Here is a 144,179-nt window from a genome sequence, read left to right as displayed (position 1 = left end):
CGTTAAGTTTTGATACCCATTATGGAATCGTTCCATATAAAAATTTTAAATTTTCGCTGCACCGGGTATCAATTCTGATTGATCTGATCGCCGCGTTCTTCAACAGTGGTATCAAAGCCAGGTTGCTCAGATCAAGCGATTAAATTAATCGATTGTACAAAAATTTTTAAGCCTCGGTTTTTGAAACAAAATAAATATTTTAAAAATAAAAAAAATTTTCGGGCAAAACCCGGGCAGCGATTGGATCGATGCCCGGGGGGGGGGGGCAGCGATGGTCGCTGCCCTAGGGGCAGCCGGGCTGCCCGGCCCGAGCCCCTTTGGGGCGCAGGCAGCCCGGGAGTGTCCCGGGCGGCCCGCGAAAAATTATTTTTAATTTTTAAATTAAAATTTTAACATGTTAAAATTCTATTTTTGGTCCGATCAAAAATTGTTTTTGATTGGTCCACGAGGCATCGGATCGAATTGTTCGAGTCCGAAAATTTTAAAATTGATTTTTGGATAAATTTGAATTTTTGGAAAATTTAAATATTTTATCCGTTAAATTGAATTTTGAAATTAATTATTTTTGGTACAATTGATGATAAGATATGATCTTATGGATATATTGAGTAAAATATGATTTTATGTATAAAATTGGATTTTATAGATAAAATATGATTTTATTTGATAAAAAGATAAAATATGATTTTGTATGTAAAATAAGATTTTATATATGGAATATGATTTTATCCTTTTAAATTTAAATTGCCATTGCATGTTATCCAATAAATTAATTTTGAATTAAATGTTATTGGATAAGGATGATCGATTGCCATGACCAATTTTGTAGGTGTATGTTAGGAATTTACATTTGTTTTTATTGTTGTTGGATTTATTAATGGGCCTGGTTTATGGCCCAATATGAATTGTCATATGTAATAAAAGTGGTCTTGGTTTATGGCCCGTTCCCACCCCTTAAAAATGTATCCCCTACTTGTCATTGTTATTTATTGTAAATACATTAGATTTAGTGGGAGATGAAGATTTGAAGACGGAGGTGGGCCCAGCAGACAATAAAGACAGAAGAAATGTAAATTGGAAGCACAATATAATAGGATTGCATTGCATACTGCATATTACCTAGGATTGGACTAAGACTCGTGATTGGCAACCACGGGTCGATTAGAAATGGAATCGATCATCCTATATAATATGTGATATTATTGTTGTATGCATGTTTTAGACAAAATTGTGTGAATCCGGCAAGCATACAAAATTTTAAAAATGATGAGACAAATTTTCAAAATTAAAATCCCTCATTTTAAATATGATTTAAAATTGATATCAAGATATATAAAGGAAATTTAAATTTGTTTAAATGTTCCTACCTTCCATCAACGATCAATGTATGAGATGCTACCCGCGGATACGGTCCGGCTCATATTATTGGGGGGCCCGTTCGTCGAAAAGCTGTACATTGGATCGACACATGTTGTAAGTTGGGTGGAACTCCCATGGGATCGGCTCATATTATTGGGGGATCCACATGGCGACCGTCCATCACAACTTAATTGTAACGCCCCGTTTTTATCTTAAATGAGTTTATTTGAGTTAATCGGAGATTGCAGAGTTCGCGAGCCGACTTTATTTTGATCAGGGTTCTTTTTGCAAATTTTGGAAATTTCAGGGACTAAAACGCAAATATTGGATTGTTATATTATCTACTCATTTGTTTGACTTTGAAAGCACTCCTCCTTCTCCTCACAACCGAGCTCCACCATTGAAGACGCCTCCAACACTTTCCAAGCTTTGTGATTTTGATTTTCGGTCGATCCAGCCGTTGGAAATTATTTCTAAAGGCAGATTATCGATCACAGCAGTGAGAGCTCTGTTATATTGTAAGTTCTTCTACGATCGGACGCATTCTAGTTTTTGGATGTTGTTAGAATCGAGTTAGATTCGAGTATGTTGTTCTCTACAGAGTTCTGATCGTTTATTATCTGTCAGTTTTGAAATAGAGCGACGTTCGGAATTGTTATGATTTTTGGAAGTATTATTCGAAAATCTAGCTTTTGAGATTTGTTGGGTTTGTCTTGTTGTTGTTGTATTAGCTTTGAATCGAGTTGATATCGGTATTGAACTGCTGTCTGCGTTGCCGGTTTGTTCAGTTTATAGCCGTTATGCCGTCGGTTTGAGTTTTGGGTTTTCGAATCGTTTTTGTATTGATTGAAGTCTTGGTGTGTGAGTGATCGTGGTTGTTGATCAACTCTTGAATTCTTACAGATTCGTTGGAGTTTGTCGAGCCCTGTGTTAGCAGCATTGTTCGTCGAGAGTTGGACGAAGAACGGTATAAAGAGTTTTCCTTGAACCGTTGCCTTGTTGTTGTTAGATTGTGTAGTTGTTTATACAATCTCTTTTGTAGCTTATCCAGAGTTGGAGCTACTGCATTGAAAGGTAAAAGCAGTCATCGTAGTGGGATAGCATACTCGGGACTGTTGGTTCTCGAGTTTCCCTTTTTAAATCACATATTGCATTGATACTTGTTCTAGCACGTGGAACTTGTAATTGTTGATTGATTGAGTTTTTGTTATGTGGCTTATGTTATGTTTCTGTTATGCATTCATCTTGAGCCTACTTTGATTTCAGCGGGCAGAACCGCCTTTTTTGTTAGACGTTTGGGAACTATGATTGAGTGGCCTAGGTTGTAGTATTTCGCCTAATGCTAGCATACTCATTATGGTTGCTCAAAGTCTAGAGGAGTGGGTTACGTTGCACCACCTCGATTGGGAGAGTCGGTGAGTCGTTACGTGATCTCATCCTCGGGATCCCAAAAGCAGAGCAATACTCCCGTGTTTATCAGAATCGATATCCTGGTTTTAAAGACATGCATATCATTAACTTCGACTTGAATATGTGGTTTGATAGCATGTTGTATATTCATTACTTGATATGTTACTTTTACTGGGATTATCATTCTCACCGGTTATCCGGCTGTTGTTTTGTTTTGTATGTGTACTTGGCAACAGGTGGGGCAGGAACAAGTCAGAAGAGGCATGGTTAGCTTCGAGGGCAAGTAGTAGAAGTGAGACTCGGTTTAGAAGTCGAATTAGCATGTTTATCTAGTTTAAGATTGAAGCATGTTAGAACTCGAACTTGATATGTTTTGTTATTCGAATTAGTTTGTATTCGGATTGAAATCTGAAATCGAAGTATGTTGTTGTTGTATCGATTTAGACTTCTGGTTGTTTTTAGGCCTTCTGAAAGCATGACTTGTTATGGCATGTTTCCCTACACCCTGTTATTGCATTTGTATTTGAAGGCATGTCGGACCAAGCGCGGAATCCTTTCTTTTTTTTTCTGCAGCCTGAGCTTTTTCTGCCCAGGCCTTCCGCGCGCGGGCGAGGCGTTCCTCGCGCGCGCGCGAGGCCTCCGTTGGGCCTCGGGATCGTTTGCCCGCGCGCGCGCGAGCTTGTTTCCTCGCGCGGGCGCGCGGCGTTTTTTTTTTTTTTTTTTTAAAAAAAAAAAACAAACTTTGACTTGTTTTACTCTTGGATTCTTGTTCGCTTAATTGTTGTTTAATCCAAGATTAGTGGTTTAGAATCGAGGTCTCACATTAATATTGATGGGTCATCTTGACATGTCACAATAAACGGCGTCATATTATTGGGCCCTTATTGGACATGAGGTAAAAACGTGGAGGTTGCTTTGGAAGCAATTGGGCTCTACCTTTTGAAAATTATGGTTGGCTGATATTATTCGGGACCATAGTTTGTCAATTGGACTCCATGTTCTCACTAAGGAAAACAGTTTCCCGTTTTCACTAGAGGGTAGTGAAATCGTTAAAATATTGGGAGTGAGATTCATAAAATAAATTTCGCCTATTTTATGTCTTAGTAAATTACTTAAACAATCACTGATATTTGTCTGTTTCTTTTCAGTATTTCATAAAGATGAATTCGCGTAATCCACTTTTCTCGATCCTCGAACAAAATAAATTGACTGGCGCAAACTATACGGAATGGTTCCGTAAGTTGAAGATTGTCTTGACTTCGGAGAAGATGCTCTACGTGTTAGAAAAATCTCCTCCGAAGGAAGCACCAGCTGACATAAGTCCAGAAGAGTTAGCCAAACTTGATACATGGTGGGACCATGATATCAAGGCCAAATGCTATATGCAAGCCTCGATGTCTGATGAACTCCAGAGGCGATTTGAGGACACCGTGAATGCTGCTGACATTCACATACAACTCAAGGAACTTTTTGGGGCTCAATCGAAGGCTGAAAGGTTCGCTACTGTAAAGGAGCTAATGACGTGTCGCATGCGTGAAGGGACTTCGGTCCGTGATCATGGGGTACGAGTGATTTGGCTCATACAGAAGTTGGTAACCCTTGATTTGGTGTTGGAGCATGAACTCAACGTGGACTTACTACTTCTTTCTCTTCCTTCTTCGTTTGACGAATTTGTGGTGAATTTCAATATGAACAAGATAGAGGCCTCCCTTGAAGAGATGGTCAATATGCTTGTGACATATGAATCCACTTTAAAGAAGGATAAACCGGCTTTCTTGGTGGGCTCCTCTTCTTCTGCTAAGAAGGGGCCAAGTACAAAGGGTAAGAAACGTTCTGCCCCACCCAAGAAAATCGAACCCGAGAAGAAGTACAAGACAAAGGCTTCAAACATGGAAAAGTACAAGGATGTTTGCCATTACTGCAAGAAGCCCGGTCATTGGAAGCGTAACTGCAAGGAATATCTAGAGCAGTTGCGAACTGCGAAGGGTATGTTCTATATTGAAATAAATGTTTCACTTAATACTACTTCTTGGGTATTGGATACCGGATGTGGATCTCACATTTGCAATGATTTGCAGGTGATGACAAGAAGTCGCAGGCTTAGAATGGGTGAGACCCAGCTGAGGCTCGGAAATGGTTCCAGAGTTGAAGCTAAAGCTGTGGGAGATATTTATTTAATTTTGCAGAACGGTTTTAAGTTACTTTTGAGAGATGTTTTATTTTTTCCGGATTTGATTAAAAACATTATTTCTGTTTCTATGCTTGATAGAGATGGTTATTCTTGCAATTTTGTGAATGGGATTTGCAATATTTACAAGAATGAATGTTTGATTGGAAATGGACAACTTGAAAATGATCTATATAACTTAAAACTAAAAGACGTTCCAATAAATTATGTTGATAAACCGGCAACAACAAACAAAAGGAAAATCGATAGCCAAAACCTGGCAAACCTTTGGCACGCTAGGCTAGGTCATATTTCCTCAAGGAGGATGAACAAGCTAGTGGGAGAGGGCATGTTTGATATGTCTGATATTAACTCTCTACCTACTTGTGAATCCTGCCTAAAAGGAAAAATGACTAAATCTCCTTTTAAGGGGAAACCTGAGCGTAGTCAAAATCTGTTGGATTTGATCCATACAGATGTTTTTGGTCCATTTAGAGTTGGTACTCAATATGACCACACCTACTTCATTACCTTTACTGATGATTATTCTAGGTATGGGTATTTATATTTAATGAAATATAAGTCTGAAGCATTTGAAAAGTTCAAAGAATTCAAGGCTGAAGTAGAAAACAAGCTAGGTAAAAGTATTAAAGCACTTCGATCGGATCGAGGTGGAGAATACTTGAGTATCGAGTTTTTGAACTATCTGAAAGAGAATGGGATTCTCTCTCAGTGGACTCCTCTTATGACACCACAGCTGAATGGTGTATCGGAGCGTCGTAATCGAACTTTGTTGGACATGGTTCGATCCATGATGAGCTTCACTGAGCTTCCACCTTCGTTTTGGGGCTATGCGCTTGAAACGGCGGTATTGTTGTTGAACAACATCCACACTAAAGCAGTGGACAAAACACCATACGAGTTATGGAATGGCAAAGCTCCTAAGTATTCGTACTTGAGGATTTGGGGATGTCCTGCTTACGTGAAGCAGAAAGTGGGAGATAAGTTGGATAGTCGATTCACCTTATGTTATTTTGTAGGGTATCCGAAGAATTCAATCGGATATTATTTCTATTATCCTGCTGAAACAAAGGTGTTTGTTTCAAGGAATGCCACCTTCTTGGAGAAGGAGTTCTTATTGGATAAGAAAGGCGAGATGATGGAACTCGAAGAAATTCGAGAAGAACCCGAAATACAAAATAACGATCCTACACCTCAGGAACCATTGATAGACACGCCTGTACCTAGAAGATCCGAGAGGACTTCTAGACCTCCTATTCGATATGGTCTTCTTCTTGAAGGGGATCAAGATGAACCCGATGTTGGATGTGATCCAAGAAACTTCAAGGAAGCAATTTCTGATGCGGATTCAAATTTATGGCTTGAAGCTATGCAGTCGGAAATAGATTTGATGCATACAAACCAAGTTTGGTCTTTAGTAGATCCTCCCGATGGAATTGTTCCAATAGGGTGTAAATGGATCTACAAGAGAAAGCTTGGGCCTGATGGTAAGGTATTGACCTACAAGGCGCGATTGGTGGCGAAAGGTTATACTCAAAGACAAGGAGTTGACTATGATGAAACCTTTTCACCAGTTGCAATGTTCAAGTCCATAAGAATCCTTATTGCCATAGCTGCTTGGTATGACTATGAGATATGGCAAATGGATGTGAAGACTGCTTTTCTTAATGGAGACATTAAGGAAGAAATCTATATGAAGCAGCCTGAGGGGTACACATCCATGGGAAGCGAGCATAAGGTATGCAAGCTTCAGAAATCAATTTATGGTCTAAAACAAGCATCAAGAAGTTGGAACTAGAAATTTGATGAAACAATAAAGGATTTTGGTTTCATCAAGAACCCGGAGGAACCATGCGTGTACAAGAAAGTAGTTAAGGATGCTGTGACATTCTTAGTACTTTATGTTGATGACATCCTACTCATTGGGAATGACGTAGGGATGTTGCAGTCAACAAAGATATGGTTATCAGGTAGATTCTCGATGAAGGATTTGGGTGAGGCATCCTATATTCTAGGGATACAGATCTATAGAGATAGATCTAAGAGAATGATAGGACTCACTCAATCAACCTACAACGACACCATATTGAAACGGTTTTCAATGGATGGGTCCAAGAGAGGACATCTACCCATGTGTCATGGGGTTTCTCTATCCAAGTCTATGTGTCCCAAGACTGATGAAGAGATAGAGAAAATGACACATGTACCATATGCGTCAGCCATAGGTAGTATCATGTATGGGATGATATCTACCAGACCGGATGTAGCATTTGCTCTGAGTGTCACGAGCAGATATCAAGCTAATCCCGGTCAAATGCATTGGAAAGCCGTGAAGGACATTCTTAAGTACTTACGAAGGACTAAGAATATGTTCATTGTATATGGAGGAAGAGAACTAAAATTGGAAGGCTATACCGACTCTAGCTTCCAAAGTGATGTGGATGACTCGAAGTCAACCTCTGGATTTGTGTTCATGCTCAATGGCGGTGCTGTCTCTTGAAAGAGTTCCAAGCAGGACACCACAGCGGATTCCACCACTGAGGCAGAATACATTGCAGCATCAGCTGCTGCTAAAGAGGCCGTTTGGATGAGGAATTTCGTCCAAGAGTTGGGCGTCATTCCTGAAGTTGTTGGTCCAGTCCCGGTGTACTGTGACAACACGGGTGCCGTTGCTCAGGCAAAGGAACCAAGGTCTCATCAAAGATCCAAACACGTACTGAGAAAATACCACATCATCCGGGAGATTGTGGAAAGAGGAGACATCACTGTCGAAAGAGTGGCCTCTGCAGACAATATCGCTGATCCACAAACTAAGCCCTTGCCAGGACCATTATTTGACAAACATCGCGAAGCAATGGGTCTACGTAGTATGACTAGTTGGGTTTAGGGCAAGTGGGAGATTGAAAGAGTGGGTGCCCGGTGAGCCAACTTGTGGCTAAGGGCTTTGATGACTCTTTGTATAAACAATCTTTTGTTTAATATAATTTACACTTTTATTAATGGCAATGACTTTATCTTTCTTCATATTGTTATATTGTGATATACTATTATTGTTTTGATAAAGACCTTGAATATACTATAGTGTATGTAAGATGTGGTAGAACATGGAGATGTCTATCATGAAACACATCTTATAGTCACTGTATATTCTAAATTGTTCCTAGTCGATTGAGCCGTCCGATAATAAGGATAAGGATCGCTCGAGCTTGAGACTAGCATTTGCGATGCAGAGTACCACGTTTCATTGGTAAGGAACATAGAGATGTTCGAAGCATGCAAATGGATATTCATACGATGAATGATCGAACTACCCTATCCGGACTTTCCAAGTGGTTATCACTTATCGAGTGGATAAAGTCCGTGGTTTTGGTTATACACCATTAGTCCTTACTACTTGAAACATCATTGAGACTCTATATTCTAGTACTGTGCTTTGACTCGTTTACCGACTCTATTGGGGTCATCAGGTGTCGGGATTGGGTACAGTTACAACACATATAGGAGTCGATGCTTTGTTGTCAAGGATTCACCACATACTTGCGAGTGTGGATATCCTATGCGATCTGAGGAGATATTAGTGTGACGAATCTCTGGCCAGAGTACATGATGTGTTTTAAGAAATGGTTTCTTAGTAACACATGCGATGTCACTATTTGATCTTCAAGATGTATTGCATAGTTATCGAATCTCGAACGACTCTCGATTTACCAATGGTTGTTGATTCGATCGGGATATATGGATGAAGGGACCGTACTGTACGCTAACCAAAATCTATTGGTTCTTGCAGGCACTATCAGTGATACCTAGGGAATCATGGGGCGATGTTGCTAGGCGCTCTTACCATGATTCGATGGGCAAGTCGGAAATCGTTGTTCCGAGTCACAAGGAGTTGTGAGCCCACGGCTAGCTGTATCCCTGAACCATTGAGGGTCACACAGAGTAATGGATTTTTAATCCCCGTTGAGATAGTTAAATTTAAAGAGTTAAATTTAATGAACAAAGAAGTTGGACTTCTTATTTAAGAGTAGAGGAGTAAGATTTCCTAAAATGACATAGGGATGAGCATTTTTGGAAATCACTGAATTCGGATTCAGAAAAATTTATCTTGACTTTAAAAGGTGCAGAAATGGTTTCTGTGCACATTGGTGAAATCTTTTTATCAATCGGAGTCATGATGAATTTTATATTAATTTCTGAACATGCGGGCTTTGCTTGTCGGGCTTAAACTTATGACTAATGGGCCCTAAGCTGTTAGCGGCCTACATTATAAATAAGTTATTGCAGTACAGAAATTAGACACAACAGGTCACAAAATAATTTTCGAAAAACCCTAATTTTATTAAGTGTGGCCGCCGCCGCCCCCTCCCTTCTGCTCGGAAAATCCAGTCTGTGAATTTTGAATTACAGTCTGGTTTAACGGATCAAATTCGTTAATTCTCTTCGTAGAAACTTCTGATAGATTTTCTAGTGCAATCTATCAGAGGGATTAATTATCCGTTCGTGGACCTGATTGAAGAACAGTTCGTCCATCAGTTCCAGGGATATACAACAAGAGCAGAGCAATCTGTTGGTGTCCATAATCTCGCTTCGAGATTGGAGGTAAAAATTTATAATTGTTATTTAATTTTTACACACACAATTTAATCGTTAAGTTTTGATACCCATTATGGAATCGTTCCATATAAAAATTTTAAACTTCCGCTGCATCGGGTATCAATTCTGATTGATCTGACCGCCGCGTTCTCCAACAAACATAATGAACCCAAGATCAATGATGGACAACCAATACGCTATGAGAACAAGGCCAAACATAAAGGGCTGGGATATGTGGAACCTCGGAATCCTGGAAAAGGAGAAACATGGGTCAAACCTAAACTGAATGAACAAATAAAGGGAAACCAATCTGAGTTTAAACAGTCAAAGTTTGAACCAATTCAATCTAAGTACAGGATTACTCAAGTGAAACAGAACCGGTACTTCAATTGCATGCCTGTTCAAAAGTGATACAGACTGAACAACAAATATCAAAAGATCAAACAACACATTGTAGTTTCCATACCACACACAAGTACACGTTAGGTCCCTCGACCGATTCACTTTTTGGATGCACACACGGGTAAACCCATCAGGATAATTCAGGTGTGGGTCCCAAAAGGACTAATCCAATTCGGACCCAAATAGATAAGGGTACCATAGTCATATTTCCTTCTTGCAGGTACTATCAGTAGAATCAGTAGGGAGAAACAAAATAGTAGAAAAAATGACCTGGTATCTCGACAGTGGATGCTCTAGGCACATGACTAGAAATAAAGAATTATTATCTGAAATAGTATACTACAAAGGACCTAGAATCATTTTTGGTGATAACTCAAAGGGTAAGACCGTGGGTAAGGGTAAGATTAACCATGACAACATTATTATTAATGATGTATTACTTGTTGATAATCTATGATACAATTTGATCGGTATTAGTCAACTATGTGATAATGACCATACTGTTGAATTTCACAAACACTCATGCACAATCAAATCTAGTGAAGGTGAAGTTATGTTAACCGGATTAAGAGAACAAAACACGTATAAGATAAATTGGCAATATAATCAACCATCGGCTCCCACATGTTTTGTTGCTCAAAATGATAAGCACTGACTATGGCATAAACGTTTGAATCACTTAAATTTTAAGTCCATTAAAAATTTGAGCAAACATGAATTGGTTCTTGGTTTGCCCAAAGGGAACGCGCCCCTGCAATCAACCTAAAACGCTAACACCCTATCTATATATAGTAAGGGGCCTTTTCAATAAGTCTCGCGTACGCTATGCTTCCCTTCCCAGTCACCATTCCGACAGGTAGATCTAAGAAGCTTGAAACTAGGTAGAAAAATAAGGAAGAGTGGCTTACCATGCTCCAAAAACCGGTGCCTTACTACTTAGTTTAATTCTCCCACCTTATCATAGAATAAGTAACTAAGGGGTGCTTTCACTCCTTCTGGAGGTTGCGATTAGGATGCTCCTTGGACCTTATGTTGAGTCTATCTCCATGGCATCACCTCACTCAGAGGATCCGCGGTCTACCTAAAGTTCAGATATCCATGCTGTGCTGTGGCATTGCTTTCATTAAGTTATTCTAAAAGCTCTCCTATCGCATAGTGATTTTATAAAGAATAAAGTCTGTTCAGCCTGTCAGCAAGGCATACAAGTGAGATCAACTTTCAAAACCAAAGGGTGTATGTCTTCTTCCAAATGTTTAGATTTATTGCACATGGATCTATTCGGTCCTATACCGGACAGAAGCCTAGGGTGAATGAGATATTCTCTAGTTATTGTGGACGATTACTCCCGATTTACTTGGGTGATATTTTTGTCCTCAAAAGACCAAACAACTACTCACCTGATAAAAATTTTAAAACGTTTTCAAAATGAGAAACGTACTGGGATAGATCGGATCAGGAGTGACAGAGGCATTGAATTTCTAAACAAAACCCTCGGATCCTATCTAGATGACCAAGGAATCAAGCATGAGTTATATGCTGCTCGGACCCCACAACAAAATGGTATTGCTGAGAGAAGAAATCGTACTCTCAAAGAAACAGCTAGAACTATGATTGCTGATTCTAACATCTCTCAAAGACTTTGGGCAGAAGCAATTAACATAACATGTTATACTCAAAACAGATATATGATTAACAAGAGACATAACATGACACCTTATGAGATATGGAATGACACAAAACCCGCTGTTTCATATTTTAAAGTATTTGGATGCAAATGCTTCATCCATGATAATGGTAAAAATCACCTGACAGCTTTCAATGCAAAGGCAGATGAAGGCATATTCATTGGTTACTCATCAGTCAGTCGAGCTTACATAGTATTCAATAATAAGTCACTGATAGTGGAGGAAACTATTCATGTTATTTTTGACAAAACTATCGTATGTGCAGATCAATCTCAAATGAATATTAAGGATCTAGCAAATAGACTTGAAACAACAGTCTTAAATGATGAAAGTGATAGTGATGAGCCTCCCTTCAGAAGAATTGAGCCAGAGCCACTGAATACTCAACCCACCGAAGAACAGGTCGGTCAAGATTATAAAGAACCAAGGAATGAAGAAGAAATTGTTACACTTGATAACATTGTCAGAATTGAGGATGATGTTCCAAGAAATCAGGATACAAATCCTCTTGGACCATGTCTCTGGTGGAACAAAGATCATCCACCTGGGCTGGTCATCGGTAATCCTATTGCTCCATTGCGTACTAGAAATCAAATCATTAATGAATTATTGCATGCAACATTCATCTCACAGCTAGAGCCTAAGCAAATTGATGAAGCCTTACAAGATGCTAGCTGGATTGAAGCAATGCAGGAAGAACTAAACCAGTTTACAATAAAAAAAAGTTTGGAACCTTGTTCCTCGACCGAGTAATCAAAATATTATAGGTACCAGATGGTTATTTCGTAATAAATTGGATGAGCATGGTACAGTGATTAGAAACAAAGCAAGATTGGTTGCTCAAGATTTTAGACAAGAAGAGGGCATTGATTTCGATGAATCATTCGCTCCAGTAGCAAGACTTGAAGCCATCAGAATATTTCTTGCATATGCTGCTTACAAGAACTTCAAAATTTATCAAATGAATGTGAAGTCAGCCTTTCTTAATGGACTACTTCAAGAAGAAGTTTATGTAGAAAAACCACCAGGTTTTGTCAATCCATCAACTCCTAATCACGTTTTTAAACTTGACAAAGCACTTTATGGCTTGAAACAAGAAACAAGAGCTTGGTATGACACATTATCACAATTCCTGTTAAAGCATGATTTTGTTATTGGAACTGTTGATAAGAATCTATTCAAATTCACTAAAGGAGATCACATTTTACTTGTTCAAATTTATGTAGATGATATTATTTTTGGTTCAACTAATCCTAGGTTGTGCGAGAAATTTTCTAAACTTATGCAGGAATAATTTGAAACGAGCATGATGGTAAATTTCTTTCTTGGATTACAATTTACAAGTGAAGCAACTTGAGAATGACATCTTTATCAATCAAGCCAAATATACCAATGAACTTATCAAAAAGTTTGGCATGGAAAGCTGTTCAACAATATCTAATCCTATGAGTGCTTCTATAAAACTTGACAAAGATAAAGCAGGAGCACCGGCAGAGGTAACAATGTATCGAGGACTTATCGGCTCTCTATTATATCTAACTGCAAGCAGACCCGATATTATGTTTGCAGTATGCTTATGTGCAAGATTTCAAGCATCACCTAAACAATCTCATTATATTGTTGCCAAAAGAATAATTAAGTATCTTAAGGGTACTCCAAACGTGGGTCTTTGGTACTCCAAAGACTCGGAATTTAACTTAGTTGGTTATTCAGATGCAGATTATGCAGGATGCAAAATTGATCGAAAAAGCACTAGCGGATCCTGTCAATGTTTGGGAGATAGACTCATTTCATGTTTCAGCAAGAATCAAACCTCCATTGCTTCCTCAACCGCCGAAGCTGAGTACTTAGCAGTTGGAAGCTGCTATGCACAAATATTGTGGATACAACAACAGCTTCGAGACTATGAAATTCAATCAAATGAGGCTACCATATTTTGTGATAATACAAGCACAATAGCAATCACCCAAAATCCTATGATGCACTCAAGAACGAAGCATATTGATGTACGACATCATTTCATAAGGGAACATGTGCTGAAGAAAGAGATTCAAATGATCTATATGTCTACTGATCAGCAGGCAGCTGACATCTTCACCAAACCATTACCAGACGCTAAGTTTTCTTACTTTCGTAATATACTTGGTTCGATAGATTTAAGTTAAGATACACATGAATTTAGGGGGAACAATGCATGCTTTCATACATATAAAAACATTGAACTCATAACACGATTACATAAGATGATTACATATTTCTTAAGACTGATGATATGCTGCACGAGCTGCAACTATTCTTCTCATCATTTCATGACTCCACTCAATCATCCAAAGAGTGAGTGAGCCTTGACCATTGCATACATCATCTTCAAAACAAATATTTTGCATCTCATCTCTCTCTGCTAGAAGCATCAAAAGCCTAACTGCTGCAGACTTTAACACATCATGAGTATTCCGTGTCTGTAAAAGACGTTTGCATCGACGCAAACCCTCTGCATAATGAGGCTCCATAACAGCAGAACCCCGAGGAATGTTGCGGCAAATTGTCTCCAGGAAAAACCATATTCTCATTCCTCTTGCTATTACTCTGTCTCTATATCTATTTTTTCCTTATCTCATACTCAATTTCATTCAAATTAATGTTTGAATCTGAAATTATGCTTGAACTAATTTCTTTTGTGGTAAGATGATTTATTTATAGGTGAAAAACGAAGAAGGTGAAAGGCCACTCAGTCCAACAGTCACTCATACATCGAATCAATACCAACTTATCTAAAAAGATCTGAATACAGAAAATATAATGAGTTTATTTCTTTTGATATTCGTGCTTCATGCATTTAATAAAATACTGCAAAAATGTACTTTTGAACAGTACATTTCTGAATAGTACTATAATATATTAAAAGTAACCTATTTGCTTTTGTCTCATAATACTACTTACACCTGACATATTTCAATCTCGGAGCCACAAGATAGTTGTCTTCTCTATTTCACTGTCTACAGATTCACCCCATTCAAGCATCCAATTTGTTACATTAAAAGGATTGGTTTTATCATGTTGATCATCAAAGAAATATAGTTGTTCCAAGCTCATCTTCTCAACATATAGAATCAATAGTAGGCAACCCGGTGGCTTAAGAACATCTCGATTGGACTGAGTTCCCAACATTTTCCTAAACCGACGAGCTCTAGCAGAAAACCTTAAGGCCTCGTATACAGAGCATGAAGAAGGACTCGTTGACATATGTGTAGCGCAAAATTCTTTATTTCTTAAAATTAAGAAATAAAAAATGGATACAAAGTGAATTTGAGAAATTAAATAAAGATTAGTGGATGCAATCTAAATTATCCCTTGATTCTCCTCTTCAATGAAAATTTCTTGTTGGATTTGAATTTCCTGAGTATTTGATATTCTTTGAAGATGATTTGATGTCTTGAGATTTGATTTGATGTCTTGATAAAGTTAATTAGATGGGTTAACACCTTGATATCGAATTAAACTTCAAAATTTGGGAAGAATGCAATGAACTCCTTGAATCGCGCCTTGAAATTTGTTATCTTGAATTTGATCAAGAACACGATATTCTTGAATTTGATTTATTTGACAAAGAGCACAAAATTATTGAATTTGATTTATTTGATGAAGAACACGAACTTCTTGAATTTGATTTATTTGTTGAAGAACATGAACTTCTTGAATTTGATGAAGAACACAATCTTCTTGAATTTGATTTATTTGATGAAGAATGCGAGCTTCTTGAATTTGGTGAAGAGCACAATCTTCTTGAATTTGATTTATTTGTTGAAGAAGAACTTCTTGAATTTGATGAAGAACACGATCTTCTTGAATTTGATTTGTTTGATGAAGAACACGATCTTCTTGAATTTGAATGAATTTAAGTATATTTGAAGAAGAACACAATTAATCCCTTGAATCACGCCTAAATCTTCTCGAATTTGATGATTTTGAAGAAAAATGTCTTGAATTGCGCCTTGAACTTCTTGAATATGACTTGAGAAAAAAACTCTTGAATTCTTCTACTCCTCTGCTTCAGTCTTTTGTGTTGTGTTTTTTGTTGGTCATCTGCCTCCTATTTATAGCTGAAGGATGCAGATTCCTACCATTTTAATTTTATGAGATGTCGCAATTTGATTGACTCACCGTGATTCATTTGGTGATTATCTTCCATTAATCACAAGATTTGATTTTAAATACTAAAAATATTAGTATTTTCTTCTATTTGATGCAAGATTTGATCTCAAATACTAAAAATATTAGTATTCTCTTCCAATTTGTGCAAGATGCAATCTTGATTTAAAAATATTGATTTGATCACAAAATATATTAAAATATCAATTAATTAACTATTTATTTTTTTAGGAATTTAATCTTTCCAAAAATATCTAATTATTTTATTGATATTTAATTGTTTCATACTTGCAATATTTGAAGGTTGACAAATTTAATTGTCTACAATATGGTCACCATGTAGGAAAAAAACTGGCGGTCAGATCAATCACGATTGATACCCGGTGCAGCGGAAGTTTAAAATTTTAATTTTTATCATGGAACAATTCCATGGTGTGGGTATCAACCATTCAACGATTAAATTATTGTGTGTGTAAAATTCAAATAACAATTATTAAATTTTACCTTCAATCTCGCAACGAGATTACTGGACACCAACAGATTTTATCTGCTCTTGTTGTCTCTCCCTGGAACCGATGAACTCCTTCAATCAGGTCCACGAACAGAGGTTTAATCCCTCTGATAGATTGCACTAGAAAATCTATCAGAAGTTTTCTGCGAAGAGAATAAACGAATCTGATTCGTTATTCCTTACTGCGATTCAAAATCACAGACCGGAAAATCTCGGGCAGAGTATGGGGAGGGTTCGGCCGAAACAATCTTTGAGAGGAACTAGGGTTTTCGATTTTTGCTCTCAAAAATTATGACCTGTTGTGTGTAATTTCTGTACTGAAATAACTTATTTATAATGCAGGCCACTAACACCTTAGGGCCCATTAATCATAAGCTGGGGCCTGACAAGCAAAGCCCGCTCGTTCAGAAATTAATATAAAATTCATCGTGACTCCGATTGATGAAACGATTTCACCAATGTGCACAGAAACCATTTCTGCACGTTTTAAAGTCAAAATAAATTTTCCTGAATCCGAATTCAGTGGTTTCCTAAAATGTCCATCCCTATGTCATTTTAGGAAATCCTACTCCCTTACTCTTATTTAAGAAGTCCAACTCCTTAGTTCATTAAATTTAACTCTTTAAATTTAACTATCTCAACGGGGATTAAAACTCCATTACACTGTGTGACCCTCAATGGTTCAGGGATACAGCTAGCCGTGGGCTCACAACTCCTTGTGACTCGGAACAACACTTTCCGACTTGCCCAACGAATCATGGTAAAGCGCCTAGCAACATCGCCCCATGATTCCCTAGGTATCACTGATAGTGCCTACAAGAACCAGTAGATTTTGGTTAGCGTACAGTACGGTCCCTTCATCCATATATCCCGATCGAATCAACAACCATTGGTATATCGAGAGTCGCTCAAGATTCGATAACTATGCAATACATCTTGAAGATCAAATTAGTGACATCGCATGTGCTACTAAGAAACCATTTCTTAAATCACATCAAGTACTCTGGCCAGAGATTTGTCACACTAATATCTCCTCAGATCGCATAGGATATCCATACTCGCAAGTATGTGGTGAATCCTTGACAACAATGCATTGACTCCTATATGTGTCGTAACTGTACCCAATCTCGACACCTGATGACCCCCATAGAGTCGGTAAACGAGTCAAAGCACAGCACTAGCATATAGAGTCTCCATGATGTTTCAAGTCGTAAGGACTAATGGTGTACAACCAAAACCGCGGACTTTATCCACTCGATAAGTGATAACCACTTGGAAAGTCCGGATAGGGTAGTTCGATTATTCATCCTATGAATATCCATTTGCATGCTTCGAACATCTCCATGTTCCCTACCAATGAAACGTGGTACTCCGCATCGCAAATGCTAGTCTCAAACTCGAGCGATCCTTATCCTTATTATCGGACGGCTCAATCGACTAGGAACGGTTTTTAGAATATACAGTGACTATAAGATGTATTTCATGATAGACATCTCCATGTTCTACCACATCTTACATACACTATAGTATATTCAAGGTCTTTATCAAAACAACAATAGTATATCACAATATAAGAATATGAAGTAATATAAAGTCATTGCCATAAAAGTGTAAATAATATTAAACAAAAGATTGTTTATACAAAGAGTCATCAAAGCCCATAGCCACACAGTTGGCTCACTGGGCACCCACTCTTACAATCTCCCACTTGCCCTATAGCCAACTAGTCATACTACGTAGACCCATTGCTTCGCGATGTTTGTCAAACAATGGTCCTGGCAAAGGCTTAGTAAGCGGATCAGCGATATTGTCTGCAGAGGCCACTCGTTCGACAATGATGTCTCCTCTTTCCACAATCTCCCGGATTATGTGGTATTTCCTCAGTACGTGTTTGGATCTTTGATGAGACCTTGGTTCCTTTGCTTGAGCAACGGCACCCGTGTTGTCACAGTACACCGGGACTGGACCAACAAATTCAGGAATGACGCCCAACTCTTGGACGAACTTCCTCATCCAAACGGCCTCTTTAGCAGCAGCTGATGCTGCAATGTATTCAGCCTCAGTGGTGGAATCCGCTGTGGTGTCCTGCTTGGAACTCTTCCAAGAGACAGCACCGCCATTGAGCATGAACACAAATCCAGAGGTTGACTTCGAGTCATCCACATCACTTTGGAAGCTAGAGTCGGTATAGCCTTCCAATTTGAGTTCTCGTCCTCCATAAACCATGAACATATTCTTAGTCCTTCGCAATTACTTAAGAATGTCCTTCACGGCTTTCCAATGCATTTGACCAGGATTAGACTGATATCTGCTCGTGACACTCAGAGCAAATGCTACATCCGGTCTGGTAGATATCATCCCATACATGATACTACCTATAGCTGACGCATATGGTACATGTGTCATATTCTCTATCTCTTCATCAGTCTTGGGACACATAGACTTGGATAGAGAAACTCCATGACACATGGGTAGATGTCCTCTTTTGGACCCATCCATTGAAAACCGTTTCAATATGGTATCGATGTAGGTTGATTGAGTGAGTCCTATCATTCTCTTAGACCTATCTCTATAGATCTGTATCCCAAGAATGTAGGATGCCTCTCCCAAATCCTTCATCGAAAATCTACCTGATAACCATATCTTTGTTGACTGCAACATCCCTACATCATTCCCAATGAGTAGGATGTCATCAACATAAAGTACTAAGAATGTCACCGCATCCTTAACTACTTTCTTGTACACGCAAGGTTCCTCCGGGTTCTTGATGAAACCAAAATCTTTTATTGTTTCATCAAATTTCTGGTTCCAACTTCTTGATGCTTGTTTTAGACCATAAATTGATCTCTGAAGCTTGCATACCTTATGCTCGCTTCCCATGGATGTGTACCCCTCAGGCTGCTTCATATAGATTTCCTCCTTAATGTCTCCATTAAGAAAAGCAGTCTTCACATCCATTTGCCATATCTCATAGTCATACCATGCAGCTATGGCAATTAGGATTCTTATGGACTTGAACATTGCAACTGGTGAAAAGGTTTCGTCATAGTCAACTCCTTGCCTTTGAGTATAACCTTTAGCCACCAATCGCGCCTTGTAGGTCAATACCTTACCATCAGGCCCAAGCTTTCTTTTGTAGATCCATTTACACCCTATCGGAACAATTCCATCGGGAGGATCTACTAAAGACCAAACTTGGTTTGTATGCATCGAATCCAATTCTGACTGCATAGCTTCAAGCCATAAATTCGAATCCGCATCAGAAATTGCTTCCTTGAAGTTTCTTGGATCACATCCAATGTCGGGTTCATCTTGATCCCCTTCAAGAAGAAGACCATATCGAACTGGAGGTCTAGAAGTCCTTTCGGATCTTCTAGGTGCAGGCGTGTCCAGCAATGGTTCCTGAGGTGTAGGATCGTTATTTTGTATTTCGGGTTCTTCTCGAACTTCTTCGAGTTCCATCATCTCGCCTTTCTTATCCAATAAGAATTCCTTCTCCAAGAAGGTGGCATTCCTAGAAACAAACACCTTTGTTTCAGCAGGATAATAGAAATAATATCCGATTGAATTCTTCGGATACCCTACAAAATAACATAAGCTGGATCGACTATCCATCTTATCTCCCACTGTCCGCTTCACGTAAGCAGGACATCCCCAAATCCTCAAGTACGAATACTTAGGAGCTTTGCCATTCCATAACTCGTATGGTGTTTTGTCCACTGCTTTAGTGTGGACGTTGTTCAACAACAATACCGCCGTTTCAAGCGCATAGCCCCAAAACGAAGGTGGAAGCTCAGTGAAGCTCATCATAGATCGAACCATGTCCAACAAAGTTCGATTACGACGCTCCGATACACCATTAAGCTGTGGTGTCATAGGAGGAGTCCACTGAGAGAGAATCCCATTCTCTTTCAGATAGTCCAAAAACTCGGTACTCAAATATTCTCCACCTCGATCCGATCGAAGTGCTTTAATACTTTTACCTAGCTTGTTTTCTACTTCAGCCTTGAATTCTTTGAACTTTTCAAATGCTTCAGACTTATATTTCATTAAATATAAATACCCATACCTTGAATAATCATCAGTAAAGGTAATGAAGTAGGTGTGGCCATGTTGAGTCCCTACTCTAAATGGACCACAAACATCTGTGTGGATCAAATCCAACAGATTCTGACTACGCTCAGGTTTCCCCTTAAAAGGAGATTTAGTCATTTTTCCTTTTAGGCAGGATTCACAAGTAGGTAGAGAATTAATATCAGACATATCAAACATGCCCACTCCCACTAGCTTGTTCATCCTCCTTGAGGAAATATGACCTAGCCTAGCATGCCAAAGGTTTGCCGGGTTTTGACTATCGATTTTCCTTTTGTTTGTTGTCGCCGGTTTATCAACATAATTCACTGGAACGTCTTTTAGTTTTAAGTTGTATAGATCGTTTTCAAGTTGTCCATTTCCAATTAAACATTCATTCTTGTAAATATTGCAAATCCCATTCACAAAATTGCAAGAATAACCATCTCTATCAAGCATAGAAATAGAAATAATGTTTTTAATTAAATCTGGCACAAATAAAACATCTCTTAACAATAATTTAAAACCGTTCTGCAAAGTCAAACAAACATCTCCAATGGCCGTAGCTTCAACTCTGGAACCATTCCCGAGCCTCAGCTGGGTCTCACCCATTCTAAGCCTGCGACTTCTTGTCATCACCTGCAAATCATTGCAAATGTGAGATCCACATCCGGTATCCAATACCCAAGAAGTTGTATTAAGTGACATGTTTATTTCAATATAGAACATACCCTTTGCAGTTCCCAACTGCTCAAGATATTCCTTACAGTTGCGCTTCCAATGACCCGGCTTCTTGCAGTAATGGCAAACATCCTTGGATTTTCCATTGTTTGAAGCCTTTGTCTTTTGCTTCTTCTCGGGCTCGACTTTCTTGGGTGGGGTAGAACGTTTCTTGCCCTTCATACTTGGCCCCTTCTTCGCAGAAGATGAGGAGCCCACCAAGAAAGCTGGCTTATCCTTCTTAAGTGTGGATTCATATGTAACGAGCATATTGACCATCTCTTCAAGGGTGGCCTCTATCTTGTTCATATTAAAATTTATCACAAATCCATCAAATGAAGAAGGAAGAGACAGAAGCAATAAATCCACATTGAGTTCATGCTCCAACACCAAATCTAGGGTCGCCAACTTTTGTATGAGCCAAATCACTCGTACCCCATGATCACGGACCGAAGTCCCTTCACGCATGCGGCACGTCATCAGCTCCTTAACAGTAGCGAACCTTTCAGCCCTCGACTGAGCCCCAAAAAGTTCCTTGAGTTGCGTGTGAATGTCAGCAGCATTCACCGTGTCCTCAAATCGCCTCTGGAGTTCATCAGACATCGAGGCTTGCATATAGCATTTGGTCTTGATGTCATGGTCACACCATGCATCAAGTTTGGCCAATTCCTCCGGACTTATGTCAGCTGGTGCTTCCTTCGGAGGTGCTTTCTCTAACACGTAGAGCATTTTCTCCGAAGTTAAGACAATCTTCAACTTCCGGAACCATTCCGTATAGTTGGCGCCAGTCAACTTGTTTTGTTCGAGGATCGAGAATAAAGGATTTCGCGAATTCATTGTATGAAATACTGAAAAGGAAAACAGACATATATCAATGATTGTTTAACAATTTACTAAGACATAAAATAGGCGAATTTAATTTTATGAATCTCACTCCCACTATTTTAACGATTTCACCACCCTCTAGTGAAAACGGGAAACTTTTTCCTTAGTGAGAACATGGAGTCCAATTGACAAACTTATGGTCCCGAATAATATCAGCCAACCATAATTCTCAAAAGGTAGAGCCCAATTGCTTCCAAAGCAACCCCATGTATTTACCTCATGTCCAATAAGGGCCCAATAATATGACGCCGTTTAAAGTGACATGTCAAGATGACCCATCAATATTAAGTTGTGATGGACGGTCGCCATGTGGATCCCCCAATAATATGAGCCGATCCCATGGGAGTTCCACCCAACTTACAACATTTGTCGATCCAATGTACAGCTTTCCGACGGACGGGCCCCCCCAATAATATGAGCCGGACCGTATCCGCGGGTAGCATCACATACATTGACCGTTGATGGAAGGTAGGAACATTTAAACAATATTTAAATTTCCTTTATTTATCTTGATATAAATTTTAAATCATATTTAAAATGAGGGATTTTATTTATAAAAATATTTGTCTCATCATATTTAATTTATTGCATGCATTGCCGGATTCACGCAATTTATGTCTAAACATGCATACAATCATAATATCACATATTATTTAGGATGATCGATTCCATTTCTAATTGACCCGTGGTTGCCAATCACGGGTCTTAGTCCAATCCTAGGTAATATGCAGTATGCAAATGCAATCCTATTACATATGCTTCCAATTTACATTTCTTCAGTCTTCATTGTCTGCTGGGCCCACCATCTTCAAATCTTGATCTCCCACTAAATCTAATGTATTTACAATAAATAACAATGACAAGTAGGGGATACATTTTTAGGGGGTGGGAACGGGCTATAAACCAAGCCCACTTTTATTACATATGACATTCATATCGGGCCATAAACCAGGCCCATTAATAAAACAAACAATAATAAAGACAAAATGTAAATTCCTAACATACACCTACAAAATTGGTCATGGCAATCGATCATCCTTATCCAATAACATTTAATTCAAAATTAATTTATTGGATAACATGCTGTGGCAATTCAAATTTAAACAAGATAAAATCATATTTTATATATAAAATCTCATTTCACATATAAAATCATATTTTATCTCTATATCAAATAAAATCATATTTTATCTATAAAATCCAATTTTACAAATAAAATCATATTTTACTTAATATATCATAAGATCATATCTTATCATCAATTGTACCAAAATAATTGATTTCAAAATTCAATTTACGGATAAAATATTAAATTTTCCAAAAATTCAAATTTATCCAAAATCAATTTTAAAATTTACGGACTCGAACAATTCGATCCGAAATCTCGTGAACCAATCAAAAACAATTTTTGACCGGACCAAAAATAAAATTTTAAATATTAAAATTAATTTTTAAATAAAAATATAATTTTTCCCGCGGGCCGCCCGGGACACTCCCGGGCTGGCCCGCACCCGGGGCGCGGGCCAGGGGCAGCCCAGCTGCCCCCTTAGGGCAGCAACAATTGCTGCCCTGGCGGCGCCTGGCGCCGCCGCTGGGCGGCGCCGTGCGTCGCCCTGGGCGGCGCCGAGCGCCGCCCTGGGCAGCGCCGAGCGCTGCCCTGCGCAGCGCCCAGTGCTGCGCTGGGCAGCGCACAGCGCTGCCCTGGGCGGCGCCGTGCGCCGCCCTGGGCGGCGACGGTCGCCGTCCTGGGCGTCGCCGTGCGCCCCCTTTGGGCGGCGCCGTGCGCCGCCCGGGGCAGCAACAATTGCTGCCCCACCGGGCAGCGATCCAATCGCTGCCCGGGTTTTGCCCCGAAAAAAAAAAAATTTTTTTTATTTAAAAATATTTATTTTGTTTTCCAAAAACCGAGATTCAAAAATTTTGTACAATCGATTAATTTAATCGTTTGATCTGAGCAACCTGGCTCTGATACCACTGTAGGAAAAAAACTGGCGGTCAGATCAATCACGATTGATACCCGGTGCAGCGGAAGTTTAAAATTTTTATCATGGAACAATTCCATGGTGTGGGTATCAACCATTCAACGATTAAATTATTGTGTGTGTAAAATTCAAATAACAATTATTAAATTTTACCTTCAATCTCGCAACGAGATTACTGGACACCAACAGATTTTATCTGCTCTTGTTGTCTCTCCCTGGAACCAATGAACTCCTTCAATCAGGTCCACGAACAGAGGTTTAATCCCTCTGATAGATTGCACTAGAAAATCTATCAGAAGTTTTCTGCGAAGAGAATAAACGAATCTGATTCGTTATTCCTTACTGCGATTCAAAATCACAGACCGGAAAATCTCGGGCAGAGTATGGGGAGGGTTCGGCCGAAACAATCTTTGAGAGGAACTAGGGTTTTCGATTTTTGCTCTCAAAAATTATGACCTGTTGTGTGTAATTTCTGTACTGAAATAACTTATTTATAATGCAGGCCACTAACACCTTAGGGCCCATTAATCATAAGCTGGGGCCTGACAAGCAAAGCCCGCTCGTTCAGAAATTAATATAAAATTCATCGTGACTCCGATTGATGAAACGATTTCACCAATGTGCACAGAAACCATTTCTGCACGTTTTAAAGTCAAAATAAATTTTCCTGAATCCGAATTCAGTGGTTTCCTAAAATGTCCATCCCTATGTCATTTTAGGAAATCCTACTCCCTTACTCTTATTTAAGAAGTCCAACTCCTTAGTTCATTAAATTTAACTCTTTAAATTTAACTATCTCAACGGGGATTAAAACTCCATTACACTGTGTGACCCTCAATGGTTCAGGGATACAGCTAGCCGTGGGCTCACAACTCCTTGTGACTCGGAACAACACTTTCCGACTTGCCCAACGAATCATGGTAAAGCGCCTAGCAACATCGCCCCATGATTCCCTAGGTATCACTGATAGTGCCTACAAGAACCAGTAGATTTTGGTTAGCGTACAGTACGGTCCCTTCATCCATATATCCCGATCGAATCAACAACCATTGGTATATCGAGAGTCGCTCAAGATTCGATAACTATGCAATACATCTTGAAGATCAAATTAGTGACATCGCATGTGCTACTAAGAAACCATTTCTTAAATCACATCAAGTACTCTGGCCAGAGATTTGTCACACTAATATCTCCTCAGATCGCATAGGATATCCATACTCGCAAGTATGTGGTGAATCCTTGACAACAATGCATTGACTCCTATATGTGTCGTAACTGTACCCAATCTCGACACCTGATGACCCCCATAGAGTCGGTAAACGAGTCAAAGCACAGCACTAGCATATAGAGTCTCCATGATGTTTCAAGTCGTAAGGACTAATGGTGTACAACCAAAACCGCGGACTTTATCCACTCGATAAGTGATAACCACTTGGAAAGTCCGGATAGGGTAGTTCGATTATTCATCCTATGAATATCCATTTGCATGCTTCGAACGTCTCCATGTTCCCTACCAATGAAACGTGGTACTCCGCATCGCAAATGCTAGTCTCAAACTCGAGCGATCCTTATCCTTATTATCGGACGGCTCAATCGACTAGGAACGGTTTTTAGAATATACAGTGACTATAAGATGTATTTCATGATAGACATCTCCATGTTCTACCACATCTTACATACACTATAGTATATTCAAGGTCTTTATCAAAACAACAATAGTATATCACAATATAACAATATGAAGTAATATAAAGTCATTGCCATAAAAGTGTAAATAATATTAAACAAAAGATTGTTTATACAAAGAGTCATCAAAGCCCATAGCCACACAGTTGGCTCACTGGGCACCCACTCTTACACACCAAGCGCATGCACCTGATCATACACTTTCATCATCCGAGAAAGTACTTGATTTTGATAGGATTTATTTTGAAACTCAAATACTTGAGCCTCCATCTGATTGTGTTTATTTGATACGATTTTACACTAACCATTCTATGATATTTATAAGGCAGATAAACAACTAAGAAAATAAAGTCATAAAATTCAAGGGTCTCATCATGTCCAATCAATAAATGACATTCATTTAATACGGCACAATGTTTGAGAACTACGAATTCATTACATATATGAAAGCTCATAAGTGTCATTCTCTCATGTGATGTCACATCACTCTTATTTATATTTATTTTCTTCTATTCCATGGAAATGTGTGCATTGTTCATATTTCTCAAGAAAATGAAAGGACACTAGAAACAAGATCGAAAATCAAATCAACATCTTTTGACATGATTTTCTTATCATACATTTTGATTATGCAAAATGTCAAAAGTTTCTAGTTTTATCATTCACATTAACTATTGTATTTTTATGAACAACTAAACATCACCTTATCAACAGCAATATTTAAAAGAATAAACATCTTTTTATTTTCAAAGAGCACTGACATCATTATTACTTGAAAACTCAAGCAGTATCCTTTACAACAAAGCATCAAAGGCCAGTTCCGTCGCTCGAATCTCCTCAACCACTGCATCTCTCCATGAACGCACGAAAGTAGCAAGCTCCACAGTAGGATATCGTGTGAAACCCACATCATTTTTCCAGATTTGTTTCAGCTCATAACGCTCTGTGTAAAGCAATAATAAAAAGGTTCCTTCAGCACTGAAGATTTCCCTGGTTCGAGTTGTCCACAACAAGTTCTTGTACTGAAGATTTAAGGATGTGAAGTGACACACTTCATGTGAGACCTCGGTTCTAAACATCAAACTAAACTCGGATTGAACAATAAAATAAGCAAACAAGATCCAAGATTTAAAAGTAATGATTTTTTTTTAAGATCCTCGCTCGAGCGGCAAGACACGCCCGCTCGAGCGAGCAATGTTCTGCCCGCCTGCCAAGAGAACTCTCGCTCGAGCGGGGAAGCACCCTCGCTCGAGCGAGCAGGGTTCTGTCTCGCACACAGAAAAACGCTCGCTCGAGCGAGCACCAACTGCCGCTCGAGCGAGCACCAACTGCCGCTCGAGCGAGACCAAAACTGAGTAAAGAAAACATAAATTAGCTCAACCAATCCAATATAAAACCGATCCATTCTCAACATGCATACATGACCAAACCGACATTCAAACATAACATGGTTCATAATACATGTAACGACAACCTTCAGTCCACGATACTCGCAGGATCGATACAACAGAAACGACGAGTTCAAATCTAAACATGGTATGAAACATAAACTAGATTGGCATGCTGATTCGACTTCTAAACCGAGTCTCACTTCTACTTCTTGCCCTCGAAGCTAACCATGCCTCTTCTGACTTGATTCTACCCCACCTGTTTCCAAGTACACACACAAAACAAAGCAACAACCGGATTACTCCGGTGAGAAAGATATTCCCAGTAAAAACAACATAACAAGTAATACATGTAATAAGTCAACCACATGCTTTCAAGACAACATAACACAAAACAAAAGATATGCATGTCTTTAAAACAGGTATATCAACTCTGATAAACAAGGGGTTGCTGCTCTGCTTTGGGATCCCGAGGACGAGATCACGTAAACAACCCACCGACCCTCCCAATCGAGGTGGTGCCACGTATCCCACTCCTCTAGACTTTGAGCAACTATAATGAGTATGCTAGAACTAGGCGCAACGACTACGTCCTAGGCCACTCGACTATAGCTCCCAAACGTCTAACAAAAGGGTTGTTCTGCCCGTTGAAACGATAGTGTTGGCTCAATATGAATGCATATGAAAACATAAGGCATTTAGCCATAAAAATACAATCAAATAATCAACAAAATACAAGTTCCACATGCTATAACAAATATCGATGCAATATGTGATTTTAAGGGAAACTCGAGAACCAACTGTGCCGAGTATGCTATCCCGCTAACGATGACTGCTTTTACCTTTCAATGCAAGTAGTTCCAACTCTGGATAAGCTACAATAAAAAGGTTATATCAGAAACTATACAACCTAACAACAATATCGGCTCAAGGTAATCTCTTTACCGATTCTTCGTCAAACTCTAGACGATCGACTGCTGCTTCTCTGTCTCGACAACTCCAAACGAATCTGTACAGAGACAAAAGATGATCAACAACAACGAACAAACCCAATGCCCAAAGTTCTACAACTCAAACACGGTTCAAAATCCTCAAAACTCAAACCGGCGGCATAACGACTATAAATGATCAAACCGAAAATGCAGACAATAGTTCAATATCGATAATAACTCGAATCAATGCTAATACAACAATAACAAGGGAATTCCAACAAATCTCAAAACCTCTTTACGAAAATGGCTACCAAAAATCATAACAATTCCGAACATCGCTCTATTTCAAAACCGATAGATAATAAACGATCAGAACTATGTCAAGAACAACATACTCGAATCTCAATCGATTCTAACAACATCCGAAAAACAAAACGTATCTGATCGGAGAAATACTTACGGTATAACGTAGCTCTCGTTGCAGTGATCGCTAAACTGCCTTAAAAAATAAATTCCAACGGCCGGATCGAGCTCGGACAGAAATCTGAAAGCTTGGAATGAGAAGGGGGCGGCTCTAATGGAGGATAATGAGTTGGGGAAGGTGATGGTGAGAGTGTACTAAGTCTACAAGTGTAGATAATATAACAATTTCAATATTTGCATTTTAGTCTCTGAAATTTCCATAATTTTCAAAATAAACCCTGATCAAAATCAAGTCGGCTCGTGAACTATGCAATCTCCGATTAACTCAAATAAACTCATTTAAGATAAAAACGGGGCGTTACAATTTTCCCCCACTAAGAAGAGATTTCGTCCTCGAAATCAATAAGAATCATAACTTATAAGATACAATAAAGAACTAAAGACAGTAAGAAGAACTCACGTCATCCAAATAACTCAGGAAAACGCTGTCTCATGTCGGATTCTGTCTCCCAAGTCGCTTCCTTGACACCGTGACGGCTCCACTGCACTTTCACCAACGGAATCAACTTGGTTCTGAGTTGCTTCTCCTTCCGATCAAGGATCTGAATCGGTCGCTCGAAATAACTCAGAGTCTCGTCTAACTCGGCTTCGTTAGGCTGAAGAATATGAGAAGGATCTGGATGATACTTTCGCAGCATAGAGACGTGAAAAACGTCATGAATACCAGATAAAGATGGAGGAAGTGCAAGTCTGTAGGCAAGGTCGCCTATCTTCTCGAGAATCTCGTACGGCCCGATGAATCTCGGAGATAAATTTCCTCTCTTACCAAATCTGACCGTACGTCTGAAAGGAGAAATCTTAAGAAATACACGGTCTCCCTGCTCAAAACTCAGAGGTTTACGTCTGACATTCGCATACTTCGCCTGTCTATCTTGAGCTGACTTCATTCTCAATTGAATGATATTAACTTGCTCTGCCATATCTCTAAGCATATCCGGTCCCAAATCAGGTGACTCAGACAAATCATCCCAAAACAAAGGAGATCGGCACTTTTTGCCGTACAAAGCCTCAAAAGGCGCCATACCGATACTCGCTTGGAAGCTGTTGTTGTAAGAAAACTCGACAAGAGGCAAATAATCTTGCCAACTAGTGCCAAAGTCTAGCACTACCGCTCGAAGCATATCCTCTAACGTCTGGATAGTCCGTTCTGACTGTCCATCAGTCTGAGGATGATAAGCTGTACTCAGATGCAATCGAGTGCCAAGTGCCTCCTGAAGACTGTGCCAAAAGTGCGACGTGAACCTAGGGTCTCTTTCTGAAACGATCGACTTCGGCACCCCATGCAATCTCACAACATTGCTAACATACAACTCAGCCATCTGATCATGACGATACGTCATCCTGTACGGAATAAAACAAGCAGACTTCGTCAATCGGTCGATCACTACCCAAACAACATCGCATCCCCGAACAGATCGCTGTAGCTTCGTGACGAAATCCATAGAAATGTGATCTCATTTCCATTCAGGAACAGATAGACTGTGCAACAGACCACCGGGTCGCCTCCGTTCTGCTTTCACTTGCTGGCAGTTCAAACATCGAGATACAAACCTCGTAACATCGCTCTTCATTCTCTTCCACCAGAACTGATTCTTCAGATCGTTATACATCTTACGGCCTCCAGGATGAACACTGAACCGACTGCAATGAACCTCTCGAAGAATACGCTGCCTCCACTCCGAAATATCAGGAACAACAATACGGTTATTCACAAACAAAACATCATCTCTAACCTGGAATTTCGACTGATGCCCAGATCTGACTTTCTCCACTGAAACCTGAATGCCCGGATCAGACTTCTGTGCTTCTTTGATCGCCATAAACAACTCCAGCTCGGCTTGAATAGCAAACACTCTGAAAGTTTTCCTATCTGTTTCAAACCCCAAACCAGAAGTGCAACAAGCGTCGATCAACTGAGAAACACCGGTAGAAGAAAGATAAAGAACAAAGTTTTTGGCTCAAGACATCTGCAACTGCATTGGACTTTCCCGGATAATACTTGATTTCGCAGTCAAAATATTTCAACAGATCTAACCATCTTCTCTGTCTCATATTCAGCTCTGCCTGTGAAAACAAGTACTTAAGACTCTTATGGTCAGAAAAAATCTCGAAAAACTCACCATAAAGATAGTGACGCCAGATCTTCATAGCAAAGATGATCGCAGCTAGTTCAAGATCATGAACCGGATAACGAGTCTCGTGCGGTTTCAGCTGCCTTGATGCATAGGCTATCACATGCTTATGCTGCATAAGAACACATCCCAAGCCACGGTTAGAAGCATCACAATAGACTGTGAAACCTCTAGTACCTTTCGGAATAGAAAGAATCGGAGAACTGGTCAGTCTCCTCTTTAGATCAATAAAGCTAGCCTCACAATATGCAGTCCAGATAAAAGATGCATTCTTCTGAGTCAGCTGGGTAATAGGCTTGGCAATAGACGAGAAACCTTCGATGAATCGGCGATAATAACCAGCTAAACCCATGAAGCTTCGGATCTTAGGTACTGATGTCGGTCTAGGCCAATTCATAACCGCTTCAATCTTGTTGGGATCGACAGAAATCCCATCTCCTGAAATAATATGACCGAGAAAGACAACTCGATCCAACCAGAATTCACATTTAGATAGTTTGGCAAACAACTTCTCAACTCGCAAAATCTGCAAGACGATTCTCAAGTGTTCTGCATGGTCAGTACGGTTCTTCGAATAGATAAGAATATCATCGATGAAGATAATGACGAACTCATCTAAATAGCGCTGAAATATACGATTCATTAAACCCATAAAAACCGCTGGAGTGTTAGTCAAACCGAACGGCATGACTATAAACTCGAAATGACCATACCTTGTTCTGAATGCGGTCTTAGGAACATCTTCCTCTCGCACTCTCAGCTGGTGATAACCTGATCTCATATCAATCTTTGAATAGACAGAAGAACCCTGCAGCTGATAAAAAGGTCATCTATTCGGGGTAAAGGATACCTGTTCTTGATTGTAGCCTGATTCAGCTGACGATAGTCAATACAGAGCCGCATAGAACCATCCTTCTTTGAACAAAAAGAACAGGAGCACCCCAAGGCGATACACTAGGTCTGATGTATCCCTTGGCAATCAAGTCCTCAAGCTTCTCCTTCAACTTTCTCAGTTCAATAGGTGCCATACGATAAGGAGCTTTGGAAATAGGTTGAGTACCTGGCACTAAGTCAATGCTGAATTCGATCTCTCGAATAGGCGGAAATCCAGGAACATCTTCCAGGAACACATCAGCAAAATCTCTAACCACTGGTATATCAACCAATTCAGGGCTAGATTTCAGTACATCAACTGCATACACCAAAAATCCTTCTGCACCTCTCTGCAACAAATGAGTCATAGATAACACTGAAATCAAAGGAATTTTAGATCGATAACCCTTACCAAATAATTTCCACTCGTCTGCCATTTCAGGTCTGAACCTGACAACTTTCAGAAAACAATCGACTGTTGCCCTGTACTTGGTTAAAGCATATATACCGACTATACAATCAAAATCTGACAGTCCAAGCACAATACAGTCAAACTCTAACATATTTCCCTCAAAACAGAGTTCACAGTTCCTGACTATTCTGACAGAAACAATTCCTCCACCCAAAGGTGAAGTAACAGCTACTACAGTAGGTAACAACTCAGTAGGCAAAGCATGCAATAACACAAATTTCTCAGAGATAAAGGAATGAGAAGCACCTGTATCTATCAAAACATGAGCAGAATAACCAAAAATCGAACAGTTACCTGCTATAACATCATCTGGTGCTGCCTGAGCCTGATCCTCTGTCAAAGCAAAGACTCGTGCTTGCTGTCTCGGAGGCTAGTTCGCACTAGAGTTACCTCCCTATCGGTTCTGATGCTGAGGCTGGAAAGAGTACACTGCAGAAGATTGCCTCTCAGGCTGAGCTATAGGTCGAAATGAATTTCCACTCTGAGCTCGATCTCTGTTACGCTGAGGGAACACCTTAGAAAAGTGTTCCGATTGCTGACAGGTGTTGCAGTTACCAAAGACTCCCACACACTGATCTGTTGAGTGCCTACCTCCACACTTGCTACAATACAAAGATGATGATCCAGAACTCTTTCCTGAACCGAACTACTTGGAACCACTGGAACTAGAAGAACTGTTCCCTTGCCTCTTGAACTGTTTCCCTCTTGCTTTGTACTGATCCCTTATGTTTCCCCCACTGTTTACACCTTCATACCTCTGTTGTTGGTTCTGAAACTGAGGTGGCTGATTCTGATGTTGAGATGGTTGGTTCTGAAACTGCCTCTGCTGCTGAGACACCATCTGATTACCTCTCTGCCTCCACAAGCCTTCTTTCGCTCCCTTTGCATGATTCATGGCATCCGCAAAGTTATCTGGCCTAGCAGTGTTCACCAACGTGAAGATGTCGAGATTCAAGTCGTTGATAAACTGATCGGCTTTGGCTTCTTCACTGTCGGCAATGTGCGGGGCAAAACGCAACAAGCTGTCAAACTTGGCTACGTACTCCTCGATGTTCAGATTCCCTTGCCTCAGATTGGCAAACTCTGCTCCCTTGTACTTCCGGTACGAAACAAGGAGAAACCGCTTATAAAACTCAGTTTTGAAAAGAGACCAATTGACAACTGTACCTCTGTTCTCCATGGATCTCTTGGTCGTGATCCACCAGTTTTTGGCAACACCACGGAGCTGATGAATGACTAACCTAGTTTGGCGGTCATCTGTGTAATCAATGGAATCGAACAACTGATCAATTTCATCCAACCAACTCTCACAGTCAACTGGATTTTCTGTACCCAACAACAAGGGCGGATTAAACGACTGAAACCTCTTCAGCAAGGTTTCCATCGGCGTCGCTATAGCATCCAACTGATCAACTTCAGTGCTAGCTTGCTCAGTCGCAGGAATAACTGGCGGTGTGTTTCTGTTTATCACTCGACGAGGAACCATTTGATAATCAAAGGTTAGGACACAAGATACATCAATCGCTACAATACGGTGCCCTTACAACCGCTTGGAATACCGGATACCCGCCGATAACAAAAAACAGTTATATCTCAAGTAGTTCATGCTTTATAATTTAAATCACACAATCATGTAATTAAATTAATTCTTAATTAATAAAGCATGATCGCATGGTATTAATTAAACAATTAAAGAAAAATATCAAACACATGCGAGGAGCCAATACATGCGGACTCGAACTACCATGCCCGCTCACTCTAGTTCAACCAAGAATCTTAATTCTATGATACCACTTAATGTGAGAACTCGGTTCTAAACATCAAATAAAATAAGCAAACAAGATCCAAGATTTAAAAGTAATGAATATTTTTTTTTAAGATCCTCGCTCGAGTGGCAAGACACGCCCGCTCGAGCGAGCAATGTTCTGCCCGCCTACCAAGAGAACTCTCGCTTGAGCGGGGAAGCACCCTCGCTCGAGCGAGTAGGGTTCTGTCTCGCACACAGAAAAACGCTCGCTTGAGCGAGACCAAAACTGAGTAAAGAAAACAGCAATTAGCTCAACCAATCCAATATAAAACCGATCCATTCTCAACATGCATACATGACCAAAACGACATTCAAACATAACATGGTTCATAATACATGTAATGACAACCTTCAGTCCACGATACTCGCAGGATCGATACAACAGAAACGACGAGTTCGAATCTAAACATGCTATGAAACATAAACTAGATTGGCATGCTGATTCGACTTCTAAAACGAGTCTCACTTCTACTTCTTGCCCTCGAAGCTAGCCATGCCTCTTCTAACTTGATCTTGCCCCACCTGTTGCCAAGTACATACACAAAACAAAGCAACAATCGGATAACTCCGGTGAGAAAGATATTCCTAGTAAAAACAACATAACAAGTAATACATGTAATAAGTCAACCACATGCTTTCAAGACAACATAATCAACACAAAACAAAAGATATGCATGTCTTTAAAACAGGTATATCAACTCTGATAAACAAGGGGTTGTTGCTCTGCTTTGGGATCCCGAGGACGAGATCACGTAAACAACCCACCGACCCTCCCAATCGAGGTGGTGCCACGTATCCCACTCCTCTAGACTTTGAGCAACTATAATGAGTATGCTAGCACTAGGCGCAACGACTACGCCCTAGGCCACTCGACTATAGCTCCCAAACGTCTAACAAAAGGGATGTTCTGCCCGTTGAAATGATAGTGCTGGCTCAATATGAATGCATATGAAAACATAAGGCATTTAGCCATAAAAATACAATCAAATAATCAGCAAAATACAAGTTCCACATGCTAGAACAAGTATCGATGCAATATGTGATTTTAAGGAAAACTCGAGAACCAACTGTGCCGAGTATGCTATCCCGCTAACGATGACTGCTTTTACCTTTCAATGCAAGTAGTTCCAACTCTGGATAAGCTACAATAAAAAGGTTATATCAGAAACTATACAACCTAACAACAATATCGGCTCAAGGTAATCTCTTTACCGATTCTTCGTCGAACTCTAGACGATCGACTGCTGCTTTTATGTCTCGACAACTCCAAACGAATCTGTGCGGAGACAAAAGATGATCAACAACAACGAACAAACCCAATGCCCAAAGTTCTACAACTCAAACACGGTTCAAAATCCTCAAAACTCAAACCGGCGGCATAACAGATATAAATGATCAAACCGGAAATGCAGACAACAGTTCAATATCGATAATAACTCGAATCAATGCTAATACAACAATAACAAGGCAATTCCAACAAATCTCAAAACCTCTTTACGAAAATAGCTACCAAAAATCATAACAATTCCGAACGTTGCTCTATTTCAAAACCGACAGATAATAAACGATCAGAGCTCTGTCAAGAACAACATACTCGAATCTCAATCGATTCTAATAACATCCGAAAAACAAAACGTATCTGATCGGAGAAATACTTACGGTATAACGGAGTTCTCGTTGCAGTGATCGCTAAACTGCCTTCAGAAATAAATTCCAACGGCCGAATCGAGCTCGGACAGAAATCTGGAAGCTTGGAATGAGAAGGGGGCAGCTATAATGGAGGATAACGAGTTGGGGAAGGTGATGGTGAGAGTGGACTAAGTCTACAAGTGTAGATAATATAACAATTTCAATATTTGCGTTTTAGTCCCTGAAATTTCCAAAATTTTCAAAATAGACCTTGATCAAAATCAAGTCGGCTCGTGAACTCTGCAATCTCCGATTAACTCAAATAAACTCATTTAAGATAAAAACGGGGCGTTACACTTCAACTGCAGTAGTTGGTGGTACATCATCGGAAAGTTGTCGACGCAACCGTTCAACAGTTTCCCATTTTGCAAAAACCTTTGCAGCAACCCTATCTTCAAAATCTCTCTTTCGAGATTGAGTTATTGAAGCATTAAATTCCTTCAGCATATCCTCTCCTGAACTAGTCATTTATTTTGTTAAACTTATACACGAGTGTTTGAATATTCTAACTACGTTTGATCATATATTTATAGGGACAATCAAGAAGATAAAGGATCAGCCGAGTTGCATCTCAACCGTTCGATATCTACCGGTCAAAAGTTGCAACTCATTATTATGGGACTTGATGACTTATCTCAAACGCCTCTATCTCACTGATAGCAGTCTCGAACAGACAATGAAAAGAGTGTCAATCGTCATTTAAAATATTCATAATATATATTATATTTCGACCGCTTATCTTCAATATTCAATGCGCGCAAATTTCAAATTCAAAAGTTTAAGCGTATTCCCTGTATTTAACACGAACATATATATATATATATATATATATATATATATATATATATAAATATATATATATATATATATATCTGATAAACACTAAAACATCCTTATTACTATTCGAGTTATCTCTATTGATCTTGAATAATGTTAGAGGTACAACATATATCGTGTACAACGATATTTACAACAAAAATATCTTGAGATTTTGCTATTATATCGCGATATTTTACATTCAATTTATCATGAGATTTTGATAAATGAAATTTTTGTATAGAATTTTTTGTGTTGTACAAATTGATGTACAAATTTGATTATACATGTAGCATTGCTCATTGATCTTATTCTCAAAGTATTTTCTCATTTCAGTCAAACAGAAGGATGTCAATCCAAAAGACGTGCTTGGGCATTAACTTCGAAGAAGTCTACTCCATTGAAAACCGGGAGATTTCTGAAATATTTTGCATGTTTGAAGCTTCAGGACTTCGAAAGTTTCTTGGATCTTGCTATACAGTTAACTACACTCTGGTCAAGAAATTCTTCGACTCTGCACAACTCAATCATGGGAGTAGCACTTGTACTATCCAGGACCGACGCATTGAGTTTAATCAGCCATTCTTTGGAGAAACGTTCGAGTTGCCTACCAAGGGTTTGACAAAATGCGTGGATCTGCCTGACGACAATGCTGACTTTTGGGCATCCAAGTTCACCCTGGATGGTGCTCCCATCAAAGTAAATGGACTCAAGCAAAGTCTCAAACCAGCTTACCACCTCTTAGCTAACATAGTAGCTAAATCACTCCTCGCCAAAGCAGTTTCTTATGACAAAATCACTCTTGAAAAACTTTAGTACATGGCATCTATTGCTTCTCAGCTGAATTTTAATTGGTCATATATTCTCTACTCCACATTATTTGAAATGATTCGGGGCAAAAACCAATCCGAAGGGTTCGCTTTACAAATATGTCACATACTTGAAGTGTTTGGTGTTGACTCATCAGAGTTTGAGCCACTACATGTCTCAAAATGGTTGAATGCAGTCACCATACCTGTGTTCTTAAAAAATAAAAAAGTTACAGCTGATCAATTGCGACTCATTAAGCAGGAAATTGGAGCTGATCAACAAATGGCTACTGCTAGTGCACTACCTCTTCACAAGAAACGATCCAGAACCAGTAGACGCATCGTTCATATTGATTCTGATGAAGTTGAAAATGCTATTGACAATGCTCTATTGGTACAAGTATTTGGTAGTCCTTCCCAATCTCCAAAGAAGAAGGAAACTTCTAAAGTACTTCAATCGAAGCCCAAGAAGTTAAAGCTCTTGTCCATCGTCAAAACTCCAACCTCGCAGATCACAGCTTCATCCATAGAAGTCTCAGAACCGTCAGCTGTGATAATCTCCTCTTCAGTTGATGCATCTATTTCGTTAAGTGATCTATCGATATCGTTAGTTGCTCAGGTCATATCACCTTTACGATCGGTACTCATTCCAATAGACAGCACTATCGTTTCTATTGCACCCGTCTCATCACGTCAAACCAAAGGACTTACAATTATCGAGTCATTTGCTCAAAGTATGGGTATCAAACCTATCATAGATCCTCTGGACAAAGGCAAAGGAGTTTTTATATCTCCACCCCCTAAATCTTCTATTGCTAAAATGGAAACATTTATTGTTCTCTCTGGCATTCTCAAAGCAGTCCGATTTAGATTACGAGAGTTCAATGAGTGGTTCACCTACCGAACACAAATCTCATTCTCTAAAATCCTTCAAAAGAACAATTTGGAACATCTAGCCAGATTGGAGGACAAAATGTTTGTTCTTACAGCTACTTCTCATCTTGAAACAGCTCTTACCAGGTTCAAATTTGTTGATGTTCAACTTCGTGATAGCCTGGCTTGGTCTGTTATTTTTCAAAGGGAACAAAACTTTGACCCAATGAGCAAAACAGCTAAAGATGATTGTGAAGTCATTCTACGCCTTCAACAATCGGTTGATGTCACGGGCACCTTCTTACATGAATATAGATTCAAACATCACATTCATCCACCATCCGACGAGTACATTAATATGTATCTTGCCAAGACTAAGGCCATGTTACTCACCATGGAATCTCATGATGAAACTGATGAAAATGGACTCATATTCACAAAATAATAACAAGAGTTTATGGCCGCACAAGATGAATCCCCGCTATCATACTTTACATTTGCAACCACATCAAAAAATTCGAAAATCGCATGTTATCTTGTAACTTCCGATTTCAGAACAACAGATATGGATACAAGTGCCCCTGATGAACCATTACCTGAAATTCCACTCACTTCTGTCTCCGAAGTTTTGCAATCGTTATTGGATTTTGAAGTGGCTCAACACACATCCACTTTTACCAAGACAACGTCTGCTGAATCATCTCCAGAAACAATTTTTGAAAAAACTTGTCCTACCAATCCTCAATTCACCACTGACCAGCTCACCAACATGATTGATCGTCCATCACAAGACCAGGAACTCTTAACAGAACCTGATGGTGATGTAACCACTGTTCAAGCAAAAATTGATGGTCTAGCGATAACCATTTCTATTTCCGATACTCACCACTTCGACATAGCAACCAAGACTACTTCAACATCTCTAGTTTCCATGGAATCTCCTGATTATGACCTCGAAAGTATCATTGAGAATCTTCGTACTTCTATGAAAAGTATCAGCAATCGAAATCAAGGACAAGATGCTGGCATTGCTGATTCCCGCTCTGCTATCATGTCTCGACTGAACGAATTTTCATCTGAAATCACTAAGTATGTCACTTAATTGAAAAACTACAAAGAACGAAATTTCCGAGCCATGGAGACTGTTGCAACTCAAGTGACTCAAACTGTCTGTTGCACAAATGAGCATACCACTGCGAAGATTTCAGTTCTTCAAGTTGACCTGACCGCACATGTTGACTCCCGCATTGACTCCTTTCAAGCCACTGTAGGTGCTCAACTTGGAGAAATCATTTCTCATCTCACCCGTGGTGATGTCAAAAAGGGGGAAGAGCCTAGAAAATCAGGTGATACAAACCAACAAAAACGTGAAGTCTCACAGACAAAATGGCAGCAGAAGAGGTAACAATTAGTATAACAAAGCCTAGTATGTGTAATAGGATTTTATTGCACTTTTCCCAATGATTGCATGTAACAGTCATATGTGTCAATGCAATTCATTTTCGCAATGAATTCATTATCTTATTTCTTACTATGATTTTTGGGGCATAAGTTTTGTCATCACCAAAAAGGGGAAAATTGTTGAATCCTAATTTTTGGTGATAACAAAACAATATATCATTGTTATAGTTTGGCCGTCATTTATATGTATAACAGGAAAAAAGTCTATCAAAAGATATCAACCGATTCTATCATATCAGCCGACCGACTGAAAGATATCGACTGCTTACAGACATCAGCTGGACTCATGGATATCAGCCGACTCCACTATGTATATCAGCTGATCCTCAGACGTCAACCGAATTCAGTTATCAGAATAAATGTCAACTGGAATACATGTCTTAAGGATATCTACCGATATCATTAAGTTGCGAATACCTAGTAACGGATTCTTGACAAGACAACTTAAATGCGAAAGGACAAAGCATTTAAGAAGCCATCTAACAAAGATCGAAAGTCCATTAATAGCATTTATTATGAGGGCATATTGAATGAACATTAAAAGAACTTCAAGTATAGATATTTTGAAGATGGACAGATCCTACTCCACAAAAAAAGAAATATTATCTGGCATACATCTGTTCAAAAAGAGGTTTCTTACCGTTGACACAAAGGGATAAATATGTTGAAGACTTTGATATAAATACTAGAGCCAAACAAAAAAGAAGTAGAGAAGAGACGATCATTAAACTATCAAAGCATTCGAGCACCCAAAGTTGTTTTCAATACACTATTGCTCATTTAACCCTTCGCTCAAACAGAAGAATATTTGATCTTCCTAGAGATCTATTCAAGGGTTACTCAAATCCAAGCCATTGTTTTGAAGAACATCGATTACTCCAAGGATTTGAGACTCTAAGCTTTCAAATCTTAGACATCCATTCATCATCATCAACTGAATAAGTTTGATAAGAACTTAAAATCTTATCAGTGTAAATCTAAGAGTTCCTTTTTAGGCAGTGATAAGTCCAAAATTAATCGGGTGTATTACAAGACATTGTAATAACCAAAGTTTTCTAGTGTATCCTTCCCTTGAGAAAGAAGGGGTGACGTAGGAGATTGAGCTCCGAACATCCATAAACAACTTTGTGCATATTTACATTACTGCATCACATTATATTTTCACTATTGACACCTAGTTTAGTGAGAGTCATCTTTCACACTACTTTAGTAGCTCTTATTCATCTAGGAAGTTAAGAAAAAGTGGTTAAGTAAACTAACAATTGTTTAATCTTATTATTTTAAAGAGTAAAGTTATTAGTGTGTGTATTCACCACCCCCCTCTATACACACTACCGATCCCCAACATCTGGTTTCAATAAATTAATTTTCATTGTTATATATAAAGAAAAATTTCAATAAATGACTCCTTTATTTAGAACTATCGATGAACTAGACTCTTTTACATTGCACTGGACACTAAAACTACGATTAATTCGTTGTTACGATTTATCTTCATATGAAAACAAGAGGTTCCCACGTTGAAATGCATATTTCATGATGTTGAGGTGTGTAATTTTTTTTTATTGATATCTATCTGTAAATATATGAGTATATTTTATATTTTTTTCTATTTTTTATGGTTCATGCATACATGCAACAATCAAAGATGACTTTAATAAAGTGAAACCACTTCTAAAATAAGATCATCATTTTGCTATTAAAAACGTAATTGTTGCATAAAATAGAGAAAATAATAATGAATGTGAAAATTATGTACGGAGAAAGTATTATATATACATCCAACATTAGTATAATATTTATTTCGCTTCATTCCTCTTCTTTTGATTATTTTCTTCCCTTTGAAGGTCTGTCTACTTGTTTTGCTTTGTCTTTGCTTGAGGGGTACTTGAATTTGATGGGAGAATGACTTGATTGGAAGTCATAAAGAAATTTAGCAATATTCACATGTTTTTGGTATGGTTTCTTTATCATGTTTTCATAATTCCCATACATACGTTTGTATTGGATGACCAATAACCACTATTTAGGGGGTATTCGATTGAACTTTTAACTCAACTCAAAAGTTATGGAAATTGGTTTTGGTAGTGTTTTTTAAAAAAATGTTGTCCGCGGGACGACTATCAGGATTCGCCCACCTCGATCCATCTTCCTCACCAATTACTGTCACACACAAGAATATTTAGTAATGGAAACATGCAAACTAGTCATAATCATTATTAATATTCTTCACCCCGATGTCGGTCTTTTGTCGTGAACGCCAATCTTGTGAAGTATTATGATCGAAAGTCGAAACCGGAAAATTTTTGAAAATCTCTGTTGTTTCCACCTTGAAGAAATGAGAGGTGAAGAAAAAGGGAAGCAAGAAGGCGAAAAAAATACAACACGACGAAAGGTGTCCTTGAAATATATTGTTGTGAAAATCTATATTATTATTATTATTATTATTATTACTATTATTTATTTTATTTTTATTTTTATTTTTATTTTTATACCAATAAATATATGAGTTTAATTGTGTTTTTATCTTTTCACTCGTTATTTTTCACACCTCAATGAGTACTTAATTTCTTTTGTTATTTCCCACACATCAATTAGTACTTAATTTCCTTCAGCTTGAATTCCATATTTACATTGGGTTTAATTTAATTACTAATTAATTTCCCACACCTCAATGAATACTTAGTTTCCTTTAATTTGTTATTTCCCACACATCAATGAGTTTCATGGTAGAATATTGATTGTTAATACTTAATTTATGTCCTAAAATGTCCTAAAGTAAAAAAAGTTATTAATTGAAAGTTATCTTAATTAATTTTTTTAATAAATCTAAAAAGTTTATTAATTTTGTGGAATTATTTTCAATTTTATCGTCATAGCTATGTTTTTATATATGAGTTTAATTGTATTTTTACCTTTTCATCCCTTGTTATTTTCCACACCTCAATGAGTACTTAATTTTCTTTGTTATTTCCCACACATCAATCAGTACTTAATTTTCTTCAGCTTGAATTCCATATTTGCATTGGGTTTAATTTAATTATTAATTAATTTCTCACACCTCAATGAACACTTAGTTTCATTTATTATTTCCTACACATCAATGAGTTTCATGGTAGAATATTGATTGCTAATACTTAATTCATGTCCTAAAGCAAAAAAGTTATTAATTGAAAGTTATCTTAATTTTTTAAATAAATCTAAAAATATTATTAATTTTGTAGAATTATTTTCAATTTTATCGTTATAGCTATGTTTTTAGTCTAATATCTCGTTCAAGCCAATTTAAATCATATCATAAGTCATTTCACTTCTATTGGGAATGTATTCTTCTAATTTATTCAACCCTTCATTTATTTTTTGGGATTTGATACTAGCTAGACTTGCCCGTAAAAAGTATAATACTTGATTTTAAAAAAGCTAAACATTCAAAATTTGATAGCTTTGGTCTCGACCAAATAACATTGTTGTCACATGCAGCGCACGTGCACTTTTCTAGTATATACATATATATAACAATTTCCCATACGAAATAAATGAAGATCAACCGAAAAATAATTAAGAGAACAAATCAGAGCGTAGAGACGGAGCGCTTACCTTTTGCGTTAAGAGTAGAGAATTAATGAGAAAAATGTTGTGGAGAAAATTAATTAATTAACGGTATTTGTTTGGATGATAATTAAGTTTAGGGATAATTAACCGTGTTTCAATGATATTTTTAAAAAAATTCTCTACTCTTAACGCATCATATTTAACAAATATATATGTGATTTCTTGAGGGAATCCTACTTTTATATATATATATATATAGAGTTCTTTTATGGTGCCCAACTCATATGCCCAACTCCATGCCCACCATGTACAATATGTGAGTTGACCAACACAATTGATGAGTTGACTTATCACATATTGTACATGGTGGGCATGGAGTTGGGCATATAGAGTTGGGCACAATAAAAGAACTCTATATATATATATATATATCTTCTTCTTGAACAGTTGAACAACAAGAACGGAGAAGCCTAGCTTTGTTGTTTGTTTTCTTCTGTCTTCTTCCTTTTGCCTCTAAGACTCTCGTTTCTCCCTTCCAAGATTCTTGAAGAAGATCGAAATCAACGGCCTTGTGTAGAGTCAGGGATTTCGAATACTTTGCACGATATATATATATAAATCTTTTGAAGGTTCTGGTTCAAATAATCTTTTTCGTAATAAACATTACATACAAATTAATACAAACAAGCCACCGCATGAGTCTGTATAATGTTCTGGTTGCTTACAGATTTCTTGTTCGGCGCTGTTTTGTTACTCCTGTAGCGTTTTTTGTTGAAAAGTTTGGATTATATGTTTATGTTTCCGAGTTTCAGATTTTTGAACGTGCACGTAGTCAAGAACTTGTGCGATTTTACTTTTGATATAGATTAATCAATTATGATCACGGTGTTTTTGTTTGAATCTTGATACATGCATGCTTCTTTTCGGCTTAAACTTGGATTATGTACTGTGATTTTATTTTGTCTGACTCTTGATCTGTAAAGAGTTTCGTTACGAAAATTGGATTTTACCGGATTCGATATATAGTTCTGATTTTACAGGAAAAAGATCCCCAAGTTGACGAGTTTTATGGATTTGTTTGTGGTGAGAATCGTGTCTTTTGCATCTTAATTAATCCATATATTTTTGAAGATAACAAGATGCCTCTGCATAAGAAATCCGTATATTTTGAAGATAACAAGATATATGCCTCTGCATACTATATCATGATTCATGAGTGGCTGTATCTTGAAACATATATGCCTGTCTCATCAATGTTATGTGATTTAATCTCTCTCTTGAGTTTGATTTTATTCTTCTTTATTCTTTCATTCCGTTCGTGTTATATATTCCAAATGTTCCTGATTACCTGCACTTCAAAACTCTGAAAATCGGAAACATACATATAATACGAACCTTTCAACAAAGGGTGCTACAGGAGTAATGAAAACGACACCGAGCATGAATCTGTAAGCCACCAGAATAGATAGATTCATGCCGTCGTTTGTAGCCAATTTGTATCCGATGTTCGTTATGGAAAACATTATTTGCACCAGAATCATCATCAGTTTCGCCTTCAGCTCGTGCAGAGTATTCGAAATCCTTGTACAGAAGGCCATTTCTTCATGTGAATATTTAATTAGTATCAAGAACCAAGAAGAGATCATCATCAGGGTCGCCTTCATCTCATGTAAGTGTTTGAAATCCTTGCACAGAACGCCATTTCTTCTAGTAAATTAATCATTCATTGTTATCAAGAACCAACAAGAGAGTGAGATGCCTCTTCATCTCTCCTTTCTTGTGCTATGTTTTCAATTTGAATATTTGATAGCATGCCAAGTGATTCGTTATATTTTGTGCAAGGCTTCCATTATTCACCACTGCCGAAGCAATGCAAATAACATGTCGCGTCAACTTGCTCGACATTGTTTACAAGGCAATCGTAATATCGATAGCATATATGCCATACCTTGGTTTTGAACAATGCTGTAAAGTTTTGCTTAGTTTCAAGTTAATGGAAGAACTTTTCTGTGTTAGAAAAAAAAAAAAAACTAGTTCCTATTTTAAATCAATCAGAGACTAATACTATTGATTTTATATTGACTTCTATAATTCCTTTGAAAAGTACTGCTGTCTGGGATATGATATGTTGCTCAGGTTATCTTGAGACCAGATAATCCTTGACATTTGGTGCACGGTAAAGGAAGATCGAGGCAGGCGATTTGAGATAATCGTCCCATCGACACCATCATGGAGTGACAATAGTTGTGGCAACGATGATAGTTAGAAGGAGTCATAGATGTTAGAGAGAAGAAATGTGGAGGGAAAGAAACTCATGCTATTCAAAACCTACAAGAATTGATTTAAAATAAACGATGTTTGACTGTACTGTAATGTCGGAAAATTTATGACAGATATACTCGGCAGTCTATGCTTGTAAATAAAAGACTCCTGACCCGTATTAAGGTACACTTTTCATATACGTATTTCATTCGCAATTTCAATACTTTTTGTTGAATACTATACTGACTTGAGCGTCGGAGTGTCTTCGCCTTCGGGCGGAGTCATCTCACTCTTTTTCTTTGATACGCAGAAATATTTTGGTGCGAATTCAGTTCGGTTTATGGAAGAAAATTGGTTCGTCGATTACTGATTCGAGGTATTTTATGAGGTACAAGATCCATTGCCGTGCTGCCTTGGCTTACGGCTACTGTCTCCAGAAAGAGCAAAACATCATTTAATGGATCACATTGTACTGGGTTTATCTCCTAAACTATCAGTATCATCAGACATGAAATACGGATAGTAGTAATATAAGAAAGATATTAGCCATTAGCTGTGATATCCAAATCAACAAGATTTTTTGGTTTTATTGATTGAACCTAGTCATCTCCAATTAGCTGGGACTAAGAAGGCTAGCACGACAATCATGATGACAAATTCCATCTCATGCAGCTAGAAGACATCAAACAACTGAATTTCTTCGTTTCCAGACAAAAATCTGTACTACTACAGCACTAAGCAATGATATCTTGTTCTGTTATTTAAGATGAGAAAATAGCTTGGTTGCGGCATACCAATGACCAATGAAGGTCTTGAGCTGTTATCTAAGGTGCGAAAATAGCTTGGTTGCGGCGTAAAAAATTCAAAAGTCAAATCAGAATGAAGTGATTTATTTTCTCCAAAAAATATAGGAAAGCTTAAACAGAGAATGGGTTGGATGATGGGCCTTACGCAATTATCGACACAGCGCCAATAATCAAAGTATTGTCCAGTACAGTGCTTGTGCCCTGATTCATCACCTTGAATTCTTTTAGCACATGCCTGTAAGAAAGAGTCCATTAGCTGACACCCAGATTGTGAAAGTACGTATTTTAAATGTGTTTAAAATCAGTGTGGCTCGTGCTTATTCCCCTCCGTCATTATTGGTTATCCGCTCCATCTATTCACATAAAGAATATATGGTATCAACTTTTTACTCTACCAAAACTCAAGTCAAAGAGAATGAATTGCATTTATTTCACAAATGAAAGTAGCAATAAAGATGCTAGCATTTCCAAAACAATCCCAACTTTGCTCCATGATTCCCCGCATAAATTCACAGTTCATTTCATATGTTGAAATTGATATTCCAATGACTTAGCTTCCCTTGTATTCATTTTCTTCCAATCAGTTCTCGTCATTAAAAACCTAGAAAAACAACACTATCTCATTGTCATTTTTCCCTCCTAAAAACTCATTTCAAATCTCCCAACGTTATCATTATTTTCAATCCCACATTTTATCATTTCATTCTATTATAACATATTTTAACTCGATACACTTTATTATAAAACTTTCAAATATGTTATATTCCATTAAAATACTACCAAACACATGTATACAGTAAAAACTCTTTCATGACATATAATATATACGACATATCACATTCTCCAATACAGTTCTCAAAACATATTTTCTCACATGATTTTCCCAAAATACTTCAAAAAAAAAAACCTAATTTTTCCAGAACCACCGTTTTGAAAATCCAGGAAAAATGAAACCATGCATAGCCTAATAAGAATTTTCCAACTGTGGGAAAAATCACATGCCAGCTCAGACAAATATTCCATGCCACTAGAAAAATTTCAAGTAAAGTATCCCATCAAACATCTAATATGTATGTCGAAGGAACTCGATAAAGGAGGAAAAAGATGCATGAAATAACTGATGGAAGGAAAAATATAAAGAAGCAGAAATATGGCGTCACTTGGAAACAGTAAAGTTCACCTGATATTCTTTTAGTGGCCTAGCACAAGGTGCCATGCACCGGTTTTCAAGTACCCTCTTTGGATCTACAGGCTCATCATCTGCCCTAAACGACGAAAGGCAAGAACCGATAAGAACGTATAGGATATCTACTCTATTTTTTGAAACAGAGAGACACGATGGCTCCGCAAAATTAATTACATAGCCCAAAGCAGAATTGTTCAATACTGGCAAGAATACAAAGGAGAATTGATTATCTTGAGCGCATAAAGTTGAAAAGCCAGTGCACCTCTCATGACAGTTAAGTATCACACAAACAACTAGAGATGAAAAAGGAAAACCAATTTAGGATCTTCTACAACAAATAATAGGGAGGTCCGAGATGAGAGCCAAACTTTTGATTAGCTTTCTAGAGGGGATCCCCGCAAAAGTTATAAGTCAATTCATGATTTTTCGATATTATCAACCCTTTAAGAGGCCAAGGTTCACGACTGCCCACTTTAGATAGCTTTCACTTAACCAACAGCATCAGCACATGCACCTAAATATACCTCTGTAATGTGAACACAAACCATATTGCCAACACTAACCGAAGGTAGCCATTTTCTCGATCGTTCTTTCACTATGTCAACCTCAAGGATAGCACCAAACGATAAGCAAATAAGAACGAGAGAAAAGCTCAAACCTAAAAGAATGTCCTTCTAGGTAAAAAAAGCAGCACAGGATCACAACACTCAATAATTTCTTATGAAAGCAGCACAGGATCACAACAGTAGGTACATCTAAACCACAAAAACATAAAAAAAAAAAAAAAAAAAAATCTGAATCCCACCCCACTAATCTCAACTCTTGTAAGGTAGCCAAGATTCTTCTGCTCTAGCTCAATAAATGCTTCGGTGAATCAGTAAAAGCAAAACTAGAGTCGGATTTCCAACAGAATATTAATTTTTAACAAATCTATAAAACCCAGCAACTCAGCTTCCCCTTAGCGCACCACAGCAACCATAAAACACAGATATCGTGGAGCTTAAAGTGACGGGAAAGGATTGGCCTTTGGATTGATAGCAAGAAAAATATCATAATAATAATTTTTTTTTTTTACCAATTACCATCAAATAGCAACAAATTTTCTCAAAAAAAAAAAGAGTGAAATGATCAAGTATAAACGCTCACATAGTTGAGAAATGCAAATCTAAAGCAAATAAACCTGCAAAAAAACAAAAAAATAATAATCAGAGTCAATCATAAGGCCGTGAGCAATGGAGAAACCTTTGCATTCAGAAGATCGAAATAGAATAGAATAATAAAAGTGGATCCGAATGGGAGTGGCTTTCCGGAAAATGAGAGGTAGCGGAGTCAATTAAAAATTGTGTTTATCTACCAAACAATAACGGCTAATTGCATTTTGACCCATGTGAAACATCCAAAAAGCTTTACACCCCTTGTGATAATTTAATAAGCTAAATACACCATCTGTTTTTAAATTAGTGACTCACGTGCCCCATCTTGATTTTTCAGATTCTATAATTATATTTAATTTGGTAAAGACTTTTTTGCCCTTGAAATATTAAATCCCAATAAACTACTATTTTCAATTATTCTTTGACCCATTTCTTGCAGGTACCGATTGCTTGAGACCAAATTCCACCACTTCCTTCATTACCCAATCCAACATCCACTTCGTCCAATCACAAACACTGGTAGGCATAAAATGCAAACACCATGTTTCAAAGCAAAGTAACCCAGTGAATCCAACACACAACATAAGAATCAACACGAGAGAGGAACACACAGATAACAAGTACTTCACCTACAATTCTGCACAATTTCCCAAAAACCCACCAAATCAATGGCCTTGTCTGCGAAAGGGTTTTGAATGTTTTTCATTTTCTATCGACAAAATCTCTGGTATTGTCAATGAAGAGAAATTAGAGGGAAATAATGCTGGTGGGAAAGAGGATGAATCTGGGTTGAAGAGGAGCAGGGATAGGGTTTTGGAAGAAGCAAAGGTGAGCGGCAATCAGTCGTCAAGCTAATGCCAATCAGACGGAGGGAGGTTGTCGACGAAGAACCGGCAAATGCCCAACAGCAAATGAACGAGAATAACAAAGGGAAAAGAACTATGAAAAAGATTAAGGCAAAGCTTGCAAACCTTTGAAACAAAGAACAAATGAAAGAGAAATATAAAAGGGCAATTAAGTCATATAATGTGTGAACAGTACCAAATTTAAAAAAAAATTGCAGCTACAACGCGTGTACTAACAACACTAATTTCAAGGGTGACTTGTGCCAAAGTTTTAAAAACAGAGGGTGTATTTAGCCTATTAAATTATCACAAGGGGTGTTACGCTTTTTCGGTGTTTCATAAGGGGTTAAAATGCAATTATCCCAACAATAACATAAATAGATGATGAGTGATTTAGGTCTTTTTTATTGTGGAAGTAAATTTGACAGTCGGAAAGGGGTAATTTTGTCATATGAAATGTGTTGGGAATAAATGTTAATATTTTAAGATGAAAATAAATTTTTTTAACCAATAGTTCGTATACCAAATTAAATTTTACTCTTTATTTATATATGATAAAGTACTCTAACAATTTTTTTAAAAAAAAACTAAAATATAAAGTTTGGTTTTGATGCACTAACTTTTGATTTTCGGTTATTTTGGTCCAATTGCTGACGAGACAGTTTGACATGTCAGTTTTTCCGATGTCACGTTAATATTTTCCGATGTCACGTTATTCGATTGACCAAAATAGCAGAAAATCAAAAGTTAGTGTATCAAATCAAAAATAAAATTTGAAAAATTAATGGACTAAAATAAAAAAATGTGCAAGTCAATAAAAAAAAACTATTCTCCCTTAATGTTTTATCATATAAGACAAGATATTATGAGAGCAATCATGTCTAACAATAAATTAAATAAGATGGAGTGTTACCACTATTTTTTAGATTGTAAATTACACTGATTTCAAAAAAAAAATTGTGAATAATACTCTTCTTTTGTAAAAGATAGGGTTCTAAAAAGCGGTTGATGAGATCTACACTAAGGATAATATCCAAATCATGCATCCAATAGTTCGTATTTTTACACATAAACTTAATTAATAATATATTATTGACGTGACAAATCATGAGATATTAAATCTATCATAAAAAGCTTCTAAAAACCTCTTCTTTCTTAAAAGATAGGTATGCTAATGACTGAGATTCATCACATGACACCTATTTCTATTTGTAATATTTATATATTCTAAACGAAGTGTTATTCAAACTCCATCATCAATTTTTATATCATTTATTGACAATATTGTCCTTCAATTAATTGTTATTTATTTTTTATTAAATTCATTAGTAACCTCAAATTCATAAAATAAGTTATCCTTAAAAAAAATCTTAAAATAATTTATCTTAAACTTTAATCTATATATATATAATAACTGAGTTTTTGCTAAATATAGTAAAATCCCGTCAAAAACTTTTAGCTAAAACAGGAAACAAACTTTATTTAATTCTATTTATATGTTTAATGCACCAAAATTCATTTTAAATATTACTTATTTAGAAATAGTTTTCATTTTAATATATATCTATATATATAATGCACAAATATAATTGATTCAAATTAACTTACTTTATAATAATTTAATTTGCCAAAAACTTACGATTAAATTGGTAGATATTAATTAATACTATAAATATAATAATAAATCAATTTTCAATTTAAAATTTGCTTAATCACTTTATACAAATATAATTAATTATTTGAGTTCATATATATTTCAAAATCTCTTACAATACTATAAATAATAATGTACAAATGTATTATATAACAATTTCTTTCATTTAGTATTTCGAATTTGCTTCATAAAAAATTTTATACGGAATTAAATTTGTCTGAATACATGCTCCCAACGCCAACAAACAAACTTTTCAAAAAATTATCATATATATGTGAAATCTTCAATAAATGCTATAATAATAATAATAATAATAATAATAATAATAATAATAATAATAATAATAATAATAATAATAATAATAATAATAATAATACAACAAAATTTTGAAGATTTCCCAATTATATATAAAATTTTCAATAAATGAAATTTTTTTTTGTAATTTATAATTAAAATTTATATGGGTCAACATTCGTCTGAAAATTTGCTTCAAATCAAATTTTGAAACAAAGTACCACATATATGAGAAATTTTAATAAATGCTATATTTCAATAATAATACAACGAATTTAAAATGTTTCTCAATTATATATAAAATGTTCCATAAATAATACAATTTAACTATTTTAGAATTAAAATTTAGAAAGTTTACAGAATTAAGGAGGTTAAATTTTCTTTAAAAAAATACATAAGATAATATTATTTTCAAAAAAAAATTGATTCGTTTTAAAATATTTACCATATTTATAAGAAATACTTATATCATTTGAGATAATCTTTAAATGGGCATACCAATTTTATGTGATTACATTAAATTCTTTATCTTGGTTGAGATAACTCTTACTAATAAAAAGAATATATAAAGAAATTATAAAAAATCATATATTATTTTTCTATCAGAATTTTTTAAAAATAAATATTTTTCAAAAAATTAAAATTTTTGTCGATTAATAAATTTGATTAAAAATGTTAATTATTTTTTAAAATATGTTAAGTAAATTTATATCAAGGTTCTAATTAAGATACATAATATAGATTTATGGAAAGTCAATACACCAAATATTCTAGACGACGCTCTTTTAAAAAGTTTGAAAATGTAATCTATATATATATATATATATATATATATATATATATATAATAACTTAGTTTTTGCCAAATATAGTAAAATCCAGCCAAAAATAATTAGCTAAAAAAGGAAAACTAAGACAACTTATTTCTGTTTATGTTCTAAATGCTACGAACGGTTCAATTATTTTCATACATTATATATATATATATATATATATATATATACATATAATTTATAAAGATAAGTCAAATTGCATAGTTTATAACGTTTTCATTTGCTAAAATTTACACTTTAAATGTAGAAAAATAAATAATACAAATATAATAATAAATAAATTATAATTTTAAAATTTGCTCAATTAATCTATACAAATTCAATAATTTTAGTAATATGTATATATTAAATAAATGCTTTAATATATAAAATTTTAAATTATTAATATATTTCTTTAATAATATAACCAATTTAGAAGATTTAATAATTACATATAAAATGTACCGTAAATAAAATAATCACTTGATTTATTTTAAATTTTAAACATTATAAAAAGTCTTGGTTCAATTAATGCCTTCAAATAATTAAATTAATAAAATACAAATAGATAAAATAGTGTAAACGGTGAGCATTAATTATTAATAAAGAATGTCTAACTTTAAATATAAAACCTAATAATTAAATAAACGATTCAAAATATCTATAAATAAAACTGAATATTTAAATAATCACTTAATTTATTTTAAATTTTAAACATTTAAAAAAGTCTTGGTTAAATTAATACCTTCAAATAATTAAATTAATAAAATACAAATAGATAAAATAGTGTAAACGGTGAGCATTAATTATTAATAAAAAATGTCTAACTTTAAATATAAAACCTATTAATTAAATAAACGATTCAAATCTATAAATAAAACTGAATATTTAATTTAATTTAAATCTCTACATAAATACATATTTTAGTTTCAATCAAATACATGCAAATATAATACCTCCCATAATAGATTAAAAAACATATTAAAAAATCAATGCAATAATTACAACAAAATACGATCAATATTATCACCTAACAAAATTTTTGAACATATTTACTTTTTTTATACACAGTATCGACTAACAAATCAAAACATTCATCATTATGATTCTTTAATTTAATTTAAAATTCAACAATAAAAATTCATTGTCAAAGAAAATATTTAAAGTGTGAGATATTCCATATTAGATTTTAAAAATGCAAGTTAAAAATTGATACAAATATTGTAATAATTTTTTTACCGGCCAATCAACTTAGCAATTAAAATAGGAAAATAGGACTCAATCCCTAACCGTAAACATACAGATAAATTTTATGACTTTAAATAACTTAATAATGCATAAAAAAATTTAAACACTCGACACTAAACAATGAATATTATGAAAAATGGTAAATATTTATAACACGGTAGCTTAGGAATAATATTTACTAATTATGGTTGTAAACAAAGTAATAATGTTGAAAAACAAACAATTATGTCAATCAATACCATAATATTTGTCTTAGTTTTCTAAATATAGAACTACCAATCAAAATTTTAAAAAATCAATCAAAATTATTTCTTATTTTAATTATTATATATTCAACACAAATACACATTTTATTTTCTATTTTTCGGACAAATAAGGCACATTCCACAAAAGATTAAAAAAAAACTTAAAATTGGAAAATTCCATGTAAAATTATAAGAAACTGTGACCAATTATTTCACAAAATATTAAAAAAACCTGAAATTTGGAAATTAAATGTAAAATTATAAGACATTGTGATCAATAAAAAAATAAGCAATATTTTCTTTCTTAATAAAGTATATCATTTAAATATTTTTCAAATCAATAAAAATAATTCGTAACTTAAATCTAACTAAATGCCAGATTTAATTTCAATCAAATAACAGCAACTAGGATATATTCCAAATTTAGATTAAAAAAATTTAAGTTTAAAAATTTATAATAAAATTGTAATATATTTAAATCAAAATAAATTTTTTTAAAAAAATAAAACATAGGTTATCAGTTATTGAGTCAATCCCATAAGTCATGATTCTCAAATATAGAGCATATATAGTTAAATCACTCCTCTCACATTATTCTTGAAAACATTTACCATCGAATCACAATTTCGAGAAATTCAAAACACAAGATCAAATTCAAACTCACATATTTTCATAAGCAATTATCACATAATCATAAAAAAAAAATTCAAGATCGGCTATAAGGTTCCCACAATGATATAGCGAAGAACATTCAATCATATGAAAGGCTGCTGAATTTTGAAGAATCAAAATTACTATGGAGCGACTGACAAAATCTACGGATAGGCAACAAGAGACGGAAAACTAACAATCAAGCAAAAGATAATTAAGTATACTTTTAATTTACTTTTTGGGATTGAATTTTTGAGTTATTCATACCGTATATTTAATGTTTGAAATACAAGTTGAAAAAATTATCCTTACGCATCATTTTTCAATCGAACTCCTTCTGCTTATATGCATCTGAAATTGATATATATATGGATAAACATCAACTTAAAATGATATCTAGATGTTTATCAATAAATTTCTAATAAAAATGCATTATCTACCATAGACTTAACTTTCTTGATAAGATATAAGTAGTCCTTCTAAATTGATAACCTGCAAATAAACAAAACATTGTTGAATTAATATTATACTTGTGCAGATGATTATATTAACTAATCTAAGATTCTAAGCTAACAATCACTTTAAATCATTTTCAATATATGCATATATCGAATCCTTCTAAGAGAACATCTATAAAATAATTACCTAAAATCGTTTATAATTAAAAGCAACATCTCAAAGTGTTGATAAATCAAGATGTAACATACATAACATGATGCAAATAATCAATATAAAGAATTAACATATAATAAAACTGTTTTCAGCCAACATAAATTAAGATGGTATTGACAACATCAAAATATCCATTAAGTGAGATCACAAATGGTATGATATTTTTTTCATGCGTTATTTTTTTGTTATTTGTCTACTCAAATTATTATATTTGTTTTTTTTAACATCGGTATACGTGCAGCTACTTCATCGAGCTTAGTTGATATAGATTCTTCTTCTTAAATGTCTAGCAGCTCAACTAAAAATAAATCAGATATGATTGATCTAACGATTGATGATGATTTCTCTCTCTGCTGTTAATACTGGCGACAAACTGTCGTTTGTTTATCAATATAATTTTTTAATAACTACACGTGTTTTTTTTCCTAATTTTAAGATATTATATTTAAGATATAAGTATAATCATCAATTAATAACATTTTTTTTTGCAGTTGAATTTGATTCAATTCAAATAATTAAGTTAACATATTGGACATTCAACATAGTCATGACAATCTTGACAAAAATATCTCAAAATCATCCATTGGTAAAATTATATTATATTGGTTTTATGTTGTTTTAGTTTAAAACAAGTTTATGTTTTATTCAAATTTATAAAAGAATTTTTTTTATTTTTCAGTTATAACATATTTAATTTTTTTATGTTACGTATTTTTCATTTTTTTTTTTGGAATATGTGTGTGTTAACAACGTCCTTTTTTATATAGATTACTGGGATATAGGAAATCCAATATACAGATGTGATTTTTGTGGTGCGATATTCTGGTATGAAGAAAGGTTATGCAAGGGAAAATACAACTTCCTCCTTTAAAAAATCTCAAAATCCTAAATACTCCATGTGTTGTATGCAAGGAAAAATACAACTTCCTCCTTAAAAAAAACATCATGAAGTATTGCATGATTTTTTAAATGAAGTGAATGATAAAAGCAAACATTTTCTTGAGAATATCATATCGTACATTAGTATGTTTTATTTCACGTCGATGGGAGGGAAGATAGATTCAAGTTTAAATCAAGGTGGCTCCGCTTCAGTGTTTAAACTTCATGGTCAAAATTATCATTTAATTGGAAGCATACTTCCATGTGAAGGTGCATCTCCGAAGTTTGCGCAGTTATATATTTACGACACAGAAAATGAAATTACTAATCAAATTTCTACTGTCAGAAATGCCTTAAAATATGTCTTATTTTTTATTTATCGTATTTGTCAATTTATTAGAAAATATTCATTTATATCGAATAAACATATTTTTCAGAAAAAACAGCGACACAAATAATCTGCATCTGGAGATAGTCTCTGATTTGAAGATCATGTTAGATGAAAATAATGTTTTGGTCAAGTCTTTTCGGATGATCAAAGAAAGAATGATGGTAGAAGTACAATCCGATATTAAATTACAGCTGATTGGGAGAATAGATAAGGATGGAAAACGATATAATCTTCCTTCTATTTCCGAGGTTGCTGCATTAATCGTGGGATATTTTAATGAGGCTTTGGGAGACAGAGATATTTTAGTAGAAATACAAATTGGTCAACTAAAACATATCAATGAGTTGAATCCTGCATATATCTCTCCAGTATCCTATACTTTTCTCCCTATGGTGAGGATGGTTATCGAGAAGATATTCCATTCTCAGAATCCAAGTCAAGTGTTGGAGGTAGAAAAAAAGTGAGTATAAGAGAATTTTTGCCTATCGACTGCATGATAGGGACATCGAATTTTCAAGTATTTTGTCTTCGAGAAAACTTTTTCAACAATTTATTGTTGATGCATACACAATGGTTGAATATGGAAGGTTGACATATGTTCGGATGCATAAAAAACAATTGAGATGTGAAATGCACAAAGGTCTTCATGATGCGCTTTTGCGTGGTGAAACAAATGCATCTACACAAAGAAAACGTATTATCTTGCCTTCTTCTTTTACTGGGAGTGCAAATAATTAATTTTTTAAATTTGTTTATATTTTACTTTTATATTCGAAATATAAATTTAATCCAATTTAATTATATTATACACAAGATATAATCCGTGCATTGCACGGGTGAATTACTAGTTAATCAAAAAGTAAGAGTTAAATATGTTAATCCTTAAATTTTTTAAAATTTACAAAATAAATACTAAAAACCTTTCCTTTCAACTTATCACTAATCTTTGATTTTATTTTAATTTACTCCAAAAATTTTGAATCAAAATTTTCAACGCTTTAATATTTTAATGTTATATTCCATATCATCATATTTTTGTTGTGGATTAAAAAATTAATTAATATAATTTATAACCATGTCTTATAAAATAAACATCAATCTTAATAATTTTTTGTTTTAAAATAAAATATTGTCTGTAAAATTTGTAGTTAATTTATATATAAATTGTTTCAAAATATAATTCAAAGCATATACATGTAATTTTAAATTTTAGTGCGTGTATGTTTAAATCATGATTATTATAGTTCAAAATAATATTTTTATGTTAATATTTTTTAGATAATTCAGTAAAAATAATGATACGAAATAACAAGATCCTTTAACATTTTGCACTTTATCTAAAAAAATTAAGAAAATATTGGTAAATTAAAAGTTTGTACATCTCATTTTTTTAATATGTCCTTAATTAATTGACATATATTTTATACTAGTAATAAATTTTGAGTTACCGTCAAAAAAAATTTGAGTTAAAATATGAACTATTAAAATTTAAGAATAATATATAATATTTGGAAAAAAAAATCTATACCATAAAAAGATATAATGGGTATGATGCGATTACAGATAGCTCGCATGTTGATCACATGGTTAAAGATCCGTTGGAGATGCCTCGAGGACCAATTACGAGAGGTCGAGCTAAGAAGTTCAAGGAAGCACTTCAATCGTTGATGATGAATTGTCAAGAAAGCATTGGAATGTCTGAAGAATACTTTGGAGAATGTTACAATCTTATTGAAGTCCAAAGAAGTCAAGAGAGTGGAGAAAATATCAAAGAAAACACAAAAATAGGTGACAGGACCGGAGAGGCATGCGCACCCGCGCCACTTCCATCGCTCGCCCGCGCGCATCTGTGTGAGTTTTGAAGAGGATGGACAGAAGCCCATGTGCGCCCGTGCCTTCTTGACGTGCGCCCGCGCCTGACGGACAGAGAGCTATGCGCGCCCGCGCGTCATCCTTGCGCACCCGCGCCTCATGTTTTTACACATAGTTCGGCTTGTTTGTGTGTGTGCGAGACTTTTGATATTTTTGGCATTATTTTTCTTATTTTGAGTCTTTTATTCCTACTAGGAAACTTTTAGGAAGATATTATCATATCTTTAGATATATTTTTGAGTTATTTCACGATATTTTTTTATTATTTGTAGTTGTATTATAAATACAATAAAAACATTCATTATTGATATAGAATTCAGATTTTTGATATTGATCAATTAAAATTCTCTCTAGAATTTTTATTAAGCTTTTTGCTTGCTCAAAAAAATCAAACTTATCAAAGTTTTCAACTTTGTGGCATTTGTCGATTGATTATCCTCGTGGGTTGTCAGAAACAGGTTTTCTGAAGGTCCCGTTGTGATCAATTGTTTTCTCTTCGTGATTGTTTGTTGCTAGTTTCAAGTAAACTAGAGGTGAATAATCCAAAACCTTTACTTGTTTTCAAGATTGGGCAATTTCTTGATTTCTTTTGTTATTGGATTGAGGGTACGATTTTAATATAGTCGTGTTTGTCTTCCATACATTAAGAATTCATATCATTTGGTATCAAAGTTAAGGTTTTGAATCAAATAAGTATCTTATCTTCATCTGTTCTTCGTGTTCTTCGTGCTCTTCGTTTTCGTCATTCGTCATCCTTCGTTCTTCGTTCTTCATCTATCTTATATCAAATTTATGTGTCTTTACTTTCAAACTTGTTATCCAAGTCTCGTGTCTTGTGCTACAAGTTATAATTTCAAAAAAAAAGGAAGCGAAAATTCGAAATAAAAAAAAAAAAAGTGGTTTGAAATCGGTCACAAAAAAAAAATAGAGACTGAAATTGTCAAAAAAAAAAAAGGGAAGCAAAATAACTTGTGGTCATAATTTCTTGTGTCTTGTGAGTCTTGGGTGTCAAGTCTATTTCAATCTTCATACAGTCAATTTCTTGTTTTTTGTGCAATCTACGTGAGTCGATTGACAAGTGTTTACAAGTTTTGAACTTGTGAGTTTGATATTTAAAATCACAAAGCATAAGCTATTCCATATATTTGAGTGAAAAAAAAAGAGTGATTGAGTGAATTCGTTTGGAGGGATTTGTGACAACTTGTGTGAGGAATTTTATTACTAACTTTTCTTGCAGGTACGATGAGTTCTAATAGTCAAAATTTTTCAAAGGAAGATTTGAGTACGATGATAAGGGAAGCGATGAGAGCTGTGTTGGAAACGATGCATGAAAGAATAAGTAAACTTGAAGTTAGTGAGGATGATGAGAGTTTTGGTGAGAATTCGCGTAGGAATAGGCGAGGTCAGGAGGATGGAAGAAATAGAAGATAAGCAATGCGAGGGAGATATACTGAATGGGGTAGAGAAGATGGGAATATTAGTGAAATTAAGATGAAAATTCCATCGTTTCAAGGGAAATCTGATCTAGAGGCTTTTTTGGAGTGGGAGATGAGAGTGGAGTCGGTGTTTAATTGCCACAACTACAGCGATTCAAAAAAAATAAAGTTAGCGGTTTTTGAATTTGTGGATTATGCTCTAATTTGGTGGGATCAGCTTGTTACAACTAGGAGGAGAAATCGTGAGAGGCCTGTTGAAACATGGGAAGATATGAAGCAAATAATGAAGAAAAGGTTTGTTCCTAATTACTATTATCGTGATATGTTTAAGCGATTGCAGAATTTGAAGCAAGGCTCGAGGAGTGTAGAGGACTACTCCAAGGAGTTGGAGATTACTATGATTCGGGCTAACATTGAGGAGGATAGTGAGGCAACCATGACTCGATTTCTGTGTGGTTTGAATAGAGATATTCAAGACCAAGTGAAGCTACGACATTGTGTGGATCTTGAGAAGATGGTACAATTAGCTATGAAAGTGGAGCTACAGCTTAAAAGGAGAGTCATTGGTCGAGTGTCCTCGTGTGGAGGAACTACTATACCTTGGCGTCCAAATGTTGGCAAACGAGAGGATGTCAAGACGGTGTCCAAACCAAAAGTTGACACCAAGCAAAAAACGCCAAAGGAGTGCAAGGTAAATCTGAAACTCCCAATAATCGTTCTGACCTTGACATCTAAAGCAAGAAGTGCAAGGTAAATCTGAAACTCCCAATAATCGTTCTAGGGACATTAAATTCTTTAGATGTCAAGGTCTTTTTCATATTGCTAGTCAGTGTCCTAATAAAAAAATAATGATTGTGAATGATGGTGGTGAGATTGAATCGGAGAGTGAGGAGGAGAATTATGATGATATGTCTGTGTTGGAGGATCCCGATGACGAGGGATGTAATGCAGTTGTTGGTGAGTTGTTGGTGACTAGGAGAGTGTTGAATGTGCAACAAAAGGAGGAGGGCGAAAATCAAAGGAAAAATTTGTTTCATACTAGATGCTTTGTGAAAAACAAAGTGTGTAGTGTCATCATTGATGGGGGTAGCTGTACCAACGTCGCGAGTAGTGAGCTTGTTGAAAAATTGAGTTTGCCTACTTTAAAGCATCCTCAACCATATAAATTGCAGTGGTTTAATGATAGTTCTGAAGTGAGAGTGACTAGGCGAGTTGTGGTGTCTTTCTCAATTGGTAAATATGAGGATGAAGTGTTGTGTGATGTTGTTCCTATGCAAGCCTGTCATATCTTGTTGGGTATACCGTGGCAATTTGATAGGAAGGTGACACATGATGGTTTTAAGAATCGTTATTCTTTTACTATGAAAAAAGAGTCTGTTGTGTTGTTGCCAATGACTCCAAAACAAGTATTGGAGGATCATTTGAAAAAGAAAAAGAGAGAAGAGGCCGAAAAAAAGAGTGAACAAAAAAGTGAGATGACCTTAGAAAAAAAAAATGAAAGAAAAAAAGATGAAGACAAAAATGAGAGGAAAGAGGCCGATAAAAAAATATATATGGCCCAAAAGAGTGAGTTGCGAGAGATTTTACATGTGCATACTCCACTTGTATTGATTTTCTATAAGGAGATTCTCCTTAACACAAGTGATATAGCCGGAAATCTTCCGAGCAGTCTTGTTTCTCTCTTGCAGGAATTTGAAGAACTATTTCAGGAGGATTTACCTCAAGGATTACCACCTTTGAGGGGAATTGAGCATCAAATTGATATTGTGCCCGGAAGTGCATTGCCGAATCGTCCAGCTTATAGGAGTAACCCGGAGGAAACAAAAAAGCTACAACGGCAGGTAAGTGAACTTCTTGACAAGGGATTTGTGCGTGAGTCTATGTCTCCTTGTGCTGTACCTGTTTTGTTAGTGCCTAAGAAAGACGGTTCATGGAGAATGTGTGTTGATTGTAGAGCCATTAACAATATTACCATCAAGTATAGACATCCTATTCCTAGACTAGATGATATGTTGGATAAATTGTATGGTTCTAGCATCTTTAGTAAAATTGATCTTAAGAGTGGTTACCATCAAATTCGGATGAGAGAAGGTGATGAATAAAAAACTGCTTTTAAAACTAAGTACGGATTGTATGAGTGGTTGATTATGTCATTTGGGTTAACTAATGCACCTAGCACTTTTATGAGGTTGATGAATCATGTTTTGCGTGCTTATATTGGAAAATTTGTTGTGGTGTATTTTGATGATATTTTGGTGAATAGTAAGAACTTGAATGAGCATGTTTAACACTTGAAAATTGTGCTAATCACACTAAAAGCTGAACATTTTTATGCTAATTTGAAAAAGTGTGTTTTGTACAAAAGAACTTGTGTTTCTTGATTTTGTTGTGAGTGCTCAAAGTGTTAAAATTGATGAGAACAAGGTAAGTGCAATTCGAGATTGGCCAACGCCTACTTCTATTGGTCAAGTTCGGAGTTTCATGGTCTTGCAAGTTTCTATAGGAGATTTGTAAAAGATTTCAGCACTTTGGCGGCTCCTATGACTGCGGTGATCAAGAAGAACGTTCTATTCCATTGGGGCGAGGAGCAAGAGAAGTCTTTTGATATTATTAAACAAAAATTAATTAATGCTCCTTTACTTGTATTACCTGATTTTTCTAATACTTTTGAAATTGAATGTGATGCGTCAGGTGTAGGAATTGGTGGTGTCTTGATGCAAGATGGACGACCAATTGCATACTTCAGTGAAAAGCTAAGTGGAGCAGCGTTGAATTATCCTACCTACGACAAGGAGTTCTATGTCTTGGTTCGTGTGCTTGAGACATGGCAGCATTATTTTATTGCAACTAATGATTTTATTCTTTTCCAGTTTTTTTATGTACTTTCTAAAATATTTTATAGTTGCCTTACAAACAAAATTTTGTTCTTATTATCTTCATTATTGTGTCGTACTAATTACATTCATCATTGTGACATGTAGGACGTGATAATGCCTTGATCAAACGCTCGAAACAATCAAAACAACATGACAAGACGTCAAATGCATGCTACACAGGAACGCGAGAGACGACATTCTATGTCACAAGAACAACGACAATCTTACCTTGCTCAACGTCGTTTGAATTACCAAAGAAGACGACATCTTTCTCCTACCTCAAATGTTCCAGATTCCCATGCATTGAACGCCAATAATTCGGTTGCACCAATTACGCCGACTATAGAATCAAACACTAACAATGACGAAAATCATAAGTGTCGTTTAAAACGTTCAATTGGTTGATTTCAGATTGTAGATTATTTTCATATGAAATTTAATTTAGAGACTTCCAAATTAATATATTTATTATTAATTTTAGGCAATGTTGTAGTGGCGATGCGACATACAAGTCGCATTAATCCAATCCCTTATTACACTCTTACATCAAATTTTGAGGTTGGAAGTTCCAGTACCCATCAACAAGCAACTCATTATGACCATCCAGGTAACATATTAGTTGCTAAACTATTAGTTCTAACTCAAATAAATGATTTAATATTCTATTTGTTATCATTAACATTTAAATTACTTCTTAAGTAGATTAAAAATAATAATAACTAACGCATCTGCTTACGAACGATAATTAATATGTTTTATACATTTTAATATTTTATCAAGTATATTGCATTTAATGATAAAACCCATTATGACCATCCAGGTAACATATTAGTTGGTAAACTATTAGTTCTAATTCAAATAAATGATTTAATATTCTATTTGTTATCATTAACATTTAAATTACTTCTTAAGTAGATTAAAAATAATAATAACCAACGCATCTGCTTAAGAACGATAATTAATATGTTTTATAGTACATTTTAATATTTTATCAAGTATATTGCATTTAATGATAAATACTAAAATTAGTTTATATTAATAATGCTTTTTAATTTTCTGAAATGCTAATACAAAAATATATTACCTATAAATCGGATAAATAAACAATTTAACTAAAAAAATAAAAATTTATTACTTTAGTTCAATATCCGAATACAAGAACATAAGAATCGTAAGAACATAAAAATCATTAAGAGATAGCATTATTAATTTTTCAAAAATTATTTCTAAATTTTAAGCAACTAAATAAATTTTGAGCTCAATATCCAAAACTGAACTGAAAAAGAAAGAGTGTCTCACATATGAATTTGAAAGTTGTTTTTTCATGGCATTGAAGATCCATGTTTGATGAAAATTATGGCATTGAAAAAAAATAAATTTTACAAAAATATTTGGATAGGAAAAATGAATGACCTTGATTCTCATAAAACAATAGTATACAACTGAACTGAAAAAGAAAGAGTGTCTCAAATATGAATTTGAAAGTTGTTTTTTCATGGCATTGAAGATCCATGTTTGATGAAAATTAAGGCATTGAAAAAAAATAAATTTTACAAAAATATTTGGATAGGCAAAATGAATGACCTTGATTCTCATAAAACAATAGTATACATTGTGAAAAAAAAAAAAAGAAAAAAAAGTGCAATCAAAGAATAGTAGCGATAATGCACATGTAATACATGTATTTGAAACAATATATTCCTTTAAAGTAAATTCTTTGTAAAATTAATTTTTTTAAAATAATTTTATAACAAAATATATCCGAATGTAATAAATATTATACCCAAATCATGCATGAATGTCAACATATTACAGTATAATCCAATGTGGAATTACTTTTAATATTTATTATTTAATTTAATTTTTTTTCAGAGGTTATTTAATTTAATTTTTATTCTATATTGATGGGATTTTTTTATCCAATTCACCTGGACATAATAAATTAGATATTTAGTATTCTTCACTACAACTATAATGCTATATGAAGTATCCTATTCCGTACATATATGATTTGCATTTATTCAATAAATATAAAAACACTACCTGCACGAAAACTATATACTATATATGATTTGCATTTATTCAATAAATATAAAAACATAATAAATTCACATCCTTAACCTTATTATTCTCAAAAACTTTTCTCTTCCTCAATACATAACTATATGCAAATATAGGCGGTCATCGTGTTCCAAATAAGAATGAAAACGCATTGCGTCGACGTCCACGGCGATATCATAATCTAGCTAGGAATTTTGAAGAGATTCAAACACATGATCGATTCCTATTGCCCAATCCAACTATTTGTCTGTACTGTCAAGTTTTATTATTTCATGGTGAAACATCCCAACACTGTTGTAGAAATGGACGTATAAAACTCGATCTAATACCATCACCAATTGAACTACAACATTTGTTTGAATTGAAAAACGAAGAAGGCAGACACTTCAGGCAATACATACGGTCCTACAATCATGTTTTCTCCTTCACATCAATGGGAGTTACCATAGATGAGGCTCTAGCAAGTGGTTCAAATGGGATTTATGTGTTTCGAGCCCAAGGTACAATATATCATTCGATTGGAAGTCTTTTGCCTAATGTAAATAGCAGGCCAAGATATCTGCAGATGTGGATTGTCGACACAGATCATGAAATAGACAACCGACTTCTAGAAAACCAAGAACTTAGACGAGAGTTGTTGGTAAAGATACAAAGTATTCTTGATCGGTACAATCCATTTGTTCATGTATTTCGACAAATTGGCCAACGTCATGACATACCTTCATGCAGACTAATCATCAAGCAACAAAATTCAAACCAACGACAATATTGTCTTCTAACAGCATCTGAAGTTGCAGCCGTTATTACAGATAATGAAGGTTTAGAAAATTTGAATGGTAGGGATATTGTAGTTCAAGGTGTCAATGGATGTCTTACAAACATTCAAGACATTGCTGGCTATTATGATCCTTTACAATATCCTCTTCTCTTGCCATATGGTACATATGGATGGGATATAAATAGTCGCAATGTCGATGGAACTCGATTGACATGCTTAGACTATTATGCCTTCATATTACAGGTTAGAAATAAAAACCTTACACTAAATTTATATGAATATTGCAATCATAAATTATATTTTAAACATATTACTAATCTCATTGTTCAAATAAACATCTATATCAGATACGGACAAATTCTGCATCATTATTGCTTCGTGGAGTTCGCTTACTACAACAATATGTGGTTGATAACTATGTGAAGATTGAGACACAAAGACTAAGGTGGATACGAACAAATCAACATAATATTAGATCTGAGCTTTATCAAGGACTGCAAGATTGTCTAGATGTTGGTGAAAATAATGCAGGTAAATGACATCAATTATGAAAATGTCATGTTTGACATTATAATAGTTTGAAATTTGGCACAATCATAAACATGAATTATCACTGCATATGTATAACGACCATATATAATGCAGGAAATATTGGTCATCGGATTGTACTTCCTTCATCCTTCATCGGAAGTCCACGTGACATGTATCAAAGATATCAAGATGTCATGACTTTGGTCCAAACTTATGGAAAGCCAGATTTAATGCTGACAATGACATGCCATCCACATTGGAATGAAATAAAAGAGCAATTACTACCTGGACAACAACCTCAAGACCGTCCTGATTTGATAACAAGGGTTTTCAGATCAAAGTTTGAGGAATTTAAAAAAAGATATTGTCGAGAAAGGGGTTTTAGGAAAGGTTATCTCATATTCATATGTCATCGAGTTTCAAAAGAGAGGATTGCCTCATGTTCACATGTTGGTTATATTTGAAAACTTTGACAAGCTGCGTACTCCAGATGAATTCGATTCAGTTGTTCGTGCTGAAATACCATCAAGAACTGAGGAACCCCATCTTTTTGAAGCAGTTACCAACCACATGATACATGGACCATGTGGATTATTCAATCCTAATAGTCCATGCATGTCAGATGGTATTTGTAAAAAGAAATTTCCCAAACCATTTGCACCATACACTACCCGAGGAAATGATTCATACCCTGTATATCAGAGACGTGAAGGACCTCCGGTGATGAGAACCGCTAATGATCAAGTAATGATTGATAATGGTTGGGTTGTTCCATATAATCCGTGGCTCTTGATGAAGTACGATTGCCATATCAATGTTGAAGTATGTGGTGGGATAAAATGTGTGAAATATATATATAAATATATTCATAAAGGACCTGATAGAGTCGCACTGGAATTACGTAAGGTTCAGAACTCTGATGAAATACAACAATATGTAGATGGAAGATGGATTTGTGCACCCGAGGCATTATGGAGACTTTATTCCTATGATCTTAGTAGGATGTATCCATCAGTAATCAGAATGCAAATACATTTACCAAATCAGCAGCTAATTAGTTTCAATTCACAAGAGCATGTAAGTGATATACTTGCAAATGGTGGTAACTCAATGACTATGCTGACAGAGTTCTTCAAAATGAATTGTTCTCCATTACTGAGAGGGAAGTATTTGTATCATGAATTCCCACAACATTATAGGTGGATACAAAATCAAAGAAAATGGGTTGAACGAACTGGAAATAATAAGGTTGTAGGAAGGATATATGTCGTGTCACCATCTCAAGGTGAAATGTTCTATCTGCGTATTCTTTTAAACCATATCAGAGGTCCTACATCTTTTGAAGAATTAATGACCATCAATGAAAACATGTGTCCAACATTCAAAGAGGCAGCTGAACGTAGAGGACTACTACAACATGATGATTATGTTCGTCAATGTATGCAAGAAGCATGTTCTATAAAAATGCCATCATCATTACGAAGATTATTTGTCTCCATATTGGTCTTCTGTCAGCCGACACGAGTTCGAGAGCTTTGGAATGAATTTCACCCATACATGTCTCAGGATTATGGTCGATCGACTTCATCAAATGATTATTTCATTACAAATAAATTGTTGCTTGAAATACGCAGATTATTACATCACTACAATAAGAAGTTTGAAGATTTTGACTTGCCACCAATAAGTGTAGAGTTTTTCGATGACTTGCCACTTCCTAGGATAATTGAAGATGAGCTTTCTATTCAAATCTCAGATGAAGATTTAAGATCTATCCAATTTCTCAATTCTGAACAAAGGATGGCCTTTGACTCTATTGTTGGATGTATTATGTGCAATCACTCAAAACTTTTTTTCATAGACGGTCCAGGAGGAACTGAGAAAACGTTTTTATATCGTTCTATATTAGCTCATCTAAGAAAGAATGGTAAGATTGTAATAGCTGTTGCAACTTCTGGAATAGCTGCAACGTTGTTACCAGGTGGAAGAACAGCTCATTCACGTCTTAAAATTCCGCTTAGACCAACGGCTGAAAACCTTTGCACAATTGAGAAGCAGAAAGATCTTGCTGATCTTATAAGACGTTCATCAGCTATAGTATGGGATGAGGCTCCAATGGCCAATTGTTATGCTTTTGAATCTGTGAACAAAACTTTTCAAGATATCATGGAAAACATATTGCCATTTGGAGGAAAACCCATGGTTTTTGGTGGAGACTTCCGTCAAGTGTTACCGGTTGTCAAGAGAGGCACAATACGGGAGCAAATTGCTGCAAGCATTTCAAAATCAACATTTTGGAATGCAGTAAATATTATACACCTTCAGCAAAATATGAGATCTGCACAAGATATTGAGTTCTCACAATTACTGTTGCCCATAGGTGATGGCTTGCAACATTCTGTGTGCGGTGATTTTATAAAAATACCGGATTCCATGATCATACCTTGGGAAGGTGAACAATCGATGAATCAGCTGATTGATTCTATTTTCCCAAATATGGTACAACATGTGCATGATGCAAACTATATGGTTGATAGAGCCATTATCACTCCCAAAAATGTTGATGTGGATAAAATTAATGAGATCCTCATTTCAAAGTTTCCTGGAGAAGAAATAGAATACACATCTTGGGACAATGTTGAGGAAGATAAATACAATCTTTTCCAAGAAGAGTTTTTAAACTCTCTTAATCCAAGTGGTTTGCCACCGCATAAAATAGTACTGAAAGTTGGTTGTCCTATTATGCTTTTGAGAAATGTGGCACCCGAACTTGGACTGTGTAACGGGATGAGGTTAATATGTCGCAATCTAGGGAGAAACCTCATCGATGCAGAGACTATAACAGGACCTCATAAGGGTACAAGATATTTTTTGCATCGAATGCCTTTAAAAAGTGAAGATAATTCCGGATTACCGTTTGAGCTGACTCGCAAACAGTTCCCTGTAAGATTGAGTTTTGCTCTCACAATAAACAAAGCTCAGGGTCAAACAATTCCAACTGTCGGTGTTTTTCTACGTAATCATGTCTTCAGCCATGGTCAATTATATGTTGCACTTTCGAGAGGAGTTTCGCAAGATCGCACAAAACTATTGATAAAAGATGGGAAATTAGAGCGACGTGGTGGTGTATATACTAAAAATGTTGTTTACAAGGAAGTACTATTACCAAATAATCAATAAAAAATTGTGAGGCATTGCTATTTTCTATTTAATTCTACAAATATTTCGTTTTTATATTTCTACGATGCTCATATACATTATCTTGATGTGCAGGTAGACACCTCAACAATTACACAAATTTCAATGTTGATGCAACAAGTATCAATACATTAGAAGATCCCAGAAGTGGATTGTATTTGAATTCTCCGATACAAAGAGTAAATTTCACACATTCTATTTCACTTCGTATTCATAAATTGAATTATAATTTATTTATAATTTTAAATTTGGTTAAATTTAACATGTACTTATCAAATTTAAAGCCTCGAAGAATGCAAATAATTTGTTTGGGATGGAAAGTCACTCTTCAAATAAGTGCTTATGACTTCGGTAGATGGATTCTAAGATTTGTTCGAAAACAAAAGAGACATATGTAAGTTCATATAATGCCACATAACTTTCAACTTCAATAGCAAAAGCTTATGCTAATTGTTATATGTTTATCTTTTAATAGCGCAAAAAGAATTGCTTGGATTGAAGGTTGGGATCTAATAGAGGTATTATCTAATTATTTTATTTGATATTTTACTTGCATTTCACTACATCTATCATGATTTAGTTGAAAATTTATTTTTGCATATCATGTAGAAAGGCATATCAGCGAGAAAACAGATCGAAGAAAGTGCACTATTTAGGTATGACATTATTATATACTAGGAATATCTAATTATTGTACTGTTCAAAACAATCTAACTCATTACGTCATGTTATACATTCATTGACTGATCATTATTCATGCATGTAGAAAAAAGACAAGAGCTGCCAATGATGATGATATAGAAGTGGTATGGAATAAAAAAAACACATTTTGTTAAATACATTCGATGCAGTAAATAATATTTTTTTGATTATATAAAATACCATACTTTCAGTTCTATAGAGAATACGAGTCAAGAAAGACCAAATAACAATGTAAGCTTGGAATATAGTAGGTAATATTCTATACATTTTAGATAACAAAATTATTGTTAACAAAATTTATGTCTAATCCCATTTTATTTTATGCAAAAATTATTGTTGATACTTCTTTCCTCAATCCATGTTCTTGAAATTTTACTTGATATCTCAAAAGTTAGCTCAAGATGTATGTGTTGTATATTGTTCATCTTCATTTGGTTTTAGGCCCTTTTAATGGTGTATATAACATGCAATTATATATGTCTCAGGTTTTTTAATTTTGTGTTACTTTATTGACATTTATTTTCATTTCTTTCCATTTATTCTTCAAATTTCTTATTAATAACAACCTGGTATGTTTTGGAATTGGATTTGAGACTATGTTACTGGTTTCGGTCATGGATACAATATAATTCGGATTGAATATATCATAATGCATAAAGTTTGTCATCTTAATTTATAAGAAGCGCTTGACATGAAACATCTCTTACTATCTGTTATAACGACATAAAATCATTATATTGTGAGTCAATCGCTTCATCTATGATATCTATATTAGCAACAACTATGTTATTAAATCACATGTTATTCTTAAAATTAATGCACGAACGTCGCACATGCATCGCGTGTGCCTCGGTTGCTAGTATTTTATAAAAATCAGTCATAGAAACCGGCTTTGTAAGTATGGTATGGTTGGGAAGTTTGGTAGGACCAAAATACACCGGAAAAAATCATAACCATCACGTTGTTTCCAGAGATCGTGGGTATCATGGATAAACCCAACCATTACCACCGATTGGTTTTTTCCTCCATTAAACACAACCAGTTTTCTACCCTACGAATCTTAATTTTCCTCCATTCAACACAACCAGTTTCCTGCCCTACGAATCTTAATTGCAGTTGCAGACCTCACTGTTTCCTCATTCGTGTCAATATTTTTACCCCAAAGGAATTGGAAGTTCGAAGACCTCTGATTCGAGGGATTCATTTTTTACTCGAGAATTGAAGATATCGACATGTAGATAACAGAGTCGTCAATTCTAAGGTACCCAAACCATTTATTTGATTAATTTTAGTTATTTTAATTACATGTCTCGTGTTCTTTGGGTGGGCTTTGAGAGAAATCTATGTACTTTTTTCCATGCTAATTTGCTATTACCATTAGATCAACAGCAAACTGTTCGATAAAATGTGTGAAAGAGGAAGAATTTTTTTTTACTCTAACAGATAGAGTTTTTGTTTCTCATAATAACTACTCTCGTGATCCATGCCCCATGGAATTCTGCAGCACACTCAAGTTCCATCTACTTCAGCAAATATAAATGTATTACTCTGACAAAAAACAAAGAAATTGACAACTTCACTGACTGTATAATAGGTGTAGATTTAGGAAGCATAATGTTGCAATGCAGCGTGTACACATTCATGAGTTTTGAATTATTTAACTTTTGGATATTATATACAAATACTATTTATATCCGAGTAGTTCGTGAGTTTTCTTTTCTGATTTCATTCGGTGCGCTTCTAAATGTAATTTATCGTCCATTTTGTTGCAAAAACTTTTATACCATAATATAGGAATAAAAAACTCCAACCCTATCTAGATTTCGAGCCGAAGATTAATTAATTTTGAATATTAAAAGATAAGAGGAAACATGTTAAATATCTATTTTTTTAAGAGTTGCATATCTACTATTTGTAGTGTTTGGTTATACTTAATTTTTACGACATTGACTTTGATTCTACTGTCTATGGATTGGGTTTCAATCAAAGATAAATTCCTTCCTTCCTTCCTTCCTTCTTGCACTTCTTTTCTTTTCTGAAACTGAATTTCTACGTTAACTCACAATTTCACCCCATATATAACCTACTAGCTAACGAGCATCTTCAATTAACTTAATCAAAATATTTATGCCTGCGTATTTCTCCATATAGGATGGCTTAAAGAGGAGAGGCTTTAAGGAGACCAATCTCCTAAATGAAGGAGATGCTTTAAGGAGACCAATGTCTATTAAAACTGGTAAACTCGCAGTGTCATATTTCACATACTATTTGTTGCATTTTGAACTTTATTTCTGAATTTTGTGGGTGATCATATCACAATTATTTTTCATTGCAAACTCGGTAAACATATTTTTTCAATTTTAAATTTTCACTCCCTTGGTTTGTACACGTTATTTTTTTTTATTTCCCAATTACAAAATTGCTTATGCTTGACTACTGTTCAAAATCTCCTTGCTGCACAATATTACATGATCAGTTTGTTTGTTTGTTTGTTTTTATATATATATATAGAAAATTCAAATCAAACTGCATGAGTTTTTTTTTCCCCAGATTTCGTTCGATGTGCTTTCAAATGCAACTCAATACAATTTTTTACAAGAACTTTTATACCAAAATATTAGGAATCAAATTTCAAATGAAGGGATGAAACCACTTTGCTGAAAAAATCTGCATTCCTTCTAAAGCTTTGTTTTGGTTGTAGACCTTCAAAACGTGGAGAACTGAAGACAGGGATCAAACTTTATAAGGTACACAAAATCATATCGTATTCAAGCTTTCTAAAGCAATGCATGGAATGGTTTTTGTGAATATACCAATCAACTTGACTTTGATTCTGCATGGATTGGGGTTCAATCAAAGATAAATTCTATCATGCTCTTTGTTGCTTTTCTGAAACTGGCGTCGTGTATTGACTCACCACTTCATCCCAAAAATAAGCTACTGTATAACCATCACCTTCATTTCACTACATGGACCGAGATCTTTTCTCAAAGATTCAAGAGAACTTTTCTTAAAAAGTGTGTGTAATATATTTTGTGAACATGAATACACATAATATGATTTTATTTTAAAAATCTTTGGTTTATTTATTATATTATAAAATTCATGAGACAAAATGAAGTAAATTTATCTTTTAAAGATATTAAATTAATATGTTTATATCTTAATTACATCTTATAAGAATGAATTTGTTTTTATCTCTTTCTATTTTATTAATTGTGAGAACCTCTTAGAAAATAAATTGTTGCGTCTGTATGTGGCATCAAACCAACGAAACTGACAGCATGTAGTACGATCATTTTCATATAGTGTTATCAAAGGTATCTTATGATACATTTCCCTTTTATTTCTCTGTTTGATAGCTCCGAATGATGGGTGTTGAGTTGTTTTTATGTTTGAATGAAATTTCAGGCTGAGTTTCATGTAGTTTTATGCTTGATATTTTGTTTCTGATAGGAACTTTTCTTTTGGGGGAAGATGATTTTCTGGTCCTGGTCTCATCCCACCAGTCAAGAACAGGAGACATGCGTAAACAAGTAAAAAGATTATATCTTTTTTGAAAATTTGCACATTTTTTTCTCCGCAGTACAGTATCTCTGTCCTAAATTTTATGTATCATGCCTTTGTATCTGGTCTAGAATAAAAAAAATGATCATTTTCATATACTGTTATCAACATACGATTTTTTTTTTTGCTTCATGTGCAGTATCTTGCTGGAATTGAGAATGATTATCAGCCATTTTTTATTTTTATGTTTTGGTTGACCTGGTTTTCTCCCATTATGTGCTTTTCCAATTTCCTTCTTATCATTTTATTGGGTATGTTTTTTTTCTTAAAGACAAACCTTCTTTTGTCTCATCCACACACCCAGTTTTATGTTTTTTTATATACTCTTTAGTTCTATTCTTCTTATTTCTTTTTCTATGAGAGTTCTTTCTTTAAATTTTTTGAAATATTGTCAAAAAAAAGTTTGTTTAAAGTTGGATATTTCTTTTGGAAATTTACGAGGAACAGTAACAAAAAAATTTGCAATCAAAGCGATATATATATATATATATATATAAAACTATGTATATCTTTAAATTTCTTGACTGATTACCCAAAGTTGAATCTTGATTTCATAATTGATAAATACTTTAAATGTTATTTAGTTCATAATGAAATTATAATTACTTTGTCATTTGCCACGATTTTACTTTATTTACACATTTCAATGTTTTTTCTCTATTTTCTTTTTGTAGGTGTTTTAATTCCAAGTTTTCAAAAACTTTTGACTACGTGATTTAATATTGTCTTCTTCATAGTAGCATAAAATTTTATGTTTTCAAGTTTTTTTTTTTAATTAGTGAGAATTATATTTCATGAACATTTTTCTTGCAATTTTAATGCTGGTGCATGAGTATGTTAATCGTTTTCATCAATTATTTTCCCACAAATTTCAACATCATGACATTGGATTTTATGCAGTAGCCAGCAACGACACTTCGATCTCTATGATTACAACAAGTCCGCAAAAATAATAAATCTAAGATGGAGTCGAGGGAAGTTTAAGTTCAGAAATTGAAATGCAGGAATCTCTCGAAAGTGCAACTAAATAGATTGCTTATTTGAAAATGTATTTATTAGAATTGTATTTTAATTTTTTTTAGTTCAACACCTTTCTAAAAAGTACATGATGTGTATATATATATTTTAAATATTTTAGTTATCTTATTTGGCTACATTAAATTTATTTTGGGAACATGTATTAAGTTACAACTGAACGTGTTTGTCACATTTTTTTGTTGCACACGCGAAGCTTTTTGCTTGCTCAAAAAAATCAAACTTATCAAAGTTTTCAACTTTGTGGCGTTTGTCGATTGATTATCCTCGTGGGTTGTCAGAAACAGGTTTTTTGAAGGTCCCGTTGTGATCAATTGTTTTTTCTTCGTGATTATTTGTTGCTAGTTTCAAGTAAACTAGAGGTGAATAATCCAAAACCTTTACTTGTTTTCAAGATTGGGCAATTTTTTGATTTCTTTTGTTATTGGTTTGAGGGTACGATTTTAATATAGTCGTGTTTACCTTCCATACATTAAGAATTCATATCAGGGTAACACAAAAATATAATGTGTATTTAGGTCAAATCAAAATCTTGTAATATAAGGTAATAAATAAATAAGGGTAAATTTGTCAAGTAAGACCATTTATAATTAAGTTGGAGTGTTATTAATACTTTTTGGAATGTAAATAACACTCTCCATATCCTAATCCTAATATATATTAAGGCGGTTTCTTTTTCTTTTTTTTCTTTTTGGGAAACTAGGCGGTTTCCTTTCCTATATATTCACATACAAATATATCTATTATATCAGTTTTGATTCCACGCACCCTAGGGTGCGGGGATACACGTGCACACGTGTCCAAAACAACTCTGATTGCATTGAAATTTTTATGGTAGGGTTGTCTCGAAAATACAAATCCAACGATATATCATATGATACAAATTTCAATATCGGTGGTCGGAAATATGAAGATGACCGAAAATTAGATGAAATATGCAATATCCGGCCATCTTCACATTTCCGACCACCGATATTGAAATTTGTACCATATGATATATCGTTGGATTTGTATTTTCGAGACGATCCTACCGTAAAAAATTCAAGGCAATCGAAGTTGTTTTGAGCACAGGTATACGTGGATCCCCGCACCCTAGAGTGCGTGCGATCAAAACTGTCTATTATATTATAATTATAATTATCAACCATGGTGACATTTCTATATATAAAGAATCCACGTATCTGATCAAATCATCATTACTTTCAAATTTCAGTTGTCTCATGTTAAATTACATAGCACACGTACCATACTAATATCACATGATTTAGTTATAATCTGGATTAATAATTTTAAATTAGCACTTTAAGGTTCTGTTTGATTTGGATGATAGGATAAATAATATATAGATAAGTAATGTAATGTAATAAAAAATAAATAATAAATGATAGTGAATATAATAATTGATTTGATTGATAGATTGTAGTTTATTTGATTTGATTGGTTGAATTTTATATAAAAATACAAAATTATCATTTTGTCTTTTTAATAATAAATAAAAGATGAATAATATTATTTATAAGAGGTAATATAGTAATTTAAATTCGAGGATTTGATTGATGTAAGATAAATAATTAATGATTTGATTGATGTAAAATAAATAATTAATAGAAGGATAAATAATATGGCGAGAGAAACATATGATTAGATAAGATAAACTATACATTGATTAATAATAATCCTACCAAACGGAGCCTAAAATAACTCTTTACTATATCATTTAGGAAATTAGCATCGCGTTTTTACAATTTTGTTTGTTTCAATAATTTAAAAACAGTGTTATCGAGTTCCAGTAATATATATTTATTTTTATCATATTTTCATCAATATATTATAATTTCAATATATTATAATTTGAGTTGATAATCATTTATCATATTATAATTTTAAATAAATATAATATTTTTGAAATTAATCAATAAATAACATTGAAAATAAAATTTTGTACCTAATTGATTTTAATAATAGTAGTTGGACTTAAAAACAATTTAGGTTAATGATAAACTTGACTTTTTTAATTTGATCATGTACCAATTGAAGTTTTTTTTAATAATTCATGTATCAATTTGCCAATTTATCAATAGATATGTACTAAACTGAATTGTAGTCATACTCTTATAAAATTAAATTAAATAAGACTTAACCAAATTGATTGTTAATTAGTTAGTGAAGGAAGATGGTCAACTTTAATATATTTGATGGCTAAATAGATAGTCGATAGATTATACCTTTTGTATATTCCTTTTGTTTATTAAAATTTCGATGAGATGGTCTCATTGGTCAATTTTATGAGAATCTGATTCAATTTAACCCAAAAAAATATTATTTTTTCTTGAATAGATCTCTTGTACAAGGGTCTTACATATATATATATATTCGCGACTCGGCCTATACCTACGGACTACAGTTAAAATTAATATTTTTGACATAGTTCACTCAAGTCGGTATATATTACACAATATTTTTTCTTTACATAACCAACAAAAAATGATATTTTTATTTTTGAAAAATAACATTTTAAACACAAAAAATAATACTTTTCAGATATAGAATATTCTTCAATCAAATCAACGTATATTACACTATTCTATATTACTAATATATGTATAAGTCATCTCATCCTATCCTACGTTCTTTTCATCATATTATTTATACATATATTAACTATTTATTTTACATCAATCAAATCATTAATTATTTAACTCATATCAATCAAATCATTGAATTCAAATTACTATATTACCCCTTATAAATAATATAATTTTTATTTTATTTATTGTTAAAAGGACAAAATAATCATTTAACATTTTTATATAAATATTAATCAATCAAATCAAATAAACTATAATCTATCAATCAAATTCAATACTATTTTAACTATCATTTTTTATTTATTTTTTATTACATTATATTACTTATCTATATATTACTTATATCATACCTCAAACCAAATAGTGTCTTACAGTAAAAAATAAACAACACTTCGAATATAAAAAATTAAAACTTTCATGAGCCGAGTATCACTTAATTGACCCGTAAATAATCTAATGAGAGTTTTTGGTGTTTATCAATAGGGCTTGCAACGATGATAATTTTGAATCAAGAGCTGAGCGTGTTTAACTACAGTCTAGTTCGATTTTACAATTTGGTTCGGTTTCTACTTGCATGAAACAGAAATATTAATACACAAAGGAAAAAGAGTTGGTGAAAAAATTATCACAAAATGTGGCAAACTGTAAATAACATTCAGTTCTCCTCCTCAAATGCGTACTTTATTTCTCAACACATTTTGTTGTGCATACACAATCAATGACAACATCTTTCACAACAATCAAGTTGTGAAAAAACACAAATGATTTCTGAGGTGCGTAAGAATTTAACTTTCAGAATAGTTCAGTTACTTACTAAGCTTTTGAATTTAGTGATACAATCTAATGCACGCTGGAAATCACTGTCTGTCAAGCCGAATGTGAAGCGACAGTAACCAGGGATTCCAGTCCACGAAGCACTATTGATGCACAAACCACAGCTCTTGAGCATGACTTCCCTAATATTTGAGTCATCGAGCTTGGTTTCCTGAGTACTGGAAGAGTTGTTATTTTTTATAGTCTTGCCAAGATAGGCAGATGGATTTGCTACAATGGAGACACCACCTTGAGCTTCGAGAACATCCCAACCACAACTTTCGAGTGTCTGTCATGCCACAAATTACAAAATATGCATAAGAAAGTGTTGAGTATGCAGGTGAATGAAACTACACGTGGTGCAATTGCTTCGTGCTGAAAAGATATTCATGTGTGTGTTTTGATGGGATAAAAAGACGGTATATTCAGAGATAAACCAAATTTTGATTACAATTTTGAATTAGGGGTATAATATAATACCAAACACCAACCATCAAGTTATGGCTGATAGAAATAATATTTTAAATCCTAAAATAGCTCAAACATTTGTGCTTCGACTGTATGCCAAATATGTGACCTCAACTCTATCATCAGTTATGTGTGTGTATAAATGTATATATTTTCTGCAAGTATGATATGTAAATATGAAGATACTTCGAAAACTATTATCCCTACTTGATCATGTCTTCCAAAAGTCACACCAAGTGATAAGTATTGATATCGACAATATATTATACCTGCTTCAATTGTTTATATCTACTTCCCAGAATTTCAGTCTGCTCTGCAATGGCATTCAGCAGATCACCCGTCTTCTGTTCCTGAAGATCCAACAATTTCTTCACTGTATATTTGATGGTGCCGTGAGGTTTGCTTAATCCTGCAAAGCTATGGAATGTATCCACAACAGATTGCTGATTTATAAGAAGAAATCCAAACTTAAGCCCACTACTAAGCATCTTAAAAAATAATCCTCCAAGTAGTGATACACAAAATGTTGGATTGGTAGAGGAAAGTTTCTCCAGAGTAACTCTCAGATTCCAGCCATCTACACCCTTGGAGTTAAATTCAACCCCTGAGAATGAAGTATCTAGTATAACCCTTGCTCCAAACTTAGCACAAATGGTTAACAGAATATTTATCTCTTTGTTACTGTAAACCGATCCGGTGGGATTGACTATTGGACCAGAAATGTAGATCCATGGTTTATTTACAGTCTTCAAAACGTCCGTAAGAGTCTTTTCTGTCATTTTGAAACCTACTTCTGAATTTGTAGGAATATTTACAATTTCAGCATTCAAAAATTTAGCCGCAGATACATAATTTCCATTAGTACCAGCAGGGAAGCACAGTGAACCGCCCTCATGAACACAGCAGAGCACCCACTTACAGAAAAGTGCCACTGGGCTGTCTGCATATATAAATTCTGTGTTGCTATTGGATGGGAAGCCATAATTACTGCTAATTAATTCTCTTAAGCCACGAGCAACATCAATTTCGGGTTCTGTTATGTTCTGTCTGGCGAAACTCTCGAAGATGGCAGCCTTTACAGGTGTTATTATGGGCAAAAAACTTTGATCGATATCCATGTGGACCAGGATAGAATTTTCAAGTTCATCTACTGCCAACTCGGCCTGATCAAGTACTGAGATAGTGGAACTGGAAAAGTCATTGACCTTAGAAGCTGTAGTCTGGTTGGCATTTCGCTGCATCAGAGTAAAGAATCAAGCAAACAGTTATAAAGCAGATTTTTATAATGAATTCGACCTGAATATCTATGGAAATAACTTTCTCATCAGCAATTAAAATGCTTGATCACATCATAGAAACTGAAATTGGGACCCAAATTTTTGAACGTCTCAAAAATATCTCAGTCGGGAACAAAGAAGTACGAAGAAGAGTTGAATTTCTCTGGGTGTACAACAGAAAACCTTGGGAGTGTTGGATTATGAAGTCATGATCTCTAGGAAGGCATGAACCATAAAACCATAAAGATATTTGTTTGAAGTTGTAAAGCATTACAGATCTAGAATCTAGATAAAATGCAGAGAGGAAATTGAATATAAAATCATATTTTTGGTCTTCAATTTAGCTTCAAATAGTAATGTTTGACAATTTCATGAGCGTTAAATGGTTTGAAAGGATCTTAATCATCACTTGAGATACAATAGCAGATAAGTTTGATAATAAACAAGACTGCTCATGACCTCTCGATGGCATAATAGACGAATAAGTTGACCGCCTAACCTGAGCAGGTGGGTGTCGATCAGCAAGTTGAAAAGACAGAAGCTCATGGAAAAGACAACCATAGTAGTACTGACTGACTATGGCTGTACTTCCTTGTAAAAGTTCCACAGTCTTGCATAGTGCTTTAAACATTGTCTCTTCTTCTGTTATCACAAAGGCCACCTCCAAATCTGAATAAACCTAGCAAGAAGAGCAAAATGTTAGGGAGCTTAAAATTCGGGTTAGAATAAAAGAGATTTAGAAATCATTCCAAAGAGCTTAGTGTAATGCATAACTAGAGAGGGCTTTCATGGAAAAATATTGTTCTCCCCACAACAAAAGAAGCCCCTTTTTTAAAAAAAAAAAATTGTTTGGAAGGGCTTAACTTTTACAAAAATGCTTAAAGCGATTAAAATTCAATAGCCAAAATGTGATATAAAGGCCTGTGCATCAACTTATGTTTTCATGATAATAAACAAATTGCTATTCTATTACGTTTTAACAGAGAATTACTTTTATCCTTTTCAAGAAAACACTAAGTTAATACTTTTACATCTAGACTAGACTATCTGATGTTACAAAATTAAATACACACCTTATTTTTCAGTAAGCCGCAGACAATTGCTGCATGTGATGGAAGAGGAGTTCCAGCGAGATATTTCAGTACTCCATTGGAAGTGGGAAGACTAGATAACTCAAAATGCTCTGACATATCTAAAAACAAACGACATCCAATTTCTTTGGTGATATCTAAAAGAAGCTCAAATGCAGAAGTCGTAACTGACTCAAATTGAGCTATCCCAGTGATGACCACCTCTGGCTTCAATTTTTTTATCATCTCTACCATCAAATCTGACTGGCGAGGTGCTTCAATGACTGTGATTTCTTCCTCGACATTTCTTCCAGTTTTTGTCCTCTACAAAAAAGTATAAAATATCAGAGTATAGTACCTTCTTTCACTAGGCAACACATGAAATGCTCACATATGTGCTTAAAACATCCTGAACAACATCTAGAATGAGTTCATGAAATCGCCAATCATGCTGTCTGTTTAAGCATCCCCAGGTATTTTTCTATCTATATTTAAATATATATACCAGAAGAGAAAAATTCTGTCTCACAATTCAACATATTGGAATTGTCTCAAAGCAGTATAAACAAAATATGCAATAGTGGTCCACAAGAAATCAAAACAACCTTTTAACAAAGAGAGATGGTGAATAAACTGGTTCAGAACTTAAATTTAGACACAGCACTACTCTGACCATAACTAAATGTATATCGAAGTAGCATCTATATCTTGGCGAATGGCGAGTAGCATGAGAAAGTATGATCAGGTGCCCATATAATAAAATTAAAAATATCTAAGTCATGTGTGGAGAAATTTAATATTAAAGCATAAAATGACAAGATACACAGCAAAAATAAATTGTTAAGAACACAATATGAGAGCCGCCGATGACAAAATTAGGTGGTCAACATTTTTAAATGAGAAAATATTCTGCACAGGAAATAAAACAAATGAGTGTGTCATTCAGTAGACATGGTCATGCATATCAGCAATACATGCCTAGAAAATCTTCACAAACCTTTATTCTTCATGAATATGAGACAGCAATCAGGAACCACTTCTCTTCAAGGGCTAGTATGTACTATTTTCCTAACTCCCTTAACTGATGCATTAACATACTTCAAAGGACCAATCATACATGGCCCCCCTCTCAGAATGAAACAATGCTGACTTATATATTGTGTTTATTGCTAATTGCACACCATAATCAGAACTAACATAATTGCACGAATGACTTCAGAATAACCATACCTCAATATTTAGGGATGCTAACCACTGCCTGGGTAAATGTCGCGATAATTGTTCGTCAACAATGGCTAGGCGGGGGGACAACAATCGAAGAGCACTTTCAATTGCCACAATCCTCGATGGAAATACAACAACATTCTAGTCCAAAAAAAAAAGCAGGCAAAGAATGCCACGTCAGATATTTATATTGTTTTGTGATAAACCACCTCAATTTTCATAAGAACATCCAAGTAGAAATGCCATTCAGAAGATAGTATATCAATGTCAAAAGACTTTTTATCCATAAAGACCTTAAAGCCATATATGCAGAAGAGTTGTGTAAGAAACCTAAAATTGAGGTAAGAGCATTTAAAGCTATGTTTGGTGTAATCAGTCCAAGGGCTTAAATTTTTTACAGAAGATTATACGACACATTGAGAAACTACACAAAAAGGCATGAATTAGAGTACCCCCATTTACAAAGAGATATGATCTTTGACCACTTCAAATAAGGTACAGGTGCTTGTTCTGTTTGACAACAAATATCGCATTTTCCGTTCATAAGTAATGAGCGGTAATGTGGAATTGACTATACAAGTAAAAGGAAGTTTGGTAAGAACTTTTTTCACACAAGGCTTACAGAAAAAATAGGTAAATAGCCGTAAAGATGGTGATTGAATTTAGGTTATTTCAATCACAGTCAATAAGAACATCAATTGTAATTGACAGTCACTTACATCTGCAGTAAGTGGTACGTGATGGTATGTTCTCATGAATCCAGCAATAAGACTACGAAATCGTCTGCTTCCAGCTGGTGATTCATAAGGAAAAAAAGAAATCTCTTTGAGAACATTAGCAAGATGAGCTAGGAATGGTATCTTCTCATCTGCAACAGAATCATCTTCAAAGGACAAATCCAAAGAGCTGCTGATATCTTTGAATCCATTTCTCAGAAACTCGAAAATTTTTTTTACCTGTCAGAGAAACAGAATGGCTGTCCTTCACTTTCTTAGTATCTTTACCAAATTGCACCATATGTGCACCATATGACTGTGGTGAGTTTCAAGATGTATCTAAACATATAAATTTTCATACCTGATTAGGTTGTCGGAGTTGACAACTATATACAGATAAAGCATGAGATATACGACCCCCAGCTTTGGCATAGGCCCATGCAGTGCGGGCACAAATAGGTTGGTCTCCACCAAGCCCCATGAAGAACTCAAATCGGTGTGGACTATTCTTTTCAATTTCAACTAGTGCTGAAATATCTGTATCAGCAGCCTGCAACACTAGATCTTCAAAATGTGTTTATTTCATGGATATAGGTATTGGATTAAAGTTATTTTATCACCTGAATAACTTTAGTTTGCCAAGGCTTGTTAACACAAAGGCCACGACGCTCAAACAAACGCTTACATACAGCTTGTCCTGGTCGACCTCCCATATTAAATATCATAATCCCAAGAGGTTTTATAACAGATATTCCTTCTTCAACAGCTCTTGCAATAAGCCCTAAGCCAAACTGGTCCTCCACAAAGCCCTGAAGACAACAAAGAATAGCTCAAGAAACCAGTGAGGTATTTGACATTGAGCACAGTGGATTGAGCATATTTTGAATGGAATGAACAGCTCTGCGAATGTGAGGAACCGGATCTAGAATGAAATGATGGCATATGAGACTACACGTAGTTCCAACATTAAAAGCAAACTGAAATATAAGACAGATAAGCATTGCAAAGATGTAGGTCAAGCGACCACAAATAATTTTAAACTGCAAATAAAATAACCTGACTGAGCTGATCTAGTTGAGAATTGGATTTGTGAATGTTTTCAAAAGGCAATTAAGAAAAAGTTCGACATATTTCAAGGGGCGAAAAAATCCCATGTTTTTGAATGAGTACTCAACATTGACAGAGTTCAGAACTTCAGATACATTACTTAAGCTGTGTTAATGACACATTCATGTATAAACAAAACAATCACAATCGCAATACAACAACATACTCCATCACGAAGCATTAAGATTCTAGTTAGTGAAACAAACCCAAGTATACTGTGCAATAAGAATGAAAAAGTTTGCACAGGACACCAACCTGGAGGGCACAATAGTTGCTCAGGGAATGTAAGAATTCTTCGCTTGCATTTTCTGTAATCATCTTGGACATGGCATCAGGATTAGGGTTAAGAATCTGCATGGTAAACAATTTTGGAAGAATCCTTCAATCACCAGAATAAAATCGAAAAAAGCATAAATTTGTCAATACTTTGCAGACATGGAAAGCTTATCAATTTCCCAAAAGTTGCATGAAGGATTTCATTCATAAATCTATGAGAATACCTGAGGTATGCATCCAATGATTCGCTCTAGTTCTATGTGATTCTCTCTGCAGTAAGATAGCAGATCAGATTCATAAAATTCGACCCGGTCAAGCAAAGTTTTTTTCTCCGCGTCATAAATGGGTAGACCATTGTCATCCAAAGCATTCAAATACAGATTTATCCAAGAGATTTTAACTGCTCTTGGATTTATATCAAGTCCATACACCTGCAAAATGAAATTCGAGTCCATTAAGAAACCTCAGTAGACATTTATAAAGTCTCCAGTAAAATGAGTGGAACACAATAAAAGGTATATCATCTCTGGAGATGGGATGCATGAAAACTTTAACAAAATTAAATGAAATGCACAACCACAAAACTATAAGGATTAAATAATTCCAGACCTTTACAGGCAACCATTTCTCAGCAACTGCAATGGATATCCATCCATTTCCACAACCAAGCTCAGCTAATGTCTTGTCCTTAAAAGTTGATTCCGGATGCCTGTTCAGTCCCTCGTAGAAAGTGAAGGACCAATCCTCAGGAACAAAAATGCTTGGTATAACCATCATCTTAAGTTTCTTTCTCTTATGAAAACCTGTAATAAAGTATACGCAAATGTAAATGCAACTAGAGGTTCTGCAAATAGTAAAAACTGTCACAAAAACATATCAATCTGCTATAAAATGAACTTTGACAACATAAAAGGAAACCTATAAAGGTCAGATACATATGGACAGAGCAATAAAAGTTGGCAATTGAACTCGTTCGAATCAATCCAAGATGTTGATTGATTGTCGCATACACATACTAAGGCTACTGATAAATCACCTAATAGTGAAACTAAACCATAAATCCACTTGTAGCTGCATTCTCTGAATCCATTACTCGAAGTAAGCCTAAGCCGAACTCAATCAACTTATGTACTCCTTGTAAGGCTTCAACACTCTCTTCTTTCATTTGTTCAAACAAATATAAAAAGAACAAATGATCGCTCAAAACGTAATTGTAGGGATAATTTTTTTTTTCTTTTCATTTTTTGCCTGAAATAATTTTTGTTTAGTTAAATTCTATCCCTAAAAATAATATTTTAAAACTTTCAATAACTTTATTATCCAATAATTTCTTACTCAAAAATTTTATTTCTTAGCCAAAAAAAACACCAATCATTCATTTTATTCCACGAAAATATTGCAAAAAACATCATAAAGTCTTTCCCAGAAACTCCAAAACGAAACCAAATAGCGGAAAAGCATTTCGTCAGAAGATCACTTGATCACCGACGTTTTATACACTGTCCTACTGTTTATAATAAAAATCCAAAATAAAACTATGAATCAGAAGACAAATCAAAGGTCAACGTCGTGAAATTTTACAAAAAAAAAAAAAAAATCATACATTCTGCTCGCTTTTTTCCTAAAGTATGCACTTTCTACTGTCTTCGTTATTAGACATAAAACCCAAAAACAAATACCGTAAAACCATCCAAAATTCTGTGAAACAAATATTTTCATCGAATCACCGTAAACAAACAGAATCATCCAATAAGCAATTGAAATGCGGGAAAAGGTGGTTGACCTTCATAGTGATCGAGGTAGATGTCTTGAATTTGGAAATGGTAAGTTTGAAGGCAACTGTGAGAGGCTCCGTCGGATGCGAACCGTTTCTGAAGATCCGACAGGAAGATCCGAGCATTGGTTCGGGTGATGGGGTCCTCCAGTCTGTCCAAGAGTGATCGTAGTGCACTGTATGCGGAGTCACCGGACCGTTGGCACTGCTTCAGAAACTCTTCCACGGATTCACACACACCGGCACCAGCCATTTTCGTCTTTTGTGAGTCAGAGAATTGAAGACGAAGAAGGAGGTGTATATATAATGTGAGCAGAGAACAAAAGAGGATATAATATAATACATGTGATGGAAATTTTCATAAAACCGGCACTAAAACACAGTTGAGTCTCAGTGTGGGAGCCAGAGGGACCTCATATTTTCTAAACCAGTAACCATTACATTACAAAATAAAAAGTTTCATTCCATGAGCATGATATTATAAATAACATGACTTTTATTAGATATAAAATATAGATAAAATATCTTTCTTAAAATAATACTCCCTCCTCCGTCCCATATATAATATTTTGTTTTTCTTTATCATATGTCCCAAATATATAGGCATATACTATATTTAGCAAGCTTTTATTACTCTATTTTACTATTATACCCTTATTTAATTTGAGCTTTTTGCTATTAACTAGTTTTTGGAAAATACATAAACATGTTATTAATTGTATTCTTTATATCTTGGAAAATGTGTAAAAAAAATAGACATTCATCTTCCGCTCAACAAATCTGGTATACATTTAACCATCCGCATCTCCTACATCCTAATTCATCTTGTGAACAATCGGCCATGAGTGAAGATTTTGGAAAAAACTCAAACTCCATCGGTTTTGCAAAAAGTGAATGCGCAAGTAATATAGACAATCTTGGCTCAACAAAAGGTGCGAGACAATTGCTTGATTTGAATGTCCCACCAAGATACGATGGCTATATTTCCACTTCTCAAGAGTATGAACGTACGATATCTCGGATGTTAAATATTTATTTGCCAAAATGTCATGAGAGCAAAGGTTCTGCAATGGCTTCTCGGAAAAAAATGGAGTAAGCAGATTCTTAGATGATTGGTTTTTGGATTGTATTAGCATTTTTGTATTTAAAATTGCAATATGTACATATGATTATGGAAATATCGAGATCTGTGGCCATGGTTTTTTTTATTTTTTTGTGTATTTTATAATATTCCAATGAATAACATATTCATATTAAATTGAGTCACAGATGATTTTATAATCAATTAAGATATGTCTTTGCCATTTCTAAGATTTCATATTCAAACTCAATACATTTTGGCAGTTCTCCCATCCTAATCAGTTTCTGTTTGTTCATATGTGGAATCTTGTACTGATTACCACCCAAATTCTTCATCACCTCAACCATACATGATTGCAACGACAAAAATACATTATTCAAATCTTTGGGAGGAAATGTATTGAAAGCACTCTCCACTGCTATAATAAATTCTTCGACGGTTGACGGAGCTTCTTGATGTTGAAGCGAGTCAATGGCTCTAAAGAAATCGAGATCCAAAACATTCAAATCAGGACTATTCGGAGGTTGACAACGTAAACGAATATCGAATCCATCTTTTTTTGTCTCCTCTACAAACTCGACATAATTAACATCCAAATGTGGCTTTGCATTGTCTTGTTGAATAAAGATGGTCCTAGAACTTGAGCGTGGCCATTTTTCCTTGATTGAAAGCAACAACTTATGAAGGATATATGATTGAATGACATCTTTAGTTATCGATGCGATCGGCTTCGTCTCCAAAATCCCTGCTGCACAGTTTTTACTTCTCCTCTTGGCAGGTTCATGAGACACAAATGGCCATATTCCAATTTTCCCATTGAATTCGTCGCCTGTAGTCTCATCAAATGGAGGACGAGCAACATCAGCTAAAAACATTATATTTGTAATAAAACTTTTACTTTTGCATGTGCGGAAGGGCTCGATCTCATCTGCGTGGAGATAATACTTTTCACATGTTTTCGTCAAATAAAACCACTTTTCATCAATATGAATGTGATCGTGCATGTTAATAAAAATAGGTCTACTAGTAATTGTACTTTCCTGATCAACCATTGACAAGCAGAACTCCAACCTTGCCCTTCTGTTGTCATCTGACAAACATGGTTTAACTGGATTTGAATGTGGCCGAATATTTCCGTCTTTTATTCTCCTATGCACGGTCGTTTTTGACAAATTCAAAGCTTTTGATAAGGATCTTATATTTGTCCGACGACGAAACGGGATGTTCTTCATTTGTTCAAAATCAATCTCAATTCTCTTCCGATGTCTTCTGTTCAAGAGCTTATTAGGGAAAAGTGGCACACCTCTGTTCATAGTAGATTTTCCTTCCCGCCAAATTCTAGAAACTGATCTAATAGATATAGAGAAGGCATTGGCAACTTTCGAGAGTACTCCTCGTGGTAGCTTCCCATTGTTTGGATGTTGAATGAGAAGCATTTCAAAAATTGCAACTTTCTCGGCGTTGCTAAAATTTTTCTTCTTTTTTCGAGGTTGATTCAAAAGGTTGGACTCTACGTTGCCATTGAAAAGAATGTCATCTTCTTCTGGTAATTGATTCAAATCAATCGGAATATTTTGTGAAGAATGAACATGGTTATTTTCAGATGAGGTAACCTCTTCTATCGAGGCATTCAAATCATTGGAAGGAAATTGTGGTTCAATGTTCATTTTTTTTGTTGAACTTGTGATTATCAAACTAGTATTTCAATTTATATTGTCCATTAAAAATTCAAAAACAGTTTTGGCGAGAAAATAAGGCGCATATCTAATTAAGTTGAAAATTTTAAGAATTCGAATGATCATTCAAATTTGGCAGATTTAAAAATTCATGCATGAAATCAAATTTAATGGCTAATGCAATTGAAATTTTTAAGAATCCGAAAGAGTAAGTTAGTTAATTTGGAATTAATTCAAATGGTTTTGGAACTAATGAGAGTGGAAAATAGAGAACTTTAATTTTATATTGTTATCATTAAATAGGGGTAAATCTGAAAACTTATGTGTATATTTGATATTTTCAAAGTTTTTCTTAATATGTGTGAAAATCCAAAGATGACAATGTATATGGGACGGAGGGAGTATGTCATAAGTAAATATTAGTATAGTGGAGACTATCTAAACAAAATATGGCATTCATGTTTGGCATCAGTGGATACTCACTTGGTGCTTTTCAATATTTGAAAGTGAAAATATTGCTTTGGTTTGCATAATCAATTTTTTTAACAAATTTTTCTTGATCGATATATAGTCAATTCATTTAGTCTTTTTTTTTTTGTTAACATAATTTATCGGATATTAGTTTCGAGCAATTTCAACTTAAAGAAACTCCTTTCGACAGATACAACTTTTGATGGATCAAAAAAATTATGCAATTGGGTGTCGAAAAAATCGTCTGAAAGGGAAATAGACAGAAAAATATAGCGATATCGAGCTTGATCGTCATATAATAGTGAAGGGTTTGTTTTTTTGGCGGAATCGATTCTTGTTGAAAGTTTATGTGTGAGATTAAAAAAAATATGACGGACGGTGGCACTCAAGCTTTTGTCATACGTCAGTGGCCACTACCTATTAATTATTATTTATGAGATGAACTCATGTATTAAGTATGTTATACTACCACTTAACTCATATTTTATACTACATGTTTAAATCTGGTGGGAGTGGGTTGGGTTTTGTCAGGTTAAGATAGTTTTGTTAGGTATCCGACATATTGAGCAGGGGAAAATCATACCCGATTTTTACCCGACAAGAACGGGTACCTGATTACTTTTTTTAATGAAATTATAGTGGTTTTACCCGAATCACTTACTAATTTAATCTCTTAGACATGAAATTAATAAAACTTAATCAGAGCAATAAAGCGACAAAAACAAAAATCGAGTATACAACGCAAACCGACAGAATAAAACCGGCACTAAAACACAAACAAAAGTTATACAACCAAATCGAAAAACTCACTGTATTTGAACTCAACAGAAAACAGAACAAAACCTCCAAGTAGTCACTGGCCCTGTACCTAACCCTGTTTCGATCCTTCTGCCTCGTCCAACCTACGATATGCCCTGTCAAATGGAGTGTCCAAGAATAAAACCAAGGACGTGTATGAGTATATAAATTGATATGATGCATGCAAAATAATGTGATTGGATAACTAATCAACTATCAGATCTTGCTCAGACTAGGTGCCAATGAGTGCGTAGCACCATCTGGAAATCCGACCGCAGGGTAGCTCACACACTCGTCTAGATCATCGTAGCCTCGATCTCCGTCATCACGGTAGTTCCCAATGTCAAACCATATACAAAAGTGTATGGCTAAGCGACCTATTCAAAAGGATATCTCGAAGGAGATACGGCTCAACATGAATATGAACATGCAGAATATATATATATATATATATATATATATATATATATATATATATATATATATATATATAAAGCAGTAAAACATGTATCATGTCACATAATATACAACATATAAGCATGCATACTCACTGAAATCTTAGTACTAACGTACCTCTATCCAATAGGTCGAGTACTATTAGGATTTAGGATCCAAGCCAATAGTCAAGTGATTACTGTATTACTATTAATGATCTAAAAGTCATAATTAAGCTAATAGATATTTTTATTATCTAATAGGGATCTCTAACTATACATGAGTCCGCAATAGGCCCTTTGATGTCGAAGGCTCCCACTCTTGGGCACGAGTCTGCTGCATGCTATCTCGAAAACATCTCGCTATCGCATGGTTCTCGAAAGAACGGCTAAATCTCTCAATATATACTAAAAGGAAGACGGAACACTCAAATGTGCAGCTCAAAAGTGAGCTTCTAATGACCTATTTATAAGCGGAGTTCCGAAACTTCGATCCCCAATTCAGATGTTCCAAACCTTGCATGGATGTCAAATGCTGACTTGGGAAGCTCCTATCTCACTCTTCGGATGTTCCAATCGCATGCATGCAATGATGTGTCAAAAGAGTCTTGACACCTAAGTGGACTGCTAAGTTCAGACCTTCCGAACCATAGATCAGTGCTTCCAATCTTCCATGTGTTTGTGCAATGTTGACACCTCACAATTTGCATGGCTTAACTATTGATCGGACCTTCTGATCTATGTTCAGATCTTTCAAACTCGTCATCTGCATACGAACTTCCTACTGCTCAGTTCGGTGCTTCCAAAAAACACTTCGGACCTTCTGAACTCCTCGACGGATCCGAAGCTTATATTCCCAGTTCTGAACTTGATTAAACACCCGATTTTCTTACACAACAATCCCTTATTCATGTTTAAATTTTTATTGATTTAAAATGGTGTCCGGGTTAATAAAATATTAATATTTTTTTATCAAATATTGTTATAATTTACAATTAACTATTTTTAAATTTAAATTTTTTATTGAGATATGAAATTTAGATTTCGTCTGGACAAATATTGTAGTGACCCGAGTACCATTTTAAGTCAATTAAATATTAAACATGATTAAGAGGTTACTATTTAAGAAAATCAAGTATTTAATCAAGTTCAGAATATGAGTATAAGCTTCAAAATCAACCGAAGAGTTCGAAAGATCTGAAGTACAGTTCGGAAGTACCGAACTGATTAGTGTGTAGTTCGAAAGCAGAGGGTGAGTTCGAAACATCAGAACTGAGATCGGTCCTTCTGAAGTGAGTTAGGCCATGCACACAATGAGGTGTCAAAAGTGCAGTGACACGTGGAAGATTGGAGCTTCTGAAGGTGGGATCGGAGCCTTTGAAGACAACTGTTCTTAGGTGTCAAGACACAGATAACACGTCACTGCATGTGATCGGAACGCCCGAAGTACTGATCAGAGCTTCCAAAGTCTGTCGTTCGGAAACATGTCAAGACAACTTCCAAAGTCAAGACAGCTCATTTCACAACTCCTCTCTCTCTCTCTCTCTCTCTCTCTCTCTCTCTCTCTCTCTCTCTCTCTCTCTCTCTCTCTCTCTCTCTCTCTCTCGCGTTCCTAATGCATTCTATAGTGTTTTAGCCATTTTATCGAGGGTCGGAGAATAGCGTCTCTCTCTTGTTCCTAATGCATTCTATAGTGTTTTAGCCATTTTATCGAGGGTCGGAGAATAGCAAGACGCTTTCAAGGTAGTAGCAAAACTGTACCAATGATTTGGGGGCCTTTGACAATAGCAGACGATGAACGCATATATAATTCTAGACTCTTTTTAGTTTTGGGAGTAGCTATTAGTCCAATTAAGACTTTTAGTAAAGTATTAGTGATATGGTATTCATTTGCCTATAGGCTTGGACTCTCGACCTAGTGCGTCTAGGTTCTTTTTAGAGGTACGAAAGTACTATCCGAGATATCTTGGTTGAATATGTATGTTCGATGTGTTGCATTTTATATGACATGTTTTTATGTACATATCTTAAGTTACGATTACTATATATGCTGCATATATATCGTGTTGAGCTTACCTTCTTGAGATATCCCATAGTGGGGTCGCTCAGCCCCTTGTTTTCTTTGAGTGGATGGTTGAACCTGTTAGTAGTGAGTCAAGTCATCGTTATTCGTCAATTTTATGGTATGGAAGCCACCTTCTTGTGCGACGGTACATAGTGCTATATTCCATGACTCCACTTGACTGAGCAGAGTTCTTGATCTTGATCTTTGGTACCTTTTACACTTGCATTCACTCATAACACTTGTATACTCATACTTTTGTATTGAACATTTTCATATCTCATGTTCTAAGTTTTTTTCTTAGACACCCCATCCACGGGACATACCTTAGGTTTGATGCACCCGGCGGGAGCGGCTTATTGAAATGGCACAATCGAGCAGCACTATCAGGAGTGACGAGAGTGGTTTCTCTTGGGTTTTTAGTAATTGCTTTGATATGATTGTGTAATATTTGGTATTTACAGGTTTATTTTGATTGAATTGTACTAAGTATGTTTTAGTTAATGCTATTTAACAAGTTTTGTTTTATTGAGTTAATTTCATGCTATTAAGAATTGTTTATTAAGTGATTCGGGACGGGTTACTACAAATATTTATAAAACGTTTTTATAAAAATATTTTTAAAATTTTTTTATAAAATATTTTAAAAATTGTTTTTAGAATGAATATGTGTATTGACAACTAATAATATAAAAAAAAGCGTTTTTACAATTGAAATGTAATGTTTTGTTTTCCATAATTACTTTCAATTTTAAAAACATCAAAAAACACATCACATGATTTGTTCTTTAAAAACTATACTTAAAACATTTTTTAAAAATATTTTAAAAACCTTTTTGAAAAAATCTTATACAAGCGAATTCTAATGTACGTATCAAAATTGCAAAATATAGAATATAAATACAGAAAATAAATAACTAAATTTCCCAATACGAGAATGATGGACGTTCCAATTTATCAAATTGGCCACAGGAGTAAATATTATGAAAGCAAAATTCCGTCGGCTTGGGAACAAACCGGAATTAACCAGCTTCGCACTACAAAAAAAATTTGGCTTTAACCACGGCAAAAACCGTGGTTAAAAACGTGGTGAAGTAGAATTAGCAACGGTTTTAACCACGGTTTGTGAAACCGTGGTTAAACTCGCCGTTGTTAACGCTACCAATAGATTTAAACCGTAGCTAAAATATTATCACGGTTTTTATAAAATCGTGGTTATATTTACCATGGTTTTATTAAAAACCGTGGTTATATTTACCACGGTTTTATTAAAAACAGTGGTAAAAATAACAACGGTTTAATTAAAAATCGTGGTAAAACTAACCACGGTTTTTAGTTAAACCGTGGTAAAACTAACCACGGTTTTTAATAAAACCGTGGTAAATATAATTATGGTTTTTAATAAAACCGTGGTTATTTAACCACGGTTTTATTAAAAACCGTAATTATATTTACCACGGTTTTTAATTAAACCGTTATAAATTTTACCACGGTTTTATTAAAAACCGTGGTTATTTTTACCACGGTTTTTAATAAAACCGTGGTAAATTTAACAACATTTTTTTTAAAACCGTTGTTAAACTTTACAACGGCTTCATAAAAACAGTGGTAAAATTAATACGGTTTTTTAAAATCGTGGTTAAATTGGCTACGGTTTTATTATTATTATTTTATAATAAAACTGTAGCCAATTTAACCACGTTTTAATTTAAGCTTATTATTTGCGTTCTACGTATTTATACTTGAAATGTTCCAAACATACAACTACTCGATCAATACTTTAATATATATACACAAATTTTAATGTTCCAAACATACAACTACTCGAGCAATACTTTAATATATACACAAATGTAGTTAACGTGGTAACTATAATATTCAAGTCAAAATACAACCACGAACACATATATAATACATGCCAAAAGAAGATGTCTAAACTTCATCATGAAGTAACAACCACGATAATACATGCCAAAATAAGATGTCTAAACTTCATCAAGTAACAACCACGAACACATATATAATACATGCCAAAATGAGATGTCTAAACTTCATCAAGTAATACATACCGGTTACTAACCTACGCATCATGGCTGAGTCTCATATATAGATAGGACGAAGTTACTAACCTACGCATCATGGCTGAGTCTCATCATCGTCATCATCTTCTGAAGCAAGGAGCGCGTTAATTTGAAAATATGAAGTAAGTCTTTGGGATGAAATTCGATGTATGGAACCCCTTCCTGTTGGTGTACCTATTCCTCTCCCTGCTGAGAGGCTGGCTACTGGTGAACCTCGACTCCCATCTCTGCTCCCCTGTGACGACCTACCGGTATGTACTGAGAGTCCAAGTTGAATTGGTCCTCGACCCTTAGCGGAATTGCTGCTTCCTGAAGATGCGCGATCAACATATAGGCGAAACGACTCCTCCAATGACGACAAATGTTGCCTCAAACCTTCACACTCTCTCGATGCATCGATAGCTCTCTGGTCTGCTTCGTTTGCCCTTTGCGTTGCTATTAGTGCCCTCTTGTCTGCCTTGGATGCCCTTTGCGTAGCAGCACGTGCCTCTTCATGGAAAGATGCAATATTCTGGCCCGCATTGGCTAAGCCTCGCTGACGTGGAGCCATGGCTGCTGGATACATCGTCGTTGCCACGGTCGACAAGCCATACATCCTACCCTTTTTCGCTCCACCGTTGACGATCTGAAACTGTTGATTAATGTCAATGTTTTTCGGCTCAGAAGGTAGAGTCCCATCCTCCAACGGAGTCATGGCTTCCAACATATATTCTTCCATTTTTTCCTGTAAAAAATATAGTTCTGATGTGTTAGTATACTATTGATTACATATATATATATATAAAATTAATAGATCTTGCTTGACTATGAGTATATGACGCATACATGAAGCAGTCTAGAACGCTCGTCAACGAATTTTCCATCACTTGTCCTATGCGTGTGCAGAAATAACTCCCACGCGTTCGGCTCTTGCTTGTTCTTCTTGCGCTGTAATAAATACATAAACATATATATATATATGCCTATTAGTTGTAAATGAAATAAAATTGACTACAACATTTATAATTACATAGTCCATATTAAATGCAATAGATAGTGAAATAATTACCAGATATGTTCTTGATGTTGCCGTACGTGATACACTTAAATGAAGGTTGTCTTTGATTTTTTTCTAAATAATTTATATTATTTAGAACCATTAGTTTACATATGTTTTAGAGTAGCCATATTATGTATTGAAGTAAAAATTGAATTATAAGGTGTAGTAATGACCAATAATTACTTACCATGTCAACGACATGCATCGCATAAGACTTGGATCCACCCCTATGTTTGGTTTGGCCTGTCCCAGGACCAGCAGGCTCGGACCGCTTGTTCGTCTTGTATTTCATAGCCGCTTCCTTCCAAGCTTCAGTAGACCACACCTCCTTCCATTTGCCCCATGTCTCTTCCGTAATCGTATCAAGATGTCTCTCCTTCGAACGCCATTTGTGGATAGTTTGTCGGTACAATTCTTTCGTGTTAATATACCATATCCTCTTGATATCATCGTCAATAGCTTCTTCCCATCTGTATTTCTTCTGTTCAATGTATCATAACAAAGTAACAATTAATTGTTTAAATATATTAATAAGGCATACTCTACTGTCATGTAATATATTATGTTCTTACCACGAACTCATCCCAGTACCATTCTCTTTGCGCACGTGTCACAAATTTCCAAGAGTATCCCTCCACGCATGTTTGTGTGTGGAATAAAGAAGTTATGTAAGAGGAGACTTTGTGATTATCTGGACCGAACCTTAAAAATAAATTTATCAAATTGAATAAGTTTATTTCAATTATATAGACGAAATAATGATCTTCAACCGTTATCATAAACATGTAAAACTTACTTATCATATTCCAACCATATGAACTCTCGTGGATCTTGTTCATTATCTTCTTCGTGGTAAGATTCTACCATGTCCTAATACCACCAATATGCTACAACCAAATATGAATACCAAAATATTTGCGCATATAATATTACACATTGGGACGGTTTATTATTATTATGATAACATTAACCATTCGAATATGCACAACAATATTCGATAGCCTGCATATAACCAAAATCCGACTAAATATTTTTTTGTATATTTATAAATAAGTTCCAAAAATGGTCTTAGCGATGAAGATATAGGTTCATATATAAAGCTATGAACATGAATAAAATAGAAAATAAAAATTAAACAGGATACTAATTAAAAATATAAAGTTTGTCCAAAAAAATACATGAAAATTGTAAATATCTTCAATACGTGTGATTGTATAGTAACTGCAACCAATACATATTGAAATATTAATCATTGGAATGTAAAATAAAATATATCCCCAAAATATGAAACCCTAGGATTTAATTATACCTAAAATAATTCATATTCATGCTCCAATTCGCTTAATACAACTGGATAATACAAGGGTCGGCCCGATTTAACATGTATTTGGTGATGAAAGAAAAATTTACAAAAGCAATACCTGTAGGTAGATCGAATGTAATTGATGTCCTCACTTATTTGTAAAAAACGACCAAGAATGAAGGATTTGTAACATTTTTTGGTGATCGTGTTTAATGAAGATTTGAAGATGAAGGCGATGAAAAAAAACCAGAAGGCCAAGATCAAAGAAAAGGAGGGAAGAATGGAGCGCGGCTGGGGAGTGAGAGGCTAGGGCAGGAATCGGTGGAAATAATAATATATTATGTTCGTGTAAAAAGAAAATTTGAAATTAAAATAATATTAATATCATACGGACGCGCGCGCGCGTTGGATACTGCGCGCGCGCACGTATTCATGTATTTCTCTGGAAATGTTCTCTGCGCGCGTGCGGGACATGAGCTCGCCCGCGCGCGCTTTGCCTTTTATCCACTGCTTTTTCCTTCTGCGCACGCGCGATGCACGATCTCGCCCGCGCGCGCTTCTTATCGCCGCCTCTGTTTTTATTTTCTGCGCGCGTGCGAGCTATGGTTTCGCGCGCGCGCGATTTATACCTTGAGAATTCCAATTCAAGTAGTTGTCTATATCGGGTCGGGTGGATCGGGTTTCGGATTAACCCGTGAATTTTTTTTTCAATTTTTAAACCATTATCCATTCAGAACCCGAAGCAACCTGAAAACCCCGAACACGAACACGAACTCGTCTAACCCAAAATTTATTTATTTTTAATCAAAAATTAATGAAATTAATTCGAAAAATAAAAAATAATGATAATATTTTAATTTGAAGACATAATTACAAAATCTCCAATTTAAATTTGAAAGTTTAATTGTAAAAATTTAAAAGTATATTTACTAAAGTAAATGAACAATTTTTTAAAAATTAAAAATTTACAAAATAAATATTAAATCATAAAAATTTATCATATAAATATACAAAAATTTTTGTTCAAACATATAATATATACAAATATATTATATATTTTAAAAATACAAAAAATTTTGGTTAACCAACGGGTCGTGTTGCATTTTAACACACCTACATGTAAGCTTAATTTCCTACAAAATTCAACCATGAAAGTCTAATGCAAACACATAACATAAAACAATACTAAAACTCAATAAAATAAAATAAATGCATGCAATCTAAATATAAAATTATATAACTCTGTGCATACTAAACACGCTTATCAACATGCTTTTACTTAAATCTTGATCGCCCTCGAGCAAGACTAAACAAACAAGCAACAAGAATCAAGAAAAATAGTAGGTGCGTGTTTGAATTAAAAATACATATTCGTCAATAGTGTTTATGAAGAATCCATATGCTAAATTCTCTTCAACCCCTGGTGACTAATCATCCTCGTCGTGTGGAATAGAGGGATCCTGCGGTGCATCAGGAGCATACATGGGTGGGACGGTAGACTGGAATGGAAATGGAGGTGGATAATGCGGAGCTGCTCGAAAGGCCAAAGTGTCAAGCCCTAACTGCGTCGCCATGCTGCGCATCATGTCTTCCACATTATGAAGATGAGTGGAAGTCGCCTGAAAGTAATCCATGGCATAGTGGTCGAAAGCGGAGCTCTCAACGGCCATGTCGTGATCGGTGCGTCGAGCAGGAGAGGGCTGAGGCGGTGGTCGACTGCTAGAGGAGCTACCTACATGGTGCTGACCGCTACAGAATTCCAAATTGCGCTTCGCTTGCTTTTTAACCGCAAGCTGCTCATCGACGGTCTTGAAAGGCGGAAGGAACTCCTCATCTGGATTAATCTGCACGCCCGCCTGGCGACATAAGGCTGTGATGGTGTGTGGAAAGTAGAGGCCCACCGTCGGAGTCCGCATTGAATATAAAATGGAGTCGTGGACAAGAGTGCCCACATTAACTGGCCAACTCCTCGTGATAGCATAAACAAAAATAGCCCTATCGGCTTGCACGTCAACGGTGTGGAGCACGGGTGAAAGTCGTCGGGCAATGAAAGCATACCACAACGCCGGCTCAAGCTTCAGAAATCTCTCCGGAAAATGAATGAACCGGAGAGGATCGTGCCAATGAACTCCCCCATAACACATATCTCTCAACATCAAAGAATAGTCCGGATTAGCCTTAAAAATCCTAAGTTGACTATCATCCACAACAGGAGTATCAAACAACTTATTCAATGTGTTGGCATCAAACGATATAAGTTTTCCTCGGACAAAAGCTTTCGAATCCTTTCGGAAAGGGGCATTGGCATAAAATTCCCGAACCACCGGAATAATAGCAGGTTCGAGCACTTTGCAAAACACTGTCCATTTCCTCTTAATAATTCCTAACCCAACCAATTCATTACAATCTGTAGTTATGCCTCGCTCAGCAATAGGATTTCTAGTAAGGCGAGCATGTTCGTACCTTTCCTGGGCTTCCCGAGAGACGAACTTGTTAGAGATTTCTTCGGAGAATGAGGAGCTAGGCACGATAGGGCCGGACGAACGGAAGCGCTTGGCTGGCATGGTGGTGGTCGGCCGGAATATAGGCGGTGCTCGGCGGTGATTGACGGTGGTTTGTGGTGGAGATGCGGTGAGGAACCAAGCTTCGACTTTTTCCTACAGAAATTGACGGACCCGAAGTTGAAGCGCGAAGAAATACTCCACAAATCTGCAATTTAAAAAAAATTAAGTCAAGATTGAATGGAGAAATTGGAGGGAAAATATTTGGGGATTTAGGATTTAAGGCAAGAATGAGAAGAGAAAGGGAAGAGAATGGGAGAAAATAAGGGAAATGCTCGATTTATGCATTGAATCTGCGCTCCTCGCGCGCGCGCGAGGAGTTAATCAACACCCTCTGGAATATTGTATTGTGCGCGCGCGACAAAGTTTCTCGCGCGCGCGCGTTTCTCGGCGTAAGTCCCTCTGGACTTACCTTCTAAGCGCGCGCGAGGCATGATCTCTCCCGCGCGCGCGTGGTCTTGGCCGCCACTGAATTTTTCTTGGGCGCACGCGCGAGCTACATGCTCGCGCGCGCGCCTATTCCCTCAACGGATTATTACCTCACTCATGTATTCTCATTATTTTGGTGATGAATGTTTTACGTACGTGGGTTTATAAATTAATAGATCTTTATATTGTTTTTCTTTAATTGCAAACAATGTTAACAATGTGTCACGTAAGTAAATACTTATGTATTCAATGAATACGTCAACATATATGAGATGTTGAATACATAAATAATTAGATACAAGCCTTCAACGGATTTATACTATAATGACTCATTCACTATTTGCCTGATTGAGGTCGTCGCTACTTTCATGCAGATCTTCGCTCTCATCTGTGCTTCTGGTGTCAATATCATCGTCAAACTCAACGGTGACGTCGACTAGGTTATCCATATTCAAAAGAAATTGTGTTTCAACTTCATGGACTTCACTTTCTTGAATTTGAAAAGCACTCGATGCGTCGTTCTGTACATTATCTCCATTTGTGAGTTCTGCAACATATGCTCTCTGTCTCAAACCGCTCACATATAACCAAGCAGACGGGGTCCTCCTTGATGTTGGATAGGGCAGGAAAACAACCTGTGAAGCTTGTGTAGCTAATACAAAGGGTTCGTTGGTCGGAAGATGTCGTGTTCGGTTTACCTCAACTATTTTGTACTTATCATGAATGCGCGTACCTAGCCTAGGATGTGGATTGTACCAACAACATTTAAAAATTATTGTTTGCTTTAGAGGAAGGCCCGGATATTCCAACTCGATAATCTCTTCAATGAAGCCATAATATTCAGTTTCAACACCAACACTAGAATGACCACGAACTTGAACGCCTGAATTATCTGTTGCTTTGTACGTTGTGTCATGAATAGTGTAGAATTTAAAACTATTGATACAATAACCTCTGTATGTATTCACTTTTCGCATTGGTCCCTGCGCCACTTGTTTAATAAGTTGTGATACAATCTCTTCTTGTTCTTCGATAGCCTGCGATAACAATACAATATATTCAATAAAACCTCAATGGTGGTAGTAGCGAGTTTTAAATTGGATATGTTAAAATACAGTTTAATCTTACGTACATGTATGTAAGATTTAAACCAACCGAATACGTGTGACTGAACGTTGGAGTCTAAATCTTGATGAATTATCCCAGGAATCGATGCACGCATATGGTCCTCGTAAATGCTTATTTAATACCAAACAAAGGAACTAAAAATTTTTAGAGAAAATAAATGTATACTTTCTTAGATGATGTTAATTGCAAGCATGACATTAATACATACCTCACGTAGGGCTTCAGTTCGGGACAATTCAACAAAACATATGTCGCTACAACATCATAATCCTCGTTTGTCAACCATCTGGGTCTTTTACTACCGATATTCTTACCACGAACCTTGAATATGGAAAAAATCTCTAATCCATTTTCGTTGAACAAGTTATCATGTTGCAGTATTGGATTCCGCTGTCTTGTTCGTATCGAGTCACCAAAGTAATGTTCACAAAATATAGATGCTTCTCTAACCAAATAGGCATTGCATATGGATCCCTCAACACGTGCCTTATTACGTACCGTCTTCTTCAAACTTCGCAAATATCTTTCGAAAGGATACATCCACCTAAATTGTACTGGACCAGCAATGCGAGCTTCGTGTGGTATATGGACGCATAGATGTTCCATATAGTCGAAAAAACTTGGTGGAAATATCTTCTCCAACTTACATAGAATTAATGGTATTTGCTCGTTCAAGCGCATCATGTTACTATTTTTAATGTTACGCGCAGTTAGGTCTGAGAAAAAAAGGCTTAACTCGGTCAATGCTTCCCAAACTTCCTTGGGTAACAACTCCTTGAATTCAACAGGTATGAGTCGTTGCATGAATACGTGACAGTCGTGACTCTTCATACCGAACATCCGCAATTTGTTCATGTCCACGCACCTAGACATGTTCGACGCATAACCGTCCGAAAAACGGACATCCTTAAGCCATCTACAAAGTACCTCCTTTCCACCACGATCCAGAGTGTATCCGGCCTTAGGATGTCTACTTGTAGTCGCATCAGGATGTAACTCAGGTCTAATACGCATTTCAACGAGATCAGCCCTTGACTTTGCATTGTCTTTCGTACGCCCAGGAACATTCATATCTGTGTTGAAAACATTGTCAAAAACATTCTTCTCGACATGCATCACATCCAAATTGTGTCTTATCATATTTGTATGCCAGTACGGTAACTCCCATAGAATACTACGCCTTCTCCAACCACATTTTGCGAACTTACATATATCTCTATTTCTATTCTCTGCGTCAACATCGTAGGACGGTAGAAAACCATAATTATCTAACTCGTTAATCAATTCGGTACCTGTCCTAATGGAAGGAGCTGGATGGTGAACACTTCTTCCACGTATGAACATGTTTTTCTTGCGCCGTAGTGGGTGATCAGAAGGCAAAAACTTCCTGTGGTTGTCGAACCATGAATTCTTTCCACTGTGAACCAATGTAAATGCTTCCGAATCAGACATGCAGTGAGGACATGCTTGTTTCCCAGCTGTGCTCCATCCTGAAAGCATCGCGTACGCTGGAAAATCACTTACGGTCCACATCAAAGCTGCTTTCATAGTAAAGTTAGACTGCGAGTGTATGTCGTATGTGGCAGCACCATCGTACCAAAGTTTTTGAAGCTCGGCGATCAATGGTTGCAAGAAAACATCAAGCTTATCCGTTGGGTTACTCGGTCCAGGTGCGATGACATAAAGAAACATTACCTCGTCTTTCATACACATCCAGGGTGGCAGATTATATGGGGTGACAATGACAGGCCACGTTGAGTATTGTTGTCCGGTTTGACCAAATGGTTGGAACCCATCTGTTGAAATTCCTAACCTGACATTCCGGATTTCATCCGCAAACCCCGGGTGGTTTTCATCAAAATGACGTCATGCCGGAGAATCTGATGGGTGTGTCATTGTGTCCCCATCGAAATAGTGATCGTGATGCCATCGCATATGTGAAGCAGTCGCGGTAGATGCATATAACCGTTGGAGACGAGGAGTGATAGGAAAATAGTACATCCTCTTGTATGGAGTTTGTTTACTACGATTATGGTTTCCCCGCCGACGATCAGGTTTGTAACGAGGATGTTCACATATCTTACATTCAGTTAAATCGGAATCTGTACCCCAGTAAATCATGCAATTATTTTTACATGAATCAATTTTCTCGACGGGAAGACCTAGATCTTTGATAAATTTCTTCGTCGAATTGAAACTGGAAGGCATGTGGTTTTCCGCAGGACATAACTCTGACATTAGTTTGCACATGTCGTCGAAGTTTCGTTCGGACATATTGTGCTCTTGCTTCATCTTTAATAACCTTGCAAGTACAGACAACAAAGAGTGGCCGTGCGGATTTCCTTCCCAGATTGCTTTCTCCGATGATTTTATGAGGTCATATAGACCTTTGATGTAGGTGTTCGGTATTTCTACATGCGCGCTATTGGGGTCTACATATTGCGAACCTTCTCCATGATAATGTAATGGTATTTCAAAACCTAGATCATTGGGAGTATTGAAGAAATTTGCTTCATCGTAAATATTAAAACTGTTAGTCAAATGTATGTGCTCAGTCCCCGTACTCCGGTTAGGAGCCCTCGAAGAAGATGGAACATCTTGATTTGTATTTGGAAAATTTGGACGAATATAAACTTCTCCGTGTAGATGCCAATTGTGATAGTTCGGTACAAAACCATTTCGGCCTAAGTGAACTTTCACTGTGACCGGATCTAAGAACACCTTGTTCTGGCACTTTTTGTCGTTACAAGGACACCGTATTTTACCCGATGATAAACATTCAGCATGTGTAAGAGCAAAGACTATGAAATCTTCTACACCATTAATATAATCATCATTAACATATCCGTTATCAAATCTACGATACATCCACTGTCTGTTAGTGTTATCCATGTTCTGCTACAAAAAAAAAATAAAGAAGAATTTAAATACTTAAAGGATTATTTATATTTAATATTTTGCATATATATGCTCTATATAAATATGTATAGAAAAATATTTTCATAATTGGTAGCAATATATACACGGTTAAAGCAATTATCATTTAGAATATTTATATATGACATATTTCAGATAGATATAATTTAATATATCATTACAATCCATATACACAAAGGATAAGTTAGAAACAAAGAAATCACCAAAATGGGGAAAATCAAATATATCAATAATTAAATGAACAACAAGATCCAACTTTATACTTACTTACAGGGTTCAGTAATTTGCAATAAGCTTAATGCATAAATCTTCGATGGACAACGCGCTGCTGCCGCGAGATTATAATGGGTTCCACCTTACAAAATTAAAATTTAAACGGCTTGTACTAGTACAATGCTTAAAACGAACACGGTTTCAGAACTCTTCTCCGATGTAAATTACGAAATCCGACGAAGAAGAAATTGCCGGTCAAAGGTTAACAAGTTTGAGAGAAGATTTTGGAAGAGGGAGGTAGAATTAAAGATAGCTGAACACGGGATGGGAGAATTGTAGTGGAGCCGGGGAATATAAAATATCTCAAATAACCACGGTTTTAAAAAAACCGTGGTTAATTGAGCAACCCTTCTACAATAGCATGGCTAAATTAGCCACGATTTCAACCGTGGTTATTTACCCACGGTTTTTAAAAAACCGTGGCTAATTTAGCCACGGTTTAAAAAAACTGTGGAAAATTTTCACACGATTTTTATAAAACCGAAAAACCGTGGTTATTCAATCACGGTTTTATAAAAAAACGTGGTAAAAATTACCACGGTTTTGAAAAAACCGTAGCTAAACAGCTTGTTTTTTTGTAGTGTTCACAGATGCAAAAATTAAAATTAATAATAAATTACAAAACGCCAATTAATTAATCAAACCATATTTGTTACCAGCACCAACCCTCAAATTGGAGATTAATCACGGAGAACTTTAACTTGTTACTAGAAAAAATAATAATAATAATAGTAATTAATAGAACTTCGGTGCGAATATTCTTTTTCCCAACTACGAATAGAATCTCATAAGATTATCATTATAATTAAAACAAATGAATTATTAACTTTTTTTAAAAAAAATCCCACCAAATCATATAAAAAAAGTTAACTTACATTTCAACAACGATAGAAATAAATAAAGTAAAGGCGAAGGTCTGTGGGTGTGATGACACAAAACTAACACGTGAAGAATATGTTATTCACTTGCAATTATTATAGCACTCCAAATTAATTCTATGTTTGGAATCCGAAAGGGGGAAATAATATAGCTAAAGGTGGCAACCCAAATTAACGAGACGTTTTATGGTCGTATTTTATTTAGGTCATCTTTTTTAAAACATAAATAAATATCAGTGGTACTTTTAAATTTTTTTAGTGAAATCATATATTAAATACAACCTTTTTCGGAAGCTATATATTTTTTTATGTATAATTTATACTTATGAACTATATTATAAACATCAATGAGACATCTAAACTGTACTGGATTATTATTAATATAGTTTCCATAGATATATCAAAATTTCTATCTCCATTATACCAACACGTGTATTAAAAAAATGAAACTTGTATTTCTTTCTCCATTATACAAACCACTTCCATTTTAAAAAAACGACACTTGGATAAACCGTGAGCAAACTTTCGATACGCACTCAAACACATGAAAAAACTGTCCCAAAAAAAAAAAAACAATAAAAGACATAAATTAATTTGTATTATTTATTTGATAGACAATGATTTATTTATATATATAAATAATAAATTAAAGATAGCTTATTCTATAATTTGGATGCCATCCACTTACGGTAGCATTAAAGCGAAGTAATTATTATCCGCACCATCACAAACAAAATGAGACCACCACCACTATTTATTAAAAGCCTATTGGTGCAAGTGCAATTATATTATACACCACTTCACTTTTCTTCATTTACAAACTTTTGTACTTCTTCACCCAAAATATATGGGCTATATCTCCTCTTTTAATTATTCATTTATTCTAAATATATAGTTTATTCTATTTTATTAATATAATTTTATTAAAAAATAAACTATTTCCAACAATTTTTATGATGAATGATTAAGAGCCCCTTGGTTGGAGAAGCTAGGAGGATAAAATTATTTTTTTTTTAAAAAAACACTTTGTTAAAAATTGTTGTGTTTGGTTATAAAAGTTAATTTTAAAAAAACACTTAAAAGTACTTTTTTAAAAGTTAGAATTTTTCGGTTTTTTGGGTTTTTGCTTCTAATTATATTTAGAATTTTAAATAAAAACATGTTTTCAACATTTATTTAAACGCCAAAATTTCTTCTATTTTTTTAAAAAAACACTTGAAAAAACTAAACTTATGTAAACGATTTTTTAAGTTATAACTTTTATATTCAAACTGACTTTAAGGTTTAACAATTAATATTATTAATGCAAACGAAAAAAAAACAAAAAACCAAACCAAAACAATAACAATATATTTGGTTGTTACTTTTTATTATACACCTTTTTAACGACAGTTCTGTGGATGACATTTAACTGTCAAGGACATGCACTTTTTTTCAGCATTCGTGCTTTAACACATAATTTCAAGACAGTTCCAAAACGTCAATAATCTTAAATTTTTTAAAAATAAATTGAAGCGAAAACCAACATTTACCCCAAATTTTTTAGATCTATCAGTATTTATTGCAGGGGAATCACGATGTGTGCATAAACATTACTATTTTTGTTTTTTTTATAAATTTTGTTTAAATATATATATATATATATATATATATATATATATATATATATTTGATATTGTGAGCACCCATGATGTGCACTTATGTGTGCACCGCTGACGTGACATCATCTACATTCAATAGGTGAACGCCACATCAGCAGGTGCACACATAAGTGCATATGATAGGTGCTCACAATATCAAAACTATATATATATCAAAATTATATATATATATATATATATATATATATATATATATTATTTATCAAAACATGATCCTGATTAAATATGATTTTATTGATATAATTTTAACTTTGAGGTATCGTAGAAAAAAGATGGAGAAAACATCGGAAAAATATTAAGAGGTACAAAATTATAACTAATAAGGCGCGTATCAACAAAGCTAGATAACAACATTATGAAGGATAAAAATATTGAAAATATATCTTTATAAATCTTGTGTATATCTTTTGTATATTTTTATTTATTTGCTTCCTTATTTTTATCTCGTGAGATTGTATATAAATATACATTGTATCTTTATTTTGAGATATATGAAAAATATATTTCTCAAACGTTTCTACATGGTATCAAGAGCTTCCGACCTAAGCCACTAAACCCTATCCCTACCACGCCGCCGCCCCCCCCTCTTCCAATATTTTTTTTTTTCGGCGACTCACATGGCTACTGCACCCGGTCTAGCTATCACGCTCCGGATCTCCTTCAATGTTGCTGCTCATGCGCCTTTGAAGCTGACATCCACAAACTATCTTTCCTGGTTTCTCCAGTTTATGACCCTCCTCACTGGTCATGATCTCTTTGGGTTTATTGATGAATCTTTACCTTGTCCACCTCGGACTATCCTCATCGCCGCCACGCCTGCCACGGCTGTCGCCGTTCCTGCCGCTTCCTCTTTGAATCATGCGTATACCGCTTGGATTCGTCAGGACCAGTTGATTCTGAACATCATCATTGGATCCCTCTCTCCTTCCTTGATTTCGTTTATTTCTACTGCCACCACGGTCGCTGACGCCTAGACCACTCTTGCCAATACCTATGGCAAGCCCTCTCGTGATCGCATCACTCAACTCAAGACAAAAATTCGGAATCCGGTCAAGGGATCCCAAACCATCACTGAATTCATGCAGTTCATCAAATCAAAGGCTGATGAACTAGACCTCATGAATGCTGCGCTCGACATCGAAGATCTTACAATCAAAGTTCTGCATGACCTTGATGATCATTACAAGGAACTTGCTCACGCCATTCAGGCCCGTGACACTGCCATCTCGTTTGAGGAGCTCCATGAAAAGCTTCTCAATCATGAGGCTCATCTTGTGGCTCGATGAGGCTCTCTTTCTGCTCTTCCGGCAACATCCCACTCAACCCAACGCTCCAAACATCAAGTTCGTTGCCCGCCACCTTTTCATGTTGTCGGTGCCTCCACCACCCAGCCTCGTCACGGTGATGCCTGGACACCACGGCCTGCGTTCCACCAGCCCGCCCAGGAACAGGGCCAGCGCTTCTCGCGCCCGTATCTGGGGCGCTGTCAGCACTACAGCTGCCAAGGTCACTCTGCTCGTCGCTGTCTCGACTTTCAGTTCACGCCAGCTCCGTCTTCTACTCCCCATGCTGGTCACCCACGTGCTGCCCCGGGCTCGCCCTCTTCCTCGACTGTCGCATATACCGTTGCCTCGCCTGCATCGTCTGACTGACTCCTAGACTCTGGAGCCACACATCATGTCACCGTCGATCTCTCAAACCTATCTCTCCACACTCCCTATGCTGGCTCTGATGGTTTTATTGTTGGTGATGGTCGTGGTCTCCCCATCACTCACATAGGTTGTCTCCTACCACCCTCTATTTCGTCTACGCTTTTGTTTCCAAACGCCCTATGTGTTCCTTCCATTAACAAAAATTTGTTATATGTGTCTTAAATTTGGAAAACTAATGATGTCATTGTTGTTTTTTCTTCCACTGATTTTCAGGTAAAGGATCCTCACACGGGGGCTATTCTCCATCAGGGTCCACTTAAAGGCGGTATCTACTCCTGGTCTGCGTCTCCGTCCTCTCCGCCACTAGCACTCTCTGCTTCTGTCGTGTCTCTTCCTACCTGGTATGGTCGTTTAGATCATCCGTCTGCTCGAGTTTTATGTTATTTACTTGTGTCTAAGTTCATGTCCTGTTCGTCTTCCATTTGTCACTTTCATTGTAATTCGTATTTATGCAATAAAAGTCACAAACTTCTGTTTCATGACTCTTCACTTACTTCGTCATTACCTCTTGATCTAATATTTTCTGATGTCTGGACCTCTCCGGTTATCTCAAATGATGGGTAAAAATAAAATGTTATCTTTTTTGATCACTATAGCAAATATATTTGGTTGTATCCCCTGAAACATAAATCGGATGTCTTATCTGTCTTTAAATGTTTCAAATCTTTGGTTGAGAAGCGCTTTAATCGTCCCATCCTCACTCTATATACTAACAATGGTGGGGAATTTCTGCCCTCAAAGACATGCTTAGTGTGCATGAAATTTCTCATCTAACCACTCCTCCTCATACTCTTGAACATAATGGCTACTCTAAACGCCGTCATCGTCATATTGTGAAAATCGGGCTTGCCCTTCTTCAGCATGCGTCCGTCCCTACTCATTTTTGGCCTTTTGCCTTTGCCACTGCCACCTATCTCGTAAATCGCCTACCAAAACGCAACCTCTCATATAAATCCTCCTTTGAGTGTCTCTTTGCCATGACACCTAACCTGTCCAAGCTTATAATGTTTGGATGTCTCTGTTATCCTTGGCTTCGTCCCTACTCTCCTCATAAGATTACACACCGGTCATCCCCCTATGTCTTCCTTGGCTATTCTCTTACGCAGAGTGCTTATCTCTGCTATGAGCCATGTTCTGGTCGAGTCTTTGTTTCTCGTCATGTTTTCTTTGTTGAGTCTGCATTTTCCTTTACCAGTGGTGGTTCTGACAATGGACGTTGCTCTGGTACGCCTCCTGGATCACCTGTGGAGGACCCATGTGTCGTTGATTCTTTATTTGCTGAAACTTTTGCCCCATGACCAGCTCCACCTTTCCCTCGCCCTGTGTCCACTGTCGTCCAGCCCGACCCCGAACCAACCACCGAGCCACTCCCCACCCACGCCATCATCAAGCCACTCCTTACTCACGCAACCCCTCCTGCCGACCCGTCGCCTACCCCCTGATTCCAACACTCATTCCATGGTCACCCGTTCCAAAAACAATATTTTTCGGACCAATCCCCGCTTCGGTATCACTGCTATCACTGATACTTCCCGTCTGAGTTTACATCGCATACTCTTGCTCTCAAGGATCCTCGCCGGCGTGCTGCCATGTCCGAGGAGTTCGATGTGCTTCTTCGTAACGGTACATGGGATCTTGTTCCATCGAATATGTCACAAAATGTTGTTGGTTGCAAGTGGGTCTTTCGGCTTAAGTGGAATTTTGATGGTTCTATTGATCACTACAAGGCTGGTCTGGTTGCCAAGGGGTTTCATCAACGTCCGGGTCTTGAATTCATTGACGCCTTTAGTCCTGTGGCAAAACCCACCACTGTTCGAATTCTCTTGTCCTTGGATGTTTCCAGTGGTTGGTCTCTTCGTCAAATGGATGTAAACAATACTTTCCTCCAGGGTCAGTTGGACGAATGTGTTTATATGGCTCAGCCACTTGGATTTGTTAACTCTAATTTTTTGGGGCATGTCTGCAAGTTAAACAAAGCGATTTATGGTCTTAAACAGGCACCCAGGGCCTGGTACACGTCCCTGCATCGGTTTCTGATCAATATTGGTTTTGTTGCCTCTCTGGCTGATACATTCTTATTTATTTTTTGTCCTGGTAATGTCATCATGTATCTCCTAGTATATGTCGATGATTTAATTCTTACAGGAAATGATGCTACTGCACTTCAGACTTTCATTGATCAGTTAGGTGCTCGGTTCTCCATCAAAAATTTGGGTTCTCTTTCTTGTTTTTTTGGGTGTTGAAGTTATTACTACTTCAGGGGGCCTTTGCTTATCTCAACGAAAGTATCTCCTTGACATTCTCACCAAGACAAACATGGCTGATTCGAAGCCTGTCTCCACGCCACTTGCCACGACTGGTCCTCTTGGATGGATCGCCTCCTGCTGATGCTACCCTATATCGTCAGATCATTGGTAGTTTGCAGTATCTCTCCTTCACTCGTTCGGATATTGGCTTTGCAGTTAATGAGCTATCTTAATTCATGCATGCTCCAACTTCTCTACATTGGGGGGTGACCAAGCGTTTCCTCCGTTATCTTAATGGCACTCACAACTCGCCATCTTTTCACGCATTTTGTGATGCTGACTGGGCGGGTGATGTTGATGATCGCACCTCTACTGGTGCGTATATTATTTTTCTGGGTCCCAATCCCGTCTCCTGGTGCTCACGCAAGCAAGGCTCTGTTGCTCGTTCTTCTACTGAGGCTGAATATCATGCCATTGCTTCCACTGCTGCGGAATAACAATGGCATGATATTCAGCCTCATTAGAATGCTTGATGAATGATTGAACTCGATCGGTTTAGTGACTGAATTCTAAGATTATCTTGATGTTTAATATAATTTGACAAACAAGAGTATGTGCGGAAATATTCCAAATTACAGATTTGAACACTGAGTAGGTACCAGTTTAGGTTAGGTGATGATGGTGGGTGAACTGAAATAACACAAGCAAATGTTTATGGATGTTCGGAGATTTCAAATACTCCTACGTCATACCTTATTCCAACTTTGAAGTATATCACTAGAAGAATTTGAATTTTACAAGCAATTTGCAAAACCCCGATCCAGTTTAGGACTTATACACTGCCTAAACAAGAACTCCTAGTACAACAAATCAGTTTCAGCCCTAGACTGATAATTGAACAAAGATGAATACAACTCAAAATATTTAGCACAAGATTGATTCTTCAATGATTTGAATAATACTTAGACGTTTGTGCTTCGAGTTCCTTGATCGATTCTCAAGTGTATATGACTTTGAATGTTCTCGTAGTGAGCAATGTATGCAGAAACTTCAGCGTTCGAGAGAGGTTCTTAGAGCGATCAAGATCTCTATTTATACCCTTGGATTGTTAACGATCATAAATTCAAATTGAATCTTCAGATAGGGTTTTGAATTATTCCCATTGGATTTGTCACTTTCAACAACAAATTCTCGAGCCGACATTTGCCCTTTGCATCGCGGCACTACCTTCTGCACGAAGTGCCAGAGTACGGAAGAACATATCCAAAAATGGTAAGGTAGTAAACTGGTGAGGATAAACTGATGAAATCAGTTTAGCGTCTTCGGCCAGTTGAGCGAGGCAGTTTAGCGCAAAGCATTTAGCTCCATAACTTAGTTTAGTGCTTCTTAGTTGCTCGATTAGTTTAGCCTTATTTTAAGCTTTGTAATTGTAAACACCAAAACTTAATTTCCCAACAATTTCCCCATTTTGGTGTTTATCAAAACTTTGGAATATTAAGTGGTAAACTGATATTCAATATAAACTGATTTTTGTCAAAGATATCCAATTTAAATTTCTTCCAAAACCAGTTAGCAAGCTTGATGGAGCATTGAGTATGCTTCACATGATTAAGTAAGTTGAAATCTGTTTGATGGGATTTTCTTTGAATTTGCTATGGACATCTAATTTCAGTCAAAGGTGGAGATTTGTGAAGACTATAGTTGACTTAAATTAGTGGTCATTTGGATGGCTAGGATTCATTGTCTCGGTTAATCCTAATCCAATGGCTAAGATCTAATTTGAGTTGGTTATTTAATCTGTTAAGTTGGTTAGCATCTTAAATAGGGGAGTCGGAAACAGATCAGTTGACTTTTGGCAGATGAGATTAATTGAAGAGCAAAAAGGAGTATCGAATCCTCTGAAAGAAGTCGAGATCTACACCATTGGAGTCAAGCTCATTTCTTCAATTCTCGGATCAGAGACAAGAAGATAGGATCAAGGAGCTGCTATCTGATTCCAGATTTATTGGCTAAGTTTTACGTTTACTGTTATTAGTCAAGTATTATTGGATCTCGATTGAGGGTGTATCGATTGAAACTCTTGATTCATAGTGAATTCATTTGGGAATAATCCCAGAACCTTGGATGTAGGATTGATCTCAATCCAAATCAAGTAATTGTGGTGTTCTTGCGTTTTTTGTTTACGTTCGTATTGTGCTTCGAGATTGTCTGCTTGTTTGTGTGTTTGTAGACAATTTATTTCTTGAATTGGATTCTTTGCTTAAAATCACAACATTGTAGAATGAAATCTTCATTTCTTTACATCTTGATTGATCAGTGTCTAACGAGTTTTATGTTTATCATACTAAGCTGATGCGTCATTTGTTTAACAGATCACCTGAAAGAGAGACAGTTGTACCCTGCTTCAGGTATATGTTCTATGAATTGAATTGCTTCTTAAAGTGATTTATTTACACAGTAACAAGTATTGATGGACCAGAGTTATATATTAAATTGCACGAATGATTACTAGAAAGAATGTGAAGTATAGCAGGGGACGATGAATTTGGTCGTGTAATATTAAATTTTCAAAGTTATAATAAGATTACATGTACTGTTTAAATTTCTTTTGATTGTGGATAAACAATCATCATTTTCATCACACCTCAAGCGGTCTGCCACTAAATAGTTTGAGTTAAGAGAAGACATATAGTTAGGCTTTTCAGCGTTGCTCTTAATATTAATAAACTAATTGGTACGAGTTGCATGTACATAAACATTTTTACCCAAGCATTCAGACTGAATACCTTTTTTTTGCGTGATTACACACAAATTATTAGATCTTATCTAAAGTTTTTTTCCTTATAGCCACCAATTTTATCTAAGACAATCAAAAGATTGAAGATCAGTCAACGAGTTTCAGGATATGGGTTTGTTGTTTGTTTGTTAGTTGAAAATATTTAGTATCTCAAGCCATAATGAGGGACAAGGCAAAATGAGGAATGGAACCCTAGATGCTTTATGAGAGAAATATTCTTGCTTTATCAATAACTAATTATTTTTACCATGTTTATTTTATTTCAGCATAAAAAAATAATTTATTTCATAAAAGATAAAAATACTGGTAAAATATGTTCTTTATTTAAATTTTTGTTAGTGGATATGAGTTAAAATAAGATTAACAGAAATGAGTAAAATTGCAATTTCATTGTCACACCAACCTAACAATTCAATTACTATCATATTCTCATGTTTAATAAAATAGAAGATATAGATGTATTAATACAGTAAGAGCTTCAAATATTATAGTTAGCTTAACTTAATAATAGTATAAATTTATTATATTGCGTGTGCTCCGATTGCTAGAATTTTTATCATGACTTTAACTGCAATTAGTGGGTCAAACGGTGCCTTTCATTTCTTATCTCTTGGTTCATGTAAAACGGCGCCCCATAACATTTGCACAATTAATTACTACCGTGTTCCCACAATTAACATTTACACGATTAATATTGTATATATGTCCATTATTACATTAATTAATGTTGCAAATTAACTTCTTTTTGTCTATCCGTCAAACAATTTTGGCTTTCTAACTTGAAGATGGAATGCATTAGAGCAAAAAATTAAGTTCAGAAAGAACTCATCGTGAGATATGATATGATCTATAGAGACCAAGTCAATATATCCAAAATAAATCAATTCAAATGATTAATAAAGATACCGACTCTTTCAGGTTTGCCATTAATTTCGCGACCATGGTTTCTTTGTCCCTTTAATAATCCACTAAATAAAATGATAAATCGAATGCTTCCGAAGTCCGTCAACACAAATTTTACAACCGAGAAGGAAAATGTTTGTGAATTTACCAACAAAACAATTATTAACCAACAACTATGTTTCGTTTTCCGGAACAGTGGAGAATATACTTTGGACTTGTGTTGATTTTAATATTTTTTTATGAGACAGATCTTTTATTTGGGTTATAATAAAAAAGTATGTTAAAGATAGCAAAAGCTAGATTGTTGAGATAGTTGTTAGCAAATAGTTAGTTGTTAAAAAGTAGTTAAAACTTCTCATTACCTATATATATACAAAAATGTATTTTCAAACATAAATTAGAGTTCATCAATCAATACAATACATTTTTTTCTCTCAATTAGAATATCTTCTTAAGCTTTGATCATCTCTATCAATGGTAGATCTGTGATGAATTACAGATTTAACATGGTATCAGAGAAATTGCCTTCCGCATTTAAAATCACAGCTCACGTCAATCCAACTTCCATAGCAAATCATTCGACGACGATCGGATTCAATGATCCCTTGTATTTGCACCCATCGGATTCCCCAGGGGTTTCGCTTGTTCAAGATCCCCTTATTGGAACTGAAAATTATGGGGTATGGAGCCGTGCAATGCTACTAGCATTGCAAGCCAAGAACAAACTCAGCTTCATCAATGGCGCCTGCATCCGTCCAGCCAATACCTGTTCTTCTCAACAACAATGGGACAGATGCAACGCTATTGTTCTATCTTGGATCATGAGCTCTGTTTCAAAAGACATCTTCAACGGAATCACCTACTGCAATACTGCTTCCAAAGTCTGGGCATATTTAAAGGAGAGATTCGATAAAATTTCTGGATCTCGAATTTTTGCCTTGCAACGAGATATTGTTCATCTATCACAGGGATCTTCTTCTATCTCTGTATATTTTTCAACAATGAAACGATTATGGGATGAATATCAATCTTTAATAACTCTTCCATCATGTCAATGTGCAAGTGCAACAGCATACCTGGAACATGAGGATCACCAACGACTTATTCAATTTCTTATGGGATTGAATGATACTTATAGTCACATAAGGAGTCAAGTTCTGATGATAGATCCATTACCATCAGTAAATCAAGCATACTCCATTGTTATTCATGAGGAATCCACTCGACATGTCTTGTCTTCTTCACCGATTGCTGGCATTCCCGCAGCGGCATTCTACTCATCATCCACAAAAAGGATTGGTTCAGTGATATGTGACAATTGTCACAAACCAGGACACACAAAATATCAATGTTATCGGCTAGTTGGCTATGACTCAGTGACATGTGATCATTGTCACAAGCCAGGACACCTCAAAGAACACTGCTATCGGCTAGTTGGATACCCTCCGAATCACAAGCTGTACATGAAATTTTCCCAACCCCAGCCATCAAAGAATTTCAAGATTTCTGCCCATCATAGCTACAATAGATCTGCTGAGCAGTCCTCACGTGATGACTCAAGCTCACACTCAATGGCTCACACATTCACTGATGCTCAGTATCAACAAATTATCAAGCTCCTTGGTGATTCTTCTCCACAAAATGAAGTGACTGCAAACCTTGCTGGTAATTTTACAAGCCTCATGTCAATTTCTGATGCTAATGAATGGATATTGGATACTGGTGCAAATGCTCATATTACAGGTACTTCAAGTTACTTGCAAGACTCACATCCTAGCACCGACGCCATTGGATCAGTTAGGCTTCCAAATGGTAACACCACTTCCATTCTTTCTACTGGTTCAATTCGTATATCCCCATCTTGTGTTCTTAACCGTGTGCTCCATGTCCCTGATTTTAATTTCAATCATTTGTCCATATCCCAATTCACAAAAGATCATCACTGTCTTGTTGCGTTCTATCCTCAATTCTGCTTATTTCAGGACCTTTCGACTGGGAAGATCATGGCGATTGGTAGACAAAAGCATGGTCTTTACTATCTTACAAAGGTTTCACCATGTCAAGATCCTCATATATCTAGACAAAATAATAATAGCAATAAGTCTAGTGGTTTGTCTCATCCTATGAACTCTTGTACTTTCTCTGTTTGTAAAGACATTAGTATTGATATATGGCATCAAAGATTTGGTTTGTCCATGTCTCGGTTACAAATCTTACCATTTATCATACATAAATCACTATCACATCATTGTCTGGTGTGCCCTATCTCCAAACAAACCAGAAATTCATTTCCCTCTGCTACAAAATCTTCATCACCCTATGCATTTCATTTATTACATATTGACATATGGGGTCCTTATCGACATCCAACACATAATGGAGCTAAATATTTTCTCACTGTGGTTGATGACTTCTGGAGATGCACATGGGTTTTACTCATGCATTTCAAATCTGATACATTACAGATTTTGAAGCAATTCTTTGCTTATATTTCAAACCATTTCCTCACAAATGTTGAGACCATTCGCACTGATAATGCTACTGATTTTTTTAATCATGAGTGTGGCTCATATTTTTCATCCATGGGCATTATCCATCAAAGCTCATGCACCTACACCCCTCAACAAAACGGAATATTTGAACGAAAGCATCGACACATCCTTAATATTGCTCGAGCTCTAAAATTTCAAGCGTCTATTCCTGATCCATATTGGGGTGAGTGTGTTCTTCATGCTGCATATTTGATCAATAGAACTCCCACTCCTCTACTGTCCAACAAAACTCCTTTTGAAATACTCTTCAACAAATCTCCATCATATACCCATTTAAAAGTTTTTGGATGTTTGTGCTATGCCACTAACCTTAAACCACTGCACAAATTTGATGTAAGAGCTAAACCTTACGTGTTTTTTTGGATATCCAATAAATCAAAAGGGGTTCAAGTAACTTGATTTATCCACCAAAACTTTTCATGTATCTCGAGATGTCATATTCCATGAGGATATATTTCCATTTTCCTCATCAGTCAAGGATCACTCTATATTTACACCACCAGTACCTCAAGTCCTGGAAGAATATCCATCTCAATCCATAATCGAAAACCCGGTACAATCCAGTTCCTTAAATCACCCTTGCAATACCATCCAACCTTCCTCACTCAGAAAGTCTTCCAGATTCACTAGACCTCCAGCTTGGAGCAAAGATTATATATGCTCTCATTCCACCATGGCTAATTCGTCTTCCAAGCAATATGATATATTCCAGTCTCTTTCCTATACTAAATGCTCGCCCGAATACCAATCCTTCTTAGCATCCATCTCTGCCGTTTCAGAACCAAAATCATTTAAGGATGCTGCTTCTGATCCTAAGTGGCGTGAGGCCATGGATGCTGAAATTGCAGCTTTGGAGGCCAATAAAACATGGGTTATTGTTCCACTTCCTCCGAGAAAAAAATCCATCGGTTGCAAGTGGGTATACAAGTTAAAATACAGAGCTGATGGAAGTATAGATCGGTATAAAGCCCACCTTGTTGCCAAAGGATATACACAAAAATATGGCATTGACTATCATGACACATTCTCACCTGTTGCTAAGATTGTTACTGTGAGATGCCTCTTAGCCATTGCCGCAGCCATGAATTGGCCCTTACATCAAATGGATGTCACCAATGCTTTTCTACAAGGTGATTTACATGAAGAAATCTATATGTCTATTCCCCAAGGATTTGCCAAACAACATTCTAATCATGCTTGTAAGCTTCTTAAATCCTTGTACGGACTAAAGCAGGCATCACGATAGTGGAATTCTAAATTCTGTCAAATCATGCACCAAGATGGTTTTATACAGTCACCTCATGATCACTCCTTATTCACAAAACAGCAGGGCACTTCTATCACTATGCTCCTATTATACGTTGATGATATTGTCATCACAGGGAATGATTTGAATGCCATCACAGAATTGAAATTTTTTCTTCATCAGAATCTGGCCATTAAAGATCTTGGCCCTCTCAAATATTTTTTAGGCATTGAAGTGGCTCGATCTAGCATTGGCATATGCCTAAATCAACAAAAGTATACCTTGGAATTATTATCTGATGTTGGGATGACTGGTTGTAAACCTTATGACACTCCAATGGAACAACATTTACAGCTTACCACCATAGAGTATGATCTGAGTAATCCATATTCAAATATTCATTCTACTTCGAACACTTTTTGATCCTTCCAGTTATCAACACCTTATTGGTAGACTCATTTATCTCACCATTACGCGTCCGGATATTTGCTTTGCGGTGCAAACTTTAAGCCAATACATGCAAGCACCTAAACAGTCCCACATGAATGCAGCATTTCGAGTTCTTGGTTACCTCAAGAAAACTCCTGCTTTGGGTATTTTCTTACCATCAAATAATGATCTCAAGCTTTCTGCCTATTGCGATTCAGATTGGGGATCATGTTTAATGAGTCAAAAATCTGTTACTGGATTTGTTGTTAAACTTGGCTCAGCCTCTGTATCTTGGAAAACCAAGAAACAACATACCGTGTCTCGATCATCGACCGAAGCAGAGTACAGATCAATGGCCACTACAACATGTGAAATTACTTGGTTACGTGGGCTACTTACAGACATGGGATTGACATTCTCCAGTCCAACTCCACTTCATTGTGATAATCAGGCAGCTCTTCACATTGCTTCAAATCCGCTTTATCATGAACGCACTAAACACATAGAAATCGACTGTCACTTCATTCAAGAAAGATTCGGGGCAATATCATCAGCACCTCTCATATCTCTACACATCACCAACCAGCTGATCTCTTTACAAAAGCGTTGGGTTCAGATCAGCATCATTATCTCTTACGCAAGCTTGCATTACTCAACATACTACAAGCTTGAAGGGAGATGTTAAAGATAGCAAGAACTAGATTGTTGAGATAGTTGTTAGCAAATAGTTTGAAACATCCTAAAACCCAAATGAAACATCCTAAAACTACTACTGATTTTTTTTTTTAAAACTCTCTGATAATAAAATAATGAATATAAATATATATATATGCCCATACATATATATATCATACTTAAAAATAACTTTACTTAATTTAAAATACATAAACACAATAAATAAAATAAAAGTACACACATTCAATTAAATACTAAAAATTAATTACTAAATAATATTTCATAAAAATTTCATAATAAAATTCCTAATTAATACTTCCTACACAAAAATTCATGCAAACTAAAAATAAATAAATAATTAAATCTAAAATCCAAGCATACTCTCAAAAATCTAAAAATAATGAAACGTGTGCGGAAATACATATTTTAAATCTCAACATAAGTATCATAATTGAGCGATGGTCACAGGTTCTAGCCGCCTGGAAACTCATACGCCCTCGCCGCCAGTCGCGAACACATTATCCTTATTGACATTTTGCTCACCTGCACCATTTAAATCTAGTGAGCCTAGAGGCTTAGCACGTTCTATCCTTACATAACAAAATGAAACCACACACAAGCACACATCATATAAAATACATGAATAATAATTATACGTGCATGATCTTAAAATTATATGCATATAAACTTGAAATAAAATAATTATACTGATTTATCATAATGCTAAACATATATCATCATACTTAATAAATCTCATAAAATAACTTATCATGATTTCTTAGTTCTCAATAGGTCGTATCCATGTCGGTGACATCATACTAAGCGATTGATCAATCTATAAACCAACGTACGCGGCGGTGGGGTTTCCACCTCTGTGCTGCCACTTCACCAGCCCTCTCAGCTGGATCCATAAGCTCATCATACTTATACATCATTAGAAAGGTCACCGGGCCCAAGTATCTCGGCCTCCAACCACATCACTTTCCACCTTCACTTCAACTTCCATAAAAAAATATATTTTTCTTAACATACATTTAAACTTATCATAAAAATTCTTACATGATGCATGAACTTAAAAAAATCTCATTTATTTCTTTATTTCATGAAAATTTGTCCGTAAATATATATTTAATTTATTTTCTTAAAAATCATACTTATATATCTAATAAAAATGCGTGCATGAATTAAATATATATTTACGGACATTTATTTTTTTCCAAGGACTTGTTCGAGCTGCTGACCCCTTGACTTAAACCCAAAAATTCCTAAACTGATCAAAAACCCAAAAGCCCAACCTGACCTGGCCCATTAAGTTTCATGGACCCCAGGCCCATGGAAACTAATGGGCCCACTTAAAACATAAATTAGGCCCATTAACTAATTAACTTAAAATTAATCCAATAAATTATTAACTAGTTCATTATCCTAGGGATTAGACCGTTAAAATTACTAAACCTGACACAACTTGCCCAATAATTCTCATGGATCACGCGGCCCATGACAAATTCGTGGGCTCACTTTCATAATTATTAAATCCCATTAAATTAGTCCAATTAATTAATTAATCAAGTTCAACCCATTAATTAATTACTTAAACTTTTAATTAATTAAAATAAAATACCCAAGCCCAAAAACATAAAAATCTAGACTCGGACTAAAATTATTTGACCCATGATTTTAGACCCGAACCGGACCCGGATCCAAGGACCCAAGCCCGGCCCAAGAACACCCCAAACCCACGGCCCACTTACCCAATACCCAACGTGACCTGCACAAAAATTGTGCAGGTCACGGCCGTGTAGCAGCAGGCTTTGAGGCCTGCTGCCGGCCAGCTCCGGCCGCCGAATGGCCGGAGCCCCACCGCCCAGACGTAGCCCACGTCTGGGCGGTTCCAAAGAACCAAGCCTCGCCTTGAACCGATCCCTACACCGCCCTAGCGACACACGATTCGGGAATCCCGAAACTGCCGATCCTACACTAATCCCCAACCCCATGCGACAGCTCCTCACTTTAGCCTTAGACCGCCCTGCTCCGGTCGCCCCTGGCCGGAGCCCCGCCCACAAGACCACCCCATGGTCCTGTGGGTCCTTCTTGGTCCATCCATGGTTCGAACCATGAAGTGCATGGCTCGGCCATGGCTGGTTTTTCCCCCCTTCCAACCTGCGCAACCCTCCCCCATGAGCAGCCCCTGAACTCATGCACTTTTCGACCAGCTACGGCCACCAATGGATGGAGCTCCGACACCTGAACCACCCCAGGGTCCCAATACAACCATAGGACCCGGCTTGGCTCAGCCATAAACTCCCTGATGCTGCACCCGATCCCATCTTACTCAAACAATGTGCAGCACGTCACCCATGCAACAGCAGGGGTTCTAGCCACGACCAGCCACTCCTAGGACCTAACCATCATCCCAAAACGACCCTAAGGGACCCTCCTAGAACCAAGAATTGATTGGCAGCAGACTCGAACAAGCCATGAACAGAAATCACATCAAACTTGGGGTATCTAACTCAAAATCGTGAAACATGCATGCACAATGAAAAATCTCCTTAAAATCTGAAAAAACGCATGCATAAACAGATCAATCATGCTTAAAAACAGTTTATATGATTTAAATGGTGGCCAAGAATGGATTCAAAACGTGCCTCGATGATTATTTGCAAGAAATAACGTTTATGTCGCGTCGTACGGCTCTACGGGACGAACGGATCTCCAAACCAATATAAAACCTTTAAAGCTCAGCTATGGGGCTGTGAAAACTCTTGCTGGAACGATGAAGATGATGGAGAAAGGATGAGGGAGGCGGCTAGGGAGTTTACGTGAGGTTAGGGAGGAATTAGGGTAGAATATTTTTGGATAAATACATTAATTATTTATTTAAAAAGATAATATACCATAATAAAAATAGAATTTAACACTCATAATAACATATTAATCTGATAATAGCATAAAAATCCCGAAATATATAATTAAGGGATTTTTAAAGGTTAATAAAAGTCATAAAAATAACTTATTTTGGGTAAAAACGGACATATAAATATACATATATATAAATACCATAATTTTCTTAAAATATTACCTTAAAATAATATTTTAAGGCTCCTAAAAATCTTATAAAATATTTTGGATGAAAACTAACATCTCGTCCGTCCACTGTCCCGCCTACGCGATCATAAAATAATTTTTCTCAAATAAATTCATAAATCATATCATATAAATTTAAATGCCGAAACAATATTTAAAGCATGCAAATAAATCACATAATTCACATACTAACTCATAAAAACAATTCAACACATTTTCACATTATTTTAAAATTATTAAATCTCCTAGTTATGCATGCGGATTTACGTGACGAATTTTCGGGCGTTACATAGTTAGTTGTTAAAAAGCAGTTAAAACTTCTCATTACCTGTATATATACAAAAATGTATTCTCAAACAGAAATTAGAGTTTCTCAATCAATACAATACATCTTTTTCTCTCAATTATATATCTTCTTAAGCTTTGATCATCTCAATCAATGGCAGATCTGTGATGAATTACAGATTTAACAAAGTATTATATTTTATGTCAAAATATTATTTTTTATTGTAATTATGAACATGATTGACATGTCTCACAAATAAAATCCGTGATACCATCTGACAAAATACCTACTCGGGTAGATTAACTACGTGAATAATTTATATTTATCTCATCTATATTTTTGTATTTAATATTTATCTTTTTGTCAAGTGTAATTATAACATATAATGGAAACAAGTATCAAATTCATTAAATACAAGAGAAGTGAATCTTTTAAAAAACCTGATTACATTTCTAGAAATTTTTGGATTAGTCCACAGAAAAATCAATATCTAACAAAAAATAGCGACTCATTATAAACTAGTTATATACATAATCAATATCTTGGTCGCTAACATTTAGCTAGAGACAGAGTTTGGCTGGGAGCTATCAGCTAAGGCCAATAGATGTGACTCTTCTTCATCCGGCCGTTGAAAATAAATTCTGAAATTGAAATGCAAATTCTCTTATACACAACTGATGTCAAATCTCGATATTGTTAAAAATTTTCAGTGAAAAAAAAATCTATTAATTCTCTGTGTTTTCAAATCTTGAGCACGTATTCTTCATGTTTTCAAATTTTGAGCATTCACCTCTTGTTTATATGTATTTTCAGGGGTGTTTGTGCTCAAAATTTGAAAAAAACATGAAGTTAACGGTTATAGAGAGTTTAACAATATCGTGATTTTACAGGGATAATATATGCAATTAGCACTTTATAAGCTTGTTGATTGGATCACCTAATGAGTCTATTGGGCTTCTCTTTCTTGTTGTTTAACTCCGGCAACAATGTCATAACATAGGGAAAAAAATCATATGAGCATTTCATGGACACCACTTAAAATCATTCTTGAGCTCAAGAACATCCATATAAAAGTTGAAGGAGTAGATCACACAATCTTGCTTCTGAGTTCTGAGTTCACTACCAAAATCATACGAGCATTTCATGGACACTATGCTACATGAAAAAAAAATCTTAAAAAATCACAGAGGTGAAATCTGCAATAACTCGAAGGAGTTCGAGCGAAAAATATGAATTGTCGAGAAAGAAGTGAACAAAGAAGGATTAGTGGCAAGAGAAAAAAACAATGAAGAGAGATTACAAAAATCATTGAGGCAGAGATCTCGTTCAAAGTCAACAAGAAGATTTAGATGTTTTTTTTGCCACAAAAAAGGCTACTTCAAGAACGATTGTCACGATAGACAAAGGAAATTCCAAGAAAAAGAACAAGGAAAATGGGGATGCATCCATCTGTAGCCACCGATGGATATCAGTCTGTTGACTTGATGTCTTGCTCCCATCCATCACAAATCAAGATAATGGCTGGGTCATGGATTCAGGCTATTCTTTTCATGCAAGTCCAAACTATGAATAGTGTCATGCTTTTGTAGAAACAGAGACTGGAAGTGTTCTTCAAGAACAAACAGAAATGGGTTCTACATTCTTGAAGGAAAAAACCATTGTTGGTTCAACTGATCCAACCGATGAGAAAACGAATAAAAACATGTGTATGACACTTAAGATTAGGCAATGACATTGGGTAGGGACTAGCGGAATTAAGCAAACAAAATTTACTATGAAGAGACAAGACAAGAGAGTTTGAATTGTGTGAAGACTGTGTTCTTGGGAAGAGCTGTAAGTTAATTAGATTTAAGGCTTCAAACAACAAAACCAAGGGCATCTTGTACAACATCCATTCAGATTCATGGGGTCCTTCCACTGCAGTGATGTACACAAAATTTTCGATCAGAAGGGGCGAATTCAATATATTTTAAAAAATATACAATAAATATCATATATTAACTTTATATGGTTTTTTACAATAACATTCTCCCAATTTTCATGCTTTGAAAATACTACATACGGTACCAAACAATTATTTAATCATTTTTCAAGCGATTACGAAGTGATGTTTTAATAATTTTAATTACGCAATAAAACTCTCTACTGCAGTTACAACGGATATATAACAATGCTAATATCTTAAGTAAATATATCAAATGAAATATTGATGTTTTTTTTTCTATTAGACGATCCTTTTAGCAATCTCGCTAATTTCTGCAACATCAGAAAATTGATTGTTATTTCATATCTCAAATAAAGGTATGATGTTGGCGGTGCTCAAGATGCGCTAACTCTATTAAAGTGAAATCAGATGATAAAACTGAGCAAATTAAAGTAATTTTTCTTATCATAAGTAAAAAATTAATGAATTTGATGGATCAAAACATACTATACATAACAACAAATTTATGTACACCCAGTTAAAGCGATTGTTTAAATCTTTGAAAATATGTCACTTCCATTCCTTTCTAGCAATTCTGATGTGCCATCATTTTTTAATACATATTTTGAAGAAGAGACTCCTGATTCCATTAGTGTACCTTCTGACAAGCGAACAAGATACTATAATATGGAGAAAGGAGAATTATTTGTAAACATATTTTTTAAGGATAAGAAAGATTTGATTGCATCTGTGAAGAATTATTCAGTCAGAGTTTCTAGGCGTGAGTATCGTGTCGTTGAGAGCACACGCATTCTGTGGAAAATACAATGCAAAAATGATTCTTCTACAGTCAGATGTCGTTGGGGTCTTTGAGCTTCTTTCAAGGAGAAAACAAGTTATTGGAAAATAACTAAATATGATGGGCCTCACACATGTATATCTACCAACGTTGGCATAGGCCATCATAACTTGAATAGCGATATGGTTGCAAATACGTTATTGAGTATTGTACGATGTGATTCTTCGTACGAGATTAAATATATAATATAGTCAATCAAAGATAAGTATGGATATCAAATCTTGTATACGAAGGCGTGGCGGAGTTCGAAACGTGCAGTGGAAATTGTTTATGGTACCTAGGAGAGCTCTGTGTAACATCTTCCGAAATATATGCGGCTCTGTGCAAATATAATCCTGTAACAATTGTCGATTGGAAGCATCTCAGAAACAGTGAACAAATAAAAAACATTGAACTATGTTTTCTGGGCATTCAAGCCGTGTACAGATGAGTTTCGACATTGTCAAAAAATCATTAGTGTCAACGGTACACATCTGTACACAAAATACAAGCATAAAATGTTGATAGTTTTCACTCTGGACGCAAACAATCAGGTTCTACCGCTGGCATTCACCATCATTGATGAAGAAACATCTGATTTGTGGAAATGGTTCTTGGAGAATTTTGGTCGGCATGTTGTTTGCGGTAAAATGGTGTGCCTAATTTCTGATAGACAAAAGGGAATTGTGAGAGCATTTGAAGATCTACCATATTTTAAACCTCCACATGGTGTGCATCGTTTTTGTTTGAGACACATTTGCTCAAATTTTAATGTCAGATTCAAAGATGTGCATTTGAAAGATTTATGCTGGGAAGCAGGGAAACAACATCAGATTTGTAAGTTTGACGCAACAATGGAGGAAATCAACAACAAAAACATTTTGGCACACGGATATTTGGCTGGAATTTCGAAGGAAAAATGGAGTATGGCCCATGACGGAGGTTGGTGTCGTGGAGTTATGACGACCAACATGTCTGAGTGCTTAAACAGTGTGTTAAAAGGAGTTCGTAGACTGCCTATATCTGCAATAGTACATTTGTCCCTTCTGAGATGTGTCCAGTACATGTACTTCATTGAACGTATTACAAAAGGTCAACGGATGGTTCAGGAAAATCAACTATGATCGGATTATGCATGTAGAAAATATGAGGAATGAGCAAGAAAATCTAGCAAACATCGTGTTGTCAAATATGATATACTGTCGCAAACTGCTCAGGTTGCAACCGGAGGAAGGCCAAGTCACGGCCAACACATGCAAGTGGTGAAATTATCAACTACTGATTGTTCATGTGATAAATGGACAATTTTCGGCATCTCATGTTTTCATGCTATTTGCACCGCTAAATGGCACTCGTTAGATCCCACAACACTTGTACAGTCATGTTACAACATATCCGAGTACCTCACAGTGTATGAAGGAAGATTTGAATATCTTGAAGATGAACGATATTGGGATCAACCTAACTTTGAGTTGCAACACAACTCGATTAGACGTGAACGAAGAATAGTTGGTAGGGATACAACGACTCAATTGAGAAACGAGATGGATAGGCCGGTAGCGAGAGAGAGACAACAACGAAGAACAAACAGGTAGAAATTATAATTTGTCGCTTTCATATTTTCTTATTAAATATATTTTACATTAAAAAAATTATTCTGCATATTTTGTATTTCAAGAACATCAGATGAACATGGTATGCGGATGAAGACAAAAATTCTGCAACAAAAAAATGTTTCTAAATAATATATGAGTTTTCTATTGTTAGTAAAATTCTGTTGATGTGCGTTTTTTAAATTATATATGTAATTTGTAATTTTGGTTAAATAATGTATGTATTTGAATAAAACATATGTATTTGGTATTGTTGGTATGAATGCGTTAATATATTTTATAATTATTATTATTAGTCATTTATATAGAATAATATATAACTTAGATGAAAAAATATAATTGATAAAATATATATTATTTTAACAATACTTATTTTGTTGTCTATTAATTTACTTTTGTTTTGATTTATTTTTAAATGTCAATACAATGCAAATATATTAACTCTAAGATGAAAAATAAATATTTTGATCAAATTACAAAACAACAATATATATATCACGATTGCTCATGGAAATTATAATTATACAAATAACCACCGGTTCCACAAGAGGGTGGTCTACGTCTACGTTGTCCTCTACGCAATACAGAAACATCGACAATTTCTTCACTGCTCTCATGTTGCTCATCTGAATAACCTGGAAAAATTACAGGTGAAACCACGTTTTTCTCGGGCGTCAGTGTATTACGTCGACCAGGTTGCTGCAAGTTAACATTAAGAATATCTGTAAAACTTTGGATATTTTCCCAAAATGGAGTCTAATAACCGTTGTCAACATATGGACCATATGTCCACGTATTACCAAATCCACCAGCAGTATACAACCCACCGGATGACCCCACATTTTCAAATTCACCGGAAGGCCCCGTATTGTACAACCCAACAGATGGCCCTGCATTTTCAAATCCACCGGAAGGCCCCGTATTGTACAACCCACCAGATGGCCCCGCATTTTCAAATCCATCAGATGGCTCCGCAGTGTCATAACAACCAGATGATCGAGGAGGAACACAATCCAATGATGACTGATGTGAATCAGGAGATGGCGTACTAAAATTTTGTGGAATATTATTTTGTTCGCAAACATCTAAATTGTACGGATATGACCAGAAACCAAGCCCAGTCACTGTAGGCGATATAATGCGTACAGTAATGCGCTCATACCATGAAAAATAATCATCATCAGTCTGCCTAGATCTGCCATGTCGTTCACCTCGGGAAACAAAATTCAATTTTCTATTCCAAAAAATTATAGCATTTTTATGATATTATCCCCAATCTATGTTACGATGACCGATTCTACTGATGTTGTTATCGTCATCGTTGTCAACTGAAGGCCTTGGAATAGATTGACGCATTTTGAATTGCCTTAACACCCGGTTTGGATGATGAATCTCCACAATTTCAAAGAAAATCAGAGGACAAACGCATCGCCAGATTATATTATCGTATGAATCAATGATTCTGGATCGTCTTTGTTGTAAACTATCCAGTTAAACTACAAAATAAAAATAAAAATCAATGTTAATAAATATATAAAAATTAATTTCATTATTGTAGAGTTTCAGAATCCAATAACACACCTTGTCATCATTAGTCATACGATCAAAACAATCTCTTATAATTCTAACAACATGTGTCGGTGAATGAGTGTAATTAAACATATTTATCCACCTGCAATAAAAAATATTATTAAAAATAAGAGAAAATGTAGTTCTAATTTATATTATGATAATAATTTTTAAATATTACCGTGTACCATAAGGAGCAAATGAAATATTTCATCGGTTGAATTTTGAGGCACGATAAGAGATAAGTCATTCAAGTCAAAGTTAACAAATTTAATCCTACTCCATGCACATATCTGTCATCAATAATAAATAAAATTAAAAATATGTAAATGTGATATTAGATAATCAAAATATTTCATACTGCAGGATATATAGAGACCCAGTTATTATAGATTTTTCTATACGAGTGGCATTGCATAACTCACGATATAAGAATGCCAAAACTGCACCTCCCCAACTGTAAGATTTGATGCGATCGATATCCCGGAGTAGTTGAAAAAAAAAAAGTCTAACATATCCTCCTTGATAATCTGGAAACATAATTCCTCCGATAATCATTATTGCTACACACCGGATATATTTTACGATATCAATCTCTGGACTATTATCATAAATAGGTGCAGCCATGCAATATTCGTTAAAGCGATCATCGACAAGTGACCGCCTTTAAAATGCGATGCCAGTGGCGTAAATCCCAACAAATTGAAACATATATGTTGTCACTCTTCAACTTTGTATGAAACATATATACCAGTTACTGGCTCACCATCAATAGGCTGACCTTAAATAATTGAAATATCCTGTAAAGTGATGGTTGCTTCACCACATCTAAAATGGAACGTGTTTGTTGTTTCACGTCGCCATCATTCAATCAGAGCATTAATCAAATGATTATCATAAATTCGAGACCCACACTTCAAAACTCCATAAAACCCCATATAATTTAAATATGACATCACACGACTGTGCAAACCATTGTCAATATATAATTTCCAAATGAGATTATCTGATCATTTGGCTCGAAGTATCTCATCAACACTTCTGTAGAAACTGTTGATGAAATATGTGTTGCTTGCAAATATAACACACTGGGATCTTCTGACCCTCGATTTGTTGCCATCCTGACAAAATTAATGACAATAGTTGATCAAAGCATATACTAATAATATGAAATCACGTAGTCTAATAAAATAAATTTTCTAAAAAAAGACTATCTAGTTTACATATACACTAGAACTGTGAATGCGCTACCAACTAAGCTAGATCCCTAATTGTTAAATTTCTTAACTAATTTATTAACTAATATATATTTTTGATTTCATCAGAAAATTCAAGGAATATCCTCTTTGTCACTTATTTAATTCGCAACAAAGGTATTTGTATTACCAGTAAGTCATCCAAATAAACAACGAGTGTCCATCAATCTTCATTACTTAGTCTCACTCCAAAAAATGGTGTCAAAATATAGTACGAATAATTCTTAAATCTAAATTTAGTTTTTTTTCCTTAAAAAATTCGTTCAGATTATGCTACCAAAAGAAATATCGTAAAAAATTTAATAATAATAAATAGCTTACCTAGCTACTTTATTTTCCAAATATTATAATTTTAAAACACACTTAGTTAAAGTTTTGCATAATTTGCAGCAAATATTTTCCAACACGACTCCATAATTGAAGGACCCCTTTTTTGTATTTTATTCATTCAAACACATTCATATCTTATGGCCAATTCCTAATGAGATATTACCTACTGCTTCAACGAATGCTTCTTATTTCTGAGAGCAAAAACTTAATTTTGAAATGTAAAGGTAATTGAAATTAACAAAACAACGTCTTTCAAAAAAATGAACAAAACAACGCACTTACTTCTGAACTGAATTTGCATACCACACACACTCGAGAAAACAAAACCAACCTTTGAAAGATTCCTAATGAAATAACCCACTGCTTCAGTGAATGCTTGAGGAATGAAATATTCGAAAATAAAATATGTGAAGAAATCTTGTATCAGAAAGGTTGTGAGTAATGAAAGCTTAGTATGCTTCTCGTATTTAACATTATTGTTTCAGGACTTGTCCATCAGAATCACGGATGCAAAACATGTGCCCATACGACGGTTGCCACAAATGCACATATTTCATCACAACTATATGACATTTTTATGTTATGTTATGTTCAGTTAAGTTTAATTTTATGTCATTTACTACATGATGTTTATGTTCAAATGTTGTACATTCAAATCTTGACGATTTATTTTAAATGCGTAGTAGCTATGTACTGTATGTTTTTTGCTAAGTCTTTAGACACAAGATTGGTGCAGTTAGATTTGAGATGTTTAAAAGCTTTGGTGGAAAGGCTAAAGAGTCCAATGGGCGATGACATTGCATGTCACGACAATTTTGAAGCTCTGACATTTTTCTTTTAGCAAGAAGTTTTGATTACGTTTACTCACGTTTTGTTGTTACATTATTTTTATGCACGACCTTTGAAATTCAGTTTTAAAGAAGTTAGATTTAAGTATTTTCATTGACGGCGGTCTCGTGTTGATGAGTTCCAATGATTTTAAGTTGTAACCTTTTTAGTTGATTATTTCATTTTATAGTTTATGTTTGGTTTTCACGAATGTTTTATAAATTATTTTTCGCCTGCACTAAGTTTATTTTATTGACACTCGCTTTTCGACTACCTTTTTAAGATTTAAAGTTATCTGTTCAGGTTTGCTATTATAGTAGTAGTTTGGCGTGCCCGTTTGAGAGCCGGCCATTGTCTGTAGGGTTGCATATTTTGTTTCAAATCTTTTATGCACGTTAGAGTCATGCGAAAATTTAGTTGTCATTTATATATTTTGAATTTGAAAAATTTTCCTTCAATTTATTTTAGTTCATGTAAATGTTTAAAAATACGGGACGTCACGGACTCACAAGTTGTGCTAACCTTCTCATAGATAAGAGTTTGTAAGATTGTTTTAAAAAATACCTACTCGACCTATGACATAAAAAGATTACTTTGTATTAGACCATTGCCATCAAATATTTTTTTCATTCTAATTTAGTATCTTAAAATACACAACTCAAAATTCGTAAATCCGACCTTGTTGAGCTAAGATTTCTTATCAAACAGAAGTGGCACAGTACTTATATTATTTAATGCAATTACAACATTATGTCGACAACATAATTCGTTTGCTTCACAAGCTTCCCAAATTCAACCGAGACGGATAGATAACACTAACAATTGTTCTCACGAGTGAAACATGACAGCCAACCAACTACTCCACAACTAGAAGCAAATTCAATCAATGTCTTCACAATTGGAAAATTTTGGCCTTATCAACTTAAATTCTCATGCAGTTTCCAAGAACACTTGCTGCACTTTCTACTAACTCCACAGATAAAAGCATAATTAAATTTGATTCTATAGCATGGGGTGTGCTGGATCCAAGCAAACTAAAGGTAAGGATGTTGAGATTCCTTCAATTTAAACACATTTCTCTTTAAGTTTCAGTTGCTTGCTTGCTATAACAACCAGAACTTTAGATTCAAAATATAACAAATATAACAATTTGTGACTTTACTACAGGAAGAGTTGGAAATATTAGAAAGCCGAAACCTTGGAAGCATCCACAAAAACTTACAAAGAGTCAGCTTATACAGCTTCAAGAAGAGTTTTGGCACACTGCTCCTCACAATGGTGGTACCAAAGGTAAATTTAGCCATGAATTCACAAAATGTTGAACTCTTATCCCATTTTTAAAATCTTATCATTATCATTTGCATTTGACAGAAATTTGGGATGCACTCAGAGAAGCTGCAGAAGCTGATCCAACTGTTGCTCGGGCAATCTTAGACAATGCAGGGATCATAGCTCATAATCCTGATATGACAGTTTGCTTTGATGGAGAAGGCACGAGATACGAGCTGCCAAAGTATGTTTTGAGTGACCCAACAAACTTGATACGAGATAGTTGAAATAGAAAGCAGATTTGTATTCAAGATGTAGAGAAATTTTGTGTACATTATCAGGGTACAATCTGCATTCATCTAACTACTCAAGCTTTACTGATCACTTTAGATGTTTCAGCACAATATGCATTGTTTTTCTAACATGCATGTGTAACATATAATCAGTTTGTATTTGACAACGCAATCTAGATTCTGGAAGATATTTTTATTTCAGCAAGTATAACTTTATAAGGACCAAATTAGAAAAAGTAAATAGATTTATACAGAAGGGCTCAAAAGACAGCAAGTTGTTCGATTCTATAATCAAGCATATACTACATGATACTTCTTCATAATATATGATTAAAATAATTGGTATTTTTTCAGAGAAAAATAATATTTTATACATAAAAAATATTTTTCATGATTTGGGTCAGATCGAAGATACGTCTCACAAAATTGATCTGTGATATGATCTCATGCTAATTTTTGTGAACATCATTAAGATTTTATTGTTCATTTTGTTTTACCAAAAAATAAGCTAATTAATAAATAAATAGTGTTCTCTCGTCTCAAAATATATTACACCATAAATTCTCATTTTATCAGTTTACCTACCGAGACTAAGTGCTCAGTTGCTGAAATTCTCATTTTATCTCTCTGCAACTAGACTGCCATCATCACTAAACTGAAGTTCACAACCAGATCATTAAATACCCAGAGAATATTAATCAGAATGACACTCGGTTTACCTCAGCGGATAGAGTTATACCTACACGGACATTTGAAACGATCGCCGCCTTATCAGAGCGTACTTTTGGCAGAGAATGTTGACAAGACATATACAAACAGTGCAACGGGAAAAATTTGAGGATTTCAATGTATATTTAAATTTATAACCATTGGCATGCACCCAAGCCTATAAATAGACACTTCGATCAGTTGAAAAAAGTTCTCTTCAACCCTCGTGCTATCACATTCTCTAAGAAGCTTTCAAAATCTTTCAAGCTAAACTGATCAAGAAATTCGAAGTACACACTCTCATATTCCATTCGGTCATTGAAGGATCAATTTGTGTAATTGTAATCGAGTTGTAATCTCTGTGTATTACATTCAGTTGAGGACTGTATTTTGTATTGGGTTGACTAGGAGTTCTAGTTGAGATATGCATCTGTGTATAAGTCTTAGTATTGGAGTGAGGTTTTGTAAGCTATTGTAAAATTCAAAGTCTTCTAATGCTATCCTTCCGAGAAGAAAAAAGAGGTGACGTAGAAGTTTTAAAATATCCGAACATCCATAAACATTTGACTTTGTTTTTCTTTTAGTTTACTTTATTTCGTTTATTGTCGCATCTACTTTCATATTCATTTTTCAGAATATACACCTTGATATCCTTCCGCACATATACTTTTTTGTCAATCTGCATCGAGTTCAATAAAGCAAAGAATTTAGTTGCTAACCCGATTGAGTTCTATCACCATCGGTTGAGATAATTTTTGTTAAGTGTATTCACCCCCCACCCCTACAGTCAACCAATCCTAACATGTGGTATCATAGCGATGATCTTTCTTGTATTTGAACACTTTTTTTATCAAAATGTCTTCCTTCAACAAAATTCCAATGTTCTCCAAAGAGGATTTTGATGACTGGAAAATAAGGATGCAAGCACATCTTTATGCTTTGGATGATGAATGTGGTATGTCATTATTGATGGTCTCATTACCATCACCAAAGCCAACACTGCTATTGCAATCACAGGTGGAGCTCCACAATTTATTGAAAAACCAAAGAATGAGTGGACCACAGAAGACAAGAAGAAATCCAACCTGGACAATGTGCCTAAAGATATCCTGTACAAAACCCTTGCCAAAAACACATTTAGCAAGATCAAAATGTGTAAAACATGAAAAGAAATATGGGAAAAACTCATTTGGTTATGTGAGGGAAACGAGCAGACCAAGGAGAACAAACTGTCTGTGGAAACACAGAAGTTTGATAACATCAGGATGAAGTCTAGTGAATTAATTTCTGAGTTCGATGAACGAGTTAGCAATATTATTATTGAACTCAATACTCTAAGAAAAACATACCCAAACCAAGAAGTGATTATAAAAGTGATTAGAGGACTTCCCAAAGAATGGGATGTCAAAACCATGGCGATGAGAGAATCAAAAGATTTGAACAATCTTGAGCTTCACATTCTGTTTGCTGACCTAAAGGCATACAGATTTGAATTAAAAGCAAGAGAAGAAGATAAACCTATTCCTCAGGTGACCAAAGCTCTAGCCGTTGTTAAGATAGAAACATCAATATCTACAGAGAAGACAACATAGAAATTGAGCAGTGACTTCATGTCACTGTTCTTGAGGAAGTTTGGGAAATTCATGAGGAATAATCAAGGAGGGTCCTACAGAAGAAATTATCAGAAAAAAGGACTTAGTTGAGGAACCTAGAACATTATTCAATTGTGGAAAAACATGACACTTCATAGCTGACTGTCCAAAACCAAATAAAGATGAACGGAGATCAATTGAGAAAGGGAAGAAAACCTACGAAAAGAGAAGAAGCCCTAGAGATGACAAACGGCCATCCAAGGAGAAGCATGAAGCCCTAGTTGCTGAAGAAAGCAAAGCCAAATGAGCAGACACTGATAGTGATTCATACGAGTCCAACTGCTCTTCGAGCTCAAGCGATGATGGAGGAAGTCACTTGTACAATGGCCAATGATCACGAGATAGCATCTACCAGTGAACAAGTATTTGAATTTAACTCTGAAGAATTTACACGAGATTATTTAATTCTTGCACTTTACGAAATGACAGTTGAGTACCAGAAACTATCCATATCTTTCGAGAAATTCAAAACAAGGCAAAATGATCTGCAAGATACCTCGACTGAGCCCAACTAGGAACAGTCAGTCGAGAAAATAAGTCTTGAAACAGATATTGCTAAACTCAAGACTGAGAATGAGCAGATAAAGACAAACTAGTTGAAACATACAACAGAAAATCAAATATTAACTAATTTGGTAAGTTCATGGAGTAAGTCTTCAAGCATGCTGGCAGAAGTGCAAGATTTACAGAAACCCTCAGGAGACAAGATTGGTCTAGGATTTGGTAAAACTGATTGGATTGGTGAGTCTAGTACTCTCCCAAAACTGAGCATGTGCAAAGGTAAGTACATACACTTTGTAAGAGCCAGTATGGGAAATTAACATTGGAAAGCTATGAAAAGCAATCCTTAAAGTTGGAAGGCAAGTCGAACAAACGAACAAGAATAAGTTTGGAATTGGGTTCATTCCCGAGGATATTAAAGTTGATCCAAACAAGATCCCTAATCATATCAGTAGGGATCAAATAAATCCAATGAAAGGAAATCGAAACCAGTACTATAACAGATGACCTGTTCAGAAGAATACATGCAGTTCAATGATGTGGGAAAGGGTAAACAACACTTCGTATCAACTGCTTGTCACACACCACGACCTCGAGCACATATGCACAAACTTTTAGGAATACAGAAACTAGTAAGTTATTGAAACTAGTCCAGATCTAGGTATCTAAATTATTAATCCTTCGTGGACCCAAATAGATATGGGTACCAAAATCATTCAACTCTGTGTATGTAGGTAACAGGATTTGATGACTCGCATAATGCAATTTGGTACCTGGATAGCGGTTGCTCGAGACATATGAACGGAAATGCTCAACTTCTATCCGAACTAACCAAGCGTACTGGACCTAAGATCACCTTTGATGACAACTCACAGGGAAGAACAATGGGTAAGGGTAAGATTATCCATGGTAACATCATTGTTAAGGATGTATTGTTAGTTGAGAATTTGAAATATAATTTGATACATATCAGTCAATTGTGTGACTATGAGAATTTAGTTGATTTTAAGAAAAACTCATGCCTTTTCAAAGATATTTCTGTTAATATAATTTTGACAGGAAACAGGTGTGAACACTTACAAAGTCTGCTGGAATGCTCAGTTTACCAAACCAGTTTGCCTCATAGCTTCCAATCTCAATCGCAATTGGTTGTGGCACAAGAGACTGAACCACCTAAATTTTAAAGCTATTGTCAGTCTGAGTAAGTTTGAATTAGTAACAAGTCTGCCTAAAATCGAATTTCCTAAAAATAAATTATGCTCAGCTTGTTAGTTTGGGAAACAAGTTAGGTTATCATTTAAAAACAAAAGGTGTAATTCATCAACCCGATGATTGGAAATTTTGCATATGGACTTGTTTGGTCCTATCCCAGTAATAAGTTTAAGGGGAATGAAGTATACTCTTGTGATTGTTGATGAATACTCTCGATTTACCTGGGTCACTTTTCTAAAATCTAAAGACCAAACTACTCCCCAACTGATCAAGATTTTCAAAAAAATTTTCAATGAAAAATAAAACAAGATTGACAAAATCATGAGTAACAAGGGAACTGAATTCGTCGATCAAAATTTGTCTTCATTTTTAGAACATCATGGAATCGGACACGAGTCCTCAGCATCTAGAACACCACAACAAAATGGTGTTGCAGAAAAGATAAATCGAACTCTGAAAGAAGCTTCTAGAACAATGCTGGCTGATTCTGGGGTGTCTAAGTGGTTTTGGGCAGAAGGTGTAAACACAGCTTGCTATACTCAGAACAGATAAATGATATATAAGAAGCATATGAAAACGCCATATGGATGTGTAATGACAAGCATAGTACTATCTCTTACTTTAAGGTGTTTGGTTGCAAGTGCTATATTCACAACAACTGTAAAAATCATCTGACTACATTTGATGCAAAGCCAGATGAGGGTATATTTCTTGGTTATTCTTCCATTAGCAAGGCTTATCGAGTTTTTAATAAAAGAACATTAAATGTTGAAGAAACCATGCATGTTGCCTTTGATGAAACAGTTCTCTCAGAAAAGCCTACTGATATTACTCAACTGACCAACCGCTTTCAAGAAATCAATCTGGAAGATGATAGTGAGGATGTCATGTCAATGTTAAGAACACTTCAATCTCAAGAACCATATTTATTAGATCCACCAGTTGAGGGTAATGATCCAGTTGACCATGAAATTGAGGATCACCCAACTGAACCAGTTGAATTTTGAGGAATTTCATCAACCAGAGACACAAGAAGAACATCGACATGACACTGAGATTGTACCTAATTAAGAACAATCAAAGGTTCAAACTCAGTCAGTGCAACTGAATCTAGCAGATCCATTTGGAACAAGATTTTTACATGCCACTTTTATATCTCAAATAGAACCAAATAAAATTGATGGTGCACTAACCGATAGTAGGTGGATTGAAGACATTCCAGATTAGCTCAATCAGTTTCCTAGAAACTCAGTCTAGAACTTAGTTCCAAGGCCCTCTCATCAAACTGTCATAGGTACTCGATGGGTGTACATGAATAAGCTTAGTGAAAATGGAACCGTGATAAGAAACAAAGCAAGATTAGTTGCTTAAGATTATAGGAAAGAAGAAGGAATTGATTATGACGAAACTTATGCTCCAGTAGCTAGACTGGAAGCCATTAGTATGTTCATTTCCTATGCATCCTTCAAAGACTTCAAGGTGTATCAAATGGATGTTAAGAGTGTCTTCCTCAATGGAAATCTTCAAAAAGAATTCTTCGTTGAGCAACCTCCTGGCTTTGTAAATCATCGGTTTCTTGACCATGTCTATCATCTAAATAAAGCTCTATATGGACTGAAACAGGCTCCGAGAGCTTGGAATTACACTCTAACCAAACTTTTACTTGAACACGATTTTACCATAGGCACAGTAAATAAAACTTTGTTTAAATTCACAAAGGATGATCATACCCTTCTATTCAGATTTATGTTGACGATATTATATTTGGGTCAACTAATCCCAAACTATGTAAGAAGTTTTCTAAGTTAATGCAGGACATATTTGAGATGAGCATGATAGTTGAACTGACATTCTTTCTCAGTCTGCAAGTCAAACAGTTGGAGAATTGGACATTCATCAGTCAAACCAAATACACTAAAGAACTTCTCAAGAAGTTTGATATGGAAAATTTCTTAGCTGCTACTACGCCGATGAGTTCATCAATTAAACTTGACAAAGATGAAGGGGAAAATTCAGTTGAGGTAACCATATATCGAGGTCTAATAGGGTCATTTCTCTATCTAACTGCTAGTAGACCTGATATTGTATTTGAAGTTTGCCTTTGTGCTAGGTTTTAGTCTGACCCAAAACTATCTCATTACTTAGCTGCCAACCAAATCTTGAAATATCTTAAAGAACTCTAAATGTTGGATTATGGTATGCTAAAGATAACCTTTTCAACTTAGTTTTCTATTCAGATACAGACTGTACGGGGTGTAAATTGGACAGAAAGAGCATAAGTCGATCATGTTAGTTTCTGAGAGACCCTCTGATCTCTTGGTTTAGCAAGAAACAAATGTTCATTGCCACCTCCACCACTGAAGCAGATTATCTTACCGCAGACAGTTGGTGTGATCAACTGCTCTGGATGCAACAACAGTTCAGAGATTATGGGATTGAGGCTAAAGAGTCACCAATCTTCTGTGACAACACCAGCACAATCGCATTTACATATAATCCTATTCTTCACTCAAGAACGAAGTACATCGATGTCAGGCATCACTTCATTCTTGATCATGCATTAAAGAAAGACATTCACTTGGAATACATTTCGACGGACAACAAGCAGCGGATATCTTCACAAAACAACTTTCAGAGACTAAGTTTTTTTACTTTAGATATTTTCTAAGATTTATTGATTTATCCTGAGCATTAAATCAGGGGGGAATCCTTAGTTGTTAAAAGATTAACTGATAAGCCAACCGTCAGTTGCTCTCAAACTTAGAAGACTCAATTGATGTTTCGACACTAGACTGATCAACTAACTCAGTCTAGTTATTGAACTAAAGTTGATCAACTGAAATTTTTGGGCAAACTGATCTTATCATTTACGTTGATAATTTAACAACTCAGTTAGTCCACATCAAATTAGATGAACCCTTTATTCTTTATCCACTTACTTTATCCTGCTTAAAATTACTTTACGCTTTCTAAAAATTTTCATCTCCTATTAATGAAATCCACGTGTAATGTCAGGGAACTTGAGGGGATTCATCGTACATTTGTATCAATACCTTAATATATTCAGTTTTCTCAATTTATTTGAATTATTCTACTCTTGTTCATGTAGTAACCCATAACCAAATGAAGTAATTAAGGAATAATTAACGAAAAGTAAGCAAATTAAGCCAGGACAGATCAGAAGGCCCGAGAAGGGGACCGGAGGATCCAAAACCGTTCGGACGATCCGAAGTGAGGATTGGACGCTCCGAACATGATCGGACGGTCCGTCGGCAGGAGCGGATGGTCCGATCAGTGCCAGGGCTTTCATCATCGTCTACGTCAGCAAGGTGACATCATTGCTTACGTGCGGATGGGACTTTGGACGCCCCGATGTCGGGATCCGACGCTCCAATCGTGTCAGAGCCTCCGAACGGGGTTCGGACGGTCCGAACTCCGTCTATAAATAGAGGGTCCGAACTTCATTTCACTCGCACCTCTCCTCTTTTTTCTCTCGATTCCTTAGACTTCTAACTTAGATCTAGGAAATTCTAGGCGTCCTTGGGAATCCGGAAGTGGCATAGCGATCCAGGCGTCGTAGCGGAGCTGTGGCCTAGTTTTGAGTCAAGCGGCAGCAAAGGGTTGACGACGGACGTAGTTATAGCTTTGGCTTCCTAAAACTATTTAGGAGTATGAAATAGCTTAGTTAAAGCTTTTAGAGCTTATTTAATGATGCATGGGTGTTTGCATTGTAGTCGCAGTAGAGTGGGCTTGTAGGCTTGGAGTCTAGGCCAGTGGAGCTATGTAGTGACCCTTACCGAGATCACCTACAAAACAGAACTTAGGCATGCAATTAACTTAATCAAACAGTAAATCAGAATTAAACTACGGAAACCATAAACAATTATACAATCCCAAGAAAAGGAATCTGTAAATATCCGAATAGTTTATACAACCAAATCGAAAGTTGTATCCACCCAATACAACGGAATAAAAACCTAGACGAAGCTCCAGCTGGCCAACCACTGTCTATCCCCTCTTGGATCCACCTGCCTCGTCCAATCGCAAACCTGCCCCATGGAATAGGGTGTCCAGAAATACAGAGTACGAGACGTGAGAATAAAACGCTCAGCACGAGAGTATGAGTTTACATGCATGCAAGTGAACTCCCTAAAACTCGAGGTCAAGGATCAGATAACAAAGACAGACCGGGCTCTGTTATGTAGCAAGCTGTGCCGTCGCTTCAGGAGGTGGCTCACATACCGAAATACCAGTGGATACGCGGGACCCAAATCGATGGAAGTCCATCCACTAACAGGATAGGGTAAACCCTACTAACAGACATCTCAATAGAGATAGCTCAAGATATAAATGTATGCAGCATAAAATCATGGCATATAAATCATGCAGTCACATAATACATGCATACTCAGTCAAGATATCTCGAACAGTACTTTCGTACCTCAAATACTAGGCGCGTTATACCAGCTCTAGGTCTACGCCTATAATCCGCACTACACTGCCAAATGATACTGATATCATTAAAGTTCTCTAAAAGCCTTAACTAGGCTATTGCATACTCCTAAATATTTTTAGGAAGCAAAAGCTATACCTTCGTCCGTCATTAACCATTTGTTGTCGATTGCCTCAAAACTAGGCCACAACTCTGCTATGACGCCTGGATCGCTATGCCACTTCCGGATTCCTAATGGGACGTCTAGAATTCCCTAGATTTGAGTTAGAAGGCTAAGGAATCGAGAGATAAGAGGTGAATTGTGTGCTTTGAAATGAATCTCGTCACCTCTATTTATAGACCACAAACATTGCATCTGTTCCTCCATCGTTGTGTCCGTTCTGCCTGACGAACGTTGCATCCGTTCACCATCATTACTTCCGATGGTGCCAATGTCACATCAAGTACGTAAGCAGTGACGCATTTCTGATGGCACGAACGTTGCATCCATTCCTAGAACGTTGCTTCATTTCTGCCTGACCCTCCGGACCATTTCTGATCATTCTGGGTCTAATCCCGGGCTCCGATAATCCATTAGAAGTCTTCTTAATCCAGTTTATCGGTTTAATTAGCAATTACTTACTAAAACTGGGTACGGGCTACTACATTCTCCCCCACTTAAGATATTTCGTCCTCGAAATCAGATCTTAAGTACCGAATATAAAATAAGGTGCAGAAACATTCTCTTATTCAAATTGCAAAATTTACAGAGTTTACAACTGAATACAATTCAAAAATGAAATCAAAATAATCAGGATGTTTTGTGTGCATCCTGCTTTCGAGCTCCCAAGTGGATTCTTCAGTGCCTCGGCGCTGCCACTGAACTAATACCAGGGGAATGACTTTATTTCGCAAGACCTTATCCTTATGATCCTGGATACGAATAGGTTTCTCAACATAGGTCAAATACTTATCCACCTGAACCTCAGACCGCTGTAGGATATGAGACGGATCTGCCACATACCGTCGTAACAGAGATATGTGGAACACGTTGTGAATACTAGACAGATACGGTGTCAAGGCTAGCCGATAAGCCAAATCGCCAATGCTCTCCAAGATCTCAAACGGACCGATAAATCTGGGAGACAACTTTCCCTTAAGGCCAAATCTGAGAATCCTGCGGAAAGGTGACACTCTCAGAAACACTTTCTCCCCAACATCAAACTGCAGAAGCCTACGCTTAGTGTTAGCATAGCTGGCATGACGATCCTGTGCAGTCTTAATCCATTTCTTGATCTGATCAACAACATCTACTGCCTGCTGGATAAACTCCGGTCCCTCAGCCTGCCTCTCCCCCACTTCTTCCCAGAAGAGTGGAGTACGACAACGTCGCCCGTACAATGCCTCAAAAGGTGCCATTCCAATGCTAGTATGATAGCTGTTGTTGTACGCGAACTCAATCAATGGAAAATGATCCTGCCAGGCTGTACCAAAGTCCATAGTGCAAGCTCGAAGCATATCCTCCAAAGTACGGATAGTGCGTTCTGACTGACCATCTGTCTCAGATGATAGGCAGTACTCAAGCTGAGAGTAGTGCCCATCGCACGCTGAACACTCCCCCAGGACCTAGAAGTGAACCTGGGGTCACGATCGCTGACAATGCTCACAGGCACTCCATGAAGTCGAACGATCTCCTGAACATACAAACGGGCCATATGATCCACGGTGTACTCTCGGTTATAGGCAATGAAATGTGCTGACTTGGTGAGTCGGTCCACCACAACCCAGATAGCATCACAATTTCTCGAGGACATCGGCAAATGGGTCACAAAATCCATCGTGATAAACTCCCATTTCCACTCCGGAATAGGCATACTGTGAAGCAAACCTCCAGGTCGTCGGTGCTCTGCCTTGACCTGCTTAGACACCAAACATCTCGAAACATACTGATACACGCTGCGTTTGATCCCCTTCCACCAAAACCGAGTACGTAGATCCTTTTACATCTTGTTGCTCCTCCCCGGATGAATACTTAACTTGGTGCGATGTGCCTGAGACAAGATCTCCTCTCGCAACTCTTCATCCCGCGGAATCACAAGTCTACCAAACAAACACAAAAAACCATCTGACCGATAGTGAAATCCAGACGTACTACCATCGTTGGCTAGATGAGCCAAACGCTGGGTCTTTGAATCCGATATTTGAGCATCTTGAATTCGCGAATACAAAGCTGTCTCGGATAATATCGCAAACATCTGGATACTCTGCATACCTTTCTTGTGCTTGAAGGTATAACCTGAAGAACAACAATCACTGATCGCACTAGACATCGAACAAGTCTGAAGTGTGGACAGTCGCACCTTGCAAATCAAGGCATCAGCAAGGAGATTAGCAGCTCCCGGATGGTACTTAATCTCGCAATCATAGTCCTTAAGCAAGTCCATCCAACGTCTCTGCCTCATGTTCAACTCCGCCTGAGTGAACAAATACTTGAGACTCTTGTGGTCGGTAAAGATCTCAAATTTCTCTCCATACAGATAATGACACCAGATCTTCAAAGCAAACACAATAGCTGCCAACTCCAAATCTTGAACTGGATAGTTGTCCTCGTGCAACTTCAACTGTCTAGAAGCGTATGCTATCACATGCCCATTCTGAGTCAGAACACAACCTAACCCCTGAAGAGAAGCATCTGTGTAAACCACATACCCTCCAGATCCTGACGGTAATGCCAATACTGACGCAGAAGACAACCGTCGTCGAAGCTCACAAAAATTCTCCTCGCACTCGGAGGACCACTCGAAATCAACACCCTTGCGGGTAATCTGCGTCAACGGTCGAGCTAGCTGAGAGAAGTTTAGAATGAAACGACGATAATAACCTTCTAGACCCAGAAAACTACGGATCTTAGCGGCCGTCGTTGGACGAGACCAATTAAGCACAGCTTCAATCTTGCTCGGATCAACAGAAATCCCATCCCTGGATATGATATGGCCAAGAAACACCACTCGATCCATCCAGAACTCACACTTGCTCAGTTTGCCATACAACTGCTCATCCCGAAGAGTCTGCAGTACCACTCGCAAGTGAGAAACATGCTCTTCCGCATTACGCGAATACACCAAGATGTCGTCAATGAAAACCACAACAAACTTGTCTAAATACTCCCTGAAGACACGGTTCATCAGATCCATAAATATAGCCGGCGCATTAGTCAATTCAAATGGCATCACTAGAAACTTGTAATGCCCATAGCAAGTACGGAATGCAGTCTTGGCTATATCCTGATCTCGGACTCTCAATTGATGATACCCAAATCTCAAGTCAATCTTGGAGTAAACCGAAGTGCCCTGCAGCTGATCAAACAAGTCATCAATACGAGGCAAAGGATACTTGTTCTTCACAGTAACTCGGTTCAGCTGCCGATAGTCAATGCACAACCGCATAGACTCATCCTTCTTCTTCAAAAAAAGAACAGGAGCTCCCCAAGGAGATACACTAGGACGAATGTACCCCTTGTCCAACAGATCCTGTAACTGATTCTTCAACTCGCGCATCTCTAACGGAGCCAGACGATACGATGCTCGAGAAATAGGAGAAGTACCAGGCATCAA

At 35.8% G+C, this 144,179-nt stretch overlaps 9 protein-coding genes and 1 long non-coding RNA gene across 16 annotated transcripts; 6 read left to right on the top strand and 4 right to left on the bottom strand.

Annotated features, from left to right (window-relative positions):
* Positions 1 to 27,177: 27,177 nt before the first annotated feature.
* Positions 27,178 to 48,494, bottom strand: LOC140864928 (cytochrome b-c1 complex subunit 6-1, mitochondrial-like). Of its 6 annotated transcripts, XM_073269347.1 has the most exons (6): positions 48,258 to 48,305; positions 47,177 to 47,256; positions 46,142 to 46,231; positions 27,975 to 28,038; positions 27,872 to 27,904; positions 27,178 to 27,288 (listed from the first exon to the last, which is right to left on the bottom strand). In XM_073269347.1, the coding sequence occupies exons 1-4, from the start codon at positions 48,265 to 48,267 to the stop codon at positions 27,985 to 27,987; spliced, it is 234 nt and encodes a 77-aa protein (XP_073125448.1). In that variant the 5' UTR covers positions 48,268 to 48,305; the 3' UTR covers positions 27,178 to 27,288; positions 27,872 to 27,904; positions 27,975 to 27,984. The 6 variants fall into 6 exon arrangements, 1 of the variants encoding a protein (XP_073125448.1); XR_012144425.1 differs by lacking the exons at positions 27,178 to 27,288; positions 27,872 to 27,904; positions 27,975 to 28,038; positions 48,258 to 48,305 and adding exons at positions 45,247 to 45,617; positions 48,329 to 48,494 and having other exon boundaries at positions 46,142 to 46,349; positions 47,177 to 47,261; XR_012144424.1 differs by lacking the exons at positions 27,178 to 27,288; positions 27,872 to 27,904; positions 27,975 to 28,038; positions 48,258 to 48,305 and adding exons at positions 45,247 to 45,617; positions 48,329 to 48,494 and having other exon boundaries at positions 47,177 to 47,261.
* Positions 48,495 to 64,704: 16,210 nt separating this feature from the next.
* On the top strand, positions 64,705 to 66,572 carry LOC140860555 (uncharacterized). Its single transcript, XM_073263560.1, has 5 exons — positions 64,705 to 65,292; positions 65,397 to 65,580; positions 65,695 to 65,970; positions 66,071 to 66,377; positions 66,521 to 66,572. Exons 1-5 carry the CDS (start codon positions 64,705 to 64,707, stop codon positions 66,570 to 66,572), a joined length of 1,407 nt encoding a protein of 468 aa, XP_073119661.1.
* A 10-nt stretch (positions 66,573 to 66,582) lies between these two features.
* LOC140860554 (uncharacterized) lies at positions 66,583 to 68,760 on the top strand. Its single transcript, XM_073263559.1, has one exon. The coding sequence runs from the start codon at positions 66,583 to 66,585 to the stop codon at positions 68,758 to 68,760; it is 2,178 nt and encodes a 725-aa protein (XP_073119660.1).
* A 1,623-nt stretch (positions 68,761 to 70,383) lies between these two features.
* Positions 70,384 to 74,208, top strand: LOC140867277 (uncharacterized). Its single transcript, XR_012145099.1, has 5 exons — positions 70,384 to 70,741; positions 71,632 to 71,716; positions 72,182 to 72,227; positions 72,937 to 73,016; positions 73,948 to 74,208. It is a non-coding gene; the product is annotated as an uncharacterized lncRNA (long non-coding RNA).
* Positions 74,209 to 77,290: 3,082 nt separating this feature from the next.
* Positions 77,291 to 85,811, bottom strand: LOC140860389 (methionine S-methyltransferase). 2 transcript variants are annotated; one of them, XM_073263399.1, is made up of 12 exons: positions 85,405 to 85,811; positions 84,231 to 84,424; positions 83,846 to 84,052; positions 83,601 to 83,696; positions 82,859 to 83,047; positions 82,600 to 82,788; positions 82,242 to 82,478; positions 81,529 to 81,663; positions 80,302 to 80,622; positions 79,728 to 79,907; positions 78,221 to 79,186; positions 77,291 to 77,772 (listed from the first exon to the last, which is right to left on the bottom strand). In XM_073263399.1, exons 1-12 carry the CDS (start codon positions 85,646 to 85,648, stop codon positions 77,473 to 77,475), a joined length of 3,258 nt encoding a protein of 1,085 aa, XP_073119500.1. In that variant the 5' UTR covers positions 85,649 to 85,811; the 3' UTR covers positions 77,291 to 77,472. The 2 variants fall into 2 exon arrangements, with proteins under 2 accessions (XP_073119500.1, XP_073119501.1); XM_073263400.1 differs by lacking the exon at positions 85,405 to 85,811 and adding an exon at positions 84,658 to 85,166.
* An 865-nt stretch (positions 85,812 to 86,676) lies between these two features.
* LOC140860553 (uncharacterized) lies at positions 86,677 to 88,143 on the bottom strand. Its single transcript, XM_073263558.1, has one exon. The coding sequence runs from the start codon at positions 88,141 to 88,143 to the stop codon at positions 86,677 to 86,679; it is 1,467 nt and encodes a 488-aa protein (XP_073119659.1).
* A 14,181-nt stretch (positions 88,144 to 102,324) lies between these two features.
* On the bottom strand, positions 102,325 to 103,350 carry LOC140860552 (uncharacterized). The gene has a single exon (XM_073263556.1). It carries the CDS (start codon positions 103,348 to 103,350, stop codon positions 102,325 to 102,327), a length of 1,026 nt encoding a protein of 341 aa, XP_073119657.1.
* Positions 103,351 to 114,371: 11,021 nt separating this feature from the next.
* Positions 114,372 to 118,777, top strand: LOC140860551 (uncharacterized). The gene is made up of 6 exons (XM_073263555.1): positions 114,372 to 115,742; positions 115,848 to 115,913; positions 116,331 to 116,580; positions 116,891 to 117,616; positions 117,800 to 118,031; positions 118,096 to 118,777. The coding sequence occupies exons 1-6, from the start codon at positions 114,372 to 114,374 to the stop codon at positions 118,775 to 118,777; spliced, it is 3,327 nt and encodes a 1,108-aa protein (XP_073119656.1).
* Positions 118,778 to 125,420: 6,643 nt separating this feature from the next.
* On the top strand, positions 125,421 to 127,225 carry LOC140860549 (uncharacterized). Its single transcript, XM_073263554.1, has 3 exons — positions 125,421 to 126,005; positions 126,120 to 126,458; positions 127,166 to 127,225. The coding sequence occupies exons 1-3, from the start codon at positions 125,421 to 125,423 to the stop codon at positions 127,223 to 127,225; spliced, it is 984 nt and encodes a 327-aa protein (XP_073119655.1).
* Positions 127,226 to 131,507: 4,282 nt separating this feature from the next.
* Positions 131,508 to 132,054, top strand: LOC140894358 (uncharacterized). Its single transcript, XM_073302867.1, has 3 exons — positions 131,508 to 131,538; positions 131,666 to 131,788; positions 131,870 to 132,054. Exons 1-3 carry the CDS (start codon positions 131,508 to 131,510, stop codon positions 132,052 to 132,054), a joined length of 339 nt encoding a protein of 112 aa, XP_073158968.1.
* Positions 132,055 to 144,179: the final 12,125 nt, after the last annotated feature.

Source organism: Henckelia pumila, chromosome 4, assembly GCF_033568475.1.
Source record: "Henckelia pumila isolate YLH828 chromosome 4, ASM3356847v2, whole genome shotgun sequence".
Classification (NCBI taxonomy): Eukaryota; Viridiplantae; Streptophyta; class Magnoliopsida; order Lamiales; family Gesneriaceae; genus Henckelia; species Henckelia pumila.
The sequence above is the reverse complement of the archived record's forward strand: the minus strand, read 5'-3'. Positions and strand labels throughout refer to the sequence as shown.

Excerpts from the sequence above, each read along its gene's own strand:
- LOC140864928 (XM_073269347.1), bottom strand. Across the intron at positions 46,232-47,176 it reads GGCCACTAAAAGAATATCAG|GCATGTGCTAAAAGAATTCA; the intron begins GTGAACTTTACT and ends TCTTTCTTACAG. Across the intron at positions 28,039-46,141 it reads GGCGCTGTGTCGATAATTGC|ATTCGTTTGGAGTTGTCGAG; the intron begins GTAAGGCCCATC and ends GTCTCTGTACAG.
- LOC140860555 (XM_073263560.1), top strand. The coding sequence starts at position 64,705 with ATGGGAGTTACCATAGATGAGGCTCTAGCAAGTGGTTCAAATGGGATT. Across the intron at positions 65,581-65,694 it reads TGTTGGTGAAAATAATGCAG|GAAATATTGGTCATCGGATT; the intron begins GTAAATGACATC and ends TATATAATGCAG. Across the intron at positions 66,378-66,520 it reads AATCCGTGGCTCTTGATGAA|ATGGAAGATGGATTTGTGCA; the intron begins GTACGATTGCCA and ends AACAATATGTAG.
- LOC140860554 (XM_073263559.1), top strand. The coding sequence starts at position 66,583 with ATGTATCCATCAGTAATCAGAATGCAAATACATTTACCAAATCAGCAG.
- LOC140860389 (XM_073263399.1), bottom strand. The coding sequence starts at position 85,648 with ATGGCTGGTGCCGGTGTGTGTGAATCCGTGGAAGAGTTTCTGAAGCAG. Across the intron at positions 82,789-82,858 it reads GGCAAACTAAAGTTATTCAG|GCTGCTGATACAGATATTTC; the intron begins GTGATAAAATAA and ends CTAGTGTTGCAG. Across the intron at positions 80,623-81,528 it reads TAGCATCCCTAAATATTGAG|AGGACAAAAACTGGAAGAAA; the intron begins GTATGGTTATTC and ends ACTTTTTTGTAG.
- LOC140860553 (XM_073263558.1), bottom strand. The coding sequence starts at position 88,143 with ATGAACATTGAACCACAATTTCCTTCCAATGATTTGAATGCCTCGATA.
- LOC140860552 (XM_073263556.1), bottom strand. The coding sequence starts at position 103,350 with ATGGATAACACTAACAGACAGTGGATGTATCGTAGATTTGATAACGGA.
- LOC140860551 (XM_073263555.1), top strand. The coding sequence starts at position 114,372 with ATGGTATCAGAGAAATTGCCTTCCGCATTTAAAATCACAGCTCACGTC. Across the intron at positions 115,914-116,330 it reads GTCTTTACTATCTTACAAAG|ATTTTGAAGCAATTCTTTGC; the intron begins GTTTCACCATGT and ends GATACATTACAG. Across the intron at positions 118,032-118,095 it reads TTACAGCTTACCACCATAGA|TTATCAACACCTTATTGGTA; the intron begins GTATGATCTGAG and ends TGATCCTTCCAG.
- LOC140860549 (XM_073263554.1), top strand. The coding sequence starts at position 125,421 with ATGTTGATAGTTTTCACTCTGGACGCAAACAATCAGGTTCTACCGCTG. Across the intron at positions 126,006-126,119 it reads TTACAAAAGGTCAACGGATG|GTTGCAACCGGAGGAAGGCC; the intron begins GTTCAGGAAAAT and ends CAAACTGCTCAG. Across the intron at positions 126,459-127,165 it reads GAAACGAGATGGATAGGCCG|GTGAAACCACGTTTTTCTCG; the intron begins GTAGCGAGAGAG and ends GAAAAATTACAG.
- LOC140894358 (XM_073302867.1), top strand. The coding sequence starts at position 131,508 with ATGGGGTGTGCTGGATCCAAGCAAACTAAAG. Across the intron at positions 131,539-131,665 it reads TGGATCCAAGCAAACTAAAG|GAAGAGTTGGAAATATTAGA; the intron begins GTAAGGATGTTG and ends ACTTTACTACAG. Across the intron at positions 131,789-131,869 it reads TCACAATGGTGGTACCAAAG|AAATTTGGGATGCACTCAGA; the intron begins GTAAATTTAGCC and ends TGCATTTGACAG.